Here is a 144,179-nt window from a genome sequence, read left to right as displayed (position 1 = left end):
ACTTTCTGTTGGTGTTTAGCGCCTCAAAGTAATCGATACCAAAAACTAAACCATGTTTTAACTTCTGCAGACTGTTATAGTTGATATGTTCCATTCTTCTGTGCCACAATTCTTTTCTCGTTTTCGATCTGCATAACATAGCGTTTGAATTTGGCAAGAGGTTCAACTTGAACATACCATTTTTCCTAGTTATAAATAAAATAACGATACCTTCACATTTTTTTAGATTTTTCCAGGAGATTTGCAGATTTCATGAAATGGTTTGATGCTCCTGCATCAAAGTATCAATCATCATTGTTTACTTTGATTGCCGACATTACAGTACACCAACCATTTTGCGTGTCGTTCATTTTACATTCTCTAGGAATGTGCCCAAACTTCTTGCAACGTCTACATTTCGGACCCTTTGGTAAAGAACGATTTGATCCCACCGCACCGCTATGCTTAGCAAATTTATGATTCCTTCTATTCCTTACGAAAGCAGCCCCGGGCGATGGTGTTCTACTAGTAGTCTGACTTTAGTAGTCTGGGGTATCGTGCAATGTTCAACCGGCAATGTTTAAAGAACCGTTTTCAACTGCTCAAATGATTTTGGCATTGATTGTACTAAAAAGAATATTACTACTGGTTTATCTAATACCACATCGGCCGACTCCAATTCACGAATCCCAAAATGTGCTGGTCTCTGGTATCTTTTCCGATGTACTTGAGTGTTACAAGCTGTTTTAAGAAATAGAATACTCCAGAAACACATCTTTTTTCAAAAGTTAGCTTCAACGTATTCTATATGGCTCTTGGAGACGTTTTGCCACGTACATACTCCAACTGCGAATCCGCTACCTTCTGAATCAGTATCGACTTACATTTTGCATCTTCCTGCTTGCGCTTTCCCTGTTTCTCTTCTTTTTGGCGTTTTGTAGCTGCAGTATCTCCATCCTAAATAAGATAAAAATCTTCCTCTTCAAACGCTTTTTAAATGCAGTGCAGTATCCCCAACTCTTTAAGGTAAGTAAGTAACTAGTAACTAGTAAGCTTCCATGCAAAAACTCCAGTTCAAAAAGTTTGTTCCATCGAACAGGTATACGGGCAGAGTTTGATCATTTTCCACGACGACAGCTTCAAATTTTACTCCAAATCCACTCAAGCAAATACCGGAACAATTTCTAATTCAATTCAATCTTCACATTTAATCGTTCTGGGCCAATAACCTTTTGTGCAGTGTTAGAACTCTTCTATCTTTTATTACTATCCAGCTACAAGCTTTACTTCTGACTACTTCTCCAGCTTCTAACGCAGACAATTTATATCCATCAGTTGTGTGTCGAAGCTTGCTCTGTTCTATCGAGTCGCTGCTCTTTAACAAAATCAACCAGGAGGTGGTTGAAACTGCTCGACGATAACGACGCGCATCATTTCGTATCCGCGCATCGTCTCGACACGTAGGTGACGGCCAGCCATTTTTTCGCTTTTTTCAAAGTGTTGTTTACCTTTGCGTAAACAAACAAAGTGTATGGGACAGCTGACAGTTTCTGTCGTTTCCGCCCTCCCAATTAAAATGCCCTCAATAGTTATGAGGGCCAATAACTTCGTCAGCAGCTGGATCGTATTCTAATAGTTTTTCTGCTTTCATCTCATCAAAACATAAGACACACACACAATCCCGATTAGAGAATGTTTTAGCAATATTGCCAATAAAAATCAGAACATCCTCCAGAATGCCATGTTTTAGGTCTATCTTCCGTGCATAGTTTTGTAACGTGGAAATGGAGGGTACTGGGTAATTCATATCCTTGGCCATGTAGTGATATCTCCTTTTTCCAAAATAACGAAGTGTTTGCTTTTCTGTAATTATTAGGTCAACTTGGTTTGACGTAAGTGTATCTTTAAGAAGGTGGAAGTTGTTGATTTACAAATGGGGCACTTTGTTTCGCGTGTATCTTTTATCCCATTTTTACAATTGAAAAACTTTGTTTCGGTCGGTTTTGGTTTAATGTATTTAAAAAAATTGTAAAAAGACGCTCTGGTTTAACGAAGAAATTCTCGAACTTTTTTGTAGATACCGTCCATCAACCAGCGCACAGCAGCTTCAGTCAATGTTCTGGCTAGTAAATTAAAAAAAATCTTCATTTGTATTATGTCCTTAGTTACTGCTCTCTTCTTCTTTAATTATCGTTTAATTATTGCCCAACATCGCTTTATTGGGCAGATCTGGGGGGGATTCGGTGGATTCATTGTTTTTACATGAATTTCACACCAGTATCGTTGTGCCATTGTAACTGTTACAGTATGCTATGATGTGGTAGCAGGCTAGGATACAGGAAAGCATACTATATAAGAACGGACTGAGGCTCAGATACAGCAATTCGCACTTGTCCTTTTTACTATACGTAAAAAGCTTGTACTTTTTTACTATACTTGTATTTTTTACTATACAGTCTTGTGACCAGTTAGAGTCGTGTACGTGTGTAAAGAAAACAAGCAAAAGAAGAAAATTCGGTCGCGCTTCCGAATAAAGACAAAGCAGTTACGCCTTGGTGAACAAATATCAAAATGGTGGACAATAAGATCTCTTTCCAGAAACTCAATGGGACAAACTGGAGCACTTTAAAAGTGCGGATTGAAAATCTTTTGCTGCGTGAAGACCTTTGGGAGGTTGTGGAAAAGGAACCGACAGCTGCGGATGAAAAGAATGGTGCTTGGAAGTCCAACAACAGACAAGCTAAGGCGAATATTATCCTATCCCTGGAAGACAGCCAGCTCCCCTTAGTAAGAAACCAAGTAACAGCTCATGACATGTTCAATGCTCTCAAGAGACATCATGAGAAGAACACGCGATCGGTAAAAGTTTCATTGCTAAAGAAACTTTGCGCATTGAACCTAGAAGAGCATGAAAACGTTGAACAGCATTTGTTCAAAATTGACGAATTGTTCGATCGTTTGAGCGCAGCCGGAATGACTCTTGACGCAGACATACAAATATGAATGATTCTTAGAAGTCTTCCCGCGTCATACGATACTCTCGTGACAGCACTCGATTGTCTATCGGACGAGGCCATTTCTGCGGAATTGGTGCGGTCGAAAATAGCGGATGAAAGCCAGCACCGGATTGAACGACAATGTGTTTCCAACCATCGGGGTGAAAAGGCACATGTTTCAGCGGAAAATAACCTACACCGTTCTCCTCGTCTCTGTTATTTTTGCAAGAAGCCAGATCACCTTATGGCAAATTGCAAAACGAAACAAAGACAAAATAAAAGCAATGGCAAGGCAAAGACTGTACTGAGCGATATTCCTTCTTCTTGGCGTAACGACCTCTTGGTCATGCCTGCCCGTTAAGGGCTTACGAGACTTGTTTCCCTGTTGTAGTACGTGGATAGTCAGTCCTCTCGTACAGGGGAGGGTCCGGTCTCGATTGGGATTCGAACCCACGCCGTCGAGATGGTGAGCCCCGGCGCTCATGGGCCGGTTTTCTAACCGGCGCTACCGCTCGGCTGTCGCGGACCCCCGCGATAGCGATATTCCTGGAACAGCGTTTGTTGTCAACGGTGGGTACAGCAACGTTTGGATCATCGACAGTGGGGCCAGCAGTCACATATGCAATGACAAAGAGCTGGTCACAGAATTAAATGAATTTGATGGTGGCTTTATAACACTCGCAAATGGAGAAAAGACAAGAGTTCTAGGTGAAGGAAAGGCTTTTATTACCGTAATTGATGGTAACAAAAAAGACCGGCACATTACTTTCACTGACTTAAAATATGTGCCCGGCTTAGAAGTCAACCTAATCTCAGTGGACCGTTTGGCGAAGAAAAATATGAGTGTCTTTTTCGATCACGAAGGGTGCAAGATTACCGATGCGAATGGAACCATCGTGCAATTGGTTTACGAGTCAACGGTCAGTATTATCTACGATTGGCTGAGGCATCAGTTAGAACATCCAGTGATCAACATCACACCAATTGTCAGCATCTGTGGCATCGACGATTGGGACACCGCGATTGGGCAGCAATTGAAAGGATCAACAAAGAACAGCTAAGCACTGGGATAAAGATCGCCGATTGTGGCATGAAACTAGTGTGTGAGTGCTGACTTCTGGGGAAATCTACCCGTACAAGTTGTGTAGAGTTTCTGTGAACGATGCCCCCAACCGTATATTAACAACGCTGCTTTGTGTTGCAAGCGTTTTAAAAAACGCGGTGTTTATTCGGGCTATCTTCACAGTCGATTCAAGAAAGAGAACCGCTTCCCTTCGTATCTTATATTTATACTCTCCGTATCGCAATGGCCGTTTCGCGATGGCCGGTTCATTTTCAAAATGCCTATCGGGGCCATCATGCGCGCATCTTGATCGGGCGAAATTTCGCCCAACCAAGGTAAGCAGTTAAGGAGTGTTCCTTTGGCCTCTCTTACTCTCTAAACCCTGCCTGTTACTGCCTGTCACTATTGTTTACTTCTCGATTCCACTACCGCGTGGATACCAATCTAGTTTAAAAGTCGTCGGCCAGTGTTACTTTGTAACAGGTCAAATTGACTGCAGAATTTCGAAAAAAGCCAAACGTTGGTAATAAGGAAAACGAAGAGGCATCACAGGAGAAGGAAATTCTGGACTCTGAAACGAGAATAATGGAAGAAAACCCACGTCCAGAAAGAAAAAGAGAAATAAGATCGCCTTCGAACTTAGAAGACTTTGTTCTCGGGTATGCAGCAGGTGTAGCGTCGTGCGCACGCGAGGAGCCACCTGTAGTGTTGTGTAGTGAGCAGATGAGCTACCTGAGCCGCTCTGCTCACCTCACTGAGCAGAGAGCTACCTCTCTGAAACAAAAACTGAGGTGGCTCACCTACTGAGGTGGCTCACCTACTGAGGTGGCTCACCTGCTGAGGTGGCTCACCTACTGGTGGCTCATAAAACTCAGTTATGCGGTGGCTCAGTAAACTCAGTTGTGCTGGTGGCTCAGCAAACTCAATTGTGCGGTGGCTTATCAAACTCAATTGTACTTTTGGCTCTTCAAACTCATTTGTACCGGTAGCTTAGTAAACACAGTATGTTTTATGTCCATGAACCGACAGTTGAGTAACATTGTAAAACTGATAAGTTAGATGGTCAAATATGTTCGTTTAATGCGGTTGGTAACACGTTAACCGCCATGTCAGTCCCTGGGGACTGACCGTTTCCGTTGGGTGAAGTTTTCGTTCACGTCACGTCGGTCCCTTGGGACTGACAAATCTATGAGTCGTGTCGGTCCGCCAGTGTCGGTCCACCGGTGTCGGTCCGCCAGTGTCGGTCCGCCGGTGTCAGTCCGTAAAACTTATCAGTTTTACAATGTTACTCAACTGTCGGTTCATGGACATAAAACATACTGTGTTTACTAAGCCACCGGTACAAATGAGTTTGAAGAGCCACCAGTACAATTGAGTTTACTGAGCCACCGCACAACTGAGTTTGAAGAGCCACCAGTAGGTGAGCCACCTCAGTAGGTGAGCCACCTCAGTAGGTGACCCACCTCAGTAGGTGACCCACCTCAGTAGGTGAGCCACCTCAGTTGGTGAGCCACCTCAGTTGGTGAGCCACCTCAGTAACAACAGCTCAGCTCAGTAGCAAGCTGAGCAGCTGAGCTAGGTGGCTCGCTCTGCTCATCTAATTGAGCGAGCAGGCACTGCTCTGCTCAATGAAAAGAGCTACTTGACACAACACTAGCCACCTGATATTGGAAAGGCTATGGAAAAGGAAGAATGGCGTGAAGCCATGACTTCCGAAATGCAATCGCATGATAAGATTGGGACATGGGAACTGGGGCCACTTCCTAAGAGACCTTTCCGTTGGATCCGGATGGGTGTTCGGAATGAAAAGAAACGAACAAGATGAAATCGTAAAAGGCAAGGCCCGTGTAGTGGCACAAGGGCATACACAACGTTTCGGGATTGACTATAGTAATGTGTATGCTCCAGTAACCAATCACTCAACACCCAGAACATTCCTCACTGTTGCTGGTAGACATAAAATTGACGGTTCGCCTTCTGGATGTGAAAACGGCGTACTTAAATGGAACACTGCAAGAAGAAATGTAAATGCGTCAACCACCTGGTTTTACAGTAAAAGGACAGGAGGAGCTAGTTTTGTCGGCTTAAACGGAGCGAGATCACCCTGGAGTATTGTTCCACGAAAATAATGATAGCGAACATCATGAAGAAACCATTGGGACCGCAAAATCACGATGTATTTTGCAAGTTGCTCAATCTTGAGTAGTTGAAGGATGTAGTCGTCGATGAGGAGGAGTGTTGGATTTTGCATCGACGCCCAAGGGTGTTCGACAATCAATGTGTATATAAACTGTTTTTGACTACTTCGATTGACAGCATGATCATTTGAATAAAACGAACTTTAGTTGAGCTTTGACCGTCAGGTAGAACGGAACCCTCGTGTGTAGTACACTCATTTATTCAAGCTCAGCCAATAGAAAAAACGTGTGAACCTTTCGGGGACGTTGCCACGAGCATAAGCCTCATGAAATTTAATGCTCGGCATTTGTTTAAAATCGGCTTTAATGTAGGTTCCATGGTCCATCAAAATGCAACCATGCGCATTGACAACTGTCAATCGTACTACATGGGCTTACGAACTGTCATTGAATAAACTCTCTGCTGCGTTGGCTATCGGCGAGTGAAGACTTGCCATGCTGATCTTCTGTTAATCTTCTGTCTGCCTATTACAATTGTCGGCCTCACTATTGTGTCGTGCTTATAAGCTTCGTACGTGAAGCCGTTCCGTTATTAACCTTTTGTTTCTGTAAGCTTCGTACGTGAACCCCTTCCGTGGACATTACTATTCCGTTCTTAGAAGCTTCGTGCGTGAAGCCCGTTAGTGACCGTTACAATTTCGGTTGCTACAAAGGGTTTTTAGTTTTGATCCTTATTCACTTGGTTGAATTATAGATAGCTTAATTTTCTAAAATTATTTTGACAAAATAATAATTTGTTTTATAATGCATACATTTTTCAGACAATGATTTTGCCAGTGATAAATTATGCAATGTACGAAATGGAACACTTATTAGTGATTTAAAATAAAACAATAATAACATAAAAGATGTGTTAAATAAGCGGTTCCCTTTCAGTGTCAACTCTTCAATCTGAGGTATAAACGAAATGGCAGAGGAAATCCGCAATACGTGAAAATTCGATATACGCTATTGCGTTCGGTCCCAAACATTCGCGTACTGCGGGGACCAACTGTAGTTGGTTAGCTTTACGCAAAGATTCTACTTCTTCCCAGGTTTCTTTCATTTATAACTCTAATCTATTAAGTTAATAGTATTAACATATTCTTTATCAACACAATGTGCGATATCTTTCGAATTAGATGCGATTACGATGCAATTCGTTTTAGAAAAAGGGTAAGTTTTGGTCGCTTGTGGATGCGCCACAAATTTAGTATCTTTATTCACCGATTTACAACTTGATACAAGGGGCTGCCTTTACAATTGTCTCGCTTTTATACGCCTACCTTGGGTAGGCGTAATCCTTAATCGGCGCAATCGACGTAACTACACCGTAGTTGGCGCCGGCTTGTTGATAAATGTCAGCGGTGTCAACCCTACCTTTTTGCCATTCGTGACAGTGATATTTGAATAAGGTTCAGAAATGGCATCCTGGTTCACAATTATTGGAGAAGATGAACTATCATTATTATTATTATCTACATTACCCACTTCTATTAATAAGTCTAAGATTAGATGTTTTGGCCGATCTTTGTCAAATTGTTGTTGAATTGTTGATGGATCCTCCGGCTTGTCATGAATTGTTGGAATAGCTGTAATAACATATCTACAGTAACATATCTGTTGGAAACTGTTCCAACGTTGTGCAAGCAAAGAAAGAAACAAGAAATTTCTTAGGGACCGCTGTGGTGCGGAACCAAAAACTTATTCTTTATTCTACTGGTAATGTTTGCACAAATCGCCCATCGCGCCCAAACGTGCCCTATTTATAGCCTCCTGCCGGCGAAGCCGACGCCAAGGGTCATCGCTCCTCTCGATCAGCCGATTCGTCAGCTCCCCACGTCAGCTATCTAGTCACATGTGGTAGATATCCATCTACCGCGGCGAATAATTCTCTAGGTACAGCCTTTGGTAATAAAAAATAAGGAAAAGTAAGGTTTAACTGACACTCGCATGTGACAAAAAAACTTCTTTAGTTCTCCGATAAAGTTCCCTTTTGGCTTATCACTATCATCAGGCTGTCTGTTCTTAGCCGAATTGACAGCTGGCGTTAGAGTGTGTTTCTAAAGTGTTTCTAACAATATCCATGTACTTTCCTGATAGGCGTAATCTCTTCAATCCTTTAGGAAATTTAAACAAAGGAGATTTGTCCATTTGATAGTCAGCCGCATTGAAATGTGCCGAACAGATCAGATCTTTCGTCGAAGGCACCCATTCTCAATCCAAGAACTTTATCCAAGTATTCCGTAACTCGGTATTCCCATATGAGAACACATGAAATGAAAAATAGGTCGACTGTTTTTTCCACTATATCGATTATTTTCTAATGACTAAACTGAACAAGCGTAAGCCATTTTCACAAACTTGACGAATCGGTTTGTTTGGTTTTCGAGCGTTGTGGTTTGCTCATTTTCTGAGGACGATTCCTGAAATATGAGTTTCTGCTAAATATTGAAAAATAGACTGTCTAGATGTCAAAATGCTCTACATTCCCACTAGTCAATTTAACCGTTACCATATAAGTTTTTCCACCCCCGAACCCCCTTGGCCCATACTTCGGTCTTTGCATACAAGATTTCGAGTATGCCATCTCTTTTTAGCGTGTAGCTCTATCCCGCTCTTCTGTATAAATCAACGATCTGCCGGAACTGTAGTTGCGCAGGGCACAAGTATAAAGGGGTGAACAAAATTCCTCTCCGGAAATACACTAATTTGATTTCCCTTCTGCAAAACTCAAGTGGGTTGATTGAAACGGAAGTTGAAAATTTTATTAAATATAACCCAAGGAGAACCATGCTGCACTTTCCTACCAACAGTGCAAATAACTACCAAAAAGCACCTTGCCAAGTGTATTTTTGGTAGGCATGTACTACTCATAACCTACCAAAGATGTTTTTTTGTTAGGCACCGCAGTGTTTCGAGAGGAACTGGCTGTCAAACCTTTGTTTGTTTACTGTTTACTGTGCAAGTCTGGCCAACTAGCAGGCATTCGACTGTGTTTTTACCATCGTATTCGTTGTTTGATTTTTGTTATAGCCGTATTATAGTGTGTGAAATGGACCGTCTTTAGTACACAGTATTCGTAGAGCATGGAAAGTAGAGTGCCCTAACGAAGGTGGGTTAGTTGTGAATTTGTAATCAACACAACAACAGCTACTCCCGACAGCTGCAGCAGGTCATTGTGCGCCATGCAGTCGGCAAGACAGGAAGTGCCGGAAGTGATGCGGGACGGCGCGTATGTAGACGGTGAGGAAGGGTGCGGGCACCAACTTAGCGAAGGACAGTTGAAATCGCCGAACAGCAAGAGCAAATCGCGATCTCCCATCAGAGATTGAATCTCCTGTAGACCACCCCAACATAAAGTGATGGCCCGCCAAGCTATATGCGCACCCATAGAAGCTCAAGCGAGGTATACGCATGCTGCACCAACGACGACACGAAGCCGGACGAACAGGCGACCAGAACACCACTACCACGGGACCGATGGCTATTGCTGGAGTTACGGTCAACGCGATAAACTACGTAGGCATCGTCAAACAAAAGCGACGAAGGAACAGTGTCGTCGAGCCAGGACTCGGTTATCACGCAAACGTCGAATGTAGGTGTCGTGGAGCAGAGGGAGAAGTCATTCACCTTAGTTTTCAGACCTCGGACATTTTGGTAAGTGAAGTGCAGCGTTAGTAGTCGGGACATCGATTACAAGATCAGTTTGTGGTGGCGGTGAGTAACGAGCTAAGGTGGCTTGGCGTGGTGCAAGGTGGTGATGGTGAGGGCCGTGAATCATGGCTGCTGTTAGCCACGGAAATGCGTTGCGTCGCGAAATCCCTCCCGCGGAGCATGGTGGAACACAAATTCCCTGAACCCCATGCCAAGAGGCCACGTATTTGGATCCAAAGCCTGGTCACGAAGAGGGAGCGGCACGCCGACCTTGAAGGAATTAAAGGTCGCGGTGCCCGGTTCGCGATCTTTCGGCAGCTGTCTAGTTGTCACGATGTCATTAGTGCCCATCCGTTGTGTGACCATGGAATCCACCTCAGCGTCGGAAACCGATGGGGCGATCCTGGTGATAAAAAGCCAAAACCGCGGAGGTCTTTGAGGCACCGTTTTGAAGAGGGAAGGCAATGTACCGTGGAGGAGCCTCGGGGCAGGCTGGGCAGACGGTAACGCATTCTCCGTGTGGCTAGTTACGGGAGTAACGCTCAGGATGGTGTTATGATTAGTCATCGTAGTGTTGTTATCGGCGATGGTGAGTACGGGATGCAGGGATTGCGTAGTAGTGATGCCGGCTGGGATGAGCGAAGGGCTGATCATGTCGTCAACGAGCGTGTGCGTGAAATCGGGTCCGTTAGGCATAGGAGCAGAATTAGTGCCAGCGATGGTAGGCATGGTGTGAGTGATATCCGACGCATGACTGGGTCCAGTGGTACTGATCGTTTGCATGGAGGCCAATGGCGTAGGTGTGTCAATCGGCGATGCCTCGGTGTTGGTGCCAGAAGCCAGTAAAGTAAGGCGCCGTTCAAGCGCCATGATGTCGTTCCGGACATCGGCAATCGATGAGGCCAATAAGCCCCGGAGGTCCGCCAACTCGCCGCGAGGACAGACGAGGCAATCCGGACGAGGACAAACCGGAAGCGGGCCGCTTAAGCTCCTTCAGCACCGATGCAGGAACACCCAGACATCCCGCCTTGCAGTGATAAACGGCATTGCAGGAGCCAGCACAAATGTATGTATTGGTGCCTGAGGCAGGCAAGGAGCAGACGCGACACACTTCAACCATAGCGAGCACCAAATAGACAAAAGCTCGAAAATATAAACAAACGCGGGCAAATCACTCCCAAACAAACTATTCTGGGCCAAACACGGGGTACAGAGGCAACTTAGAGCCAAAAACTGCAAGTAGCCGGAGTGTTTGCACTAAATATCTAACGATAAACGCGCAGTGTGCAAATGGTACGTGCGGTGCGAGCGGTAGTTCAGGTTTTTTTTTGTTGCATGGATCGACCGACTCGGAGTGGTTAACCGGGGCCGTGTTAACTCGCATCAGACAGTAAGTACATGTGTAAGAACCCACAGCAGAGAGTTCTTACTGATAATGATTTGTCCGTGCTTTCACACATTTCAGTGTCTCGACAAGGAGGAAGAAGCGGCTTAAAATAAAAATTAACGCGTTCTACGTGTTTTCACTTGCCATGACGGAGTTGCGCTGCACATCGTACATCGAAGCCAGCACGAACCAGAGGAGGGGTCAGACGATTTGTGGATGTTTCGCCTGATCGCTTTCCGAACCGGATGATATATACAGTCGACTCTCGATAATTCAAACGTTCTATAATTCGAAACTCTCGATAATTCGAAGTATATCAGTAGTCCCTTGGAAAAAGCGAAGTAAAAATCAAAGCTACGTTGCTCTCTTCACGCGATAATTTGAAGCTGTATCCACTCAACTCGCAACAATTCGAAGTTCTGAGCAAGTTGAAAGGTAATAGAACGCGTCTCATTGCGGGTGTCCTGTAACACTCTGTTGAACGGGGACGAAGATTATTTGGGGCACAACTGCTTTGTAGGAAGGTGCACAAAGAAAACCCCGGCGGCGTAAAATCGTTAAAAGTGCACCGCTTAGAACAATTGCAAGGTGTACTGTTAGGGCTTCTGTTGAGATGACCTATACAAAGGATTCGCGAGGAGTTCTACAAAAGGCCTTTCCCTTTTATTTATTTTATTTTCAAGGTTTATACAACTCATAAAGATAAATACAGGAGTTTATTTTTACCACGATGATTTTATTACAAGTTTTTGCCTGTACATACTGTTAGTGTTTTCGGGTCCCATTTTTTATGTGCAACCATATCAAGATGCTTCCAAGAGTTTAACTTCGTACGGGATCAGTCTTCGGGTATGCGCTGGGAGGAAATATCTCACCAATCCAGCTCTTCCTGCTTAGATCCGGGGCTGGTCCGTTTGTAGTTATTTCTAGTAAGCACTGCGGAAAAGAATGAATAAACAGTTAGATACATGATTTGAAGAAGGTTAGGTTAACAAACAAATCGTTTTAAATGTTTAATACATACTTATAGTTTCCATAAGCGGAAGATGATATTTTGTACAGAGACGATGAAACTTCTTCGTCGATGCTGCACTGGACGTATTCCGTTCCAATTGTACACTTCCCAATAAACCTAAACTTTCCTTAACACGCACCGTACATGCTGGACTGTATTAAAATAATAAAACAAAAAAAAAAAATTTCTTGCATGGAAATAATTAATATGGAAAAGAAAAGATATCCTGAACCCAGGTCATGTAATCTACTACGAATGGGTATACGTTTTTGTCACGTAGAGTCAGAAATAGGTGTTATAAATGCACAGTCACGTGTCCAAAGCGTTCTCTTTTGAGGCGTACCGCAAGTGTAAACAGAATTGTTTTACACTTCTTTTCAGAAGTCGGTTTACGCCTAGATTGCATAGAAAAACTGCTGCAAAAGAAGGGGTAAAAGAATTCTGAAAAGAAGAGCGAGCAGTTGTGAAGAGAATTCTTTTACACCAAAATAACGCCAAAATTTCTCGTTGGGAAGTTAATGAATTCGACAAAGGCTGCACATTATCGTGGAATCTATAGAAGTGTTTGGCATAATAGGAATCGGCAAGAATAATCGAGTTTTCATTACACATAAATGTAATTGAGTGTATATTAGTCAAGTGTCTTACCAAATGAATTATGTAATATAGACCGTATTAAGTATATGCACGTTACGACAGGAAACCAGCCGACGCATCATATTCCACCCTCGCGAGAGGATGTCACCGCATTCTATGGGAACCCTCGCTACGGGATGTAACCACTCAACGCAGACACTAGCGCGAACCCTCGCGACAGGACATAACCACTCGACGCAGAAACCTGACGACGATCGTGAACGAGTTGAGACATGAATTGTGCAGAACGACAACAGTAGGAAAGACTTCTTCACCAACCGCAGAGCGAGACGTCGAAACCGAAGATCACCCGAAGCAGCAACGGCAGCGCTATAAAAGGGCTTCGTAACAAATTAGACCTCAGTCTCGAGCTAGGAACAGACAGAACAGGTTCAATCCCAAATAAAAATTGTTATAGTCGTGAATCAGTAATTATACTTAGAAAGATCGGCCCATGAGCGCAGGGGCTCACCACCTCGACGGCGTGGGTTCGAATCCCAACCAAGACCGGACCCTCCCCTGTACGAGAGGACTGACTATCCACGTACAACAGGGAAACAAGTCTCGTAAGCCTTTGATGGGCAGGCATGACCAAGAGGTCGTTACGCCAAGAAGAAGAAGAAGAAGCCCTTAACGGGCAGGCATGACCAAGAGGTCGTTACGCAAAGAAGACGAAGAAGAAGAAGATGTTTGAATGAAACGATGGCGAGGTTTTTGGACCAATTGTTGTTCTGTGAGCCTGCCAGCTACCTGTTGAATTTTTTTTGTGTCTGACCTTACGCATGGCTTGATTTCGAAAGCATAGCTGTGCTACATAGGCGGAAAATTCATCAAGTACTCCCAATTATTCAACTTCTCCTGCCACGTGCTGGAGATTGTAAACGTTACTTGTTAAATGCGTGACTCCATAAAGTTCGCCAAATTGAGAAACAAAAAGATCTGGCATTTGTTTAGCTATAGACCAATATAGCTGGTGAGCCCGTGTCGACAGAATGGTCACACCACAAAAATATAGTAAGAAGTGATTGTAAGCTTGAAACAGCATGAAAACCTTGAACACTATAGCGCTAATACAATTAAGGAAAGTCCGAAACTCAGTGGCTTTCCACAGGCAGATTTCATTAAGGTTTCCCATGTGGCGATGCACCTCAAAAGGAATCTCGTCTTCCTTAACGTGAGTTTCAAGAAAAGCAGATACAGCTTTCCTCTGCAAAGGTAACCAATGTATGAACTGTTGTTTATTGAATGAGTTGTCTATCATTCCATTCAAATTTTTTTTCGGCTATAAGATGGAGACGGTTTCCTACGGGAATGCCTTCGATCATGTCGAAATTATTTATCTCCTCCAGTGGTGTGCATTGAGGCATTGAGAACTGTGATGGCTCGAAAGTTGGCACAGTCCATTCTGTCACCCTTCTTGTACACTGGGTGGATGACACCCATCTTGAATAGTTCTGCCACCAGCCCATCGCTGCCAGCTGCTTTGTTCTGTTTCAGCTGCTTGATGGCACTAGTGACTTCGTCCAAGGATGGTGGGAGCACATCGTCATCTACCTCCTGGCTAATGTGCTGCTCAATTCTGCCTGCGCCGCTGCTGGACTCCCCTAATTCCGCTCCATTCAGGTGTCCGTTGAAGTAGCACTTCCACCTGTCGATCACCTCTCGCTCGTCCGCAAGAATGTTGCCCTCCTCGTCACGACACATTGCGTCGTTAGGCGTGAAGCCGCCTTGCGTCTTCTTCAACATCCTGTAGAACTGGCGGGTTTCCCCCGACTGAGTCAACTGCTGCATCAGTTGTTCATCTGACTCCTCGAAGCGGCGCTTCTTGCTCTCGAAGAGCCGGGTTTGTTGTGTCATCAGTCGTTTGTAGTGTTCCACATTTTGACGGGTTTCGCGCTGCAGCATTCGGGCGCGCGCTGCGTTCTTCTCGGATAGTGGTACTTATCGCGAAAGGCTTGACATACCGATCGGTATCTCTTACCGATTGATATGTGTTCATTTGGTTCACTAACCTACCGCGAACGGCTAAACAACCGATCGATATATAGCCGGTATGGGCATCTGCCAAATGCATATAAACTATGGGCAGTTTTTCGAGCAGTTGCGATACCGATCGGTATATCTACCGCGAACGAAAAATGTTGAGCTATATCGATCGGTATGCTAACGACTGCCATGGACCAGACCAATAATTTTCAATGTGAAGTACAAAAAAACGATACAGTTCTGTAAATTTACCCAAGTTAAAGTTCAATAATAAGAAATATTCTAAACGAAGTTATAACGAAGTTTTAAATAATTTTAGCAATGTGAACAGGTTATTTTAAACTGTAATTTCAGATTTTGTTTTTTCACATATTTTTAATAATATGTATTGTCCAAAATAGTATGCTCCCACCATTCTTTTCGTTTTCGGAAAGCAAAAACCCATTGGAACTTGTATAGGAAAAATAAAATAAATTATAAATAATAAATAAATTAATACAGATATATATCTATTTATTTACCTATTTATTGATTTTTAAATATTATTATTTACCTATTTATTGATTTTTAAATATTAGATATTTTAAAGTTTCCGCCAGTTTGTCTTGCGAAGATAATCCACGCATATGTTTCGGAGCAAGACATGATGCAATTTTACTGTGTATTGCAGTGAACAATGCCTTCGACACACGAAAATTGGACACAATCCTTTAGAAGAATATCAACAAGTAGGTTTAGTGAATGCATTTCCTCAAAGATTACAGCTTACTCACGCTTCATCGGAGATCTCAAACAAGTCCAGATTACTCCTAAATGTCCTTCGATGCACCGCAAGATTCACTGCATTAACCTCTTCCTCACTATCATCACTCGACAAGAAGAGTAATGCATACGAGCTGAATATCACTTTTTATTAATTTTCACACAAAACTTGTTGGAACGAAACGAAAAAATGCTCATAAAACATAAACATACTGTTTGGATGACAATTGTCATCCAGATTAATGTTTTAGCCATATGTAAACAAATGGCTGTTTGACAGCCTGAGAACTGCTTGCCACATCGATTGATTATGTTTTATCTGGATCTGGGTTTTATTGGACGAGGCCATGGAGCACCGACGTGCGCAACTTTTAAGAGAATGTACGTGGAAGAACGGTTGAGACCTCAAGATATGCCAAATTTCGAATCGAATAGACAATGTGAAGTGGAGAACTGTCGATTGAGTGAAACACCATCCTCCAAAATCACCGGGTGCCAGTACATCAGGATATTGTGCATCCCACCAGAAAGGCGGCATGTCAAGTGGTGCGCAGTTCCGTGTGATACCTGTGATGTTGCAAAATGGTGAGCGCAAAGTGAGTGTATATGCGCTAGTCGACGAGGTATCTGAACTGACCCTATTGGATCAAGAAGTTGCAGTTCAGTTAAACGTACACGGGGTGAGTGAGGAGTTGAGAAGAAGACTGACAAGCTAAAAATCAGTGGCATGAGTAGCACCAACACACATCAACTAATCAACAAGCTACGGGAAGGAGCGTGAGGGCAGCCAGTTGTAATGAAATGCCGGCTAGGATGGGGTATAACGGGAAGATACCAACCCGCATCAGGAAGCCAGTACGTCGGATGCCATCAACGTGGTACAAAGTGTGCAAACGAAGAACTAACTAACCTGTATCGCGAGTTCGGAAGGTTCTAGAGGACACTAAAAGACTTGGCAGCGGAATCGAGACGAGATTGCACCAGAAAGAGGCTAGGCGGGAGTTGCCTCCAAGTGTTGTGCAAAAGTCGAAGAAGCCACAAAAGATCCGCCTCATCTGGGACGCTGCTGCTACAACTGAAGGAGTATCAATAAATACGATGAACAGAGAGAAAAAGAAGAAAGAGATGTTCCACCGCTTACTTCAGAACTACCGTTCAGAAGACACACAATATCATTTTTACAAAATTAGTTTGTTAACCAACCACCCTTACTACAATTACTAATTATACAAACTATAACTAACTATACAAACTATACTAGGAAGCTAAACAAATCATAAGACAAATTAACAGAATTAGTTTTTTTAATAACTACCCTTACTGTACTAGCTAATCCTACAAACTATGACATACACTAACTCTAGTCAATAATTTCTTCGCCATCTCTACATTTCCTGATTTTTTTTTTGCCTTGTTATTAAATCTGCTCCGATTTTGATGGCGGCCATGAGTTCCGTCTCATTGTTAGGTCGTGCGCGTCCTACTATTTCCTTCTACTTCGAAAACATATTTTCAATAGGGTTTAAAAATGGGGAATACGGTGGTAAATATTCTACCCGAATGTTATTATCCCTTGCGAAATTTTTCATTGTCTCAGTTTTATGGAATGCAACATTGTCCATTATGATCAAGGGTTGCGTGATGTTATGGAAATCCTGCTTTTAGCTTTTCTAGAAATTCTAAGAAGATTGATTCATTGAATGCACCATTAGTAGCTCCAAATGCAACGATGCCATTCCTCGTCATCCCTCAACATACAGATATGTTTCGCGTTCTTAATGTTGCAATTACATGAGTAGCCGGTTTTCCGGCTACGGCCGTTAGATTCGTTGTAGGAACATTTCGTCGCGCTGGTATGAGGTGAACACTTTTCAGCTTATAACTAAAATCCGTTAAATAGATCCGGATGGTTGTTTCAGATATTTTAACACCTAGCTCCCGCTCACCACACTCTCCGCGATTTTTTTTAAGCTAATAGAGCAGTCTTCGTCGACCCACTGCCGGACCGTTACGCGCTGCTCTGCATTCCGTTTCTTTGGGAGGTCACCTCCTCGTTTTGCTGTGTTTGGTTGTGCATTCAGAGCCATGATGTCAACTATTTGTTTGTTTTCCTCCAATGAAATTACTCTCCGTCCGGGCATGTTTATGTTATGTTAAGAGACACCCGCATACTGCTGTTGTTTTGAAGGTATTTGTGAAAGTTTCTTACACTTCGAAAATAATCCTCTGATCCACTGCTGTTGCTGGCTTCTGGTCCACTGGTACTGCCGACTCCAAATTGTTTTAAAATGCGAAACGGTCAACGGAACAGTAGGCAATGTGGACGACGAAAAGCTATCTTGCTTTTTGATCAAGCTAGTGAAGCAGGTGAATGAAACCACCTGCAGGCGCAGGCCTATCTGAAGCAGGCTTGTGCTATCTGGTTGCCGCCGAAAAGTGCAGAAAGTTGCTGCCGATACGCAGTTGTCCCAGATAGGCGTGCTCATCAAGGTATCCGATGAGTAAGGATGGGTCCTCCAGAAAAGGGAAAATTGTCGTCAGTGCTCGTCGTTTTCCCTTTGTTTATCTACTACATATTTTAGTTTTTTTTTTATGTATGGAGTTCTGTGTACACTAAAAACTCGACCAATACAGAACCGTCGCTTCTGAAACTTTTCACACATATAGTTTAAGCACTGCAGATGTTGTTGAAGGTTTGTTTGATCACTATTTTTTGATAAAATCATCTAAATTTTACAATTGAAGCTCAGTTTTACTAACACAAACAAAACAAGCATGTAAACAAATGTCAAGGTGTATCTACCATAGCTACAACAAGGTTTATACATCACGGGGAACAACACGGAAAACATTTTAAATATGACGTTATTGTAACTACTAAATTAAATCGAACTTTTAAATAAAGAGGAGACCCATAGCTCTTTTCTTAACCTCTTCGTCACCGAGCAACGCCGGGGCATCAAGCTAGTAAACAATATTTGACACTTGAGTTTAATCGATATGGTGGACATGAAATCCCCAATTTCATAACCGTAGTCATTAACCGTGATTCTAACCATCGCTCCAGAAAGTTCGAGTAAACAAAATAGATTGTCATTTGACAGCCTCGTTTTGGCACGGTTGCCAGACGTCAACTAATTTGCGTGCCATTGACGGTTGACACAGAGCGCTCGCGCGATTCCCCTCAGCTACCGCGGTTTGCAATTATATGCCCGCGGATATCCCTCTACCGGTTCAGGCAATCGCCCTAGCACGTTCATGAATCCCTGTACCGGTTAGGGCCTGCCATTGTATGGCTGTATTCCGTACGCGAGCGTTTCGAAGCGTTATGCGCGATGCGTTACTATGGGAATTGGCGTTATTTTTAATATTTGAGGCCGCTTTATGGAGTCCTTTGTAATGGCAAAAATATGATTTTATTTTTGAAATGTTGTTCGACATACTAACTTTCTAGCGCACACTTTTTTACTAGATTTACATTTAAGATTTTGAATGAATAAAATCTGCAAAAAACGCAATTGCGACCGTTTTTGTTATACACCGAGCTAGCGGAATGATGACGAATTGCATAAAAAAACCAAAAACGTCATAAGATAGTCAACAAATATACAAAAAAGTAATAGTTTACGGATTTGAAAATTTTTCAAAAATAGTGAAGTTATAGCGTTTTGCAAGTAGTGGTCAAAATGACCCCTAAAAAATATTCTAGGTATAGTCAAGTTGGTTCTCGGAACTGGTCTAACAGAAAAATCTAAAATTTTTGTCTTAGATATAGCTTTAGATTTTAAGAAAAGCCTTAATTTTGTTTGTAAAAATATTCAGCCGTTTTCGAGATATTAAAATCGAAAACTGCGTTGGAGTCAAAATGACCCCAATTTGGATTCTAGTGTTAACGGAATGTTCGGAATTAAAATCAATCAAGTTTTAAATCAACACAACAAATGGTTAATTTAAGGTTTTTGCTTTGAACACAAATATATTTCATGATAACTTAGTTAACTAGCTTAGTCCAGCTTCGCCATATCTATTTCAATTGGGCGCATGTCTCTTGCTTTTGCTCGAATGATCGGCTGTCGTAGCCCTTGGAGGTTCAATCGCCGTTTGGCAAATCGAAGTTTCCTCATGAAAAACTGCTCCATTAAACGGTCGGTTAAAAAGTCGCTGTTATCAGAGCCCCACTCATAGAACAGGTTTCATTGAGGCTTTGCTTCAATGGTATGTTTGAAAACCTACACCCGTTCAACTACATTCTGCAAACAAATGCTTCGAAAATACTATGTCGATTCCGTCATGCATTACCATGTTTCCATGCACTGCACCGGAACAAACACGCCGATTCCTTTGAAAGGCACTTTCACACCTCTTGAGGGCTCAACACCAAGTACTTCTCAAAAGATGTACGCAAGCGCTTTTGTTTCGCCCGAACAGCGTCAAGCTTCTTTTCAAGCGCTTGCGTGTTACACGATGTCGAATGCAATCTTGGTGGAGATGCCACGCGATCTGTAGTTCCTACAGATGCTGAATCGTGTTGTATAGGAAAAGTGGATAGCTGGTATACTGGATGTGTGTGAGGATAGTGTCGTGATCTCTGCGAAACATTTATATAATTTTATTTGAAATACTAAATTTGACAATCTTTTTCTCTCATCTATTATTTTTTTAATCTCTACCGCTCAAGTTAACCTCTATCACAAGACTCCTCTTCGTTTGTTCTCGTTACACAGTGCATATGCTCTTTCTTCCTTTGTTCCAAACGCAGATCCATCTCCGTTCTAGTAGGTTATAGTTCATCCAAATTTTCATTGCCATCTAGCTTGTGAATAATTTCACTCATTCATCCGTTCGTTTCGTTCAATTATTTCATTTCTATCTTATCTCGGCTCAAACCCTACAGATAGCTGGTGTACTTTCTTCTTCTGTGGGAAGTTCAAGATGGGTATCTATTTGTACCGGTGAGATGGAAAATGTGGGTGCTACTAAAGCTGGTGTACTATTATCGGCAGAAGCAAGCTCGTAGTGTATATCGGTATCGGTAGTATATGCTGAAGGTGGTATGTTATTGGTATTGACCAGCCGTAGTGTTGTGCTCACTGCGTTAAATTTTGAATTTTTATATAGATCACGCACGATTGGGGCTGGTGTTTGAGAGTTATTTGTTCTCATTGCCTCGATTCAGCATTTGTTCTTGAAGAGACTGAAACTGAAAAAGTAGTATGTTATAAATGTGTTATAAACATTCTTTTCTAGAGCTTTACCGTATCCTTTTTTTGCTAAAAATAGTCAAGGTGCAATAAGTATGTCCAATAGTTATCGGTCGCAATTAGTGTTGTGTCAAGTAACTCTTTTCATTGAGCAGCGCAGAGCGAGCCACCTAGCTCAGCTACTCAGTTTGCTACTAAGCTGAGCTGTTGATACTGAGCTTGCCCAACTAACAATTGACAAGCATCTTTAGAACGTTCCGTAAGATCTTTAGAATGTTTTTCCACCTTCTAATAAACCACGACATTAGGAACTGTAACCCAGCTGTTTGAGTTTTGACAACTCATGGAGGCGGCTATTTTTCCCGACGATCGAACCCGGTAAAAGGAAATAAAAAGACGGTAATTTTTAAAACTGTATATATTTTCTCTGGACGGACCAGAAAAACCTGCTGCAGGATCATTAGGTTCAAGCCATAGTTTTTTATTAGTAGTTTTGATAGTTATTTGATCTCCATTTTGTTTTAAGAATTTCCTGTGAATCAATGTGAACTTTTTGTGATTTATTTTGCATGTATATAAGATGTTTCTTTTATAATAATAACTATTTTAGTGGCAAATTCGAATTAAAACAAATTTTCATTAAGAAAGCGAAAAACAGTATTTTGTTTTTATTATGTATGTTGGAATACCTTACATGTACCACATTTATATTATTCTTTTGGTAGTTTGATGTTTTCCTGAACTTTGTGTTTGAACTTTAAACTTATTCCACCAACGTATGAGGTAAAGGACCAAATAGATGTTGACCCTCTTCATTTACTTGGTGGCCGCAAGCTTGCATTTAATGTCTCTGGCATCTACTTGTATATTGGTTCCCCGCAGTGAGGTCACCAATCCGAGGCAAATATTTAGGCCAGTAGATTCACAGGGATCATCAAATGCATCGGTAGGATCCATTACCCGTTTGCCTTCAATTAAAATCGTTGATGATCTCTGTGTTGCCGTACAATATTGAACAACTTCATTGTTTTTAGTTAGAAAGCATGCATCTCGTTTTGTTTGTTTAGTTTTTAAACCTAAAATAAACTGTAGCTATCCGCTACAATTACATCTTCAGTAATATTCAAATACTTTAGGTCTAATAACGGAGAGTCTTCTTTGTGGTGTTGGCCGTATGCTCTCTGCCGGAAGCAAACATCGAATTGGCTTATCAACTCCAACAAAAATTACCGTGCGTGAATTTGGATTATATTCGCCTTCGAGTATTACAACCATGTTTTCCATTGAAGTTCGTCACACCTGAGAACGGACGTAAGAAAGATAAGTAAAGTAACAATTCGAGAGATAGAGGGTCTCTACAAGTAATAGAGGGTCTCATAAGTAAAGTAACAATTCGAGAGATAGAGATCATTAGATATTTTAAAGTTTCCGCCAGTTTGTCTTGCGAAGATAATCCACGCATATGTTTCGGAGCAAGACATGATGCAATTTTACTGTGTATTGCAGTGAACAATGCCTTCGACACACGAAAATTGGACACAATCCTTTAGAAGAATATCAACAAGTAGGTTTAGTGAATGCATTTCCTCAAAGATTACAGCTTACTCACGCTTCATCGGAGATCTCAAACAAGTCCAGATTACTCCTAAATGTCCTTCGATGCACCGCAAGATTCACTGCATTAACCTCTTCCTCACTATCATCACTCGACAAGAAGAGTAATGCATACGAGCTGAATATCACTTTTTATTAATTTTCACACAAAACTTGTTGGAACGAAACGAAAAAATGCTCATAAAACATAAACATACTGTTTGGATGACAATTGTCATCCAGATTAATGTTTTAGCCATATGTAAACAAATGGCTGTTTGACAGCCTGAGAACTGCTTGCCACATCGATTGATTATGTTTTATCTGGATCTGGGTTTTATTGGACGAGGCCATGGAGCACCGACGTGCGCAACTTTTAAGAGAATGTACGTGGAAGAACGGTTGAGACCTCAAGATATGCCAAATTTCGAATCGAATAGACAATGTGAAGTGGAGAACTGTCGATTGAGTGAAACACCATCCTCCAAAATCACCGGGTGCCAGTACATCAGAATATTGTGCATCCCACCAGAAAGGCGGCATGTCAAGTGGTGCGCAGTTCCGTGTGATACCTGTGATGTTGCAAAATGGTGAGCGCAAAGTGAGTGTATATGCGCTAGTCGACGAGGTATCTGAACTGACCCTATTGGATCAAGAAGTTGCAGTTCAGTTAAACGTACACGGGGTGAGTGAGGAGTTGAGAAGAAGACTGACAAGCTAAAAATCAGTGGCATGAGTAGCACCAACACACATCAACTAATCAACAAGCTACGGGAAGGAGCGTGAGGGCAGCCAGTTGTAATGAAATGCCGGCTAGGATGGGGTATAACGGGAAGATACCAACCCGCATCAGGAAGCCAGTACGTCGGATGCCATCAACGTGGTACAAAGTGTGCAAACGAAGAACTAACTAACCTGTATCGCGAGTTCGGAAGGTTCTAGAGGACACTAAAAGACTTGGCAGCGGAATCGAGACGAGATTGCACCAGAAAGAGGCTAGGCGGGAGTTGCCTCCAAGTGTTGTGCAAAAGTCGAAGAAGCCACAAAAGATCCGCCTCATCTGGGACGCTGCTGCTACAACTGAAGGAGTATCAATAAATACGATGAACAGAGAGAAAAAGAAGAAAGAGATGTTCCACCGCTTACTTCAGAACTACCGTTCAGAAGACACACAATATCATTTTTACAAAATTAGTTTGTTAACCAACCACCCTTACTACAATTACTAATTATACAAACTATAACTAACTATACAAACTATACTAGGAAGCTAAACAAATCATAAGACAAATTAACAGAATTAGTTTTTTTAATAACTACCCTTACTGTACTAGCTAATCCTACAAACTATGACATACACTAACTCTAGTCAATAATTTCTTCGCCATCTCTACATTTCCTGATTTTTTTTTTGCCTTGTTATTAAATCTGCTCCGATTTTGATGGCGGCCATGAGTTCCGTCTCATTGTTAGGTCGTGCGCGTCCTACTATTTCCTTCTACTTCGAAAACATATTTTCAATAGGGTTTAAAAATGGGGAATACGGTGGTAAATATTCTACCCGAATGTTATTATCCCTTGCGAAATTTTTCATTGTCTCAGTTTTATGGAATGCAACATTGTCCATTATGATCAAGGGTTGCGTGATGTTATGGAAATCCTGCTTTTAGCTTTTCTAGAAATTCTAAGAAGATTGATTCATTGAATGCACCATTAGTAGCTCCAAATGCAACGATGCCATTCCTCGTCATCCCTCAACATACAGATATGTTTCGCGTTCTTAATGTTGCAATTACATGAGTAGCCGGTTTTCCGGCTACGGCCGTTAGATTCGTTGTAGGAACATTTCGTCGCGCTGGTATGAGGTGAACACTTTTCAGCTTATAACTAAAATCCGTTAAATAGATCCGGATGGTTGTTTCAGATATTTTAACACCTAGCTCCCGCTCACCACACTCTCCGCGATTTTTTTTAAGCTAATAGAGCAGTCTTCGTCGACCCACTGCCGGACCGTTACGCGCTGCTCTGCATTCCGTTTCTTTGGGAGGTCACCTCCTCGTTTTGCTGTGTTTGGTTGTGCATTCAGAGCCATGATGTCAACTATTTGTTTGTTTTCCTCCAATGAAATTACTCTCCGTCCGGGCATGTTTATGTTATGTTAAGAGACACCCGCATACTGCTGTTGTTTTGAAGGTATTTGTGAAAGTTTCTTACACTTCGAAAATAATCCTCTGATCCACTGCTGTTGCTGGCTTCTGGTCCACTGGTACTGCCGACTCCAAATTGTTTTAAAATGCGAAACGGTCAACGGAACAGTAGGCAATGTGGACGACGAAAAGCTATCTTGCTTTTTGATCAAGCTAGTGAAGCAGGTGAATGAAACCACCTGCAGGCGCAGGCCTATCTGAAGCAGGCTTGTGCTATCTGGTTGCCGCCGAAAAGTGCAGAAAGTTGCTGCCGATACGCAGTTGTCCCAGATAGGCGTGCTCATCAAGGTATCCGATGAGTAAGGATGGGTCCTCCAGAAAAGGGAAAATTGTCGTCAGTGCTCGTCGTTTTCCCTTTGTTTATCTACTACATATTTTAGTTTTTTTTTTATGTATGGAGTTCTGTGTACACTAAAAACTCGACCAATACAGAACCGTCGCTTCTGAAACTTTTCACACATATAGTTTAAGCACTGCAGATGTTGTTGAAGGTTTGTTTGATCACTATTTTTTGATAAAATCATCTAAATTTTACAATTGAAGCTCAGTTTTACTAACACAAACAAAACAAGCATGTAAACAAATGTCAAGGTGTATCTACCATAGCTACAACAAGGTTTATACATCACGGGGAACAACACGGAAAACATTTTAAATATGACGTTATTGTAACTACTAAATTAAATCGAACTTTTAAATAAAGAGGAGACCCATAGCTCTTTTCTTAACCTCTTCGTCACCGAGCAACGCCGGGGCATCAAGCTAGTAAACAATATTTGACACTTGAGTTTAATCGATATGGTGGACATGAAATCCCCAATTTCATAACCGTAGTCATTAACCGTGATTCTAACCATCGCTCCAGAAAGTTCGAGTAAACAAAATAGATTGTCATTTGACAGCCTCGTTTTGGCACGGTTGCCAGACGTCAACTAATTTGCGTGCCATTGACGGTTGACACAGAGCGCTCGCGCGATTCCCCTCAGCTACCGCGGTTTGCAATTATATGCCCGCGGATATCCCTCTACCGGTTCAGGCAATCGCCCTAGCACGTTCATGAATCCCTGTACCGGTTGGGGCCTGCCATTGTATGGCTGTATTCCGTACGCGAGCGTTTCGAAGCGTTATGCGCGATGCGTTACTATGGGAATTGGCGTTATTTTTAATATTTGAGGCCGCTTTATGGAGTCCTTTGTAATGGCAAAAATATGATTTTATTTTTGAAATGTTGTTCGACATACTAACTTTCTAGCGCACACTTTTTTACTAGATTTACATTTAAGATTTTGAATGAATAAAATCTGCAAAAAACGCAATTGCGACCGTTTTTGTTATACACCGAGCTAGCGGAATGATGACGAATTGCATAAAAAAACCAAAAACGTCATAAGATAGTCAACAAATATACAAAAAAGTAATAGTTTACGGATTTGAAAATTTTTCAAAAATAGTGAAGTTATAGCGTTTTGCAAGTAGTGGTCAAAATGACCCCTAAAAAATATTCTAGGTATAGTCAAGTTGGTTCTCGGAACTGGTCTAACAGAAAAATCTAAAATTTTTGTCTTAGATATAGCTTTAGATTTTAAGAAAAGCCTTAATTTTGTTTGTAAAAATATTCAGCCGTTTTCGAGATATTAAAATCGAAAACTGCGTTGGAGTCAAAATGACCCCAATTTGGATTCTAGTGTTAACGGAATGTTCGGAATTAAAATCAATCAAGTTTTAAATCAACACAACAAATGGTTAATTTAAGGTTTTTGCTTTGAACACAAATATATTTCATGATAACTTAGTTAACTAGCTTAGTCCAGCTTCGCCATATCTATTTCAATTGGGCGCATGTCTCTTGCTTTTGCTCGAATGATCGGCTGTCGTAGCCCTTGGAGGTTCAATCGCCGTTTGGCAAATCGAAGTTTCCTCATGAAAAACTGCTCCATTAAACGGTCGGTTAAAAAGTCGCTGTTATCAGAGCCCCACTCATAGAACAGGTTTCATTGAGGCTTTGCTTCAATGGTATGTTTGAAAACCTACACCCGTTCAACTACATTCTGCAAACAAATGCTTCGAAAATACTATGTCGATTCCGTCATGCATTACCATGTTTCCATGCACTGCACCGGAACAAACACGCCGATTCCTTTGAAAGGCACTTTCACACCTCTTGAGGGCTCAACACCAAGTACTTCTCAAAAGATGTACGCAAGCGCTTTTGTTTCGCCCGAACAGCGTCAAGCTTCTTTTCAAGCGCTTGCGTGTTACACGATGTCGAATGCAATCTTGGTGGAGATGCCACGCGATCTGTAGTTCCTACAGATGCTGAATCGTGTTGTATAGGAAAAGTGGATAGCTGGTATACTGGATGTGTGTGAGGATAGTGTCGTGATCTCTGCGAAACATTTATATAATTTTATTTGAAATACTAAATTTGACAATCTTTTTCTCTCATCTATTATTTTTTTAATCTCTACCGCTCAAGTTAACCTCTATCACAAGACTCCTCTTCGTTTGTTCTCGTTACACAGTGCATATGCTCTTTCTTCCTTTGTTCCAAACGCAGATCCATCTCCGTTCTAGTAGGTTATAGTTCATCCAAATTTTCATTGCCATCTAGCTTGTGAATAATTTCACTCATTCATCCGTTCGTTTCGTTCAATTATTTCATTTCTATCTTATCTCGGCTCAAACCCTACAGATAGCTGGTGTACTTTCTTCTTCTGTGGGAAGTTCAAGATGGGTATCTATTTGTACCGGTGAGATGGAAAATGTGGGTGCTACTAAAGCTGGTGTACTATTATCGGCAGAAGCAAGCTCGTAGTGTATATCGGTATCGGTAGTATATGCTGAAGGTGGTATGTTATTGGTATTGACCAGCCGTAGTGTTGTGCTCACTGCGTTAAATTTTGAATTTTTATATAGATCACGCACGATTGGGGCTGGTGTTTGAGAGTTATTTGTTCTCATTGCCTCGATTCAGCATTTGTTCTTGAAGAGACTGAAACTGAAAAAGTAGTATGTTATAAATGTGTTATAAACATTCTTTTCTAGAGCTTTACCGTATCCTTTTTTTGCTAAAAATAGTCAAGGTGCAATAAGTATGTCCAATAGTTATCGGTCGCAATTAGTGTTGTGTCAAGTAACTCTTTTCATTGAGCAGCGCAGAGCGAGCCACCTAGCTCAGCTACTCAGTTTGCTACTAAGCTGAGCTGTTGATACTGAGCTTGCCCAACTAACAATTGACAAGCATCTTTAGAACGTTCCGTAAGATCTTTAGAATGTTTTTCCACCTTCTAATAAACCACGACATTAGGAACTGTAACCCAGCTGTTTGAGTTTTGACAACTCATGGAGGCGGCTATTTTTCCCGACGATCGAACCCGGTAAAAGGAAATAAAAAGACGGTAATTTTTAAAACTGTATATATTTTCTCTGGACGGACCAGAAAAACCTGCTGCAGGATCATTAGGTTCAAGCCATAGTTTTTTATTAGTAGTTTTGATAGTTATTTGATCTCCATTTTGTTTTAAGAATTTCCTGTGAATCAATGTGAACTTTTTGTGATTTATTTTGCATGTATATAAGATGTTTCTTTTATAATAATAACTATTTTAGTGGCAAATTCGAATTAAAACAAATTTTCATTAAGAAAGCGAAAAACAGTATTTTGTTTTTATTATGTATGTTGGAATACCTTACATGTACCACATTTATATTATTCTTTTGGTAGTTTGATGTTTTCCTGAACTTTGTGTTTGAACTTTAAACTTATTCCACCAACGTATGAGGTAAAGGACCAAATAGATGTTGACCCTCTTCATTTACTTGGTGGCCGCAAGCTTGCATTTAATGTCTCTGGCATCTACTTGTATATTGGTTCCCCGCAGTGAGGTCACCAATCCGAGGCAAATATTTAGGCCAGTAGATTCACAGGGATCATCAAATGCATCGGTAGGATCCATTACCCGTTTGCCTTCAATTAAAATCGTTGATGATCTCTGTGTTGCCGTACAATATTGAACAACTTCATTGTTTTTAGTTAGAAAGCATGCATCTCGTTTTGTTTGTTTAGTTTTTAAACCTAAAATAAACTGTAGCTATCCGCTACAATTACATCTTCAGTAATATTCAAATACTTTAGGTCTAATAACGGAGAGTCTTCTTTGTGGTGTTGGCCGTATGCTCTCTGCCGGAAGCAAACATCGAATTGGCTTATCAACTCCAACAAAAATTACCGTGCGTGAATTTGGATTATATTCGCCTTCGAGTATTACAACCATGTTTTCCATTGAAGTTCGTCACACCTGAGAACGGACGTAAGAAAGATAAGTAAAGTAACAATTCGAGAGATAGAGGGTCTCTACAAGTAATAGAGGGTCTCATAAGTAAAGTAACAATTCGAGAGATAGAGATCATTAGATATTTTAAAGTTTCCGCCAGTTTGTCTTGCGAAGATAATCCACGCATATGTTTCGGAGCAAGACATGATGCAATTTTACTGTGTATTGCAGTGAACAATGCCTTCGACACACGAAAATTGGACACAATCCTTTAGAAGAATATCAACAAGTAGGTTTAGTGAATGCATTTCCTCAAAGATTACAGCTTACTCACGCTTCATCGGAGATCTCAAACAAGTCCAGATTACTCCTAAATGTCCTTCGATGCACCGCAAGATTCACTGCATTAACCTCTTCCTCACTATCATCACTCGACAAGAAGAGTAATGCATACGAGCTGAATATCACTTTTTATTAATTTTCACACAAAACTTGTTGGAACGAAACGAAAAAATGCTCATAAAACATAAACATACTGTTTGGATGACAATTGTCATCCAGATTAATGTTTTAGCCATATGTAAACAAATGGCTGTTTGACAGCCTGAGAACTGCTTGCCACATCGATTGATTATGTTTTATCTGGATCTGGGTTTTATTGGACGAGGCCATGGAGCACCGACGTGCGCAACTTTTAAGAGAATGTACGTGGAAGAACGGTTGAGACCTCAAGATATGCCAAATTTCGAATCGAATAGACAATGTGAAGTGGAGAACTGTCGATTGAGTGAAACACCATCCTCCAAAATCACCGGGTGCCAGTACATCAGGATATTGTGCATCCCACCAGAAAGGCGGCATGTCAAGTGGTGCGCAGTTCCGTGTGATACCTGTGATGTTGCAAAATGGTGAGCGCAAAGTGAGTGTATATGCGCTAGTCGACGAGGTATCTGAACTGACCCTATTGGATCAAGAAGTTGCAGTTCAGTTAAACGTACACGGGGTGAGTGAGGAGTTGAGAAGAAGACTGACAAGCTAAAAATCAGTGGCATGAGTAGCACCAACACACATCAACTAATCAACAAGCTACGGGAAGGAGCGTGAGGGCAGCCAGTTGTAATGAAATGCCGGCTAGGATGGGGTATAACGGGAAGATACCAACCCGCATCAGGAAGCCAGTACGTCGGATGCCATCAACGTGGTACAAAGTGTGCAAACGAAGAACTAACTAACCTGTATCGCGAGTTCGGAAGGTTCTAGAGGACACTAAAAGACTTGGCAGCGGAATCGAGACGAGATTGCACCAGAAAGAGGCTAGGCGGGAGTTGCCTCCAAGTGTTGTGCAAAAGTCGAAGAAGCCACAAAAGATCCGCCTCATCTGGGACGCTGCTGCTACAACTGAAGGAGTATCAATAAATACGATGAACAGAGAGAAAAAGAAGAAAGAGATGTTCCACCGCTTACTTCAGAACTACCGTTCAGAAGACACACAATATCATTTTTACAAAATTAGTTTGTTAACCAACCACCCTTACTACAATTACTAATTATACAAACTATAACTAACTATACAAACTATACTAGGAAGCTAAACAAATCATAAGACAAATTAACAGAATTAGTTTTTTTAATAACTACCCTTACTGTACTAGCTAATCCTACAAACTATGACATACACTAACTCTAGTCAATAATTTCTTCGCCATCTCTACATTTCCTGATTTTTTTTTTGCCTTGTTATTAAATCTGCTCCGATTTTGATGGCGGCCATGAGTTCCGTCTCATTGTTAGGTCGTGCGCGTCCTACTATTTCCTTCTACTTCGAAAACATATTTTCAATAGGGTTTAAAAATGGGGAATACGGTGGTAAATATTCTACCCGAATGTTATTATCCCTTGCGAAATTTTTCATTGTCTCAGTTTTATGGAATGCAACATTGTCCATTATGATCAAGGGTTGCGTGATGTTATGGAAATCCTGCTTTTAGCTTTTCTAGAAATTCTAAGAAGATTGATTCATTGAATGCACCATTAGTAGCTCCAAATGCAACGATGCCATTCCTCGTCATCCCTCAACATACAGATATGTTTCGCGTTCTTAATGTTGCAATTACATGAGTAGCCGGTTTTCCGGCTACGGCCGTTAGATTCGTTGTAGGAACATTTCGTCGCGCTGGTATGAGGTGAACACTTTTCAGCTTATAACTAAAATCCGTTAAATAGATCCGGATGGTTGTTTCAGATATTTTAACACCTAGCTCCCGCTCACCACACTCTCCGCGATTTTTTTTAAGCTAATAGAGCAGTCTTCGTCGACCCACTGCCGGACCGTTACGCGCTGCTCTGCATTCCGTTTCTTTGGGAGGTCACCTCCTCGTTTTGCTGTGTTTGGTTGTGCATTCAGAGCCATGATGTCAACTATTTGTTTGTTTTCCTCCAATGAAATTACTCTCCGTCCGGGCATGTTTATTTTATGTTAAGAGACACCCGCATACTGCTGTTGTTTTGAAGGTATTTGTGAAAGTTTCTTACACTTCGAAAATAATCCTCTGATCCACTGCTGTTGCTGGCTTCTGGTCCACTGGTACTGCCGACTCCAAATTGTTTTAAAATGCGAAACGGTCAACGGAACAGTAGGCAATGTGGACGACGAAAAGCTATCTTGCTTTTTGATCAAGCTAGTGAAGCAGGTGAATGAAACCACCTGCAGGCGCAGGCCTATCTGAAGCAGGCTTGTGCTATCTGGTTGCCGCCGAAAAGTGCAGAAAGTTGCTGCCGATACGCAGTTGTCCCAGATAGGCGTGCTCATCAAGGTATCCGATGAGTAAGGATGGGTCCTCCAGAAAAGGGAAAATTGTCGTCAGTGCTCGTCGTTTTCCCTTTGTTTATCTACTACATATTTTAGTTTTTTTTTTATGTATGGAGTTCTGTGTACACTAAAAACTCGACCAATACAGAACCGTCGCTTCTGAAACTTTTCACACATATAGTTTAAGCACTGCAGATGTTGTTGAAGGTTTGTTTGATCACTATTTTTTGATAAAATCATCTAAATTTTACAATTGAAGCTCAGTTTTACTAACACAAACAAAACAAGCATGTAAACAAATGTCAAGGTGTATCTACCATAGCTACAAGAAGGTTTATACATCACGGGGAACAACACGGAAAACATTTTAAATATGACGTTATTGTAACTACTAAATTAAATCGAACTTTTAAATAAAGAGGAGACCCATAGCTCTTTTCTTAACCTCTTCGTCACCGAGCAACGCCGGGGCATCAAGCTAGTAAACAATATTTGACACTTGAGTTTAATCGATATGGTGGACATGAAATCCCCAATTTCATAACCGTAGTCATTAACCGTGATTCTAACCATCGCTCCAGAAAGTTCGAGTAAACAAAATAGATTGTCATTTGACAGCCTCGTTTTGGCACGGTTGCCAGACGTCAACTAATTTGCGTGCCATTGACGGTTGACACAGAGCGCTCGCGCGATTCCCCTCAGCTACCGCGGTTTGCAATTATATGCCCGCGGATATCCCTCTACCGGTTCAGGCAATCGCCCTAGCACGTTCATGAATCCCTGTACCGGTTGGGGCCTGCCATTGTATGGCTGTATTCCGTACGCGAGCGTTTCGAAGCGTTATGCGCGATGCGTTACTATGGGAATTGGCGTTATTTTTAATATTTGAGGCCGCTTTATGGAGTCCTTTGTAATGGCAAAAATATGATTTTATTTTTGAAATGTTGTTCGACATACTAACTTTCTAGCGCACACTTTTTTACTAGATTTACATTTAAGATTTTGAATGAATAAAATCTGCAAAAAACGCAATTGCGACCGTTTTTGTTATACACCGAGCTAGCGGAATGATGACGAATTGCATAAAAAAACCAAAAACGTCATAAGATAGTCAACAAATATACAAAAAAGTAATAGTTTACGGATTTGAAAATTTTTCAAAAATAGTGAAGTTATAGCGTTTTGCAAGTAGTGGTCAAAATGACCCCTAAAAAATATTCTAGGTATAGTCAAGTTGGTTCTCGGAACTGGTCTAACAGAAAAATCTAAAATTTTTGTCTTAGATATAGCTTTAGATTTTAAGAAAAGCCTTAATTTTGTTTGTAAAAATATTCAGCCGTTTTCGAGATATTAAAATCGAAAACTGCGTTGGAGTCAAAATGACCCCAATTTGGATTCTAGTGTTAACGGAATGTTCGGAATTAAAATCAATCAAGTTTTAAATCAACACAACAAATGGTTAATTTAAGGTTTTTGCTTTGAACACAAATATATTTCATGATAACTTAGTTAACTAGCTTAGTCCAGCTTCGCCATATCTATTTCAATTGGGCGCATGTCTCTTGCTTTTGCTCGAATGATCGGCTGTCGTAGCCCTTGGAGGTTCAATCGCCGTTTGGCAAATCGAAGTTTCCTCATGAAAAACTGCTCCATTAAACGGTCGGTTAAAAAGTCGCTGTTATCAGAGCCCCACTCATAGAACAGGTTTCATTGAGGCTTTGCTTCAATGGTATGTTTGAAAACCTACACCCGTTCAACTACATTCTGCAAACAAATGCTTCGAAAATACTATGTCGATTCCGTCATGCATTACCATGTTTCCATGCACTGCACCGGAACAAACACGCCGATTCCTTTGAAAGGCACTTTCACACCTCTTGAGGGCTCAACACCAAGTACTTCTCAAAAGATGTACGCAAGCGCTTTTGTTTCGCCCGAACAGCGTCAAGCTTCTTTTCAAGCGCTTGCGTGTTACACGATGTCGAATGCAATCTTGGTGGAGATGCCACGCGATCTGTAGTTCCTACAGATGCTGAATCGTGTTGTATAGGAAAAGTGGATAGCTGGTATACTGGATGTGTGTGAGGATAGTGTCGTGATCTCTGCGAAACATTTATATAATTTTATTTGAAATACTAAATTTGACAATCTTTTTCTCTCATCTATTATTTTTTTAATCTCTACCGCTCAAGTTAACCTCTATCACAAGACTCCTCTTCGTTTGTTCTCGTTACACAGTGCATATGCTCTTTCTTCCTTTGTTCCAAACGCAGATCCATCTCCGTTCTAGTAGGTTATAGTTCATCCAAATTTTCATTGCCATCTAGCTTGTGAATAATTTCACTCATTCATCCGTTCGTTTCGTTCAATTATTTCATTTCTATCTTATCTCGGCTCAAACCCTACAGATAGCTTGTGTACTTTCTTCTTCTGTGGGAAGTTCAAGATGGGTATCTATTTGTACCGGTGAGATGGAAAATGTGGGTGCTACTAAAGCTGGTGTACTATTATCGGCAGAAGCAAGCTCGTAGTGTATATCGGTATCGGTAGTATATGCTGAAGGTGGTATGTTATTGGTATTGACCAGCCGTAGTGTTGTGCTCACTGCGTTAAATTTTGAATTTTTATATAGATCACGCACGATTGGGGCTGGTGTTTGAGAGTTATTTGTTCTCATTGCCTCGATTCAGCATTTGTTCTTGAAGAGACTGAAACTGAAAAAGTAGTATGTTATAAATGTGTTATAAACATTCTTTTCTAGAGCTTTACCGTATCCTTTTTTTGCTAAAAATAGTCAAGGTGCAATAAGTATGTCCAATAGTTATCGGTCGCAATTAGTGTTGTGTCAAGTAACTCTTTTCATTGAGCAGCGCAGAGCGAGCCACCTAGCTCAGCTACTCAGTTTGCTACTAAGCTGAGCTGTTGATACTGAGCTTGCCCAACTAACAATTGACAAGCATCTTTAGAACGTTCCGTAAGATCTTTAGAATGTTTTTCCACCTTCTAATAAACCACGACATTAGGAACTGTAACCCAGCTGTTTGAGTTTTGACAACTCATGGAGGCGGCTATTTTTCCCGACGATCGAACCCGGTAAAAGGAAATAAAAAGACGGTAATTTTTAAAACTGTATATATTTTCTCTGGACGGACCAGAAAAACCTGCTGCAGGATCATTAGGTTCAAGCCATAGTTTTTTATTAGTAGTTTTGATAGTTATTTGATCTCCATTTTGTTTTAAGAATTTCCTGTGAATCAATGTGAACTTTTTGTGATTTATTTTGCATGTATATAAGATGTTTCTTTTATAATAATAACTATTTTAGTGGCAAATTCGAATTAAAACAAATTTTCATTAAGAAAGCGAAAAACAGTATTTTGTTTTTATTATGTATGTTGGAATACCTTACATGTACCACATTTATATTATTCTTTTGGTAGTTTGATGTTTTCCTGAACTTTGTGTTTGAACTTTAAACTTATTCCACCAACGTATGAGGTAAAGGACCAAATAGATGTTGACCCTCTTCATTTACTTGGTGGCCGCAAGCTTGCATTTAATGTCTCTGGCATCTACTTGTATATTGGTTCCCCGCAGTGAGGTCACCAATCCGAGGCAAATATTTAGGCCAGTAGATTCACAGGGATCATCAAATGCATCGGTAGGATCCATTACCCGTTTGCCTTCAATTAAAATCGTTGATGATCTCTGTGTTGCCGTACAATATTGAACAACTTCATTGTTTTTAGTTAGAAAGCATGCATCTCGTTTTGTTTGTTTAGTTTTTAAACCTAAAATAAACTGTAGCTATCCGCTACAATTACATCTTCAGTAATATTCAAATACTTTAGGTCTAATAACGGAGAGTCTTCTTTGTGGTGTTGGCCGTATGCTCTCTGCCGGAAGCAAACATCGAATTGGCTTATCAACTCCAACAAAAATTACCGTGCGTGAATTTGGATTATATTCGCCTTCGAGTATTACAACCATGTTTTCCATTGAAGTTCGTCACACCTGAGAACGGACGTAAGAAAGATAAGTAAAGTAACAATTCGAGAGATAGAGGGTCTCATCTTTAATACATGCTTGTGCCGGTGCATCACCTATAATTGCACGAACTTTTATATCATGCTGCACTTCGTTGATGATGGCTCCATCATCCAAAAGGTCGTTAAGCTCCTGCACTAACGGTCGGAGAAACTCTTCGACCCTTGGAGGCCGGCCGGCCCGCTTTTATGTAGTGGCAACCCATCGATAGATATGTTTAAAGATATTTTGGTAGGTAAAGTCACATTGCGTGAAATAAATAATAATTCAACATCACGATGCGTGCATGAGCATTCGGCTAGTATTTCAATCTTGTTACCTGAATTGGTTGGACAAACAATATATGACGCCTTTGTACCAATATCGACCACCGTCCACTACAACAATGTTCCCGACGGTCCTATTAGTTTTCAAAAGAGTACGAGCATCCTTCGGCAGCGGAGTCTTCTCTCGTAAAATATCAAATATCATGTTCACAATCGAATGTGAACTCAATCTCCACTGCTCACGTTATCAGGTACATCATCGATACTTGAGACTTCGCCTTGGCCCTGATCGTCTCCGGAACACGTTTCTTCTTCTGAATCAACCGGGTCGAAGACGATCAAAGAATTGTCATCAATCTCTAGCTGACCCAGACTGGTACTAGGAGCTTCTACAACAAATAGTCGTACATTTAAATTTGCCATTCACATTTGGAGCAGCACAAGCAAAAACACTAACGGTCCGTTCCACAAGAATGTTGGCTCACCTGAGCAAATTTTTTGGCATTCGCTTTGTACAAATTACCAGAACGCGTTAGCTGTGCTAGAAAGTTGTTATTGTCGGCCATTTTCACTAGCTATGGACACCACTTTTAAGAAAATCAAAATTTCCGAAGTGGTGGACGCTTGCAACTTGCTTCTGATTTTGTTTACGAATTTGTGTGATGCGAGGAAAGGAGAGGCACTATGTAATTGCTTCCATGAGTTGTGTGTACTCGCTCTCGCACATGGTATAAACATTGAATGTTCCAAAGATGACAGCTCGCGGTTACCTGGGTGATGCATGACCGTACCGAGCTAGAGGTGTTAGTGGCAGCAACCCGTCCGCGGGAGGGTATCGTGCCAGCCAACTTTAACAAGTTAGAATTAAGATAGGGTAATGATTTAGAATTTAAGGATAGTTTAGTTTAACACTGAAGTATTCAAATAAGTAAGGTAGGAGTAAATAGTCATAGTAAAGATTGTTTGTAAATATTAATTGGCTAGGTAGGAATAGTAAGATAGGTTTAAGTAAATAAAGTAATATTTTTGATTCATTATGTAGGATAGGTGGTGATAAGCATGTGAGGGTTCAAGTAAGTTATTTAAAATATTTTCTTAGAAATAGGTTTAGGCATGCTAAGGAAAGTAGTCACATACTCGAAGGAACTACAACTTACGGTGTGTAATAAAGGCAAAAATAAATTACCTTCGCCCTCCATATTTATGCTAACAAACTTATGTTGAGCTACTAACTGTGTTGCAGTAACCTTTATAGATATAAATATTTCTCGAATCAAAAGGTACTATAAAGAACTCTTCTGTTCGTGTTGGCCGTGTTTTGAAAGGAACCAGCAAGTCTTTGGTTTTGAAGAATGACCCAAACCTGGCCGTACGCAGGCTGTAACCCGGCGACCATTTATCTTTATTGTTTACTGTAATGAAAAACTCAACGGACCGAACAGTGTCCCAATGAGTATGTAAAACTGAAACTAGAACTAGTGTAGACGCATGTGAATAAGCTTATAAAAAATTCGGGTCCATTGTTAGGCGTAACTTAAAGGTATTAGCGTTATCACAGAAATTGAAGGCATAGTAAGCTCTATTAAAAGTATTGCTCATAGCGGTCATTGGAGCGAACTGGCTATAACGCGTACTATTAGAGGATAAACTTAGAAAGTCAAAATTCCGTAGCTGTCTACAAGGTGCGTTAAAGTTAACTAATTCTAGTTGGTTTGGGGCATCAGTCTCACCCTGAATCAGCTTACCCACAAACACTGCCTGTGCTATTATTCGTCATTTTTTAAGAGTTTGTAGTCCTAAGAGAAGGCAACGAGAGTGGTAAGAAGGGAATGGATCCGAGTTACGCCAGGGGAGCGATCGTATCGCCAATCTCGTAAACCTTTTTTGGATGTTTTCAATCCTATCGTGCCAGTAGTTGAAAGGTGGAAACCATATTACAATATTAAATTCCAGAAAAGGGCGCACTAAACTGACATACAACGTTTTAAGACACATTGGGTCTGTAAATTCTTTCGTGTTTCTAAGGACGAATCCTAGACGAAAAAAATAAAGTCAGAAGCAACGCCCAATCGTTCAAGCTTCGCTAACAGTAGATCGTGATTCAAACAGTCGAAAGCCGCTTTGAAGTCCGTATAAACAGCGTCTACTTGGTGTCTAGACTCCATCGATCGCAGAGCATTTGTCACAAAGTCAGCAAGATTAGTGGTAACGGAGCGCTTAGGCATGAAGCCTTGTTGAGAAGTTGACAAATACTGGTAGCAGCTACGAAACAGGGCATTACGAACTAGGACCTCAAAAGCCTTTGCTGGTGCACACAAGGATGTGATTAACCCGATAGTTCTCCACGCGGTGTTTATCTCCTTTGTTGTGAATCGGTTTCATCCAGGACGATTTCCACGGAGTGGGAAATTTTCGTTGCTGTGCCGATATTTTAAAGATGGTACTCATAGGCTCGCATAAGGCATCGACACACTTCATGACCACCACTGGTGGGATACCATCCGGACCAGGTGTGAAAGATGACTTCAAAGCCAACACAGAGGCTCGAACCGTCTCAGCTGATATATCGATGTTGGCTAACGAGAAGTCGACTACGTCTGAAGGTACATTGGATACAGTTTCCTGAAGATGCAGAGTACCAACATTAGCCGCCGCAAAAGATTGACTGAATTTCTTAGCGAAGAGACTGCAAACACTAGCGGTATTAGAAGCATAAGTATCTCCGAAACATAATACGTTAGGTAACGAGTTGTTTTTCCGCTTATTGTTGACGTAGTTCCAGAATTGTTTCGGGTTCTTGGATAGATTGGATTGCAGTCTGTTTACATACTGTCTATGCAGAATCGAGTTCAATTGACGGTAACTGTTAACCGATAGCGTGAAGCCTGCTTTGTCAGCCAAAGAACGACTCCGTTTATAACGACGTAAGGATCTGATTTTGGTCGTTTTGAGTGAGTTTAGTTCACGAACTGCCTCTGGAAACTATCGTTTCTAGTTTCTTTAAATTCCTACGTTGTGTTTATTATTCAAATCTTAAAAATGGAAAAACGCGTGTTTCTTGTACCACAATCCAAACGCAAGAGAGCTACCACGATGCAGAAAAAACTTAACCCAGCTTCAGCGGCTTCCTGATCTGCTCTTACACCTTTTACCACTGTTTAGCGCGATGGCCAAGGCGTTTAGTGACACCGTCCAAAACATTAATACGATCGCCGGAGCTATTAAGACAGCGCGAGCTCCGTTTAGCAACTCCATCCAAAGCATTAAGAAGAGGGCAGACCCTTCTAAGATAATGGGAGCACCCTTTGCGCGTTGACCGCACCTATTAGACCGTTCGCCGCACCTTTTAGCGGCAGTCATTTTTCCGAGCCTTTTGTGAGCGCTTTTGTTCAAAGAGTCGATTGTAGAGGTGGACGCTTCATTTTGTGGTTTGAATTTTCCGTTACGTATCAATATTTTCGAATATTTTTTGTTTAGCTGGAAAGTTCTTTAAAATGTCTCGGGAAATTTTTTCTATAAATTGTAAATGAAAATATTAATTTCCATAAAGAGCTTTTATATTTATTGTCATAAAGGGCGCCTTTTCAAAAACATTCTTACACCTTTTACCACTGTTTAGCGCGATGGCCAAGGCGCTTAGTGACACCGTCCAAAACATTAATACGATCGCCGGAGCTATTAAGACAGGGCGAGCGCCGTTTAGCAACTCCATCCAAAGCATTAAGAAGATGGCAGACCCTTTTAAGATAATGGGAGCACCCTTTGCGCGTTGACCGCACCTATTAGACCGTTCGCCGCACCTTTTAGCGGCAGTCATTTTTCCGAGCCTTTTGTGAGCGCTTTTGTTCAAAGAGTCGATTGTAGATGTGGATGCTTCATTTCGTGGTTTGAATTTTCCGTTACGTATCAATATTTTCGAATATTTTTTGTTTTGCTGGTAAGTTCTTTAAAATGTCTCGGTAAATTCTTTCTGAAAATTGTAAATGAAAATATTAATTTCCATAAAGAACTTTAATATTTATTTTCATAGAGGTCGCCTTTTCAAAAACATTCTTATTTACATTTGTACATTGTGTTTGGTGCATGTTTACTCCATAATTGCTTAGTTTCTGAGGCATTTTGTGATATATGACCACATATTGCACATATAGCCTGCACAATCAGATGGAGTAATTAACGAAGCTGCTTCTGCGATGGCGTTCATCAACTCCGCTTCGTTCTGTGGATTGGACCGTCGAGTAATTTGCTTCCACTGACTGAACAAATTCTCAATCGGGTTGAGGAGAAGCGAGTACGGAGGAAGGAATAACAGCTCATGTCCTCCTTGCTCTACGGCATTCTGCACGGCTTCACCCTTGTGGAATCTTACGTTGTCCATAATGCTCACACTGTGGTTCACGTTGTGGCTGCTCAGCTTTTCGTTCAGTTCTTCGATGAATTCGAGAAACAATTCTCGATTGAAGGCTCTTGTTTTCATCGAGTAATGAATGATACTATTACGGTTCATAGCGCAGGCTATCGAGATGTTTCTTGATCTCAAGTGAGGCACTACTTTCCTTTAGGAAAAAGTGTCATTCAAGTGAGCATTCGATTGATGTTGAAGCAAATTACTCGACGGTCGTCGGTGTTTCACTTGCTATAATTGGTTCACTAGCGATCTTCCCTTTAACGGCCAAAACTCGCTTCTCATGCTACCAAGTGTTGCAGTTGGTCCACTGTGCAATGTCATTTCGTGATAAGCTTCCGCTACCAACCTAGTAAAATGGCATATTCCAGGCAACACCAAAGGATGCTTCGTCGAATACTCCAATTTCACTTGCCGTAATCTCCCACCAACACGCAAAAATCCTTCAGGAACGAGAAACGCTTGCAACTTTCGTAGCTTCGACCCTTTCGGTAGTTCCTTTTGACGAGAGAGCTCTTTCATTTCCGCAGGAAAATACGCATGTTGCACTGCCTGCACCATCGCTATTCGAGATTCTTTCAAATCTGCTGCCGTTAAGAAATTGTATTTTTTAGTACTAGTCACTCCTCGGCATTTTCGCACAAACCGCAAACATAATGCTGCTACCCGCAGTGTCTTCCAATAGTACGAGTAACGCTCCAACAGCACAAATTTCTCCTCTACCGTCGCTATAAGAACCACCTTTTTACGCTCAAGTTCCTCTGGATCCACATCATCCAAATCCTCTTCGTCACAACACAGTTGCGTATCGCTTTTCAACCACGATGGTTCATTTAGCCAAGAATCAGCTCTCATCAACTCCTCAGGAAGCGCGCCACGTGAAAGAATGTGTGCCGGATTTGCCACACCTTTTACATGCCGCCAAGCTCTGTCTTGACTCAAGAACTATCGAGGAATCTCCCTCCTATCTTCCGTCTCCAAAGTCCTCGAGTCTGTTGTTCATTCCTTCCTGCTCCCTTGCATCCATTCCTTTTTATCCTCTCACCAGCATGGTTTTATGCCCCGCCGTTCTACCACCGCAAATCTTATGTCGCTCATGGTTCGGTTGTTCCCGGCCATCACCTCTGGACGGCAGGTAGATGTGGTCTATACAGATTTCAAGTCTGCATTTGACTGCCTACCGCATAACCTTCTGTTGGCAAAATTCGAGCGACACGGAGTTGGCGATCCATTGATTTCGTGGCTCAAATCCTTCCTCACATGTCGCTCCTATAGGGTTAGAGTGGCGAATCACCTCTCTCTTCCCTTTGCGGGTCCTTCTGGGGTCCCTCAGGGGAGCGTCCTAAGTCCTCTCCTGTTTTCCATCTTCATCAATGACTGCGTGGGTGTCCTTCCTGGTGAGGGGCACTTACTATATGCCGATGATGTTAAGATTTTCCTCCCGATTTCCTCCCTCCTGGATTGCCATTCCCTCCAAAGATCCCTTGACGATTTCTCAGCTTGGTGCCTCGTGAACGGCCTGGTGCTCTGCCCGTCCAAGTGTAACGTTGTGTCGTTTGGCCGCATCCGGGATCCGATCTGCTTTGATTACGCTCTTTGTGGCACTCCACTTCCAAGGGTATCTGTGGTGAAGGATCTCGGGGTGTGGCTGGATGACCGACTCACTTTCTCTGACCACATTAACTCCGTTGTGAACAGAGCGAGCAGGGCACTTGGCCTAATAACGCGCATGTCGGTAGAAATACGGGACCCCTCTTGTCTGAGGGCGCTGTAATGCTGCTAGGTCCGCCCAATATTGGAATACTCCTGTGTTGTGTGGACCCCTGCGGGAGTTACAGCAATGAACATGCTGGAAGGTGTGCAGCGTAAGTTTACGCGCCTTGCTGTGCGACGTTTCTTAAACGACCCCACAGCTCCTATTCCCCCCTACCCTTCGCGCTGTCATTTGCTTGGGCTCCAAACCATTCAGCAACGACACGCGACCTCCCAATCCTTGTTTATAGCAAACCTTCTTCTCCATAACATTGATGCCCCTCTCCTCCTATCGTCCTTACCCTTCTACATCCCTTCGCGTCACCTTCGCGATAGACCTCCTTTCCTACTTCCCACTCGTCGGACTACGTATGGCCAGAACGATCCATTGCTTCGCTCGTTGTCGGCCTTCAATGCAGTGAGTGGCTTGTTTGATTTTAACATCTCCATCTCCCAATTCCGTTCCCGTATCCTGTCCCATGTCCCTCAATCCTCCTAAGCTAGTGTTAAGCCATGTTTTGTAAAGCCCAAGCGGCAAACAATTGTCTAAATAAAAATGTAAATGTAAATGTAAATGTGATTTAAATTGGTTTGCATATCTTTTAGTTTCAATGTGGCCAATGTGCTTTTTCTGAAGTATTTTACTATTTCTTTTACTTTGTTAACTGTATCCAAAATCGATGTAGCTATTGCACTTTGCACTACTAAATTCAAGGTATGGGCAAAACAAGGCATATGATCTTTTTTTAATATGTGCACTGCTTTCTTCATGTTCGCTGCATTATCAGTGACAATGCAGCTTACTTTGTCCGAAATATTAAATCTTTCCATTAAATTTTCTAGCCATGCTGCTATATTTTCCGACGTGTGTCTATCTATGAATTCTTCGCATTCTAGTAAAACTGATTGCAAAACACAATCATCGATAAAATGTGCTGTCACCGCAAAATAACTTTCATTTTTAAAATTTGTCCAACCATCAGTGGTTAAGCAAATATGTTCGCTAACGTTTACCTTAGACTTCAATGTTTCTAATAACTGCTCGTAACTTATGTCTAAAAGTGTGTTGCTTAGTGTTTTAAGGGTGGGAAGACTATAGCTAGGGCATAACGAATGAAACAAATCCTTAATATCATCTGCATCAACTAAATGAAAGGGTAATGCATGGTTACAAAATACTCTCAATAATTTACTGTCTAAATTTTTCTTGTAATTAGCACTTAAGGGTTTAGAAATTTTTACATACTGTTCCAGTGATTTTTGAACAGTTTTACTTTGAGATGTACCTGAGCTTGTACCCGCAGATGTCGAAGGGGTTACATCGTGCTCAATATCGGAATCTACATGGTATTTAGGACGAGCTACTGAAACTGTTGGGTGCCTGGCTGCGAAATGTCGCTTCATGTTGTATGTTGACTTCGACTTTAAATGCAAAATTTGCTTGCATATTTTACATTTGAACTTATTCTCCTCTGCACACTGGTCAAAATAGCTCCAAATTTCACTATATTTTTTATCGTCTGACATTTTTGAATTCTGTGGTTTGGAACCCTTTAAAGAAATTCTTATCCTATTACCCTAATCTTATTTATGTACACGTAAATTTCACTGACACATATGTATCTAGAAATATGTATCTAAAAAAAATTGTATAAGTTCTTGATATAACTGAGCAAGTTATACACAATTTTCCGAATATTGTACTCACAGTGTTCTCAATAAATGTAGATTCATCGAGAATTTCCAAAGTTGTTGTCTGCAGTCGATGCGTTTTCCGAATACGCTAGCGGAATACCACTTTTTGAACTAGCATGCAAATAGCACTGAAAAGAAAACCCGAATATGGACACGATAAGCAAACACTCTCATTGGCAAATGCACTTTTCTTTACTTACAGTGTACACAGTGTTCCTATTCGATCAACTTCCAAAGTCGAAATGAGCTCTTATCGTCTTGTCTCCCGTATATATAACCTTGTACCCCAAAAGAACGCTGCCCATCCGCCCACCACAGACCCCTCGGTCAGAAAATTGGGACCCCAGCACAACCAGCAAGTACTTTTATTTCGATCTTTACCGGAAGTAAATTTTTTCCTAGTAACATCCAATTTCGCACGAAAATTTTACTGATGCCATAGAAGGTAAGAAAAGATAGGGGAAGGAAGGTAGGAATGAAAGGAAGTAAGGCTGTAGCTAGAGATAGTGATGCGTAATCCCTTTTTCCGGAAAATTCATGGGGTCAATGTTTTTTTAACATTGGTGTAAAACTATTGCTAAAGGGCAGACTAGGCTACCAGCAGTGATCATTTGAGACGGAGGAAGGAAGTAAGGTTGGTCATTGACCCAAATTTCCCGGTAAATCGCAAGGAGGAGTTCAGGTCCTTTCAATGCATCCTTCTACTTGATCACGCTGGAGACGACACGAGCGGATGGAGGCCGGAAGTAAAGTTGAGCGTTGCAGCAAATTTCCCGATAACTCGTAAGAGGAGTTCAGCCCATAGCATTGCATCTTTCTACCTCATCATACTGGGATCGGTGTATCGAACATTCGTCTGGAACCTTTGTCTAAGAGAAAAATGTGTTGGCTGAAATGGCTAGCCGCGTCGTTTCGTTTCCGCGCATCGTCTCGACGCGTAAGTGGCGTCGTCTTGGATCGTCGAGAAGGTATCCCCACGGCCGGCCATTTTTTCGCTTTTTTCCAAAGTATTGTTTACCTTTTGTATGGGACAGCGTCGAGAAAACTGACAATACTTTGGAAAAAAAACGCTTCGCTCAAAATAGCGAAGGAGCCATCGTTGCTCAGTATTATAGGAAAGGAGGGCAAACCACGGACACCCACCAACAGGATAGTTTGAGAAAAGCAAGACTAAAAGAAATTAGAATTACAATACCGCGATAAATCGCGAAGGGCCAAATACATTGTAAGAAGAAACCGACAAAATGCAGATTTGTCATTTTAATATTAATATGGTACCTTAGAATTAAGGCAGCGTAAGGTGATCTCCCGCAGTCATCTAAGGGCAGGACTTCCCCGAAAGCCCCAACATGCAACATCCATGCGCAACCACGTAGATTATTAGGAGACCAAAGGGCAGGACTTCCCCGAAAGCCCCAACACGCAGCGATTACTTAGACTACTAGGACATCAAAGGGCAGGACTTCCCCGAAAGCCCAAACGTATGACGACTCATCATGCGCAACCACTAAACGCGCAATCCGACTCTCGACAATCCGGACAGGTATACAACCGGATATGTGGAAGATGGGCTACACGAGATTCCTTGAAGGACGCTTGAAGGAAGATCACGACGCATCGCGACGAGCAGTGCATCGGTAGCTGAAGGCCAACGAAAGACGACTTGGACCATCCCTGTAGAGCAGCTCTAGAACTTTCTCTCCTAGACCGTTCTCGAGCTCGAATAAGTGTGGGGGGATGCAGCGACTAGTGTTGTGTAGTGAGCAGATGAGCTATCTGAGCCGCTCTGCTCACCTCACTGAGCAGAGAGCTACCTCTCTGAAACAAAAACTGAGGTGGCTCACCAACTGAGCTTGCTCACCTACTGAGGTGGCTCACCTACTGAGGTGGCTCACCTACTGAGGTGGCTCACCTACTGAGGTGGCTCACCTACTGAGGTGGCTCACCTACTGAGGTGGCTCACCTACTGAGGTGGCTCACCTTCTGGTGGCTCATCAAACTCAGTTGTGCGGTGGCTCAGTAAACTCAGTTGTGCTGGTGGCTCAGCAAACTCAATTGTGCGGTGGCTCATCAAACTCAATTGTACTGGTGGCTCTTCAAACTCATTTGTACCGGTGGCTCAGTAAACACAGTATGTTTTATGCCCATGAACCGACAGTTGAGTAACATTGTAAAACTGATAAGTTAGATGGTCAAACATGTTCGTTTAATGCGGTTGGTAACACGTTAACCGCCATGTCAGTCCCTGGGGACTGACCGTTTCCGTTGGGTGAAGTTTTCGTTCACGTCACGTCGGTCCCTTGGGACTGACAAATCTATGAGTCGTGTCGGTCCGCCAGTGTCGGTCCACCGGTGTCGGTCCGCCAGTGTCGGTCCACCGGTGTCGGTCCGCCAGTGTCAGTCCGCCGGTGTCGGTCCCCCGGTGTCGGTCCGCCAGTGTCGGTCCGCCAGTGTCGGTCCGCCGGTGTCTGTCCGCCGGTGTCGGTCCACCGGTGTCGGTCCGCCAGTGAAAGAGATAGCGACATACGGTCTTAGACAAAGTGGAAGGGTACGATTTTCCCCTTCGTGCCCTACTTCTTGTCTCATCCTTCGTTTTTGCAGGCTGTTTGCTCTGAGCGAGGCGCGGATATCGCGGCGCGTTTGGGTTATGTTCTTTCTTTTGCTTTTATTCTCTTTGTCGCACTTGCACGGATTGCATGCGCGTATGTGTGATTGTGCACCCGTTAGTTTTTGCGGGCCGTTTGCGCTATGCGCGATATCGCGGCGGTTTGAGGTTGTTTTTTTTGTTTCTTTTTCTCTTCGTCGTATTCGTACGCATTGCGTGCGCGGATGTGTGATTGTGTACGGGTTTATTGGAACGTTTGTACCAGCTTTGTTTCTACAAACGGTGCGGTTACTTTTTCGTCTCGTTTGCGTTTGAACCTTCTCCGTGTTATTGCTACTTTTTAATGATGCGATGCATATTAAAACCATACGATCGTGGAACTCTTGCTTCAGCTATGTAGAGTGGGTGACATTTGCCAACAAAAAAAATCTGTGTAGCATATTTGTGCAGCAGAAGCATGTAGCGCGTCTACCCGGATTTTTACGAAAAATAATCAATAAAAAAAATTCTCCATATGTGTTACTACTCAACTTCAGCATCATATATTTTCTTTCATCGGCATGTTGGTTAAGTTTTCTTTCGTTTTGTTTTCTTTCTTCTTTAACTAAAATGCTTTTTTGAAAAATAACGCATCAAAATATGGAACGTACAAAATCTTTCGAATTTTATTCATGTTGATAATGAAAATAAAATAAATAGATGAATCTAGTCGCAATCCAGTTCTTCTCTTCCGATATTGCTTTCTCTTCCGCCTTCTCTTTTCACCCTGTAAATATATGGGCGCAGTTGTCTTCCACGTGTCTGTCAGCGTATCTTGGCAAGATAAAAGTTTCGCTGGGAAAAAAAAAACAAACCAAGAAAAAGCAAATAAAGAATTTTGAAATCATTGAAAAAATAAAATGGCCCTACATCACGGGACAGCATGTTACCTTGGCCATAGCTCATGGTATCACGTTGATTAGCACATCACATCTGCATCACATTGATACACTGATTTAGATGTTGAAACTGCACTGTCTTGTGCGTGTGCATGGTCGCTGTAGTAGTTAATTTGCTGATCAATCCAGTTGTTCTCTTTCGTAAATACATATATGGGCGCAGTTATGAATGTTGCTAGGGAAAAAAACAAAACAAAAATTTCAACGAAGGATTTTAAAATCAATGAAAAACTAAAACGACCTCTATAGTAGGGAGTATGTTACCTTTGCAGTAGCTCATGGTACCAGGATGATTAGCGTGCCGCCCACGATCTTGCCTTTGTCGCGCCGAGTCTATGATCATTGCTTCGGTGGCTGATAAGCTGTCTGGTGCGTGTAGAAGATCGCCTTTGTAGTTCATACGTAGAACAATAAATTGTATCGATTTTTTTCTCATTGTACCCTATCTCTCCATTGTTTGGTTATATTATCATTTTGTTTAATAAATAAAATCTTCCTGAATTTTTTTGACAGTAACCTATTTCTCTTACTAGTTTCAATATCACCTGCTTTCGAAAAAACGCGCTCGCAAGGCACCGATGACGCCGGAATGCACATCCTTTGAATCGTTAATTTATAAAGCACTGGATACTTATATTGCTTAAGTTTCCACCATTCAAGGGGATCATCTGCTCTATGAGCTATGGGCTCGGCATTATAGTTATCTAATTCAATTTGGTGGGATGTGCGCGTATGGAGCATCGTGTGGGGTTGATTTGGCCCTGAATCATATTCATCCCATATGCTCTCGGGCTGGTTATCTAACGGTATTATAGGTATTGATTCAATATCAGACTCAACATTATCAGAAATATTTTTACTAATTAGATCCATTTCTTTTAGAACCGTTTTAGAGAACTCTTCCATGTCTTCTTTGTCGTCAACGCTTTTCTGTTTGAATCTTGGATCAACTAGCGTGGCTTGTTTAACAATATCGGACTCTATATACTTAAACTTGTCTAAAAGCCCAAGTTGTAGCTTTTGTACTAGTTCAATCACCTTTTTATGCTGTGTTTTGTCACTAGCATAGCTATTAACTGTTTTTTTTATCAATAGATGGATTACGCGAATTTTTGAAAGTGTCACGCCTTTTTCAGCACTAATTTCTTTAGTTACTAAATCAAAAAAATTTAATATGGATGATGCTTCTTGAATTATTTTCCAATCGGCATCATCGAGGCTAATATTATAATTTAAGAGTGCTAATGAAGATATAATTGGTGCCTTATTTGCACTAAATCGGTCTATCATGTAGTATGTTGAGTTCGGGTTGGAACTAGTGTTGGGAAAAGCACCAAAATTTAGTGTGCTGTGCGCACAGTGCGAACTTTTCGCACAGTGCGCACTTCTCGCACAGTGCGCACTTCTCGCACAGTGCGCACTTCTCGCACAGTGCGCACTTCTCGCACAGTGCGCACTTCTCGCACAGTGCGCACTTCTCGCACAGTGCGCACTTCTTGCACAGTGCGCACTTCTCGCACAGTGCGCACTTCTCGCACAGTGCGCACTTCTTGCACAGTGCGCACTTCTCGCACAGTGCGCACTTCTCGCACAGTGCGCACTTCGCGAATAGTACGTACTTCAAGCAGAGTGCGCACGGTGCGCACTTTAGGCGCACTTTAAGCACTGAGCTATAACAGTTTTTTTTGAATAAGTAAAACAGTAGAGATGGATGACATGATGTTGTGCAGGGTTGTTGTGAGTAAAGTTCTGCAGTGGCGAGGCTGGTGACGCAGAGAGTGATAGCGAGCAAGAGAGAGAAAGAGAAATATAGCCAGTAAAATAATTACGCAGTATTTCATACATAACACTATGCAGCGAACAACCCTGCACAACATCATGTTGGTCCATCTCCTCTACTGTTTTACTTCTTATTTTATAAAACTGTAATAGCTCAGAGCTTAAAGTGCGCCTGAAGTGCGAGAAGTGCGCACTGTGCGAAAAGTGCGCACTGTGCGAGAAGTGCGCACTGTGCGAGAAGTGCGCACTGTGCGAAAAGTGCGCACTGTGCGAAAAGTGCGCACTGTGCGAGAAGTGCGCACTGTGCGAAAAGTGCGCACTGTGCGAGAAGTGCGCGCACTTCAAGCACTGTGCTGTGCGGTGCGCACAGTAAGGTGTGCGGTGCGCACTGTGCGCACAATCGCACTTTACCCAACACTAGTTGGAACGTCTAAGATTAACTTTTGCTGTATGTGTAAACCGTTATCGTCCGTTCTAACGTCCAAAAAAACCGTTATCGTCCGTTCTAACCGCACGCACCAGTTATACGCTCCGCGTTCAGTCTAGAATTATTAGTGAAAATCACTCCGTTCACTTGCTGCTTGTCGGCTCAAAGTTGCCTTGGTACTCTGTGCTTACCCTAGCAAACCCGTTTGGTGCTGATTTACCCTTGGTGTTGACATTTTTGGCCTTTTGTTCGTTTGGCATCGTTATGGCCGAGTTGTGTCGTGCTTGCTCCTTGCCTGCTTCAGGCACTAACACATACAGATGTGCCGGCTCCTGCAAAGATGTTTACCATCACAAGGCGGGTTGCCTGGGTGTGCCAGCACCGGTGATTAAGGAGCTCAAGCGGCCTGCTACGGGCTTGTCCTGGAGATGCCCGGATTGCCTCGTTTGTCCTCACAGCGAGTTGGCGGATCTCCGGGACCTATTCGCCTCGTCAATTGTTGCTGTCCGGAACGACATCATGGCGCTCGAACGGCGTCTTGCCTCCCTGGCCGCCAGCACCAACACTGCCTCATCATCGGTCGTCACACCTACGCTACTGAGCGACACCCATCTGACCGCTATCAGCGCCCCCATTCGTACGTCCGTCGATACACACACCTTTCGCGTCACCGACGATCTCCCTGATCACATCACCAACCGGCCCGACGACACGCACACGAATGATGTTATCTTGGACCGCCCCGCTGTCCATGAGGAACGCGTTGTTCGAACTAATTCCACGAACACGTCAGCTTCACTTCCCACGCACACCGTCAACGAAAACAACACTAAGGACCCCAATTATGACACCACGCCGAATGTAACCCCAGCAATCGGGCACACGGATCTTTCGTCACCACCTGCCCAGCCTGCCCCGTGGCTCCTTCATGGTACGATGCCCAGCTTATTTCAAACCGTGCGAAAAAACCCCCTGCGGTTTTGACTATTCATAACCAGGATCGCCCCGTCGGTTCCCGACGCCGAGGTTGATCACATGGTCAAGCAACGTATTGGCACCGAAGACATCGTGACTATTAAACAATTGCCGAGGGATCGCGATCCGTGCACTACGTCCTTTAATTCCTTCAAGGTCGGCGTGCCGCTCTCTTATCGCTCGAAGGCTCTGGCTCCGTCCACGTGGCCCCTTGGCTTGGGATTTAGGGAATTTGTGTTCCACCGTGCTCCGCGTGAGAGATTTCGAGTCGCTGTGAACCTGCATGACTCAGCACAGTCCTGACTCACGGGCCCTTCCGTCACCGCCACACTCCCCGTCAAGCCATTTAATCCCCGCACCGTCAGCTGGGTATGTTGGGACTCCTCAGCCCGCTGCTTCGACCGTCGTTACTCACTTGATCGATCGCCACACGGTTGTTCGCGACTCACCGCAACCACACACTGATCCTGCCGTCACCTGCCCGTTCAGCACAGATGCCCTGCACTTGACGTACCAAAACGTCCGAGGCTTAAAAACAAAGGTCCATGACTTTTACCTCATCTCCACTTCTCCTGCATTCGACGTCTGCGTACTAACCGAGACCTGGCTCGATGATTCGGTCCCATCATCGCTTTTGTTCGATGACGCTTTTGTGGTCTACCGTGTGGACCGCAACTAAAGTAACAGCCTTCGATCTCGTGGTGGTGGTGTCCTCATCGCCTGTTCGTCAAATTACGTATCCTCATTGGTGCTGCACTCATTCAACTCACTCGAACTCCTGTGGGTGCGTTTAAAGCTTGGGCGATCCTCGCTTTACGTTGGGGTTGTTTATATCCCCCCCACCATCAGTTCCTCAGAAGCCGTCTGGGATGATCTGAATAGCTGCATCGAGGATATCCAAGCAACGATGGTAGATCGCGATATGCTGCTGCTGTTCGGCGATTTCAACTGCCCATCACTAGGCTGGCGAATTGCCCCATCCTCACCGACCTCCTACGCACCGCACCGCATCACTTCCGGCAACTTCCGGCTTGCCGACGATATGGCTCACAACGATCTGCTGCAGTTATCGGGCGTCCCAAACCTGCAAGGCCGGCAGTTGGACCTGATCTTTGCTAACGCGAACGCAGCCGCTGTCTGCTCACCCGTTACCACCGCACCACTCCCGCTTGTCCCTGAGGACCGCTACCACCCGGCCCTCGATGTTACATTGCTGATTCCGCCCGCTACCATAGCGAGGCGTGTGCACACCCGCCGTCGTGAACCTCGATCGCTTTGCTTCCAAAAGCTCGACAAAGCGAAGCTTAACCGTTTACTCCTCAACACCGACTGGTCTTTCCTGGATGATGCTGCAACGTTTGATGATGCTGTCTCTGTTTAACTCTGTATTAACATCGCTGTTTCCTCTATGTTGCCCGCCTCTGAAATCCCCTCCTAGTCCTTTGTGGTCAGATAGACATCTGCGTGTGTTGAAGGCCGACATGAAGCGTGCTCAACGCGTTTATCACGCTTATCATACCCCGTTCCGTCGTGAAGTGTTTAAGTACGCCGCCTCTGCTTACCGGTCATACAACCGCATTCGTTACGGGTTGCACCTTTGTCGGTTGCAGGCTCGCTTCACGTCTAACCCCCGGTCGTTCTGGTGCCACGTAAATTCCCGTCGAGGTAACTCCCAAATCCCCCCTTCCTTATCATCTGGCTCATCTACTGCCTCCACCCCTTCCAGCATTTGTGAGCTGTTCGCAACACACTTCTCGCAGGTGTTTGTCGATCCCGCTTGCTCTACGGCGTCCCTCTCATAGGGGATTTGCTCGGATACCTTACTCCGACATGTCCCTAAATCACATTACAATTTCTGAGGAGTCCGTGCTGACTGCCCTAACTAAGTTGAAGACATCTTTTGCTCCTGGTCCTGATGGCATCCCTTCGTATGTGTTAAAGAGCTGCAAGACTGCTTTCGCCCCGATTTTGGTTCGCCTTTTCTCGCGATATTTGCGAGAGGGGGTGTTTCCGGTGATGTGTAAGGCAGCTTGGTTAGTTCCGACCCATAAGAAAGGATGTCGATCAACTCCTTCCAACTATCGAGGAATCTCCCTCCTATCTTCCGTCTCCAAAGTCCTCGAGTCTGTTGTTCATTCCTTCCTGCTCCCTTGCATCCATTCCTTTTTATCCTCTCACCAGCATGGTTTTATGCCCCGCCGTTCTACCACCGCAAATCTTATGTCGCTCATGGTTCGGTTGTTCCCGGCCATCACCTCTGGACGGCAGGTAGATGTGGTCTATACAGATTTCAAGTCTGCATTTGACTGCCTACCGCATAACCTTCTGTTGGCAAAATTCGAGCGACACGGAGTTGGCGATCCATTGATTTCGTGGCTCAAATCCTTCCTCACATGTCGCTCCTATAGGGTTAGAGTGGCGAATCACCTCTCTCTTCCCTTTGCGGGTCCTTCTGGGGTCCCTCAGGGGAGCGTCCTAAGTCCTCTCCTGTTTTCCATCTTCATCAATGACTGCGTGGGTGTCCTTCCTGGTGAGGGGCACTTACTATATGCCGATGATGTTAAGATTTTCCTCCCGATTTCCTCCCTCCTGGATTGCCATTCCCTCCAAAGATCCCTTGACGATTTCTCAGCTTGGTGCCTCGTGAACGGCCTGGTGCTCTGCCCGTCCAAGTGTAACGTTGTGTCGTTTGGCCGCATCCGGGATCCGATCTGCTTTGATTACGCTCTTTGTGGCACTCCACTTCCAAGGGTATCTGTGGTGAAGGATCTCGGGGTGTGGCTGGATGACCGACTCACTTTCTCTGACCACATTAACTCCGTTGTGAACAGAGCGAGCAGGGCACTTGGCCTAATAACGCGCAAGTCGGTAGAAATACGGGACCCCTCTTGTCTGAGGGCGCTGTAATGCTGCTAGGTCCGCCCAATATTGGAATACTCCTGTGTTGTGTGGACCCCTGCGGGAGTTACAGCAATGAACATGCTGGAAGGTGTGCAGCGTAAGTTTACGCGCCTTGCTGTGCGACGTTTCTTAAACGACCCCACAGCTCCTATTCCCCCCTACCCTTCGCGCTGTCATTTGCTTGGGCTCCAAACCATTCAGCAACGACACGCGACCTCCCAATCCTTGTTTATAGCAAACCTTCTTCTCCATAACATTGATGCCCCTCTCCTCCTATCGTCCTTACCCTTCTACATCCCTTCGCGTCACCTTCGCGATAGACCTCCTTTCCTACTTCCCACTCGTCGGACTACGTATGGCCAGAACGATCCATTGCTTCGCTCGTTGTCGGCCTTCAATGCAGTGAGTGGCTTGTTTGATTTTAACATCTCCATCTCCCAATTCCGTTCCCGTATCCTGTCCCATGTCCCTCAATCCTCCTAAGCTAGTGTTAAGCCATGTTTTGTAAAGCCCAAGCGGCAAACAATTGTCTAAATAAAAATGTAAATGTAAATGTAAATGTGATTTAAATTGGTTTGCATATCTTTTAGTTTCAATGTGGCCAATGTGCTTTTTCTGAAGTATTTTACTATTTCTTTTACTTTGTTAACTGTATCCAAAATCGATGTAGCTATTGCACTTTGCACTACTAAATTCAAGGTATGGGCAAAACAAGGCATATGATCTTTTTTTAATATGTGCACTGCTTTCTTCATGTTCGCTGCATTATCAGTGACAATGCAGCTTACTTTGTCCGAAATATTAAATCTTTCCATTAAATTTTCTAGCCATGCTGCTATATTTTCCGACGTGTGTCTATCTATGAATTCTTCGCATTCTAGTAAAACTGATTGCAAAACACAATCATCGATAAAATGTGCTGTCACCGCAAAATAACTTTCATTTTTAAAATTTGTCCAACCATCAGTGGTTAAGCAAATATGTTCGCTAACGTTTACCTTAGACTTCAATGTTTCTAATAACTGCTCGTAACTTATGTCTAAAAGTGTGTTGCTTAGTGTTTTAAGGGTGGGAAGACTATAGCTAGGGCATAACGAATGAAACAAATCCTTAATATCATCTGCATCAACTAAATGAAAGGGTAATGCATGGTTACAAAATACTCTCAATAATTTACTGTCTAAATTTTTCTTGTAATTAGCACTTAAGGGTTTAGAAATTTTTACATACTGTTCCAGTGATTTTTGAACAGTTTTACTTTGAGATGTACCTGAGCTTGTACCCGCAGATGTCGAAGGGGTTACATCGTGCTCAATATCGGAATCTACATGGTATTTAGGACGAGCTACTGAAACTGTTGGGTGCCTGGCTGCGATATGTCGCTTCATGTTGTATGTTGACTTCGACTTTAAATGCAAAATTTGCTTGCATATTTTACATTTGAACTTATTCTCCTCTGCACACTGGTCAAAATAGCTCCAAATTTCACTATATTTTTTATCGTCTGACATTTTTGAATTCTGTGGTTTGGAACCCTTTAAAGAAATTCTTATCCTATTACCCTAATCTTATTTATGTACACGTAAATTTCACTGACACATATGTATCTAGAAATATGTATCTAAAAAAAATTGTATAAGTTCTTGATATAACTGAGCAAGTTATACACAATTTTCCGAATATTGTACTCACAGTGTTCTCAATAAATGTAGATTCATCGAGAATTTCCAAAGTTGTTGTCTGCAGTCGATGCGTTTTCCGAATACGCTAGCGGAATACCACTTTTTGAACTAGCATGCAAATAGCACTGAAAAGAAAACCCGAATATGGACACGATAAGCAAACACTCTCATTGGCAAATGCACTTTTCTTTACTCACAGTGTACACAGTGTTCCTATTCGATCAACTTCCAAAGTCGAAATGAGCTCTTATCGTCTTGTCTCCCGTATATATAACCTTGTACCCCAAAAGAACGCTGCCCATCCGCCCACCACAGACCCCTCGGTCAGAAAATTGGGACCCCAGCACAACCAGCAAGTACTTTTATTTCGATCTTTACCGGAAGTAAATTTTTTCCTAGTAACATCCAATTTCGCACGAAAATTTTACTGATGCCATAGAAGGTAAGAAAAGATAGGGGAAGGAAGGTAGGAATGAAAGGAAGTAAGGCTGTAGCTAGAGATAGTGATGCGTAATCCCTTTTTCCGGAAAATTCATGGGGTCAATGTTTTTTTAACATTGGTGTAAAACTATTGCTAAAGGGCAGACTAGGCTACCAGCAGTGATCATTTGAGACGGAGGAAGGAAGTAAGGTTGGTCATTGACCCAAATTTCCCGGTAAATCGCAAGGAGGAGTTCAGGTCCTTTCAATGCATCCTTCTACTTGATCACGCTGGAGACGACACGAGCGGATGGAGGCCGGAAGTAAAGTTGAGCGTTGCAGCAAATTTCCCGATAACTCGTAAGAGGAGTTCAGCCCATAGCATTGCATCTTTCTACCTCATCATACTGGGATCGGTGTATCGAACATTCGTCTGGAACCTTTGTCTAAGAGAAAAATGTGTTGGCTGAAATGGCTAGCCGCGTCGTTTCGTTTCCGCGCATCGTCTCGACGCGTAAGTGGCGTCGTCTTGGATCGTCGAGAAGGTATCCACACGGCCGGCCATTTTTTCGCTTTTTTCCAAAGTATTGTTTACCTTTTGTATGGGACAGCGTCGAGAAAACTGACAATACTTTGGAAAAAAAACGCTTCGCTCAAAATAGCGAAGGAGCCATCGTTGCTCAGTATTATAGGAAAGGAGGGCAAACCACGGACACCCACCAACAGGATAGTTTGAGAAAAGCAAGACTAAAAGAAATTAGAATTACAATACCGCGATAAATCGCGAAGGGCCAAATACATTGTAAGAAGAAACCGACAAAATGCAGATTTGTCATTTTAATATTAATATGGTACCTTAGAATTAAGGCAGCGTAAGGTGATCTCCCGCAGTCATCTAAGGGCAGGACTTCCCCGAAAGCCCCAACATGCAACATCCATGCGCAACCACGTAGATTATTAGGAGACCAAAGGGCAGGACTTCCCCGAAAGCCCCAACACGCAGCGATTACTTAGACTACTAGGACATCAAAGGGCAGGACTTCCCCGAAAGCCCAAACGTATGACGACTCATCATGCGCAACCACTAAACGCGCAATCCGACTCTCGACAATCCGGACAGGTATACAACCGGATATGTGGAAGATGGGCTACACGAGATTCCTTGAAGGACGCTTGAAGGAAGATCACGACGCATCGCGACGAGCAGTGCATCGGTAGCTGAAGGCCAACGAAAGACGACTTGGACCATCCCTGTAGAGCAGCTCTAGAACTTTCTCTCCTAGACCGTTCTCGAGCTCGAATAAGTGTGGGGGGATGCAGCGACCCACAGGACCGGACTACCGTTAGAACCAGCTGTGTCGCTAGGCACCACCGTGCCTCTAGCTCAGATCTCCCTCTTCTAGATAGATCTTTGAGCTCGAATAAGTGTGGGGGGATGGGGGTCTGGCACGTCACACGATCTTCCGGGTCATGGAGGGGATTTGCATATTGATGTTCGCACGGAGGACATCATCGGTATGCGCTTATCGCATGATCGCGCGGATGACATAATTGATATGCGCTCATCGCATGATCGCGCGAAGGACATAATTGTTTTAATTATTGTCACGCAATTATTTCCCACAACCAAGGTCTGTATCGTTGATTTCCTCCAGTAGGAACCACCCCCTAGCGTCCGAGTACGTGTTGCTCCACGCCATGTGGTAGGCATTGAAATCCCCCGTTAAAAATTATGTCTTGTGCCTTATCGTTTCGATGCTGGCTACTATTTTGCGTATTAAATATTGCTATCTAGGTTTTTGGACTCACTTAAAGGAACAAAACCATCTTGTCTAATTCCCTTACATAAACTGTTGTTATTTGTACTTGATTGTTGGAGCTTGCTCCTCCTGCACGTCTTTCCAGTTTGTTCCATTTTTTTATCGCTATGGCAGTGCCCCCATGGGGGTGCCCATGGCGCAGCGGTAGCGCGAGGAAACACCACACCACAGGTGTGGGATCGAATCTTGAGTCTGGCACCCTCCGGTATTATGAACGGCTGACCACCGATCTATAATATACCGTCTTTCGGTCACACAAACTCTTTTCGGAGAGAGGCCTTGTCCCACTAGGGGATGTCGTGCCACATAGAAAAAAAAATGGCAGTGCCCCCATACCCATCATCCCGGTTGTCCGTGATTAGATAGTATCCCGGCATTGACCTCTTGTCGTTTCGTTTAAGCCATGTTTCTTGTAGGCATATTATGTCGGCCTGCTCTTGGACCGCTAGTCTACGGACTTCCTCCTTATTCTGCCTCCATCCTTGTATGTTTGCTTGTAATATAAACAACATCTTAGTTCTTCCCTCAGTTCCTCATCCGCGATTTAGATATTCATATCCACCACATCCGTCATCGGCGTCTCTTTAATTATGCTCCCTTCGGGAGAGGGACGTACTGTTCTCTCTGTTGTGTTGTGTTGTTTTCTTCGAGTTTTCTGACTTTTTGTTTTTATTTTCTATTGTCTTTTTTTAGCTCTTTCGCTAAGCTATTGACTCTTGTGTAGGTCCTAGGGACCATGGGGCACCTTTCTCTTCAGATTTTTTTTGCTTCTGCTTAGGATACTTTTATTTTCGTTTTGATTTTTTGAATTTCGCATTCATCCTCAATGGTTTCGTGTGGTGATCGCCACCACAGGTCACACACTTTAGGACCGTGTATTCTTCTGTGTGCGCTGTTAGGCTACATTTGGCACAGGTTCTTTCGCCTCTGCCCCATTTCTTTGTGTGTCCTAATTTCATACAGTTGGTGCATCTCATGGGTCTTGGGATGTATAGTTCCACCTTGACGGGATACAGCCCAAAGTCCCCCTTTCTCGGTATTTGTGCTAGTTTGAATGTTAGTTATGCCGTCTTAGTGTTCACCACTTCCCCTTCTCGGTTATGGAGACCATTATGGAGACCTCCGTTACATTCTGGTTAGCTAATCCCTCTACCACCTCCCTTATCGCTTAGGAAGACAATGTCATCACACCTGATAAGCCCTTTGACCACGTTTAGCGTAGGGTGTTCCCTTACGCTCACCGTGTTGCTTCCGTTGCCGTACGGGATCGAGCTAATCTTCATCAGATTCAGAGCCTGCCTTTTTTCACTCTAACCAACATTTTGCCATTTCTCAGCCGTCTCCAGAACTTTATCGTAATTTTTTGCCAAGATAAAGGGGTTTGCGTTTGATAGGTCCTTGCCGGGTGTCGTCAACTCCATTAGTCCCAAGCACTTGGTGAGACGCTTATCCGACTCGAGCAATTCTTCTCACTATAGAGAATTTGAAGGTGGTCGACATTCAACCGCGGTTGCCTACCCGCGCATCGTGGATACCCATGGGTATCCATGGTAACGTTGCAACGTTGAGAAATGGTCACTTGCGTTTTGTTTATCTAGCTCAACCATATTCGTTAACCGCCAGTCTGATTCGCTTACTGTTATTAATTGTGCCGAACAATTTTGCTTCGTAACATAGTTCTTTTCAGAACTTACATTTACTCAGAACCGTATTATTGTGATCGTTTAATTTGTGAAAACCAAAAATGTACAAAATCTCTGAACTGAAGCTTCGGAAGAGAAGTGGGGCATTGTATCGCCAATCTAACAACCGGGAAAAAAGAATGGCGTTTGCACAAACTGAAGATTCTGTTGTGCCGGGGCCGAGTAATATGCCAAGTGTTATTGCTGAGGTTACAGAGACAGCCAGCACAACCAATGTTGTTGAAGAGTCCAATGAAAGTTCGTCCGATGATAGCGACGATGAAGAAGAATCGCTTCGATGCATCGATAATATGCCACTCTTGGAAGGCATCCGATATTGGGCTCTTTCAACCAATGCATCAATTCCTTCGATAAACAAAGTGCTCAGGCTGTTCCAAAAAACTAACGCGAAAGTGCCTAAAACAGCAGAAACATTGTTTAAAACCAATCGCGTGCCTGCTGTGATAAAGGAATCTGGTGGTGGACAATTTTGGTACAACGGAATTAGAAAAAGTTTGTTAACATGTGTACGGTAAGTGTTTTCAAAATATATGATATTATTATTTCAGTTGTACAGCGAACGATTTGTATTTATTTTGATCCCTTCTTTTATCAGAAATAAAAAGCTCTGTGTGGATCAGATATTTATCAACGTTTCGATCGATGGACTCCCATTGCACAAGTGTGGAAGCACACAGTTTTGGCCTATTTTATTTAATATTCATGATATGCCACAAGTCCCGGTGATGACGGCTGCTATCTTTTGTGGAGTACAGAAACCCACCAGTGTTGAGGAATATCTTCGTCCGATGGTGCAAGAAATAAACTGGCTCAACGAACATGGATTAGAAATCAACGGGAAACATATTGGAATTAAGCTTCGGGCCGTCATTGCAGATACACCAGCGAGAGCATTCATTAAAGGTAAAACATATCTTTGATTTAGTTTTGCGACGTTATCTTATTACGGTGTATTTATACAGATAATGATACTATATAATGCTTCTATCATTCTTATTTGCAGGAGTAATAGGCCATACGGGGTACAGCAGTTGCCTTAAATGCACCGTGGAAGGCAGTTACCACCGCGCGGGCCGAACTGTTGTGTTCCCAGGGATAAATGCAGAGAGAAGAACAGACAAATCTTTCAGGGATGGCGAATACCCAGAACATACAAGGATGATGACGCCACTTTTGGATCTTCGCAGCTTTGATATCATCGAAGATGTTGTTGTGGGGGATCGATTACATCTCATCGATCTTGGCGTGATGAAGCGAATGCTTGTAGGATGGTTGGAAGGATCACTGGGCAACAAAAAATTGTCGGCTGTTCAGATTTCTGACATGATGAATGCAATGGGTAGGATTAAACTACCATTTGAGATTCATCGTAAACATAGTTCCCTTAAATATGTTAATTCCTGGAAAGGTTCCGAATATGCCACTTTTTTGCACTACACAAGCGTTGTTATATTGAAAGATTGCCTCGACAAAACAACTTATAATCATTTCATGAAATTTTTTGGTGCAGTCACATTGCTCTCTTCAACTGTCCACAAGAAATATTGGACAATTGCCGGGGACCTTTTGGAAACATTTGTCAAAGATTATGGCACTGTTTACGGGGAACGCTATGTTAGCAGTAATGTGCATAACCTTCAGCATATTTTTGAAGAAGTGAAACGATTTGGCCCTCTTCCAACATTCTCAACATACCCATTTGAGAACAAATTACAGCATTTAAAGCGTTTGATTAGGAATGGTTGGAAATGTTTAGAGCAGGCCATTAACAGGCTTTCTGAATTGGAAGAATTTCCCTTGCCTGAAGATAACGCCAACCAACTCAAATATCCCGTTTTGAAAAGAAATGGCAGAGTTGTAACTGTTCATGTCCGTCCAAACATGTTATTGAGGAACAATCCAGGGAATTGTTGGTGTATCTCAAAAAAAAATGAAATAGTTCTCTTTGAATCAGCCAAAATAGTAGAACAAAAAATTTGCATTCAAGGGCGTAAACTAACTGTTAACGAACTTCTTTTTGACGACCCTTTTGATTCAAGCTATTTATATATTTTCAAAGGGCAAAAAGCTAATCTATCCGACGACAGTATGCACATTTCGCTCGATCAAATACGATCTAAATTAGTTGCAATACCTTTAGTTAAGGAAGGAGAGATGGCTTATTTCCCTCTGCTTCACACGCTTATAGAATAATATAAAACAATGTAACCAAATGAAATAAAATGTCTCAAAACAATTAAAACCGAATATGGTTCAATTCTAAAACTATATTGTTTAACTCATACTGGAACTAAATTTACATCGAATAACATAGCATGAAAAATATGAAAAGTACTTAAACTAAATGAAATATGTCAACTAACGCTATAACTACACTACAAGATAAAAATAAACATAACTATTTACATAAAATTTACAAAGTATTGCTTCTACTCCTATGACACGAAGTCTTTCTCAAATTTTCTAAATTGATTCTTTCATGCGCGTGACGTAACTTATTCATCATAAAAGTTGTTAAAAATTCTGGAGTTACCGAAACGGCTTCGTTGGACCCAACTTGTTCGAATAAGCTCAGAATATTTTTATACTTTTTAAAAGCTATTTTAGGGCAATCTGGATTTCTGGATTTGCCCGTCCAGCTACATTGTGGCAAAAACTGCCTATCAAAAACTAAGTCTAATAAAACATGTAAACATGTAAACGATTTTGTACAGTTGAGCTAGTAATCCTATTTTTTAAATAATCTGCTAATTTTACACCAAACGTTCTATCATCCTGGAGCCGTGTTTCTAAGCTATCTAATTCTTCTTTGCTTGTGATGATTTGAAACTGGAAATCAGTCTTAGAGACGGATCCTTCCGTAGGACGGATTGCTACAATTAAGGTTTCCAGTTCTGAGCGAGCGTGTTTTACATCACGATTGGTTTTATTCGACGTCAGTTCAATGTTTTCTACTCGGAGCGTAAGTTTATCTATTTTGTCACTGATGTCGTGAAGAAGCTTCATGATTTCATCATTTTGACGCGTGGTGGTAACTACAAAAATAAATTCATTTAAGAAAAAGTGGAAGGTTGATTTAAAACTTGTGTATACTTACCCGAAGGAATTGATTCTTGACGCAATTGAATATTTGTGGTTGGCGGAGGATTTTCTTGGTTAGCTGTAGCTGGAATCTGTTGCTGTTTTGTGGCCGGGAAAGAAGGATTAACGCCAATTGCAATCCAACGTTTTGTACATGGTTCCGTAATATTGGATTTTCTTTTTAAAGTGGTCGCAACGGGTATTTCAGCTAAAACTAGTTATCGTTAAAAACCCATTTCAATCACAAAAAGCAGGGTGGCCACTCAACCGGGAAAACCGGGAAAACCGGGAATCAGCCTTGAATTTGATTTTACCGGGAAAAAACCGGGAAAACCGGGAATTTCGCCGAAAAAACCGGGATTTTTTTCATATAACTAGTTTTTGAGATTTACATATTTTATTATCGTAGCGTACTTATATTTTCATATAAAACTGTCACTACATTTCAATTGTTAAGGGCCACATTTTCTGTCCACTGTTTGAAGGTTCAATGTATTCGTATTCCGTTCTCGTTTCTTCCAGTAGTGCCGGCGTAGAGGCAAAGCGAGAAAGCATGATGATTTTGTCGCCAGGGAAGCAATTTGCCATACTCTTCTTCGGACGAGAGAGAACGCCTCATGCGAATGACAAACGCAAGGGTTTAACTTTGGTAACATGGTGACAGGGTTTTCCAGTTGAAATTGCAAAAGCATTGATCATCTGTTTAAACCAGGGGTCGGCAAAGTCCGGCCCGCGGGCCAAATCCGGCCCGCCAGCTGATTTCATCCGGCCCGCGTGAAAATTTTGGTAACAATCAAAACCAACATCAATTGTGTTGTTTCTGTTTTTTGAACGAATGAACCAAATATTTTGATAACTTTACCGTTAGCCAAACGATTACCGATGCGCGGTGCTCGAACTTGGTAGAAGGTGACCAAAAGAATTCGCAAAAGACAGGCTACTCAACAAGAATCATTCAATACATGTTGAGCGAGAAACAAATATAAAAAGTGGGGCACAGCACTGGCGGGTTATTTCGGTTGGTAGAGTGAAATGGGATATGCTGTTCGCAAGTGGCGATCGGCGAAGTTGCTCAAAGCAAACTTCGACTCGTCCCCACATTCTCCATTTCTAGTGTTTAAGCATCACGCTGTCTCTACATATCTCTCGCGTTCTACCAAGCTTTCGCTTTCTTCATTGCTTTTCACATTGTTTCGTGCATTTCGTGCTCGTTTTCGATAGCGATATCAGTCTGCGGTAGGTGCACTAACCGTGAAGGACATACCGTTTTACTCGCTGACTAGTTTGCTTGTACATTCCCGTTGTCGTGATCAAGTTGATAATTGACATACTATTCAAATTCACCAGCCTAACCATGTCCACGACACAGAAGAGAAGAAAAATTGATTTAGAAAATCGCGTTTTTAATCCAACATGGAATGTGCAGTATTTCGTGTCAGAATTCAACGGTAAAATAACGTGTTTGCTTTGCAACGACGTAATTGCAATATGCAAGGAATACAATATTCGACGCCATTACCAGACTAAACACGAATCAAAATATTCAAATCTCTCCGAAACTGAACGGGTGCAAAAATTTGAAGCTATGAATCGGGGTGTATCTGCACAACGTAATTTATTCGTTAATATCAAAAGTGAAAACGTATCAATAACTAAAACCAGCCTTAGAATAGCTCATTTAATAGCAAAACATGGCAAGCCCTTCACGGATAGCGAATTGATCAAATCATGTTTGGTAATGGCAGCAGAGGAATTATGCCCAGAGAAGAAAAAATTGTTTGAAACTATTCCACTTTCTGCTCGAACAACCGTCAGAAGAATAGAAGAAATAAGTAAAGATATCGGGGTACAATTAAAAGAAAAAGTGTCGAAATTTCATTGGTTTTCGTTGACTATCGACGAATCCACAGACGTTACTGATACTGCACAACTACTCATTTTTATTAGAGGAGTTGATAGTGAGTTTGAAATTACTGAAGAATTACTGTCTATGCAAAGTATCCATGATAGGACTACTGGTGAAAACATATTCAAGGAGGTTGAAATTTCTTTGAAAAATTTTAATTTGCAATGGGATAAGCTGAAGGCGGTAACAACGGACGGTGCTAAAAACATGTGTGGAACAGGGAAAGGATTAATGGGACATATTTTTAACGCTTGTAAAGAGCTAAATTGTCCAAATCCTATAGCAATACACTGCATTATCCACCAGCAAGTTCTTTGTTCCAAAATTGCAAATGTCGTAAGTGTAGTTGAAGTAGTGTCTCCTATGGTGAACTTTATCCGTTCTCGGGGATTAAACCATCGCCAGTTTCGAGAATTCTTACGAGAAATTCAATCCGACTATACGGATATCCCATACCACACTGCTGTACGATGGCTTAGTAACGGAGAAGTTCTGCTTAGGTTTTTCAAATTAAGACAAGAAATAGCAGCTTTTTTAAAAGAAAAAAACTATCCACAACAAGCAGTACTATCAAATGAGGAATGGCTTTGGAAATTAGCGTTTGTCACCGATATCGTAGGTTATCTTAATAAGTTTAATTTGAAATTGCAAGGTGAAACAAAATTAATTTGTGAAATGTATTCGTTGGTAAAATCTTATAGGCAAAAATTTGAATTGTTCAAAATCCAAGTCGCATCAAATAATTTTGACCATTTCACCTGTTGCAAAACACTACAGGCTTCGTTAACTGCGCCTTTCCCTAATAATTTTGCCTCTGAAATTTTGATAGATCTTAGGGAACAATTACAACAGCGCTTTGCAGACGTGGATTCTAATTCAAAAAATCTTTTATGTTTTCAAAACCCCTTTAATTGTGTAGTGAACGAGGTTCCATCCGAATTACAATTAGAAATAATAGAATTACAAAACGATGAAACGCTCAAAAATAAGTTCAATAATATGGATCTTGTCAGTTTTTATAAAATGCTTCCGGAAGCGGAATATAGTAACCTCAAATCATTTGGAAGATCTTTCATATCTATTTTTGGTAGTACATATTTATGTGAAAAAACTTTTTCAAAAATGAACTATGTAAAATCACAGTACAGATCATCACTAACCGACGATCATTTACAATCCGTTTTAATTGCAGGATGTACGCAATTAGACCCTCGTTTTGATAGAATAATTTCAGGTCAGAAATAAAAACCTATGAACTTCTGAAATATCTTCATTGTTTATTGTTTTATTTTAAGAATCGCTTGCAAAAATGTATAAGTATGACTTTATTCGCTACATCACCTTATTTAAGATATTTGTTTGGTGAATATGGCCCGCAGAGTCAGGCTTATTTTTCTTGTCTGGCCCTTTTAGTTAAAACTGTGCCGACCCCTGGTTTAAACACTTGATATGAAATGGCAAAGCAACCAACAGTATTTGTATATGCTTCAGATAGTAGCCAAAACAATTACTTTAAATCTAGTAAATCTACTAGATAAAAAGCTAATCGCCTCCTATGATATTCTACGAAAATATTCACAGCGCTCAAATCCGTGGTTTGCAATTTCAATTGAAAACCTCTGTCCCTCTACCAATATTTCCTGTCAATCATTCTTAATTCTCAAAGTGATTACTATCTAGTTGGGTTCATCCCGAAAAAATCGCCTTGATTTTTTTAGAAATTTTTTTGACAATTGTTCCTTGCTTTGTGTATGGATTCAATTCATCAGTTATTATTATTTTCAAAAGTTATTGTTATTTTTAATAGTGCGGAACATGCTGTTATATATCGTGTTTAGCTATTTTTTGTATAAATAGTGCGTAGAATGTGAAAAAACGCGTGGTAAATGTTATTTTACATCAATTTTCAGAAGATCAATTGAGGCCGTTGCGAGGCACACGACTGCCTCGCGATGGCCATGAGATTATCGTAGGCGATTCTGCGACCTTAAAATCATTATCAAACTTAACACGTTCCGTACCGCGTCACCCAAATATGGGTGACAGCAGTTCTAGCTCTAAAAAGTTTTTGACCCATAAATAAATGAAAATGCAACATAATAATTATTGTAATATTTTATATAATATTTTGGGAAGCTAAGTTTTTGCTTGGCCTTCGAAAACAATCGGTTTAACAAATATTATAAACAAATTGTAATTTGAAAAATTGTACTAAAAATTGGGTAAAATCCCAAATGAAGCACCCCCGGCGCCGCATCGTCTTCATTTTTTCCACGTTTGCGCCTGAAAGTTATGCAATAGGTGGCACATCAATTCAGTTTGAATATTTGAACCGTTGATTTTCCGTTAGAAGCTGTAATGATTTGAACTAATCGGTTAAACTGAGCAAGATGGACATCATAAACCAATGAGTCGGACTGAAGAAATGAGTTTGAAACGGCGGCGCGCCCGCAGCGAGCGCAGCGAGCGGACTGCGCTAGGTCTACCGAAAAAGGGAGTTTGTTATAAACTCGTGAAATAAGGGGGGCCCGTGGGCCCCCCTCATACCACACCCCTAGTTTCATTGCGTAGCCGAATTTTCATAACCTCATGCAAGTAATGCATGAGGGAGTTCATGTTGTACATCATTTTCAGTATAACCATAATCTTTAATTTAACGAGACATTCAATTCAAACGGTTCACACAACGGCATTTGTTTCACCCATTGCATACCTTTTAGGTACATTCGCTCACAAATGGTGTAGCCACGACAGCGATTTCGGCAGGGGGGGGCTTCATTTGGGATTTTACCAAAAATTGTGCTAAAACGCTTGGTACGCAACAGCAAAGCAAAACGAGTTGCGCCAGATCCTGCAGTAGCAGGCAGTGGATTCCCAACTGACTGCGACATGCAACATTGCCCCGTTTCCACAGATTCCTACCCCCGCGAGTCCAGAACTGTCAGCTTTCTCTTGCACTCCTTGTCTTCCTACTCGTTCTAATGATGAACCGGCGTGCTAGGGGAGAAGTCACATCTGCCCTTTCACATCTTCCCTTTCAGGCTGACACATTACAATAGCGGAACCGATCGTGTAGCATTCCCACACTGCACAGCGACACGCAAATGTGTTCGTGCACTTTATGTCGGTCAATAATGTACAGAATAAAAAGTACGTTTGTATGAATGCCATCACGCACCAACTGCCAATAGCGACGCGGTGAAGTTTTCAGTCTTCGAAACATCCAGCGCCAGAACAGTCGTGTTGAAAAGTGTAAAGTGTTTTTCCAAAGTTCATGGTGCCCAATTGGAATCTTATAGAAGAAAAAGTGCATCCATCAACAAGTCCGCGACGGCGTCAGCTCATGAACGATCTGGTCCGTAAAACGGATGAGAAGTTTGATCATTTAGAAACATCGTGGAATCGGTAAGTAAACAGTGTGATATAGCAACATCATGACCGTTTATAACAGCGATTCTTTAATTCATTTCCTTTGTTTGTTTCGTTCAACAGAAATAACACCGGAGGAAGAAGCCGCCCTTAGTGTTCCGGGAGAGCAGAGTGTAGAAGTAGAGTCCAAATTTAATGAAGAATATAAATTTCCGCGTCGACGGATTGCGCAGAACACAACACTGTTTTCTCATTTGATATCCGAAACGCATTATATAAATGTGTGCATGCCAATCTGGTGAAATAACACGCACACCATCATAACCCCCTGTTTGGCACTAACACCACCACAAAATAACCGGTTTAATGTTGCTCCCCCACCCCTTTTTTGGTGCAACACTTTGTCTTGTTATCCGCCCCGAAAATTAACTAACAACATGGTAACAATATGATAACAAGACAAAATCTGCCAGTTGGGTTTCTACTCCTTCCTTAACACTTTGTTGACGGGCGTTTTTTCCCCAAAACTAGCTGCTGTCACCGGGGCCAGCCGCTCCGGTAACGAACGACCGATCGAAACGGATACGGCGAAACGAACCAAAAACCCGTATGCTCGACTATGCAATGGTATGCGTGCAACGTACATGTCCGTCTTACCGTCCTCAACGTTGATTCAAAAACAGACGAAGATTTTCGTCTCCCGTCAACAAGGTGTTAACAGGATCGCGATGTCCGAGTACCAATTATCAAGGAGTAAGAGTAGGACTGCATTCTGTTTTTACGTTTGCTATGAGCACTGAAGAAGTGCTCTCGTTCTACAGCACTGCTGCGAGAGAGCACAACATGCGATCTCTCAACGTCACATAGCGCTCTCCTGGGAGAGCTGCTGAAGGAGACCAGCACGTTCAAGTCCACCATCTGTTCAAGTGTGCCAGAACGGGATCGCCAACGCCCAGTCATAATCTGGGAGAAATATGCGGGTGTTGTTAGCACACTCTTTCATTACTGATCCTATCGTTTATCTCTGTCCGATTCATATTTTGCGACATCCGGGAAGGTGAATGCAAGAAAACTGTTTAATAAAAATTGTTCCAAACGTTCAAACGTTCTACATCATCCTTTCGTTTCCATTACTTGTTATTGTGTTTATTGAAGTGTTTTTTTTATTCTTGTGTTTGCTATCAGGTAAGCTTTCTGCCGTACGGTTTGATGTAAATTATTAACTACTATTAACAATATTCTCCATAGATCGCTAGCCATGCCAACCACATATTGTCCCAGCTACGAAAATTCGTTTCCGTGGTGCTCCTCCGATCCGAAGGACATTTATGCAGCGATTTGCAAATGGTGCAGTAAAAAAAAAAAATCAACTCTATGGGCAGAGTGGCTTTGATTAGTCATGAGAAAAGCAAAGGACATCAACAACGTGCGTTGGTTCAAAAAACTAACCTTCCAATCAACCATTTTTTAGCAAGTAAGGAAATTAAATTGTTTTTGACACGCTGAGCAAAGCGGTGATTTTGCACTCGGCCGAACGGAATGTTAAGTGTTGGACTCTGGAGCCCGGCGTTTTCAATTTCTTTATCCTGCATAATAATTTAATTTTATTTGTATTTTTTTTAGATCAAAACCGTGTTCATCCATCTTCATCTTCATCACTACCTTCAACTTCCACTGAAGTGGCTGCCCAAAGCACATCTTCAGCTTCTTCCACCGTCACCAAAAATCAAGACCTCACGACTCCCTTGAACAAATACATGTTGAACGATCAAGTTACAAAAGCCGAAATTATGTGGGCGCTGGAAACTGTTGTCACTCACAACTCCTATCGCAGTGCTGCAGCTAACTCGAATCTTTTTAGGAAGATGTTTCCCGATAGCCAAATCGCTGCCAAGCTTGATATGGGACGCACAAAACTTTCCTATCTCATAGCGTACGGTTTGGCACCTTATTTTAAAAATGAAATATTCAAGCAACTCGATACATGTTCGGAGCTTGTGATTGGTTTCGATGAAACACTAAACAAAGTGTCGCAGCGCCAACAGATGGATGTCAGTATAAGATTTTGGAACTACAACGTCGACCGGGTAGAAAGTCGATACCTCGGATCGGCGTTTTTGGATTCCTCGCGCGCGTGTGATCTACTAAACGGATTGAAGCAATGTACGAAAGGAAGACCCTCTCTTCTTAATAATGTGTGTCAACTCAGCATGGACGGACCAAACGTCAATTGGCGTTTAATGAAGGACCTGAATGAGGAAATACGGAATCTACGTGGTGTGCCATCCTTTGATCTACTAAACATCGGTAGCTGTGGGTTGCATGCTGTGCACAATGCTTTCAAAGATGGTATGAAGCACACTGAGTGGAGCATTGACGAATTTTTGGCATCGCTTTATCACATGTTGAAAGATTTTCCTTTGCGTCGTGCGGACTACAAAGAAACCACTGGATCTGATATATTCCCGCTGAAGTTTTGTCCTGTTCGATGGATTGAGAATTTGATTGTTGCTGAGCGTGCTACAAAAATGGTTCCTCATTTGAAGGTGTATGTGGATGCAGTTAAAAACCAGCGTGACAAAAAGCTCAAAGAAGGCCATCATTTGTTTAAAAGGAGTTTTGCAGCAGTAGCTCAATCAAAGCCCTTCGCTGTAGTAGAAAAGGCCGTTTCTGATCCAATGTTGAGCCCAAAACTTGCGTTTTTCGTTTCATCTGCTGCATTGGTGGAACCTTTTTTGCGAGAGTTCCAGAGTGATGCTCCCATGGCACCATTCTTGTTCGAGGAATTAACTTCGCTAATTCGTTCAATTATGGGAAAAGTTCTAAAACCTGAATTCATGAATATAAAAGCAAAAGAGATTACCGATATAGAGTTAACAGACAACACCACTCTATTGGCATCGCAAGTAGACATCGGTTTTGGAGCCAAAGCGGCAATTAAAGCAACCATGGCGTGCGATAAAATTTCGGAAAAGCTGATCTTGCAATTCAAGAGCGATTGCAAAGCGTACTATATTGCATTTTTAAAGAAAATTTGTGACCGGTCTCCACTAGTACACAGGTTTACTCGATTTATTTCGTGTATAAATCCTGAGACCATAACACATTCGCGTGATGTCGCACTGAAACGATTGGAGTTCTGCCTGGATGACATGGTTCAAAAAGAGCAAATACCGGGTTCTGTCGCTGACAAAGTTCGTGAGGAATTCTCAAAGGCATTGCAAATTTCTGGCCTACAATCATCGTTAGCAGGCTATAAACGACATGATTGTAGGTTAGACACATTTTGGATGAGTGCTCTTAAGGAATCAGGGAAAGATTTCTCAAACTTCAGAATTTTTTTGAAAAAAATCCTGATTCTTTCACATGGCAATGCAACATTGGAGCGAGGATTTTCTGTAAATAAAGCGTGCCTGGATGTCAACTTAATCGAAGAAAGTTTAGTAGCACAGCGAATGGTGTACGACGCCGTTTTGAACGCTGGTGGTGTTCTTGCTGTCGACATCAATAAATCTATCATCCAGTACGCTCGAAACGCCCACGGACGCTACCTCGAGAGCTTGCAGCAGAAAAAAAATGAAAAGGATCAAAAAGACAAAGAAGGTGCTATGAAAAGGGCAAAGAACCAAGCAAAGAAGGAACTGGAATCGAAAAAAGCGAAAATACTCGCAACCTGTCAAAAAGAAGTGGCATTAATAGACGAGGCAATGGAAAATTTGGATAAATAAGTTATTTTAGTAGCGCTTCTTTGTTACCTGACTTTGTTAATCGTATTGCTAAAAATGAAATGGTTTTTGTTATTTTTTTTCTCCCTTGATTAAAATACTGAATTAGAATTTATCAGTGATCTCAATCTTTGTCGATAATAAAAGACATACAAAAAACCTGTTATCCTGTTGAGTTTATAAGGTTGCTTACAGTAAATTTACGATAAACAAGAACTTACGGTTCTTGTCCCGCGTAAATGTGTTGCTTGTTCCGGGACGATCGCGCGCGGTGCAATCTCTTGCTGCACTTGCTATGAATGTGTCACTATGGATGTAACTTTCGGATGTGATCTGATCGATTTCTATGCTTGCAACAAATTTGTCGCTTTGCATGGAATTTCAGTCGCGGTGTGATCATTACTATTCTCACGTAAATAATTACGTATGTTTCATTCTATTTGTCAGCAATGGTTTGATATGGATAAAGTTATTTGTTTTACGTTTAACGTTTTGGTATGGGATCTTATTGCATGGCGGCATTCGCTAGACGAGTGTGCTGGTCAGTTTTAAATCTTGGTGAAATGTAGGTCATTTAAGTTGTTGGTGTGTTTGCTTGAAATTTTGATAACGTGAATCATTTGTATCGACGTGTTTATTAAAGTATATTTTGATAGAAATATTAGAAGATGTACAAAAGATATGCTACATCTACCTTCTTTTGTTGAACAATGTTATGATTGAGCAAATTCTATGAGCGAAAGAAAAACATTACACTGTTTTCAGGGCCAATTCGTCGGCATCAAGCTGCTCTTTGTTGGTAGTAGGCAGTGAATTGCACGCGCAAGGTTTTTGTTTGGCATCGTTTGGAACCAGTTTGGGCTTATTAAGTTTAACTTTGCCATTATCGGTAGCAACATTGGCGCGACGAGAAAATGTCGCGTTGTTGTCGCGCCAATGTTGTTACCGATAATGGCAAAGTTAAACTTAACAAACCCAAAGTGCTTTCTAACGAAATCAAACAAAAACCGTGTGCGTGCAATTGACTGCCTACTACCAACAAAGAGCAGCTTGATGCCGACGAATTGGCCCTGAAAACAGTGTATTCATTTCTAATTTTGAGCCGTATTAAAAAATTTGTTTTGAAAATTTTGAAGTTATTTCCTTAAAGCATTCTTCAGTACATAACTTACATGCAGTTTTGAACTACCTTAGAAATCATAGAGACATATAACAGATAAGTTTATCTACTATGAGCAATCGAAATGTAGTGATCCTGCATAAACTAGAAAAAAACCGGGAAAAGCTGGGAAAAAACCGGGAAAAACCGGAAAAAAACCGTGAATTTGAAATCATAATCTGAGTGGACACCCTGAAAAAGGCATGAAGTAAGTAATGTTATTGATTTCAATAACTATTTTATCTTACCGGTTTTCAATATCGCTGGCTTTTCGGCAATGGGTGACTTTACGCTCATTGTATCTGTATGACATTGAGCCGATGGAGCTTAAGGATCCGGAGAGTAAAAAATAAGTTTTACGCATATAAATTTAAAAAAATCTTTTCTTAGCATATTACGTTTTTTAAACTTTTACGCATATAAACATTAAATAATTCCACTTGCTACTTACATGTTATATTTTCTCTTTCACCTTCACTCAATTTCTTCATCGCGATATTCCAAGTCGTTCTCTCGTTGCTATTCATATTGCTAAAACAATCAACTCTGTCAATACACCTGCCGCGGATCAACTGGTTTGAACGTTGACTTCACCTCTACGTAAGTATTACAATATTGATGGTTCAATTACTGCATATAACTCTTAACGTAAAAAATTACCTCTTCCACAGCACCACAGAAATCAAAAATTCGCGCACCACCACAAGCGTAGCGTCGTAGCAACAATAGCAGCAGAGATGGGCCACCAAAATACATGGGTGCGAATTCATATGCAAAAGAACGAAGTAACGTTGCAGCCAAAATGAACCCACATGACAGTGGCAAAAAGCCGCTTGGTCTGGGTTCAGATCCGTACTGATGCGAGTCCGAACCTAGGTGCGCGTATGTGCCCACCTCCATACGTTTTGACAGCTTGGACGGCCATTTTTTTTCAACCGGTATATCGACTTTAGTCGGCAGACGGTTAGTTGCTGCTTTCCGTCAAACCAACAGACTCACCGCCATAGTGAGAATCTTTCTATCCGACTCCGGCTGTGTCTGTTAGCAAGACGGACAGCTTGACGGACAGCGAAAAAACAGGTGTTTGGGGTATGAACTGCTCATTCTCGTATATTGTGTCCTCATCGCTGAAATTCATCGTATGTTTCCTTTTTTTTTTTACTTTTGTTGGCTCTACTACTAAGGTAAAACCATTTTTTTGGATGGTTCCCCCTTCGGGATCTTCCACCCCCATCTCGCTCACCAGTCACCCACTACTATCGGTTTTTCTACCACTTGTTCCTCGCTATTCTCTTATCGTACTCGCGTCCACATGTCCTTTTTTCTTTTTTAAACGACCAGAAACCTTTGTTCACTATCCGATCACTCTCATTACTCGTATCGGACATCTACTCGACTCGCTCAGCCTCACTGGATTGCATCAGGTCAATAGTAACCACAACACACACGGCTCCATCCTTGATTTGGTTCTGGAGGACTCTCCTATCATAGCGAATGGCTTTGATATCACTGCTTCTATTGACTGTTTAGTTGAACAAGATTGTTATTATGATTATTTTATTACACATTGTTTGCCGCAAGGACTTTACAATAGTTTGATTACACGAAAAATATAGTTTTTTTTATATAGAGGAAACCTATCACAGGCATCAGGTCCCCTTCTGTCATGGGTCCCTGATAGTTCCGGATTCTTACCGGTTAAAACCTCGCCCTACTCAAAAGACTCCTGGATCCCCCTCCGCAGTCTTGGTGTGAACCATTGCCTACGGACGGGGCACGTACACCAGGGTCCGTTAATTTGCAATAATGCACTTCTGGTAGACTGAAGGCCCTGCCCTGCATGTTTAACGACAGAATATTAGGTACAAGGTGATGTGCCAAGCCCTGCTATGTACGCTCTTTGCGACTTTGATGCAGGATACTCCGGAGGTGCCAATTACCGCTCGCTTCATGCGCCTACTAGTAGCACCACGCAGGCCGCTCGGTTGGAGGTAGCGGTCAAGCGAAGGGGTGTGCTTTCGGCGATCTCGTTCCTGGTGCAAGTCCGTTCTCAGTTGCTGTTCTTCTTCTTCTTCTTGGCGTAACGACCTCTTGGTCATGCCTGCCCCGTTAAGGGCTTACAAGACTTGTTTCCCTGTTGTACGTGGATAGTCAGTCCTCTCGTACAGGGGAGGGTCCGGTCTCGGTTGGGATTCGAACCCACGCCGTCGAGGTGGTGAGCCCCGGCGCTCATGGGCCGATTTTTCTAACCGGCGCTACCGCTCGGCTGTCGCGGACCCCCCTCGGTTGCTGTTGTAATTGGTAAAAACGATGAATACCAACTCTGTTGGAATGAATACCAAAACCGGTGCTACGATGATTGCAATTCGGGGGACGAAATGGGTTCGGAGTCCAACTTAGCAAGGAGTAATGAAACATGACGGTTGCGGTGACGTTTCTCGGACTGGTGTACTGGGATTGAACTGCTTTCGTTCAGCCTCCTCTTTATTTTATAGTCAAACTTTCTTTGTCACAACTGTGCTTAGTTTTAACCTGCATCTGTTTAATGTTATCCTTTCCTGAGTTTTCCTGGTTTGCCTGGAGAAAGACTCTTTTCCTGGTCCGCTTTGAGTCACTTCGTCATGCGCTTGGTTCGACGCGCGGTTCTCACGCTTTCCCTAGGTGTCGTATGACACATGCCTATGCTCCGTTAGCGCCTCGAGGGTCTGCGTTGTGGTCTTTCTAATTTATGACTCATTAGCTTAAGAGTGGGTTGACATTGACTTTCGTTGCATGTTATGCAACATTGTAACCTAAGTCAAGGTTCTTCCTTCTATGGGTTACAAGTGGTTGGTGACTGCAACATTGTAACAGTTACATGGTTTGTGTTTTGGGTTCTGGGTTCTGATTTACGTCATAACTTTCCTGACTGTACATTGTGTTACACAGTGTGGATTAAGAACGTTGTGTGGTTCTAGCGTGTTGTGTTGTTACAAAGTTTGATAAGTGTGATGAGCTATGGGTTTGAAATATAGTGTGTGATATAATAAGGATACGTGGGAATTGTGTGTTGTGCGTAGCGTATGCTACACTGTTATGTCAATCTCTCGATTAGTGGTTCTGAGACCATCTCCCTGGTGTTGCAGCGCGCCGAGTTAACGCCCAGAGGTGATCTCCATTGAGACTGCCACTTTCTCGTCGGGTGACATGGCTGATCTTCGAGACCCGTCGTTTCCACCTTTCGCACTGTCGTTGGTGTGCTGGGGTGCCGCCCGAAAGACCCGGCGCTGTGTCTCCCGACACCATGGTGGGCATCAGTCCAGGGGAGCCCTCCACCGCTGATCGCTTCCAGCCGCCCTCGCGCAGCATCACGTCGCTGTGTAGCAGCCTTATCACCCTCGTGGCGGCCTCGACTATCCTGCTCCACTCCTCCTGGCCGCGTAGAGGATGCGACATGAGGTTGTCCGGAGCTACCGCGTCACTCTCGCCTTCCCCAAGCAGCCGACGACGGATTTCCGAAAACCTGGGGCACCTGAATATAGTATGCTCCTCCGTTTCCGGAACTTCGGGGCACCGCGAGCAGTGCGGGGACGACGTGAACCCCTTGCGACACAGGTAGTCTCTGAAGAAACCGTGACTGGATAGTATCTGCGCCAGATGGAAATTCACGTTCCATGTTTACGCGACTGCCATGCCGCAATGTCCGCAAAATCGTTATACAAATGAAAAAGCTTTCAAACATATTTAGTCAAACGTGCTTACTCTTCAAAGTCAAATTAGCTGTAGCTGCGAAACTATTCCTGCTTCATATAATAATTGACATTAATCGGTGAACATTCGCTGAACGATATTATTATCCAATACCAAATGCGCTTATAAAATGTAAACATCAAAAATGTGTTTATGGCAAATAAATGGCAGTTTTACTGACTGCTGGCTGATGATGATGATGGTTGAAACAGAGTTTCACATTCACATATTGTGATTGTTAAAAATATATAAGTAAAATATATAGGACAAATGCATTCAACATACAGTACTTAATATCAAGCAATCGTTGAATTTTCATAAGAAAAAAGTAGGATTTATCGGTCTCACTTAACATACTGCACATCAATAATCACAAAATCCCAAACAATTTTGTTATCACTCTAAGGATTTCTGATTGATACACGCGCAAGAAATTTAAACTTAATTTAGTTTATGCGTTATTGAGCGTTTTTGACGCGTTTTTTTGGTCATAGCGTTTTTCTCGACTGCCCTGACAGCCCTCGAAACCAACACGCATACACATACGCATACGCACTGCAAACGCTCTTTTACCGAAACTTCCACTGCGCAAGTTTCTGATCGAAAGCACTACACACACGAAAGTACCGTGAATAATCTCTTTCAAATTCATTTTTAACATTGATTTCAACAAAAACTGAAACAAACAAATCTTTCAAACGCACGGAAGAACAAGTTGGAACTGCAGGTGAAGTTGACAGCTTACTTTGTTTACTGTTGTGAAGGTCTAGGATAAGTGTTGCCAGTTTCATCGAGTTCATTTTTTTTTCATTAACTGGCATGACCAAGGTAGCTGGGTGTATGACCAAGATATGTAAGATGTTGGAAGGTAACTTAATTTCAAACATTTTTTTTGTTTTTAAAAAAGAAAGGATTGCTTTTTAGTACCTTTAGTGCTGAAAAAACATTTTATGTAAACTACAAACTGAAGAAGTATGTTTGCTCTATTTTTATCCAACGAACTTGTTGTCATCTTTTTATAAGGTTTATACAGAGGTAGAGAAAGACAGTTGCACAGAGCAGGGGAAAGAAAAAAGGGGGAAGAGAGATATACAAATAAACAAATCAGAATGAGGCAGTAACGTAAGAGAGAGTGAGTGAAAAAGAGGGGAGGAGATGCTTAGCATGTCCGACCCAACTCTAGGTTCATGAGAGGGGGAGTGGGAATCTACGTGTGCATTAGGAATTGCAAAGCACTGTAGCAAAGCGTTCAGTATATTGCAATGAGCATCTCAATGTAAGCGAGAATCTTCCACTACAACAAATAAAAAGAAGAATGCCAAGGATAGCAAACACTACCTTTCGCAGAGTATACGGGTGACCGATCAGTTACTGCAGTTATGCGGGCAGGTATGTTTACTTTCCGCAAATCGAACAACGCAAGAGATGGGAAATTAATTTTAATATTAATTAAACGTAATTAGTTAGTTACAGTTAGTTGTAGGTAATATAAACGTTTAATATAATATAAAGGTAATATAAACGTTTTAAATAACTAATTACGTAAGTAACTAACTAACTAACAATCTAATAAATTCTAAACTTAGATTTAGCTGGTTGGTTTTTGTTGCGGCTAGAACGGGACCACCAGTGTTGCGTCGCGAATTCGGTGTTATTCGTACGGTGTTATAAACCCAAAGGGTCTACATCGCGAGTCGCCGGTCCAATGGAGAACACTCAAGATACACATAGTGACGCGGGTTCAGATGGAAGCGCGAGCGCAGCGTCGCCATCGCGCGCGAAACCTTCGATCGTTGATCGCGAATTGGAGCTGGCGCGGAAACGCTTCGCGCTGGAGCGACGGGCGTTCGAGATCGATATCTCGAAACGGGAGCTGGAGCTGGAGGAGCTCGCCATCGCGATCGAACGAGGTTCGATCCAAGGCGTGCCGGCCAAATTTACTGCTCCGAGTGATCAGCAGCCCGAATACACGATGGCGCCAGGCCACTCGTCGAGCCTGTACACTGCTCCGAGTGCGCGACCTGCCGGAACCGCGATACCACAGGATCACTCGTTGAGCCACCTTGCTACCACAAGTGCGCCATCGGTCGAATCCGCGATGCCGCTGCGCCACCCGTCGAGCTCGTACACTGCTCCGGGTGCGCGACCAGCCGAAGCCGCGATGGCGCCGAGCCGCCCGTCGAGCATTCACCCCGCTCCGGGTGAACGACCTATCGTAGGTCATGGTATGGCGGGTGTCATGACGTAGCCCCGCGGTACAAAATGAGTGCTTGCACACAATTTCCACCCGTTTCACTGACTGTTTTACCCACCCTACCCTAAAAACTGCTGCTTGCACACAACCGCTAGCCACTCTTCACCCACCGCCTTCCTGCTTCACCCCCTATAGGGTCCATGGTTCAAATATCTCTCAGAGCCCCGCTACACGACCCGAAAACTCAAAAACTTCTCGGCGAGAAGAGGGGAACAACCGAGAAGTTTACGTCAAAAACTTTTCAGCTCCGTGAGCTGAAAACTGCACCCGAGAAGTTTTTGGCAGCTAACCGAAAACTCAAATGCGTCAGAAGAAGAAGACGAAAAAGAAATAAATGTAAACATAACAAATCTCAAAAACAAAATAAACGAACATATGGTGATAAATTTACGTGTTTCTTTTGTAGTTACGGTTAGTTAATATTTTGTTATTTTATAGCTAGAATATCAATTATAAATTCACTATAGATCAGGGGTTCGCAAAGTCCGGCCCACCAACTGATTCCAAAATCTAAAAGTTTCAAAAAGTTTAATGATAAAGATTAAAATATTTTATTCTACCACTTTTTATGTAACTTGAGAACATCAAAATCTTCCTTCTTCATGCGAAGAAAGTTAATTATAGTTTCATTTGCTTGCTCTGCTACAGTATTGTCCAGCAAACGGTTGCCATCTTCTTGCCTCCGCACAATACGCCTGTTGCGTTGTTGCAAGTTTTGGGTACTCAACTCGATGACCCGCGATAGGGTAGTTAGCCACACTTCAGATTATCCATCTTTTACTTTTTGTGTGAATTGAAATAAGATCTTGTTTGCTTTGAAGGAAGATTTTTGAGTTAACTGAAAAATCAAAAACAAAAACCTCGTTGCGCCGCAAAGTTTTGAGTTTGCGGCTCGTGTAGCGTGGCTCACAGAATTGGTACCACAAAACGCGGCTACACGAACCGAGAAGATTTTGACGTAAACTTATACGGTTTTTGAGTTCTCGGTTGGAGTTTTCGGTTCGTGTAGCGGCCCGGTCACTCTCCTCGAAACCTAACTACATTTGCCACAGTAGGAAGGTTTGATTTACATCTGGTCAAAGTTTTATTCCGGATATTTTTCTACAATGTTACTGCCGATTTTTAGTGCGATTGATTAATATATACAACCGGACGCACTTACAAATAAATAGTATCCAATCAAACATATTTTTTGTATGGTTTATTTCTTCGCAAACACGTTTTTTGCTCACCAATTAGATTTATTTTTGACCATCGTATTTTTCCATAGTAGCCGTCAGCATTCCTGCTGTCTAAAGACAAATCAGTGTAGTGATGGGATAGCTCCAGAAAAGAACGACATCTTCGCATCCGATCCAGCAAAGGAGCGAGTCCTTTCGTAGATAAAAAAATATGGTATTATAACACCATAATCTTTATTCATTTATTCATTATTTTATGCTACTGATTAAGTCACGGACAAAACGAATATTAGAATTATATTCGCTGCTCGATCAAATACTGCTTTTTATAGTTGACTCGTGCGTCGAAAAGATAACTTGATTGCTCAGGCAAGTACCCCACCAACATTTCGCTATGGAAAATGACCGCTGCTTTTCTGTGAAGTGTTCGGCTACTTTTCCTATTAAAGCAGCTCCGTTCATTTCTGATGCAGCACCGGAGTTCATGAAATAATTGAAGCGTATGAAATAATTAATGAAATAATTCAACAAATTTAAGCTTTGTTTTGAACCTTTGCAAAAAAATGTGAAAAAATTCAAAAAAACATTTCACAACTCTTGTTCCGTTTGTTTCTCTTTCTTCTGTTCTGTTCTGCCTTTCTCGTTCTGCTGCCTCGCTCCCCTCTGCGGTCCTCTTGTAACCTCCTGATGTGTTCTGCTCGCCTGGTAGCAGGTGTTCCGCCGTTCCTTCGGCTTTGGGAGTTGATATGTTGCCTGAGGGTGAAAGATGTATATATTTGTCTTTGTTATTAAAGTTTTTACTTACCATTTGATTCTGCCAGTCCGAAGCGTGTGGGGTGTTAATCTCGAATTGTTCCAGTAGTCCACCGAGAATCTTGAACACCCTCGGGTTTATCTAGGGTTTTCTTTGACCGCTTTGGTGTTTGCGTGACAGTACACGGACGCGTCGCTTGATACACACATGTGCATAACGCACGCGCGTTGACCTTGTAAAAAGAACCGCTAACAAGAACCAGCTGATCCTTGTTTTGCCACACTCGTGTGGCGACAACCGATCGCACCGTATGATTATTTTTGTTATATTTTCGCGCAGCATTAAATATACATATGCGCATGGAATTTCTTTGTGTTATTATTACAGTTGTTCGTCACATTTTTAACATGTAATAAAAGGTACTAAAATATGACCGCAAAATGTTTGATTTAAATTTCAATACAAACTGGCGCTAGGCCCAGTGTACTGCCGGCGTCATTAACAGTGACCAAGCGCTTAAGTTGCATGTTTTTTATGTAACATGTGCTTTATACGTTAAGAACATGCAAACCAAAAGTGGATGCGGAGCCAGAACAGTACGAATGATGAAAGATGTACTTTTTCCTCTACGAGGAACTTTGCTTCATGCTTGATCGCAAAATACGAGGAACTTTTTCCTCTACGAGGAACTTTGCTTCATACCTAGCTTGAAATATATTACAGATAAGAAATTACTTTTACAAAGATAGGCCATGCCAAAATCTGGTTAAAAACTAACTGCACAGCTTACCCACATCCACTACATCCAACTGCAAGTTGCAATGATTTTTTTTTCAGATTTCGATGTCGCCTCGCATTTTTCATTGCTTAGCATTTGATTGTTTCATGAGATTACGTCTTTTGGAAACTAGTAAAGATCTACACATAAATCTATAAACCAATTGGAGACAGCATTCGGAAGTAACGGATAAAAATCTAGCTCTTATCAAAAGCTACTTTTGTGTGCAAAATGCGCTACAACATCTTCTTCTGCCGGAGACATAATCGTTTCCCAGCATAAGGTGAAATCATGTATTGACAGTTTACAAGAGAGCAGGTTGATGGCACTCCTTAGTCAAAATGTATTCGTTTTTTTAATGCTGGTAACCCTAATATAAATACATAAACTCGTGTAGCAACTGCTCAGGTGGATAGAAAATTAACCACTGCCGGACAAAGTTACTCCGTTACTTTGTAATTAACCTTTGATCTGAGAAACACGGCCTTAACGTTTGCATTAAAAAATAGACAAATTTTCGTCGACGATCAGAAAAAAATCAAACACGTGTATTGAATAAAGTAAATTTTATTGTAAGATTAAGATTTTAGTACTTTCAAAATAACTTCCGACGGCCAGTTGGCCTTGGCCGAAACTTTGGCATAGCCAACCAAACCAACCATGTAGGAATGTTTTCAGTTGTTGTAAATGTTTTTTTTCGATTGGTTGTAGTTGATAGGCTTGAGGAAGGTTAGCAGTGTGTGATATTTCAATCATATTTAACCCGTTCAACTCCTCCGATCCTCTTTACATATGATTTACTGTGGCTAGGTATGTCCAAACCATTGAATCGTGCTCTTTATCGTGTTTTCTGATAAAGTTGATTTATTCCGGAAGACACTGCACACTATACTCTTCTCCATACGCCGGAAGTCTAAACAGGAAGAACAGCGACTTTGGGCAAATCCTTCTCGCTGATTTTCAGCCACGATATGCCGTTCTATGGGAGTTTAGGGACCACAAAACACTTTAAAAATACTGTAACAAGCTTCAAAAGTAATATAAAGTACTAGGTTTTTTTACCACTTGTCTTCTTCTGGTTTTAAATAATCGTTGGTCACGAGGTCCGCTATTAAGCTGGATGTTAAACACAAAATCAATCGTAGATGGTTGATGTCAAACTTGTTCTAAATTTAAACGAAAAGCTACTTTTTAATTTGCTTTTAACAGAAAGTTGCTAACGTGTTCCGTTTTTTCAGGAAAAGTCGTTAAAATTTGTCTCATTTTTTAAATGCAAACGTTATTGTAATATTCCCGAAATGCAAACGTTTGTCACTAATCAAGATTTGATCGGTATAAGGACAGTCTATGTCGATTATTTAAAAAATTAAATGCCCCACTTTTGGACCTCTTTCACGCCCGAAGATAAAACTCGAAAAAGAATTCTATATTTCAAATATCAAATGGCGAACATGAATCCATAGCGTCGAACACCTCGCAATAATTGGCGTTCGAGATCATTGATTCAAATGATCAATGTATCGCTGGGATATATTTTTTATGTTTTGAATATAATGGACACACTTTGTGAATAGCCGAACATTTGTTAGTTTGATATGCATTCGTTTATTCACAGGTGTAAAACGTAAAGCGGTAGCAATGGTAGCAACTGCGGGAGAAGAGTAAAAATTGAATGCGGGAGGAAAACAATCTCATCCGCCCTTCTTAGAACACAGCTTGAACCGGCAACTAGAAAACTTGTGATTTGTTTTTCTAGCGCTGGAATTGCTGATATGCATGTGCATGTGCATGCGCTAACAGATCGTTCGAATTGAATAATATTTGTCTATTTTCTCGTTGTCATTATAAGAATGTAACACACACACACGATTTTGTAATAACGTATATGACAACATTTCCACATATAGAAATTCTGTCGAAGGATTCTTTATTCTATCGAGTGTTGCTTTGAAGAGACCGCACGAGAATGCTTCGAATGCTTTTGAAATCATACATCTTTGATAATATAAAACACAATCATTTCTGAGGCGATTGAGATGATATAAATATTATTGCATACCCAACGAGAAATTTTGGCGTCATTTTGATGTAAAAGAATTCTCTTGAGACCTGATCGCTCTTCTTTTCAGAAGTGTTTTACACCTTCTTTTGCAGCAGATTTCCTATGCAATTTTGGATGTAAAACACTTCTGAAAAGAAGGGTAAAACAATTCTCCTGATACTTGCGGGACACCGCAAAAGAGAACTGTTTTGACAACGTGACTGTGCAACGTGTTTATAACACCTATTTCTGGCTATACGCGTAAAAAACGTATACCCATTCGTAGTAGATTATATGAGCTGGGTTCAGGATATCTTTTCTTTCCCATAATAATTATTTTCATACAGGAAAATATTTTTGATTGTTTTATTATTTTGATACATCTATAATATTATATATATATCGTCCGGTTCGGTAGGCAATCAGGGGAAATGTTCAGAAATCGTCCGACGCCTCCTCTGGTTCGTACTGGCAAACAGCGACCACGGATCGTAGCAGGCTCCTTCGATGTACGATGTGCAGCAGCACTCCGTCATGGCCAGTGAAAACACGTAGAACGTATTGATGATTATTTCAAGCCGCTTCTTCCTCCTTGTCGAGACCCTGAAATGTGTGAAAAGCACGGACAAATCATCATCAGTAAGAACTCTCTGCTGTGGGTTCTTACACACGTACTTACTGTCTGATGCGAGTTAACACGGCCCCGGTTGACCACCCCGAGTCGGTCAATCCAAGCGCTGCTATCGAACACTGGCCACCGATACTATGTTACAACCGGTAACAACCGATGATCGCCGCGAAGTCCGTTGGCCACCGACCAACTATTTACACTGCGTTGCAGTTTCTATACCTGTCGATGAGGGTCATCGTCCCTTCCTGTTTTCGAATGCTTGCTAGTTGGCCAGACTTGCACAGTAAACAGTAAACAGTAAACAAACAAAGGTTTGACAGCCAGTACCTCTTTCCACTGCGGTGCCTCCCAAAACAAATTATTGGTAGGTTATGAGGTGTCCATGCCTACCAAAAATACACTCGGCAAGGTTCTTTTAGGTAGGCATGGATACCTTTGGTAGGCAAGTGCAGCAGGGTTCTCCTTGGGTAGGTATTTAGTGGGACTATCTTTTGTCTGTATGATGCACTTGGCTAGGAATAACCATTGAGGAGCTATGTTTGTTTTATTTCTTCTCTTTATTGTGCATCGATAATAGATTTGAAAGCGTCAATATTGTTTACAATGGAAAATGTTCTACCGTTGGTGGCAGCACCGGTGCCATCCAAAGTTCAAAAATAAACTTTCCGTTCAAACTGTAACGGTTTATGCTTTCCATCCGTCGCTTTATTTCATTTTTCATGCAAAGTTTCACTCAAGAGCGGGTTGAAAAATTTCGGCGCTGCAGCGCGAATGCGACGGAGCATAAGTCAGTCGCTGCGTCTCGCTCCGATCCACGGGGATAGGCCTGAGTTCATTCAAAATTGGTAGTAGGGTACGCAGTAAAGCCTGAAATTGGCAAGTGGTTAATGCTAGTCTACCTGTCCCGTGTGAGCAAGGAGCTGGTATTCAGGTGGCTATATGATTTCACAGCTTATGTAATTACAAGCTTTCAAACAATTTGTTACCGGTAAATGATTGCTCCGGAGCGAACAGCTTTCGTCAAATTGTCTGCATGCCAGTCATTTGCCACTTACCAACGAGTGGGTCAATCTTTAAGCACAATGAATCTTCATAATGCAATATGAGGAGCCAATAAAACTTAATTTACGGATGGAATGAAAAATTTCTTATATGGAGCAAATGAATACATACGATCCAGCTCCAACGTTCCAACTCTAGTTCAGTGTTGATAGCTGCCAGCAGCACTTGGAGTGCGTCGTGTGCAGTAAAAATATAAGTGTGAAAAATAGTTGTGTTTTCAATCTAACCAAGCTCGTTAATAGATAAGATTGGTTAATAAAGTGTTTGCTTTCATTTTAACATGTAAAGCAGATGAAAATCGATCGTGCTTCAGTATTGTCAACGCTCTTCCACTTGATGCTGGCAATGGAAAGAAGATAAGTATTCCATCTTTATATTGTGCATAATTGTACATAATAAGTGATATAGTCTTTCTTCTTTTGCAGGTTTTGCCAGAAGTAGACCTAGGAGTAGTGCCAGTGAAGTGTAAAAAGAGAAATTAAATTAATAAAACGGTAACATAACCTAAAGGTAAATTCCAAAATAGTTGTTGTTTACATTTTCGGATGACATTTCCCTCGTGGGCATTGGTAGACCCGGAGGGTATGGGGAAAAATGTGGGAAGGAAGAAACGAGGAGGGGTAACCCATAAAAGAAGGAGAGTGAGTTCTTTCCTCTCATTTTTCGAATTACTGAACGCCATATATCAAAAAGACTCCTATTGCTTGGCGTTCAGTAATTCAAGCATATGGCGTTCAGTAATTCTAATGTATGGCGTTCAGTGATTGCATACAAGTTTTTGTACACCGGGGAGGTCATGGTATGGCGGGTGTCACAAGTTGGCGTCACTCGGTGGCACCAGTACCAAATCAGCTGGATTACCAGGAACGTCAGTCCCAAGAATATGCGAGATGGCGGCAATACTTGGATGACTTCCACCATTCCCGTGCCGGTCGAAGCCATCCTGCCACCAGCGAGCGGCACGACGCGATGGCGGCTCCGGCTGCGGGAAATGGTGGGCCGTCGAGCACCGTGAGAGAACCGTCACACTGCACACGTGAGCTGAACGCGACACAGAAGGCGGCCAGGCGGATCACGGATGATCTCCCAACGTCTTCGGGGGACATCACGCAATGGCCGATGTTTATTTCGAAAATATTTTCCGGCTTCAAAAGGACCAAAAGGGATCAACTACCACACCGCGGAAACCCGGAAGGATGACCCCTGCATAGTGTGCAGTGGAGAGTGCCAGTAGTTGGTGCTTTGCAGCGGTTTTCTTGCGCTCACCCCACGGCAGCGTACGTTGCTGGTGAAGGACTGTGCCAAAGGTGCCTACGCAGGCAAAAGAAAACATGCCGCGTGCGGGACACTTGTGGCGAGAACAGGTGTCGCGGAATACATCACCGGCTGCTGCATTACGGCGGCAGCGGCAGCAACACGCACCCTTCGGAGCCGAGGAAAAACGTTAACAAGAACCCAGCTGTTTACGATCAGGCGAGCATCACGACGGCACAAACAGGGACAAACACTACCGGATTCGCGCACACCACTACCATCATAAACGAGCCGGGACGCGCACTCGAACACTGCAACGCGCACATTAACGGCACTAACACCTTGTTTCGGTATGCACCCGTTGTAGTATATGGTGCTGGTGGAAAGAAGGTAAACACGCTCGCCTTCTTCGATGATGGAGCATCATCGACATTTGTCGATCGTTCGTTGATCGATGAGTTGGGGTTGGTTGGGGTGCCGCATCCGTTATGTTTGAAGATGACAGGAGACAGTGTGAGGCAGGAGGATGAATCGGTGGAGGTGAAGATGACCATTTCGGGAGTCGATCCTTCGGCAAAGATTTTTGAGCTCGCAAAGGTCCACACGGTGCGAAGCCTGTCCCTCTCCGAGCAGTCGGCGTGCATGGAAGAGCTGGCGAAGCGATTCGAGCATCTGAAAGGCCTCCCCATAGCATCCTACGACAAGGCGGTTCCTAGGATCCTAATTGGTATCGACAACGGTCATTTAGGAATTTCCCTCAAGAGCAAGGAGGGACGGGTGGGTGAGCCGATGGCAGAGAAGACACGGTTAGGCTGGACCGTGTTTGGACCCGCTTTGCCAAGTACAACCCCGCCAAGGCATAGCTTGTTCCATATATGCTCCTGCGAGGTCGCTGATACGACGTTTGCTCAATTCACGCTCAAGGCGGCTTTGAGATTCGCTACTGGGTTTCGAACTCACGACGGGTGGCGGATGAGTTACGGTTGGGAGCAGATTCCGTCGGGATTGTAAACTTGTGCTGCCAATCTGCGGTTGAGAAAGTGCTCGGCCTCTGGTGGGACACCTCTTCGGACACCTTTACCTTCCAACTTAACCCACGGCATGACGATGAGCTGCTGTCCGGGCTGAGATCACCGACTAAGCACGAGGTGCGCGAGGACAATTAGGAAATTCTGATTTGGCGGACGAAGCCAAGACACCTTTCCCAAATTGTCCCCGCACGTAGATCACCTTATCCTTCACTGCTGGTTTGAGGTATTGCAGGGGACCTTTGGGAGCGACTGACCCGGAGTCTTGTCTCTCCTTGACCTCATTGGGGAAGCACGTAACTTCCATCACACGTATTATTAGTTGGAGTCCGTACCCCAATTCGTCTAGCTGAAGGGGCCCTGATTTTTCCACGGAGGATACGGGTGCGCGTAGAGTCACAGCGTTTTACATCTCACTTAGCAACGGCGGCAGTGCATGCAGAACATCAAGAATGATAGCCTACTGTAGAGTTTTTGATGTTGAATCGCAAAACCCATAAGTGGCAACAGAAACGGGTTAGTAGAAAAATCATCACTTTCTAGGATCTACCAGAATGAAAGTTGTCTCACGGATGTTTGACGAGCGCGAATCACAACAATCCTCGCAAAAGTATGTTTGCGATCGGAAAGCGATTTTCCCCTACTTTTACCTGCACCCCTTGACTGGTCGTGCCTACTTCGAACATCCACGCGACAACTTTCATTCTGGTAGATCCTAGAAAGTGATGGTTTTTCTACTTACCCGTTTGTGTTGCCATTTGTGGGTTTTGCGATTCAACATCAAATACTCTGCAGTAGGCTATCATTTTTGATGTTCTACATACACTGCTGCGGTTGCTAGGTGAGATATAAAACGCTGTATGGTGCTTGTATTGGGATAACAAGTCATCAGAATCGTTCCTCATCATGCCTGTCAGCAATAGAGGAGCACCGACAGCCTCTCCAACGCAGTCACGTAGTTGAGTTGAGGCATGATTGGCCTTTCGTCGGTAATTATAAAACTCGGTCCGTTGCGCCAAGAGTTCGCCGTCTCGCTGTTTATTAGCTTGTTGGCAGGTAGACTTCTGGACACGATGTCGGCTGGGTTGAGTTTCGTCGGCACGTAGCTCCAATCCAGTCAATTCGTGGCAGCGTGAATTTTGCCACCCGGTTCTTAACGTACATTTCCTACTTAGTGTTGTCGGAACGTATCCAACCCAACACCACCTGAGAGTCAGTCCACCAACGGGTTTGGCTTATCCGGGTGCCAGAGGCGTCCTTTATTTTGGCATAGAGTCGAGCAAGAAGCATTGCTCCTTGCAATTCGAGTCGCGGCAAGGTCACCTCTTCGCTGGGTGCCAATCGTGACCTGGAGCACATTAACCGGGATTGCGGGTTTCCTTGGTCGTCCAGAAAGCGAAGGTAAATGGCGCATCCATAAGCTTTCGTAGATGCGTCGCTGAAGCCAGACATGGTCATGCCCTCCTCGGGATTGGGGATGTCTGAAAAGCGGCAGGTAGCTGGCGAATCCGTTCCAGTTTTCGATCATATGAGATGATGCGACTTCGTCTTATCCGAAACCATCTCACCAGAGATCTTGTAGCTGAATCTTTCCGGTGACTATCTAACTGGACTATCTGGTAAGTTAGATGCCCACTTTTGTAGTGGCATCCCTGCTGAAAAGAACTCCTGTAACAAGCCCCTATCGTGCCTGTAACATGACTATTCTTGTTACAGGATTTTGTATGATTGTGAGCGATGTTGAGTGACTTTTGAGTGGGTTTTCCCCTATTTCAAGCTTCCGCACTCCCCTTCCATACCCTCCTAACCATACTCCCTTACCCGGGCCCCCCCGAATGCCCGGAGTCGAAATGTCATCGAACAAAAAACCACGACACAATGTATTTTTTAGTTTTCACACAATTTCATTTAGATTTTTATTCATCTCACTTTATTTATTCATTGTTGCACTGGACCCTGAAAGAAAAGAAAAGATAAGCAATCACATTTGATTAATACCTTTGACCGGGCAATTACAATTGAACAAGAATACCGCAAGGTGTTGCTGGAGGTATTTCGTTGCTGTACTGACAAATTATGAACAACACTTACCTGTATAAGGAATCTTACTTCCCAATGTTGGTTCCATGGTAGATTTCTTACGATACATCACCAATAAACACACTTTTTTGCCCATTTTTTGGCACACGATTCTACATCACAGAATCATCAACACAACTGAGCAATGGCGTTTCGATAGCTAACACCAAGGCTGTTGAACTCAAGGTTATGTGGTAAATGATAAAGCAAATAGAAATGTCAAAACCATTGGTGCATTGCAGTTTCTTTGATATTATTATCGTTGCAATAAAATCTGGGATGTATTTTTATTCATTTTGAATCAACATTATTCAATCTTTTCTGAAGAAAACCCGACTCGACAAAATACTTTCTTGGTTAAACTACGTGGACAAGGATACAAATGACAAAAGTTTGACTTTCGATATACCTAAAGTTTCAACTACTTTGTTTGAAGCAGGAGGTAGAATACGGAATGGAGGAGAAGATCCTGAGCGTAGCTGCTCACTGCGTTGAACCATGGACGGGAAAGGCGAAGCAAAGGGGAGTGCATGAAGTATGGGGATGGTTGGTATAGGAGTTTGTGGATCAAGGGGTTAAAATAATGGTGGAAGTAGTGTGAAACGGGTGGAAATTAAAGAGAGGTGAGCGCTTTTTTCCGCGGGGATCCCGCGTATGTTGAGTGCTCATTCGACGCCTGTCATTAGCTCACGTAGCTGCTCAGGAGTCGACCCGCCCAACGAAAGGTTGTCCATGTAGAACGATGATTGGATGGCGTCAGCTACCCTTGCATCAGAAGTGCGCACTTCTTTCCCGGCTTATTTGGGCTACAAGGCGCTGTTCAGACGAAGCAGCCTCGCCGCACGTAACGGTTAGGAGTCAGATAAGTTGCACCGTATCATTTGGCTTGACGCGCTATGGGATGCGCAGCATCCAAGTGTCGGGCTCGGAAACCCTCACTTGCCGGTAAATCTATACGATGCCAGGGGTCGCCACCACGGTTTGAGTGCGAAATTCTATCCAGATTCGAAATAAGTCCAGGTGGGTGACGGGTCCAACGGCTTGGAGCTCGTTCAAAAAGAATCTCGTCTTGATTTCGCTCAAGCGTCCAACACCAACGTAGTTTCGCGGTGGTTGGGTCCCCCTTTTCCACACAGGAATAAGGGATCACGTAGCATCTTCAACGTAGGTGGGTTCGTCGCTAGAAATATGACTTTATAGCACGAAGAAGCGGCGTCTCGCTTGCTCCATTGAATTATCCAGTTGATTCAGCTCCCCCCGTGGGGGATTTGCATAATGTACCAACCATCGTCCTCGATGGAGGTATGGTCCTCAAAGTGCGATTCGTGTTCGTGTTGTTTCCAGGCTGTGTAGTCGGAAGCGTCATTTGGGAGTTCTTCGATTGTCCAGAATCGTTCCAGACAACTCCTTAAGTTTGCTGAGGTCATGTCACGTAGTATTCCTCCAATAAGCCAGCCGATTTTGGAATTTTGGCGAGTCAGCTCTTTGGTAGGCAAGGAAGCCTTGCCCCAAAGCATTGAAGCATATTTTGGCACCCAGGATGGTCGGTTGTTCCAGAATGATGGAACTTCGCATCTGTGACTTACCACGTTTGGTAAGTCCAACTCGGCTGGTCCAATGATGCGGGCAGGTTGGTCAGTGAGACCGGGTATCACGAAGACACTGATGTCCTGGGTGCAGCTTCCGTCGGTGAGCATGATGTTTGTTCACACTGCTTGTTCACCGGGATCTTGATACCTGCGTCGTTCAGCGTCAACTGCGCAGATAGCAGATCTAAACCGAAGAGGCACGGACCCGGCACGTAGTGGCACGGAGTAAGAACGACTCTGCGCGGATATCAGGCGGCAAGCAACATGCTCTGAAGGCACGGCAGCACGAGGAGGCTCATTGCGGTGCGACACGAGGAGGTACGCAGCACAAGGAGCCACGAGGAGGCACGCAGCACAAGGATCTGGACGTAGCAGGAACGCCTCGGTGCGGCGCGGACATCGGGCAGCAAGCAGCAGACCGTGAAGGTGCGGCAGCGCGAGAAGCCACGGAGCAGGAACGAGAATATGCGGCGCGAGCACCAGGTAACAAGAGGCAGGCGTGGCAGTACGAAGAGACTCGGCGAGACGCGAGCACCAGACGGCATGAAGCAGGATCTGGGCGGCGCGGCAGCACGAAGAGACTCGGCGCGGCGCGAGCACCTGACTGCATGAAGTAGGATCTGGGCGGCGCGGCAACACGAAGAGGTACGGAGGACGAGAAGGCACGCAGCGCAAGGATCTGCACGCAACAGGAACGACTTGGTGCGGCACGGACATCGGGCAGTAAACAGCATACCGTGAAGGCCCGGCAGCACGAGAAGGCACGGAGCTTACCCGGGTTTTCACGCCGAATGCGACCCGTGCACGGCCGTGTGGTCGCAGTGTCCACCGACGGGACATGACGGAAAAACGAGCCATCGATCCGCATATCGATGGCTTTATTGCACGAACCGGATAACTTCCGTGCTTATCCGGTTTCTGCGTGAAAGGCTCTTCTCCTTTCGGTTTGACGCCGCGTGGATCAAACCCGACCTTTCACGCTAACCCGGTTTCGACGTGAAACCCAAGGCTTCATGCTAAATCGTCAGTCATGTTTAATAGTGTTCTTAAGTGCTAGAAACAAATACCGTTATAGAAAGAATAAAAAGTTATCGTTTTTAACCTAGTGAATTCCAACGTGTGAATTTCTTTGCGAAATCCGAAGCCCGCAGCTTCGTGCGAAAACAGATAGAACGTTTGCCTCCGCTCATCCAATGCGCCGTGATCGCCGCCCCAGCAGCCGCAGCAGAAAAAGTAAGTGTCGCCGACGCAGTAATGGACTCCTATGCATTACACCATCGCACGGGCCCCTACCAAAGCATCGTGGAAGTTACATCGAGCGCAGTCGAACTCTTTTCGCGACAGGTAGCCGAGCTTTCCAAACGCCTGGATGGAATGGCAGTCCAACAACGTCGTGCAGAACCTCAACACCGGCAGTGCTCCCTCTCGCGGTCCTCAAACCGATCGAAAATCGGCGAGTTCTGTTACTCCCACCAGCGTTTCGGACACGCCATGAAAAAGTGCCAGGACCTGTGCACGTTCGAGCCACAACAGCAGCAGGGGCGCAATAACATGTTTGGTTTCGTCGGTGGAAGTGCCACCAGTCGAAAGAAAGCGTTAACCGCAATAACGCGAGTACCTCTTTATGTGAAAATACCGGAGAAGACTGCAAGCAAGTTCAAACAATAACACCAGCAAGCCATTGCCTTATTGTCGTGGACCGAAAAACACAACAAAAGATTTATAGACACCGGCGCCGACGTCTCCGTCATCCACAAATCCAGGAACACAAAACATACTTAGCCATCACCATGCACCTGTTTGCCGCCAACCGAACGCCCATTAAAGTATACGGCGAATCGCTGTACACCCTAGACCTCGGTCTACGACGCGCGTATCTGAAGAACTTCATAATCGCAGAGGTTGGGATAGCGATTATAGGTGCCGATTTCCTCCAACATTTCCATCTGTTAGTCGACCTGCGCCGGAGGTGCTTGGTGGACGCGACAACAAACCTTAGCGCACCTGGAATTCCCGACCAAGATCAACGGGAACCAACGCTTAAGGTCTACGACGCAACATCGCCAATAACCCGGCTGCTCAACGAGTTTCCACAACTAACAACGCTCAGCGGCCCCGGAACATCTCTCCCGTCTGAAGTGACGCACCGGACAGAGACGAGTGGTCAATCAAACTTCACTCAAACGCGGATATTGACACCAGAGAAATACGCAGCAGCCCGGGCCGAATTCCAATTCCTGCTACAGCTAGGAGTGTGTCGACCGTCCATCAGCAGCTAGTCCAGTTCACTTCACATGAAGGGGAAAGCGGACGGCACTTGGCGCCCTTGTGGAGACTACAGGGCACTGAACGCGAAAACCGTCCCAGACCGATATCCGCTGCCATAGCGGACAGGCTTCACAATACAGCTACGTGGAAAAAACATCTTCTCAAAGGTCGACCTCCACAAGGCGTACCATCAGATACCAATCCATCCGGATGCCATTGCCAAAACGGCCATTACCACCCCAACGGCTGATCCACGACGCGCTACGGGGACTGGACTTCGTGTTCCCGTACATAGATCACATCATCGTCTTCTCTACGTCCCCTCTACGACACCTTCTCCAATTATTTAGCCGTCTCACGGAGCACATATTGACCATCAACGTGGCCAAGTGTGATTTCTCCAAACCGGAAATTTCCTTCCTGGGTCACCACGTCACAACCGACGGGATCCAGCCACTCCCGAAAAAAGGCGAGCCCATCCAAACGTTCCCGAGACCAAACACCGCCATGAACCTCAAGAAATTCCTGGCGATGATCAACTTCTTTCTTACTTCTTTCCGGGAAACAAAAGGCGAGACACAAACTACAACTGGCAGGCGCCACTTTGTTGGCACACCCGGAGAGCGACGCCGAACTCTCCCTATGGTGTGACGCGTCCGATTTCGCCGCAGCAGTATCGATGGACAGCTGCAGCCTCTCGGTTTTTTTTCCAAAAAATCGATACGACCGCGAACTGGCCGCTGTATACCTAGCCGTGCGACACTTTCGACACCATCTGGAAGGGCGAAACTTCCACCATCACAAGCCGCTAGTCGCGCTTGCCGTGGCGATGCTTTTTCCAGCGACTGATGAAAAGCGTACATCTCGACTACATCGTCCAGTTCACCACCGACGTCCTACACGTAGAAGGCGAAAAAAATATAACGGCCGACCTAGTCTCCCGCATCGAGTCCATCCGGTCTGTCTCCACCATCGACTACGACAAACTGGCAGAAGATCAGTCCCGCAATCCTGAACTCGCCGATATCATCAACGGTAAAATCAAGACGGACCTGACTCTCCAAAAAGTAGTAATCCCTGGTAGTACCGAAGCACTCTACTGTGATTGCCCAACCGGTGTAATCCGACCGTACGCGACAACGCCTTTCCAACAACAACTTCTGCATGCTGTCCACGACATGTGCCATCCCGGCATAAGGATCACTGTCAAGCTAATGACAGAACACTTCGTCTGGCTGAACATCCGCCGAGACACCAGGGACTTCGTACAAAGCTGCTTGCCCTGTCAAAAAGTACATCGGCATACATACAGCCCGCTCGTACGCTACTCGTCCCCGGAAACCAGGTTCGCGCACATTAACGTTGACATCGTTGGCCCACTCCCACCCAAGCACCTGGTTTTTCGCTGTCCGTCAAGCTATTCGTTTTGCTAACAGACACAGCCGGAGTCGGATAGACAGATTCTCACTATGGCGGTTTGACGGAAAGCAGCAACTAACCGTCTGCCGACTAAAGCAGCCCGTAGACGTCACATATTAATCTGTGCAGATCTTTGACGTCTACAGATTTCCTTTGTTCTCTCGTACCCATCGTCTGTCAAACATCCCTGCAGATATCCCGATATCTCGAGGGATGTTGGAAAGAGCTAAGGATACGCGCATCTAGGTTCGGACTCACATCTGTACGGATCTGAACCCAGATTTGACGGGGTTTTGCCACTATCATGTGGGTTCATTTTGGCTGATATGTTACTTCGTTCTTTTGCATATGAATTCGCACCCATGTGTTTTGGTGGCCCAACTCTGCTGCTATTGTTGCTACGCTACGCTTGTGGTGGTGCGCGAATTTTTTATTTCTTACGATAGCTTGAACTAACTGCTGTGGAAGAGAAAACTTTTCACGGTAAGAGATATACAGTCTGACAAGAAAGTATCCGTACAGTCATCAATTTCAACTTCAAGCCTAGTTATCTCAGCGACTACGTGACCTAGGACAATCATTTAAACGACATATCGTAGATAAACTTCTATTCTATCCAATGAGGTCTTAACATTTCGAAAAAGTTACTTGTAGGTCACTTTGTTCTATAGAAACCCTAAAAAAGGCTCAAAATCGATGACAAAAAAGTATCCGTACATGATGAGTATTGATGATGTGCCATCGGTACCTGATGTGCCAATATGTTACAATCAATGCCACTTGCCTCAATAATGGCCAGCAAGTGCCAAGGCATCATTTCTACAAGTTTTTTTTTTCGAAAGATGCTGGAAATTTGACCCGATTTCTATAATGTTTCTAAAGGGGTCTACTAAGATCAAGATAATGTCCCGTTCATGGTAAATCTAGGCGTCTTTCGACAAATGTTGTACAGAGATCGATTCCGGAGACTTTAGGAGTATCGTCAACACTTGTACGGTCTCATAAAGTGGTAATTCTTGGACAATACATGGTCTATTCTTGGGATCGTTATTTGACTCAGAGAGCATATTATTGAACATTTAAAGTTTAACCTAGCCATGGCTTGTTCAAGTGACAAAATGGGCGAAGTAGACTATGTCCCACAGATGATTCATATTTAATTCAATATTTCCAGTTCGATTAATGGTCTTAATGGAACACCATAACACAAACTCTCAACTACTGTGTTTTATAGTTGGAATAACGTTGCTCGTAATGATGGTTGAGTTCGACGTCTGGTGTCTATTGTTACTCGTTTTTTGGCCAAAATTGCTTAATTTTGTCTGTATATAGTGTATAAAACACTGAGCCTACACGCCAATGGCATCAAAATACAGCGATTTGCAAATCCCCAGTCTTTCTTATTCTTTCCTAGGAAATGAAAAGTTTGCAACTTACATTAATGCAATGTAATTGTTATTTACAAAAAACCTTCTTAAGAGTTGAAATCCAAATCATATGATTGATGCACTAGACACTTCGTTCGTCATGTTTGAGGACTCGAAGTATGAAGAACTTAATAGCTTTTCGAGCAATCACCCTCCCATAGCGATTGAGTAACCACGAAAGGTGTCTGTTTGCGGGGTTTAGTCTAGTTGCATCCTGGTTAATTCGACGAATTATAAGTTCCTGAGACTTAGCATGAGATTTTTCACAGGGTTCATAAACTTGCCAAGTTAGGTTCCCTTTACATCACAAGAAAAAGATAGTTCTCTATCGGTTGCAGCTGTTTGCCTAGTTTCACCGGCCATTTCACGTTAAAATATAAAAATAATAGATATAAAATTGTTGCCGCCATACTTTTAGACACTTGATAACTCTAAATAATGACTAGGCTGATATTTTGACTACCGGTGTTTTTGGTCAAGAAAGTCGGGTGTACGAATACTTTTTTGTCATCGATTTTGAGCCTTTTTTTGGGTTTCTATAGAACAAAGTGACCTACAAGTAACTTTTTCGAAATGTTAAGACCTCATTGGATAGAATAGAAGTTTATCTACGAGATGTCGTTTAAATGATTGTCCTAGGTCACGTAGTCGCTGAGATAACTAGGCTTGAAGTTGAAATTGGTGACTGTACGGATACTTTCTTGTCAGACTGTATGCAGTAATTGAACCATCAATATTGTAATACTTACGAGGAGGTGAAGTCAACCTGCAAACCAGTTGATCCGTGGCAGGTGTATTGACAGAGTTGGTTGTTTTAGCAATATGAATAGCAACGAGAGAACGACTTGGTATATTTTCCCTTTCACCTTCACTCAATTTCTTCATCGCGATATTCCATGTAAGTAGCAAGTGGAATTATCTAATATTTTTATGCGTAAAAGTTTTTAAAATGTAAAATGCGTAAAAGTTTTTTTTTAATTTATATGCGTTAAACTTATTTTTACTCTCCGGGTCCTTAAGCTCCATCGGTTCAATGTCATACAGATACAATGACCGTAAGGCCACCCATTGCCGAAAAGCCAGCGATATTTAAAACCGGTAAGATAAAACAGTTATTGAAATCAATAACATTACTTACTTCATGGCTTTTTGTGATTGAAATGGGTTTTTAACGATAACTAGTTTTAGCTGAAATACCCGTTGCGACCACTTTAAAAAGAAAGTCCAATGTTACGGAACTATGTACAAAACGTTGGATTGCAATTGGCGTTAACCTTCAGATCTACAACCGCCTACCTGGGTAAGTTTTGCCCTTTTATTTTGCAATTACTTCGAATTGAACAGTTATATCGACTTAAAATTCCTGGAATGCCTCAAGCAACATGTTCCCTATCATTCTGCCGAAAATCGACTTTTTATTTTTATTCGAAGTATTTTTTTACACCATTTTTCTATTTATACCCCTTAAATCTACAACCGCCTACCCGGGTAAGTCATACGTTTTGTACGAGAGTTTATATTTTTCTGTACCAAGACAAACCACCAGTAGGTGAAAGGAGGTGCCCCTCGGGATTTTCTTTTTATTTTTATATTGAAAACAATCCAAATTTATCTAAGACACACTATGAAAGACTGTTTTACTCCTCGAACTCCTCGAACAATTAGTAATGAAATAAACTCGAAGACGATGTACAAATATGCAAATTATGCTACATTTTGGACCACACAGCGGCAACGAAAGCATTCTAGGTGAACTTTCATAATTTGCTACACAAAATAATAATTTATTAATTGCAATAAAATCATGGTGCAACGGGTTGAATTAAATACAAAAGAAACTGTTATCGTTTGAAACAAAACGATCGAATTTATGTATATGAGCTAAGTTTTAAAATGTTGAGGCTTAAATATCAGTTGTAACAATGCATAATGAAGAATTTCCTCCAGATATGCCACTGAATTTACTGAGGAACATGAACATTTCCGAAACGTAAAATTTAATAGAAAAATATTTCTACATCTTTGAAATTTCAATTTATAAGCAAAAATGTTGAAGGCACCAAGAAGTTACTTCACCAGAAACTTAAGAAGTATAAACAAACACAATAACTTATTGAAAATGTATGGTTTACAGAGTTGGCGATTGTAGATCTATGGGATAAAATATATTTGAATGAAAAAATTACTTACTTATCGAATTTTTAATATTACTATTTGAATGGGATGTGTTAGAAAACATTCTTAAGTATCATTACTGAAAATTTCAACTCACTACGGCATTTAGAACAAAAGATATTAGCTTTGAAGCACAGCAGAATGCAAACCCCCATACAAAACGTATGGCCTACCCGGGTAGGCGGTCGTATGTTAACGTAGGTATTTTTGGTCGTAGACCTGAAGGTTAATCCTTCTTTCCCGGCCACAAAACAGCAACAGATTCCAGCTACAACTATCCAGAAAATCCTCCGCCAACCACAAATATTCAATTACGTCAAGAATCAATTCCTTCGGGTAAGTACACACAAGTTTTAAATCAACCTTCCACTTTTTCTTAAATGAATTTATTTTTGTAGTTACCTCCACGCGTCTAAATGATGAAATAATGCAGCTTCTTCACGACATCATTGACAAAATAGATAAACATACGCTCCGAGTGGAAAACATTGAACTGACGTCGAATAAAACCAATCGTGATGTAAAACACGCTTGCCCAGAACTGGAAACCTCAATTGTAGCAATCCGTCCTACGGAAGTATCCGACTCTAGGACTGATTTCCAATTTCAGACCATCACAATTAAAGAAGAATTAGATAGCTTAGAAACACGGCTCCAGGATGATAGAACGTTTGGTGTAAAATTAGCAGATTATTTTTAAAATAGGATTACTAGCTCAACTGTACAAAATCGTTTACATGTTTCATTAGACTTAATTTTTGATAGGCAGTTTGCCACAATGTAGCTGGACTGGCAAATCCAGAAATCCAGATTGTCCCAAAATAGATTAGGAATTATATAAAAATATTCTGAGCTTATTCGAACAAGTTGGGTCCAACGAAACCGTTTTGGTTACTCCAGAGTTTTTAACAACTTTTATGATGAATAAGTTACGTCCCGCGCATGAAAGAGTCAATTTAGAAAATCTGAGAAAGACTTCGTGTCATAGGAGTAGAAGCAATAATTTGTAAATTTTATGTAAATAGTTATGTTTATTTTTATCTTACAGTGTAGTTATAGCGTTAGTTGACACATTTCATTTAGTTTAAGTACTTTTCATATTTTTCATGCTATGTTATTCGATGTAAATTTTGGTTCTGGTATGAGTTAAACAATATAGTTTTAGATTTTGAATCAATATGATGCAAATATTAACCTTATAAACAACTATGCCTGTGTACATAATCTATTTGATCATAAACAATCATTGCAATAGTTTAGTTAATATAGGACTTTGTAGAAATTGAAGTATTCTGCCCAAAATTGAACCATATTCGGTTTTAATTGTTTTGAGACATTTTATTTTATTTGGTTATATTGTTTTATCTTACTCTACAAGCGTGTGAAGAAGAGGGAAATAAGCCATCTCTCAGGGGTCCGCGACAGCCGAGCGGTAGCGCCGGTTAGAAAATCGGCCCATGAGCGCCGGGGCTCACCACCTCGACGGCGTGGGTTCGAATCCCTACCGAGACCGGACGCTCCCCTGTACGAGAGGACTGACTATCCACGTACAACAGGGAAACAAGTCTCGTAAGCCCTTAACGGGTAGGCATGACAAAGAGGTCATTACGCCAAGAAGAAGAAGAAGAAGAAGCCATCTCTCCTTCCTTAACTAAAGGTATTGCGACTAACTTAGATCGTATTTGATCGAGCGAAATGTGCATACTGTCGTCGGATAGATTAGCTTTTTGTCTTTTGAAAATATATAGTAATAGGATAACTTCCCTTTCGGATTTTTTAAAAAATGAACTATTTATTTTCCGATGTTGGTCCGAGCTTGGACGACTTAAGACTGAAGACTACTTTATTGGAAATAGTACGGCTACGTTAGCCGCGCCGATTGCGCTGACGAAGCGTCTGGCTGCTGGTGTCCGGAAGCGTCCGTTCCCACGATTCCATGCTGGTGTCCGGTTGCTCGCGCGTGGCGTTGTGGCCGCTGGCTCGCGCGTGGCGTTGTGGCCGCTAGTTCGCGCGTGGCGCATTGCCTTCTTGTGTTTCACATAACTATATAAATAGCTGAAATCAAAAGGGTCGTCAAATAAAAGTTCGTTAACAGTTAGTTTACGTCCTTGAATGCAGATTTGTTGCTCTACTATGTTGGCTGATTCAAAGAGAACCCCAGCGAAAAATGTATGATAAATAATTCAAGTAGAACCATTTTCTAGACCGACTAAGAAATCATCCAATGCATTCGGTGCCAGGTGAAGGGACCAGGATTGGTAAGCTGCCAGACCTGCGTGCGCAAGTACCACGAGCAAAGTGCGGGTCCGACCCATCCAAACAAGCCCCCTTGGAAATGCCTGGAGTGCCGGAAGCCATCGATGCTTTATAATGTAAGTGTCGTCTGTTGGCACGATTGTTGACACGAAATAAACATTTGCTCCAATTCGTCGTCCTCTGGTTGCACGCGCCCGATTTCTCTGCCGATACGAAACCGGACTCTGGAAGGTGAATCGCGAACTTGCAGCACGTGTTGTCGCAGCTACCACAAAACTTGCTTCAGGATGGGAACCACCGGCAATTCCTTATCCTGTCAGCTGTGCCTGCCAAGCCAACCGTTGGCCGAACTGGAGCGAGGTAAATGGCGCTCGTACACCCCAAAGATCGTGAAGTTCCATAAATGCTTGGCGTACGCCGTTGACGCGGTGTTCTTTTCTTTGGAAGAGGTAAGAGGTTTGCCTTCTTGGCAACATCGAATCAACCGGCATCTGAAACGTACGTTCGATTTCTCTTTCCACTCGCCGCAGGCCCATCTGTTCTTTCCCTTCAGACAGGAGTTGTTCGGTGATCCCTTGGATGGAAAGATACAGTACATGGATATAGAGGGGATTTGGAGCAAGGTCCAGCTAATACAGTACATCTCGGTAGATGCGTTCTACGCCGATTGGGAGATGATTGCGGAGTACATTCGTATCCTACCGGGTGAGTATCCCAAGCAACATTTCCAATGCTTGATAGACTTCAGCATGTTTTATTATTATTTCAACATGGTGAAATTGATTCCTTTCACAATGCAAAAGTCTAAAATCTTTGCTAGCTCAAAGAAGCTATGAATACGCTGATAAGTCCGTCTCAAAATCTTCCTTCAAAACCAGTCAATGGCACTGCGTTTTGAAAATCAATCGTTTCTTTTATACAACGTTGAATCTTTAAAGGTCCTTTAACAAAGATTTAATAGTTGTCGGAAATTAAAGTTCAGTATGTTGCCTACATTCTGGCGAATATCATTAGAATAGATAATAGAATTAATGAAAAGGATTAACGATAAGGAAATTAGGAACTAAGTCAAATGAATTAGGCAAATGAACTATATTTGACAGAATAATAAACAGTAGCAAACTGGAACTCAAGGTGTAAGGTTACCTTACTTCACGAAGACCATCCGAAAATTCTTACATTTGAGTGAAAGTTGTACTCAAAAATTGTTTTACGAACAATTATATCGGTCTACGTTTACGACGTACGCAAGGACAATTGGTGTTCTTGACGTCGTGAACGTCGAAGAAACAAGCCAGCCGGTAGAGCATTCGACGATTACGTCGCCGAGTGTGATTAGTTGCAAGGACTTCGACGTGTGTGAAATCGACAGTGCAAAGAAGAGAGAAGTTTTCACAAGACTCCGAACAAATCTAGTGAACGCACTACAGCGTAACACCGCATCGCTCGATAGTGCTGTGTCATCCAACCGCCATCACGTTTTGCGCGCCATCACAGTTTGAACGAGTTCGCGCGCATTTGCTTCAAGCGAGCATGAAGAAACAGCAATAAATAAGGGAGCCAAATTTTTTAGTGAAATGGACAAAAAGCTCAAAGCGATCCAGCATAAAAAGAAGATTGCGTTGGAAAATATTAAGGCACTCGAAAAACGTATGAAAACGTTCTCCCAGCATGAAGTGGGTCAAGTGCCAGATATATTGGAAGGGCTTCAGAAGCATAAGGAGGATTTCTTCGCGGCGATGGCGAAGCTAGAAGAGCTTGACGATAGCAATGAAGCGTTAGAAGCGTGCATCAGTGAAAGGATCGATATGGAGAAGCGATGCAGACGGCAGAAATCAGTCTTCCGGGCGAATCTTCCCAAGGACACGCTAATGATTCATCAATGCTGGCAAGTTCGACAATGGCATTTGGTCGGCCAAATGCGACCAATCTTCGGCTTCCGAAAATTGAGCTGCCTACTTTCGACGGTGATTCTACAAAATGGTTTTCGTTCCGCGACCGTTTTGAATCGATGATCGATGATTCAGCAGAGCTGTCAGCGATCGCTAAACTGCAGTACCTGCTATCATCATTAAATGGCGACGCTGCGTTACCCTTCGAGCACACACCGTTTACAAACGATAACTACGCGGTCACTTGGAAGATGCTGTTGAAACGGTACGATAATATACGCAGTCTCATTCGAGAGTATTGGCGGAGGCACCATTTCCTTCCAACAGTCATATCAGAGAGCTTCGAAGCTCTGACGAATTTGGTAGACGAGTTCACACGTCATGTGAATGGGGTGGTGAAGCTGAAGGTGGAGCGGTGGAGACTTGGGATACTCCTTTGTCAAACATGCTGTTGATGAAGTTCGACCGCGAGACCATCCTTGAAATGAAATGATGAAATATGTCGAAGAACGGATCCAGATCCTGAAAACAACTAAAAAACTCACCTTTGTAGAGGATTCGTCGATCAAGGTGGCCGGCAACTCTCGACAGAATGTGTCACCGAAGGCCATTCACAAATCTTCGGGGCAACCACGGTGTTTGTTGCAAAGCGAGTGATTTTCACCGCACTCCATGTGTCCAGTATTCAACGGCAAGGATGTGCAGCAGCGACGCGACATCGTGGCAAAGAAGCATTGTTGTTGGAATTGCCTTAGCATTATCGACATTGCATCTCGTAGAAGATCGTTGTTCCTCGGGCTCTCGCTTGGTCTCGTGTTTTCGTTGTGTTTCGTTGCTGCCTACTGTGTTTATTCCAGCGCAACGTCTTTCGGATACTCTACAGTTGACGACCCGCTTATTGACGGTTTATATGGGTGGCTCCAGTCCAGCTTACAGCTGATTTTTTTGGCGATTAATTCCCCATACCGGCATTTGATTCTGTTCTGAATCGCGTGTGTGTGTGTGCCAGATTCGCCTTTAGTGCTGCGCTGCCTAGCCTTAATATGGCCACCTGTAAATCCTGCGCTCTCCCGGTGGCTAGCGATAGCCTATACATCTGCAGTGGGCTGTGCAAGTGTGAGTTTCACTTCGCCTGCCTAGGACTCTCCAGAGCGGTGACACAGGAGCTTAAACGCCCGGAGTCTCCTCTCCTGTGGATGTGCCAGGATTGTAGGAGCGGCTCAAATGGAGGCTGGGCTAGTACTCGTGATTCAAGTAAACTTTCAAGTGAGGCGCTCCTTGGGATAGGCAACCCAAGGAGATTTTTGAAATATTTCCGGCGCCTGCCCAAGGAGAGAAAAAATGGCGTTTCGACCCAAACCCATGAAAGTTCCATACAAAAAAACCCCTCTACAACGGGAGAGTTACCCCGCAACCACTCTTCCACCGTTTGTCATACCCCTTACTACCTGATGATAATCCAAATGCTGTCTGCCCTATCGTTCCGTCCTTTTCTCTCGCGTTATTTTCCCAACAGCATAGACTTGTGCGTGTGAGCAACAGCCCGTTGAGGAATTGTTTACATTTTGAAACAAACGGTCTTGCAGTGTGTTGTAAAAGCTTGGTGTCTATTTTGTACAAGAAATCTCTTGAAAATGTTTGCGAAAGAGTGGCGAATCGAATTTCGATAACAACGAAACGCTCTGGATCATGGATATGATCTTGGATCTTATGAAAAAAGCTAAGGCAGTAAACTTACCTAAAAGTGCAAGAACATTATTAGGAACCAACCGTAAGCCATCGATCAATATAATAGAAATAAGCGGCGGCCAGTATTGGTATCATATCGGGTGCATTTTTGAAGCAATATAATTGTGGGTGTAAATAACTAATTTTTATTGTTTTGTTTTTTAGTAATGCAACACTTATTCATGGCAACATATATCAATGGATGGATTACCATTGCATAAAAGTGGCATCATGGAGTTTTGCCTAATATTTTGTAATATCCATGAGATGCCGAAAGTACTAGTGATGACGAGAACTATTTTCTGTAGTAGGAGGAAGCCGACGAACGTTGAGGAATCTTTACGTCTCATGGTCACGGAGATGAACAACCTCGTGGAATATGGAGTAAACATCAACGGGAAACATGTGTCGATACATCTAAAGGCCATTATTGCAGACACTTCAGCAAGAGCATTCATAACAGGTTGACTACAAAACTTATCTGCAGACAATTTCACATGTATTTAATTTTTCTTTCATTTAATTTTCACAGGTGTAGTAGGACATGCTCGTTATAACAGTTGCCAGAAATGTACCGTCGTAGGTCAATACGGCAGCGTTGCTCGTATCATTGTATTTTCTGGGATACAAGCAACACAACGAACTGATGGAGGATTCAGGCAAGGCGCCTATCCAGAACACCAAAGAACGATGACACCTCTTTAAGATTTAATTTTTTTTTATATAGTCCAGGATGTCGTGGTAGCGGATCGTTTGCATCTTATCGATCTTAGCATCATGAGGCGACTGCTGGCTGGTGAAACGAAACACTGGGAAAGATAAAATGGGACTCAAACTCAATGTAAAGCAAGCCTTGCAAACGACAAAACTCATGCAACAAATGAAAGAAGATTTGTTCTTTGATTCACTTGCCAGAAATCGATGGCTTAGATGCTGGTATGATATTAATGGTTGTGAAGGTTGCGTTTGAAAGCTCCTGATAAAAATAAATGATACACAGTAGTTGTCTTATAAATGGCACAAATAAAAAGTTATATCTTTGAAACGTGATTTCAATAATTACCGTTATTTGTCGATGCTGGTGGAATTTGAAAAGGTACACAGTGACGATGGAATGTCTAGAGCCGGTTTACAGTTGTTTCGGTGGGTTTCTCATTGATTGTCCCGGTGGATGTCATAGCATGAATACTTCCACACTTAACACTTTATTGGCGGGTGCTTTCTGATCAAAACATGCTGCAGTCACCGTCAATTAACTGTTAAAATCTAAAAACAGCACAATGGAAAAATCAAACTCATTATTAAACTGCTCAAACTTCGTCAAATTTTTCAACTCCAACCTCTAGTTTCATGATTTTATACTACCCACCTTATTTCGCGCGAGTGCAATTTTGAGAAAATGTATCCATCGTTACGTAAAATAAAACAGACAATCAACAAGACACTTTCCAACATTGCCGATAGATCAACCGGTCTGCGCATCGTATGGTATGTATAACGATAAGTGTTCAATCCTCACTAACCAAACAATCAAAATTTCTCTTCAACAGCTATCACCAATGTAATCACTACCACTGTTAACCACGACCGTGACAATAAAAAAAAGAAAGAATATCGAATCAAGTGTGCATTTCAGGTAGAGGCTAAGAGAAAAAAGAGGAAAGATAGCGGAATGAGGAGGGAAACCAGACCTAGAGAGGATATTATTTTTGAACCTAGATGGATAATTTTTTTCGAACCCACTATTTTGAATTTGAACCCACCATCAAATTTGAATCTGACAGCCCGTCATCGCTGTCAAATCGGGTCGAAATTTACTGCGCATCGTGCCCGCGCAGTTCGACGCGAAAACGGGTCGGACCAGGCGCCGGAAATATTTCAAAAATCCCCCTTGCGTGGTCCGACCCGTTTTCGCGTCGCAAACGATCCGCTAGACTATGTAAAAATAATAAATGTTTCTCGCAGAGATGCCCTCTGCCGAATACGTGGCTTCGTTGGGAAGGGTTTCGCTTTCCCGGAATCGATTCAGGATCGCTTCCAGTGGGGTGTCCTGCTTCCAGTGGGGTGTATTACCCGCAACGACCCAACCGAAGGGAGTCTCTACCAGCCACGGACGTCTCTTGCCAAGCGACGGTTTCTTTCCGGAATGAATTTCCCAGAACGCATCTCCCCCGATGACGATGCCAATTCTGCCTGAGATGTAGAACGATGGATCCGCCAAAACTGCATCGACCGGCATCCTCCAGGAATACACGTCAGTGGGAGTCGTTGGGATGTCCGCCGATGGGTTTAGGATTTAGGATCAGGAATTCCATTTGAGTCGCGAACGGTTGTATCTTCCACTGGGCGGTTGCCACAATCGACCCGTGCACCAACTGCGACGCCATACGATCGATATCGTCAAAGCAATGTTTAGCAGATGACGCTCCCCACACGTGCGACAGGACCCATCCGACTTGCAGTCCTTCGCTAGATGCGAATTTTTTTTTATTTTATTATGCTCTTACTGTTATTCGCCTCGAGGCCTTTATAACGTCTTGAAATGTTCTTCCAAATCTTTCCAAACTAAACTTTAGTTCGAACGTTACGATACGAAGACGTCAGAAAACTAAGAAAAATCAAGTTTAGTACCTTTAGTTTAAGAAGTTTATTTATTAGTAACCTCTTTGATCTTTCGTAACGCGCGTTTTGCTTTAGTTTCGGTTGACGGCCCGGTTTTAGTTTTGCTTGACTCGCGAATGATCCTTTGTCCCTGTTTGCCCTGCCCTCTCTAATTATAATTCCTATAACTATAAATTCCTATCACTAACACTAGTATCTCACTATAATTCCTATAACTTTAATTCCTATAACTATAAACTATACATTTGCTTAGTGCCTACATAAAGGCGCTACAGTCTAAACTTAAAATTAATTACAACAAATTAGCAAAGGGTAGAGGACGCAGGGTCACCGAACGGAAGGACTAAGCTGGAGAAGAGAGGAGACGAGAATGGAATTGGGAAATAGAGAAGTTGAAGTCAAACAGACTGTAAACGTCATTGAAGGCAGACAGTGCGCGGAGGAACGGGTCGTTTTGGCCGTAACGGGTGAGGCGACGGGGGATAGCCAACGAGGGTCTATCACGTAGCGGGCGAGATGAGGCATAGAAATGGATTGTGGACAGGAGGGAAGGGGCATCCAAGTGATTGAGGAGAACACCCGCGACAAAGAGTGCCTGAGCGTTCTTGTGCCGCACGCAAATCTCCTCCGATTGTTGTTGAAGAGAAACCAAAATGCGAGTAGTCTTCTACGCAAAATTTTGGAGGAGGAACTCAACATCACCATTCATAATCTTTATATTTGACTAGCTGACCCGTTTGATGTTGTTAAAAATTGGTTTAACGGTCACATTATATTTCTTAAGTACATTAATTTCATTGTATTTACACTTTTTACGTCGTAAAAAGCTTATAGTGAGGCTGCTAATGATTATCATCCTTATTTTGTTAATAATCAAGCAGACCAATTGAATGAACGATGTTTTATGTACGCCTGGTAAGCCATGTATGACGTACATATTAGTTTTCTAAATTGGGTTTCTATTAGAGCTTTTTAAGAATCTGCTAAGGTGTATTGCCGATGTCTAATAACTGTTTGGAGAAAGTAAAAGCTGATGGATCCTGTAGCATTTGGACGTGCCTGTTTATGCTTAGTTAAAGTTTTTCAATATTGCTCCACAACACCGATGAGTAAGGCAAGTTCAGGTGATCTTATCAGCATAGGTGGATCGTGGCACTACGGGAAGAGTTTGCCTGAAATCACCTGAGAGGAGAAACACAGTACAGTTGGTCCCCGCAGTACGCGAATGTTTGGGACCGAACGCAATAGCGTATATCGATTCGCGTATTGGGGATTTCCTCTGCCATATAGTTTATACTTCATATTGAAGAGTTGACACTGAGAGGAAACCGCTTATTTAACATATCTTTTATCCAAATAACTAATAAGTGTTCCATTTTTTCCATTGTTTCATTATATCTCTGTTAAAAAGTGCATATTAAAAACTTCATTCTACCAAAACAAAGTAAAACTGACTAATAGAAGTCGAGCAACCCTATGGGCTGTCAGTTGTAAAAAATTGCGTATTGCGAATTCGCGTATATCGAGAATAGCGTACTGCAGGGATCTACTGTATTACTGGAACAATCTTTATTACACTTCACGCCTTTGAGTGTTCTGTACAGCGCCTCAAGAGAATGCTTCTTTGCCATGGTGCATTCTTCCCAGATAATTATTTTTCACTGTTGCATGACCTAGGCCATGAGTGATTGATTTTTGTTGTTTCATACGGCTTTTGTGTTCCTATTGATGTTTCGAAGTAGCCTAAATGATGAATGCGTCGTTCTACCTCCATTTCCAGCTACAATTCCAGATGAAGCAACTGGTATTGCAATGTCATTGTTTGCTCGTATTTTGGAAAGCAAGAGCGATATGAGAAATGTTTTGCCAGTTCGGACTGGGGCATCCAAAAAAAGATACCACTTTGTCCCGTTGATACTGCCATGATAATGCGTTCGTAAACATATGCTTGTTCATCAGTCAACATTGATACGTTGTGAGAAACGATATCCATTTTTAATTACCATGCAACGATCCTCGATACTAATCATAGCTTGTCGGACTAAATTCAGCGACATTAATGTTTGAACACACGTTTTGTTCTATCATGACTATGCGCCGCATTTTGTCCTGGTAACAGTAAAACTTACGCCACATTGGATTGCATGTAAACGTGACGAATAAGCATGCTCGTCCCTACTCGCGAGTTCATAGCCTCGCTGTAGTAACTATACTGAAATTCGTTTTCACAACACTGGTAAATGAGAAGGTTTTCTCACTGCTCTAAGCAACAATAATTTGAACACATATTCTACTACCACCAATTAACAACATTAGTTATTATTACCAAAAATTAACAAAGATTTTACTATCGTCACTTATATGAAACGACTTGTTTGAATTAAATTCACCACTTTTGTATTAAACTCACCACCACAGTATGTCAAAAGGCATGTTGCTGTGTCCGTTTATACTTGTTGTAGTTCACTTTATGTGTCATTGCTGAATGTAAACAAAACAAACAAACCAATGTATGACGATAGAAAATTGTAATTAATTAAAAAAGTATAAAATTTACAGATATGAGACATAGTTAAAAACCTATTCTCATACCTAAGGAACGTGTGTGCAAAGTTTGAGTTTAAATGGTTCAGTCGTTTAGGAGGAGTTTGAACACTAACACCGTGACACAAGAATTTTATAGATATAGATAATGATTCACAATTCCTCTTTTACCTGCCGCCAATTTGAATCACGTAAACAAACTAAAACGTAAACAAAGCTTCACTTCGACAGATCGGACGAATAAGCTCGTTCTCGCTGGATATTTTGTCGAAACTGGGCTACTTTTTCCCGTTCCCGCCACCAGGAATTCCTGCCATGTTTAAACAGTGGTTAAGAACGCAAGAAGGGATACCGTCGGGACTAGGGGAGGAAGAGGGCTTTAGAGAGTGCAGACAGAACAGTATCATTGCCAACTGGCACAGAGTGGAGCAATGTCGAGAGAGCCGGGACCCCAGAGATCGCCCTAGCAATCGACACATAAGACCGCGCTGGGTCAACGAAATTTCCCACAAAATGTACGGTAAAGAGCCCACTCATCTCAGCGTGGGTCGACGCAGTCGTATTACCGTCGGACAGGGAGGAGGGGAGTTGGGAGGAAGAGCCCCGCCTGGAGTTGACGTGACGCCAAAAAGGAGCGGGGATGGGATGAGAAGCGGGCTTGCAGGCGCCGAAGGTACACTCCATAGCGACCCCGATTGAGACCGCGGTAAGCAGCCGAAGCATACTTATATGCCCTCTTATGGAGCTCGCTGTTTACACGGTTGGAAATACGGAGCGTACGCTTTACATCCGCCTTCAACGCGCGAAGTTGCCTGTTGGACCAGGGAGGATCAGGGGGAGGGCGTAGAGGAGGACAGCAATCGGAAAGGAACGACGAAATTACAATATCAAAACTAGACACGGCGATCTCAATTGAGGGACAAGAATCGATAAAAGACCAATCGTGCGGTGTGCGTGGAGGAGGCCGGCACGTAGGAGCTTGATGCAACCGCTGGCTGCCAGTCGATGTGGGGGATGTTTAGATCCCCTAACAGGAGGAGGTCCCGCTAGGCAATTTCGAGTACTTTCCTCCATCCGCAACCACCCCTGACCTATACTTTCCACCTTGTACACAAGACACTGAACATGCCATCCCTGTTACTCATACAGACTATTTTTTTCTGTCTTGCTCTTCTGTGTAATGAACGTTCTGCTTCGATCCAATATGGTGTGCGAAAAATAGTGACCCGTGTATTTACACTGGTGCATTGTCCTTGTGTTGGTGCAAGAATTGCTCGACGCTTCGGCCAGCAATTTGACAAGTTCAGTGACGCGGTGAGAAGCAACCAAGCAAGCAGAGCAGCACAAACTAATTTTTCTTTTTAATTGTAGAACGATCAACTGTAGAACGAACAACTTAAAATGGCATCAAGATCATCGAAATACAGGAAGGCACTTCGATACATCGCGGAGCTTGATGAGGAAGTAGAAGCGGAGATGGAGATTATATCTCCGACAACGGGTAGCCTGGGTGGTAAGTTCAACAATGGCCGACATCGCAAAGCAAATGTGATGAAAACTTCTCTAGTATTATTTATACAATATTATATATTTATAAAGTGAACGAAATTTGTGAAGCCTGTGATATATGTGGAACTGTGAACTACCGGTTTCGGTTCTTATATGATTAAAAAGTGCATAAAGGAATAATGTTTATACGTGCATTAGATACAACCCGGCCCGAGGAAAGATGTTTAGTGTATTAAAATAACTTTGAGACATGGGTACGATATAAATCATACGTAAAGTGAACTGTGGTACCGTAATCGAATTTACAATGTGTTAAAATATACCGCTATTAAAATATGTTCGTCATATATTAGCAGAGCAAAAAAGTCTTTTCTAATTCTTATTTTTTTGTCTTTCTTTTCTTTTTAGATGTTCGTGTTATTAACACTTCGGATAGCGTTGGTGAGAGTAGCGGTAGTGGAAACGTAACTACTAACAATAATATAGAAAATGTTGATTCTGAAGTTGTTGAGGAACTTCCAGACATTCCGACCACAAGTAGTACAAGTGAAGAGTTTTGGGACGAAGGCTATCGTTTTTTGGATGAATTTGAAACCCTGATGGAGGCATTGCGTTATTTAGCAATAGAAGGACAACTCTCTCGAAATTTTGTAAATTTGCTACTGGCAATCTTAAGGAAGTTCGGTCATCCTGATCTTCCAAAAGATGCCCGAACCCTTGTGAGAACTCCTAAAGTTGCACATGAAATACAAAAAGTAACCGGTGGAAAATTTTGGTACCAGGGAATTGAAGTCGCCCTTAAAAACTATTTCAACGGTAGCATTCCTGAAGCAATGAATTTTAAGCTTCAAATTTTTATTGACGGGCTACCTCTTTTCAAAAGTTCGTCAACTCAATTTTGGCCAATACTTGTGAAAGTTGAAGAATTGAAGGATTGTCCCATTTTTGTTGCCGGTATATTTAGTGGTCAAAAAAAACCCGACAACTTAGAGAGTTTTTTGCGGCCACTTGTTCGTGAGTTGAATGAATTGCAACTAACAGGCCTAAATTTTTTTGGCAAAATAGTGTCAGTATGCGTTAGCGCATTTATAGCCGATTCGCCAGCGCGATCTTTTATTAAATCGGTGATGTCGTTTTCGGCTAAACATGGGTGCACTAAATGCTCTACTCTTGGCATCCACGTTCAGCCGGAAAATAAAGTAATTTTTGAAGGTGTAGGTGCAGCACCTCGCACGGATGTTGGATTTCGTGCTAGAGAAGACAGAGCACATCATAAAGTAATCCGCACGCCTCTAGAGGATGTTGCAAATTTGGATATGATAAAAAATGTTCCAGTTGCTGATCGACTACATTTGATTGACTTAGGTGCTAGTCGAAAGTTGCTCCAGAGATTTTTAACCCATAAAATGATGAGTTTTAATCAGTGGTCTAGTGACCAGAAGGTGCACATTTCAAAATTTTTAAATCAATCAAAATTGCCGTGTGAAATTAATAGACCGTTTCGGGCTCTAGATTCCCTTCACTTTTGGAAAGGCACTGAATTTAGATCTTTTTTGCACTATATCAGTCCTGTTATATACAAAGATTTTATGCACAATGAAGGATATAACCATTACCTTCACTATTTTTGTGGCGTTACTATTTTTCTTCTTCTGCCTACAAACATTTATGGCCCGTTGCTGGAAGATTAATAGCCAAATTTGTGAAAGATTTTCCCACCTATTACGGTCGTACACATATGACTAGTAACGTCCATAATTTACTTCACATGTATGAAGACGTGCAAGTACATGGACAACTTGAAAACTTCTCTGCGTAGGACTTTGAAAACCATTTGCAGTTTCTTAAAAGGTGTGTAAGAAAAGGCTCTAAATGCTTGGAGCAAGTAGCAGCCAGGTCTAAGGAATTTGCATCAATAAATGTAGCTCCTAAACAGGGTCAAAAGAATTATCCTCGTTTGACGGTTCATGGAGTGAAAGTAACGTGTAGTTTTGATTTGGCACCAAATTTCAAGGATCAAGGAGAAATGTCTTCGACTAATTCTCTCACTCTTATTGGTATCTTGTACGTGATCGGACGGTTTGACACGTTCGCGAACTAGCCCGATATTGTCGTGGAGCTCATCAATGACGGAAGGCGAGCAGCGGTCAGGCGGGATGTTAACAGCGCCCACGAAGAGCGACGCTTGGTCCAGCTGGATACGCACCCAGGTTAGCTCCAGTGCGCCAGCAGGGAGATTCACGGGAGACGATGGGAGCCGCTGGGAAAATGCAATGAGGACTCCTCCGCCACGAGAGTGCCTGCTGTTCGATTGATTTCGGTCGCAACGGAATACACAGAATGATGCATCAAACAGCATCGCAGACGGAATGTCGTTATCCAGCCACGTTTCGCTTAAAATAATAACATCCGCGACGGATTCGGAAAGGGCCAGCCGGATTTCATTCGTCTTCGTCCGCAGGCCCCTTACGTTTTGGTAAAAACAATGAATCGGCGTTGCTGCAGGAAAGGTGACTGCGGGGGCCGGTGAGTGTACGAAGTTCCGTGCCACCGGAGCTGATGATGATGATGTTGAAAGAGTTTGATGAAGTGAGAGCTGCCTGAGCTCAGTTACGCGTCGGTCGCTAGTGAAGGCTGCATGTGAAGCTCCAGCACGGTCGGAGACCGGGAAAGTTCCGGGTCCAGTGGTGCATCCAAAGTGGTGGTTGGTGAAGTGACGGCAGGTTGTTTAGTGGCAGAGATCGGCGGTGGGGAGGACGCGCCACGTGGCCGGCGAGAGAGCCTTGTCGCGAAGGTGGGGCGTCAGACCGACCTTGAATGAAATAAAGGTGGCAGTGCTCAGGTCTCTGTCCTTGCTAAGAAGCCTCCTTATGATGACGTCATCGGTGCCCAGTTGTCGCTAGACCAATCGATCAACCACATCATCGGATACCGATGGGGCGATTCTGGTGAGGTAAAGCCAATACTTAGGAGGTACCGTTATCAGCACCGATTAATCGTCAATCAATGCCGTGCCCTGGACGATGCGGGATGTGGGGTCGGATTCCGGCGGGGGGAAGGGGGGGGGGGGGAGCGGGCAACCAGACGGCGCTTGGCGGTGTTGGTGGCAACCAAATCTCCCGCATTAGCCCTGACAGGCTGCGAGAGACTCCCCGCACCCGTTGGAGTATGGGTGCCGACGGTGGTGACAGGTGCAGTGGAGGCAGGCAAGTAAGTATGATGCTGGCGGCGCGTAGATGATGTCGTTAGCGGTGGCAGGGGCAGACGGGCGCGATGGCGCTCGAGAGACTCTCAAGCGCGTGACTTTCAAGTAAAGAGTAAAACCATAATTCTTTTCTCAATCCCTCAATCCTCAAAAACCGAGCAACGCCGGGGCGTCAAGCTAGTATCAAATAAAACCACGAGGCGGATTCTCTTCTGCAACCGACTTCCGACTAGAACGGTCGTCAAACTTACGCTTCAGCTCCCACTAGTCAATGTAGCCGTTACCATACAAGTTTTCCTACCCCCGATCCCTCTTGGCCCATACTTCGGTCTTTGCACACAAGATGTCGAGTATGCCATCTCTTTTTAGCGTGTAGCTTGTCATCGTCTGGCCCGCTCATCTGTATAAATCAACGTTCTATTGGATCCAACCCGGGTGGTATACACGTAACTTCCCGTGTTTGGACACAGCGATTCAAACATTGTCTGTGTTAGTGGAACCGTGCGTGGAAAGAAAGTCAGTGAGCAAATGACAAGTTCGAGAAGCCGGATCAGTATCACAACAAGAAGTGAGTTGAACACACGCGAAAGCAAAGCTAATCGTGGTAATTGTTTTAGTTTCTGCGGATCTGTAATTTCTTTCAGTGATTTCAGAACATTATTATCTTCAGTTCGATGGAGACACTCAACTGAAAAAAGTAAGGATAGCAGCATCTCAGGAAGCCGACAAAACGAGCGGGGAAACTACATCCGAGGAGGCAAAGTCGGAGTCGGAAGTTCCGACGCAATCGTTGTCGCCAATCCTGGCTTTGTTAAAAAGGGTAAGCACAAGCATGCCTATGTTCATTTCGTACCAGCTGCAGCGTAATGAAATCTCACTCCCGTTTTAGACGATTACAACCAAATCGAACCGCAGGATAGACGAGTGCTTATTCGCGATGGCTTATTGTGTGCGGAAGTTTTAAACACTCGAAGCGATAAGCAGTTCCCGTGAATTCATTTACTTCCTAGAGTATTATACGTGAGTATTTGTAAAAATGTTCCAACATGTTTTGAGTGTTAAATAAATGATTCATAATTTTAACTATTTGTGTCTGACATTTTTTTTTGCGGCATCAACAAAAGAAATCATTTATTACTACTACATACACAAATTCCATGGTTCGCACCAACACATGCATAGATCTGGGATGTACGTTCTCACTCACACACGCTCATAAGCCTGTGGCTCAAACTCCTGACTTTTCCTAACTTCTTCTAAATTTTGTATGGCCGAAATCGAGGTGACACCAAATTAGGAGTTTTTGCATGCAAGTTTTTGCCTAGTGGGAATCCGTGTTCCTTTTGTGTAACTGAGACTCTTTGTCATAACTTTCATTTATTTAAAATCGTTATAAATTTGTCTCGGTCTACAGAATACAGGTTAAACATTTTTTTATAATGCTTTTGTTTGATTAAATCCAACTATTTTAATCATTTCTAGCAATCCCGGAATGCAGATTTTTGTCCACGAATAATTGAATATTTTTGTTCAAAATGGTTTAAGCCCATGCACCTTGCTAATTATTGTTCGATTTGCTGTTTGTTTGCTAGTTTTTGAGAATCTAATATGATGATACACAGTTGGCATTTTACTTCCGCTCACGCCTTCGCGCCTCTTCTCTTTCATTTTCGGATAGGAAATAGTGTGGGCTACAATATTATTCAATGTATTGGAAGCACATACGAGTATAACTCGTATTACTGGCAATTGATCTTAAGTTGGGGTTTTCAAAGAGCATTCATAAATCTTCTTCTCGAAATAACGTAGAATCACGCTCGAACAAGAAGTTCAATGCATCGGGAGATAGTTCTTCAGAAGGGCCACAAATGCGGATAGTGTTCAACCTGCTCGACGATTGTATCCGCGTCGTTTCGTATCCGCGCGTCGTCTCGACACGTAGGTGGCGTCGTTTTGGATCGTCGAGACGGCCTGCCATTTTTTAGATTTTTTGAAAGTGTTGTTTACATTTTGTTTGGGACATCGTCGAGAAGTCTGGCAGTTTGTGTCGTTTCCGTCCTCCCAATTGTAATACTCATCTCAATAGTCAATAGTTCATCTCAATGTGCCTAGCGCAGCTGTCACTCGACAGCCCCACCTTTGGTACCATAAAAAAAAACACATGGGAAGTGTGATAGAATCACCTCGACTATGCATATTATTGCATAAACAACAGGCGCTGGTTGGCGCAAACCAATTGGTTAGCATACGAAGGGTTTACCAACAAGCTAGCTGGTAAACAAGAGGTAAACGCACTCAAAGTGCAGCGTAGGCTATGTACTAGCTCGCACTGAAAAGCCACCCTTTACCACTTTGACCAATTATAACACAAGTTGACATCATCTAGCCGAGTCAACTATTTCGGCAATCGTCACAAACACTTTCCTAAAAACCGTGTAAAATCGTTCAAAAAGTTGGTATAAATAAAGAACCGATAGTTGGACAAATGAGCCAGTTCATCGGAGATAATGATAAATTAAACCTCGTGTCTATTTATTGATTTCTCCCGGAACGTCGAAGTCCCCCTACCCGAGGTAAGGCCCGACGCTTCCCAACGTTCCGTACCGTGTATTTGGGAAAACACCTTAAGTGTTTCCATGCTGTCCGGTCAGCAGAGTCCGCCCGTGACTCATGTGCGCGATAAAGTTCTAAACGTTTGAAGTCCGCGACGCAGCAAGTCCACCACCTCCACCATCTACCACAGAAGTGGAGTGCGTGTAGTGAAGTGAAATTATTAATTCTAACTGGGTTTTTGAGGCCAGGCCCGTCGGCTCCCCAACCACCCCATAGTAGGCTTCATTATGGCCAGGTTACACTTTCTAGGTCTTTCTGTAGAAGGTCAATTGTGCCCGCAATTGTCGAACGACGGTAAGCGGGATCAGAAATAAGATACGAAACAATCTGGCCCTGTTACTGTTAAATCTGTGCTTCATCATGGCGCACAGGATAACTCCTTTTACTGAAGCCACTAGAATTTTGATTGTATTTTCAATGTTCTATTGTGTTGTGTAATTTTGGCCGGTTTTGCTTGACAGGTCCATTTTATGATTTTGGCAAAGTAGCGACATCGAATCAACCTACGAGTTTCTTGTTCGTGCGCGTGTTTATTGGGCCGTGGTCGACCCTCGGAAAGAAATTTATTATAAGAGATAAAAATAGAATTTTGATTGTATTTTCAATGTTCTATTGTGTTAAGGTATGTTAATCAACTGTTTCTTTTCTTCCAGCTCGCACAACACTTCACATACAATGTATCAAAACCACAATTACTTTGGTTTTTCCTTATTTTTCAGCTTGACCCAGACGCGCTAGAAACATAGTCGGATGAGTTAGAGACAAAATGAGATGCGTTAGAGGCAACTGTCAATGAGCTATTTCAATACCAGTTGCTTTACAGACAACAGTTGATGAGCTATTTCAAAATAACGTGCGTTAGAGGCAAAATCACCCGCTTTCGAGACAAACCCAGTCCGCAAGAATCAATCGGGAGCTTTAAGATTTGTATGTATTGTCCTATCTGCACACGGGCGAGCAGCTCACTCTGCTTCCATTTCGTTCCTCTCCAACACCCCTCTCCCACGAAGTTGATGAGGCGAGAGAGATAGTTAAGATTTTGTAGACAGCTTTCCATAATATTTTCATTCTCATTTTTAAGTGAAAAATGTCGTTTCGATCGGATTACTTTACAAACATCCGCCGGACTGGCAGCTTTTATAAAAATACAAGCCAGCGTCCAAGAAGCTTTGCGCTAACTGCAGCTGGGACTGAACAAGAAAGTAGCAGCAGCCGACAAAAACCAAGAGGTAATTCTTTTATGGTACTAAATCATGGTTTGAAATTCAAGGTGGTTTGTCTTCACAGGTCGTTGACCTTGTCGGAAACTGTAGAATAGAGAAGTGAACTCGTTTTATTTATAATGTTTATCGTGCCGTTTTATTTCGTTAACGTATTTTAAATTTGTCATTGTGAGAAATAAACCCGCAACATTGTTTATGTTTATGTTTATGTTTTTTTTATTTATTGGGTCCATCGGGCATTATTAGTCTACATGAACACTTATGAACTATATAACAAAACTAGGCAAAACGCGCACGCAGAGAGTCACGGAAAATTACTTGGGACATTTCAAAGCTAAAGAGGTCTGAGTTCTCATTAAAAACTGCGGTCATGGCATTAATTGGTTCTTATTGTCCGAAATTTGTGCGAAAATGCCTTTCCCTTAGAAAATGTCGAGGCCGAAGCATTCTTGATGGCGCTGAAAAATGGATCTCACTCAGTAAGTTAGGCGCATCGATGTGATTATTGACTAATCCTGCAATGAAAAGGCATTGGGCCGACTTAGGGCGTGAAGACAACTGCTGTATGCCGAGCAACAGACACCTGGCATCGTACGAGGGGAGTGTGTCCCCTGCCCTCCAAGGATTTAGTCTACCCAACCAAACATTTTCGGCGATACTGAACCAAAAATATAGCCTTTCGCTCTTACAAATGTTGTGTTCTCGCTTCCACGCGTAAGATGTCGTGACCTTATAAATAGAACCTTGTGAGCTTATTTCTCTCTGTGGAGGTCTAGTACCCTCTCCCCATGTATCGGAGCGAGAAGCAGCAACTCATATGCCCTCTGTCGCATTCGCGCTACAGGCCCGGTGCCGCGATTGAGCCTTCTCCACATTAAAACCGCAAGCACAACATACGAGAGCGTACCCGCCCAGCCGGCAAGGGTCACTCAAAAATTGAGTTTCTCGGCTACGTTTCACCCGTTTCCTTCCGTTTCACCCCCCCTTTGGCCCACACTTTTGAATCGTTTTGCAACATCGTCGATACATTGAGCAGGCCGTCCTACTTTCTCCTTCGATCAATTTTTTTACCCGTCTCGCTCTATGCTACTTCGAATATTTTTCAATCACCCGCGTCGTGTATACACATCGTGTTTGAATGTATGTGTTTGTGTAAAAGATTTAACAGGCTTGCTAGGTGAGTAGGCGTTTAGTTTTCATAAAAGTTTTGGAGTTACAAATGTTTGAAGATTAAAAATTTCAGATCTTTTTTTCTAGGTTTTTTCACATAAAAAATGAATAGAATTCGCCGTGAAAGTTATAACCGTGTCCGTCAGTTCACGAGGGAAGGGGAGCAGGCAGCGCAAGCAGAATGGGGAGCTGGGAATTTTGGAGAACAGATGAACTTGCCTCGTGGTGTTTCTACATTTAGATGGCCGCTTGGTAAGTATAAAGAATGATTATTGTTCAATCATTATGTTGTGAAGTGCAAATAATTTGGTGGATGAAACAAATGCTGGTTTTACCGTGACTTCTATAAGTATAGATGCAAATTTATTTTTTAAAATCCGATTATAGAGCGCATAAGGTTCAAAGAACGGTAACGAATCGGTCGAATATTCAAAACAAATCAGAAAAACCAAATAATGATAGTAGAAATAGTCATCTATTACTACTCAAGAAGTTTGGTTTGGCGTATTGTTTACCACTGTTGTGTAGTGAAAAGGTAAATAGTACCAATCCGTGGCTCTTTATAAGAATTAAACCATGTTAAATCTCCCACGGATGCACTGCTGGGTCCATATATAGCATTTGTATGAATAAAGTTCAATTATTCAATTCAAAAGAGATTCTTCCATATTACAAGATGAGCCCTTATGACTACCAGCAAAAGCATTAACGTAAGCCAATATAATATAATAATATAATTAGTCAAAAGATAAATACTTTTTCCACTTACTCGAAAATGAAAGGTTTGTTTTTTCCCTTTGTTACTATCTTTTGTATTAATCAATTTGGATCTATATTACAACGACCATTTCGTTTTTTTTGTTTTGAGCCTATCACGCTCTATAATTGAATTTTTAAAAAAATCGCATAAAACCAATACTTTTTAACTATTAGAGTTAGACATTATTATTAGGAAATAATATCATGTAAGAGATGGTTAAAATAGAAGATAAAATAAGTAATTTAAGTAACATAAATGTTGATGATAATTTTTATTTTGATGTTCATGAGTTTATAGATGATAATGTTAGCTTACAAAAAACGGAAGTGAATAGCCCAGGACATCGCGCACGATATAGTGGTTTAAGAAATAAATTGCTAAAACACTCTCGTTGGAACGGGAATGTGGAAGGGCATCATCAACATTTATAATTAAACTTAATTTTATTATCATCACAAATTTCGGTTATTGGCGTGCACTGATATCAAATGCTCTCATCATGCTTTCAAATGTCCCAAAACATTTTAGGTCCCTACTTCTCATTTTGCCGAGTAATTGTTTTAAAACTTTCGATAATAATAATTTTTCAAATTCGCAAAAGGCGATCTTCCTCCCTTTTATTCTTTTTGCCGTGTACCCAAATGCCGATCCAAAATATGGATCGAGCAAGGCATAGAAAGCTTCATGCATTCGTTGTTCCGAACGCTTATTTGCTCAAAGTAATCTTGTTCGACGACTTTCTTGTTGAACGTTTTTAACTTGTCTTTGATCGAAATACGTTCGTAAACAAAGATTGATCTATTGAAGGCCGAATGTTCCGGTGGGGGCATAGGGCCTTAGTTGCCGATCCTTAATCCACAGAGGTCTACATCACCAGCTTAGCTGGCGAAGGTCCAGGAAGCTGGATTCAACAGCCGTACTGGTGCAAATCCTCGCAGACGAAGAAAAGAAGAAGAAGAAGAAGAAGAAGAAGAGGAAGAAGAAGAAGAAGAAGAAGAAGAAGAATGTTCCGGTGCAGTTTGAACAAACCGGCTATCCACCAAAAGATCAACCTTGGCGTGAATGCACTGCACAGACCTTAGTAGAAAAAATGAACTGCTTGCGCCTTGCTGAACCATATTTAGCAACGCAGAGCAATGGTTGGTACACGGCATCACCATACTAAAAGTAAAACAAGTAAATAAATAACGAGTCTGTATAACATTTGCATTAAAAAAATTAGACAAATTTTCATCGGTAATAAGAAGAAAGTTAACCAAGCTAATTGAATGATATGAATTTTATTGTAAAATTTAACCTTTTAAGTACTTTTAAAAAATATTCCGACGGCCAGTAAGCCGACCATACGGTCCTTGGCCGAAACTTTAGCCATAGCCGACAAAACCAATCTTGTGAGGATGCTTTACAGTTGTTTTAATGCAATCATGCCCAAATACTACACCATTTGGATTTTAAAATGTTGGAATAGGTCCTACTTTTATTTGAAGTAAATGTTTTTCGATTGGTTGTACTTGAGAGGCATAAGAAGGGATAGTAGTGTGGGGTATTTCGATTACATTTGACCCGTTCAACTCCTCCGATGCTCTTTGCACATGATTTACTGTGCCCAGGTATGTCTAAACCACTGAATCGTACTGTTTATGATGTTTTCTCATTAAGATGCTTAATTCCGCATAACACTACAAACTATACACTTCTCCATACGCCGGAAGTATTAACAGAAAGAACAGCGACTTTATGCATAGCCTTCTCGCTGGTTTTCAGCCACGATATGGTGTTCTACAGCCACGCTATGAGAGTTAAGGGACCTCAAAATATTTTAAATGTACTGTAACAAGCTTCAAAAGCAACATAGAGTACCAAGGTTTTTTACCACTTGTTGCCGTCTGGCTTTAAATAATCTTTGGTCACGTGGTCCGCGATAAAGCTCGATGTTTTAACACACAATCAAACGTAGATGGGTTAATGTTTAGGCTAAGGCGGGTTCAATTTAAAAGATACAGTTATAAAACTTGTTCTAAAAATAGAAATGCTACTCTTTATTTTGCTTCCAACAGAAAATCGCTAGCGTTTTCCGGTTTTGCATGAAAAGTCGTTAAAATTTGTCTATTTTTGTTTAATGCAAACGTACACTTCCGTAAACATCCTTTATAACACCACGCTTCCAACATTCCGGGCTCTGTTTGGACTCCAACACTCTGGTGCGAAAGCTCCATCGCGTTATTACATTTATCGCAGTTCATTGTTAATGGTAGTTGCAGCAAAAGAGAAGTAAAAATTAACATAAGTGTTATTTTTCATGAGTTCGAAGCTTACCTTACGATTCCGTTCAAATTTTCATCGGCAAATGCCGATCTAAATATTACATAATAAGAGGGGCGTCATGCTCAGCGGACATAATTTAATCTGTCTTGATAAATATCAATTTTTTTATACATTCACGGCTTAATTCCTGTGCGAATATTGTAAAATGAATTTTGACAACGAGTACACATTATGAATTATTTTTAAAATGATGGTTTAGGTTTTCATCATGCTTTACCCGCTTTTTCCGACCAACATATTTTGGCCGAAATAAAATTTCACTTTGATCTAGTATTCCTAGACAGTTCGCAGTATTCAACCAAAACCCAAACAAAGCAGTGGTGTGTGCTGTGCGTGGAGCAAAAACTAAGTAAAACTAGTTTGTTTTAAACTGTTAATGAAGTATTTAGTGTTATTTGCTTTCTTTTAGCAAAAAGTGTTAGTTCCTGCCGCTTTATACACGGTTGCTGCAGATTGGACGAATCCGGATGAAGTCGGATGAAGCCGGATGGAGTCGGAAAAAGCTGCTGGATTGATCAATGGAAAAGGATGGAGGAAATTGTTTGCACGACAGAAAAAGATAAGTATTTTCATAATCTATAGTACAGTTTACTATCATTTTAAGCATACATCGTATAAAAGATCATTTTTTAATTGTTTTTCAGACCACCTTGACGGAGCTGAAGCAGGTCGTCAACCCCAGTTAGCAGCCAGCAGCTGCTGCTGCTGAACACCGCTGTAATGCTGCCAATCATTACTGTGCACGGTAAGTTATAGTTTAGTCCGTGAAAGTGATCTTAAAATCATAAAATTAACTCCGTAATTTGTGTTTTGTTTTTCAGACCATCGGCTGACGGAAAAAGTGAAAAGTGCGTTGACAGTACGATGGCCGGACGCTGTACTGCTGCCGTCTATCGCTGTGCTGCTGGCCTTAGGTGCGTGAAATAGTTCGTGTGAAATGCGTGAAAAAGTGCGTGAAATAAGTCATGTGTGTAGTGCGTGAAATTATAGTTATAGTTATAGTGAAATTATAATTATAGGTATAGCGGGCGCTCGGCAAAAATGTCACGTCGCAGCAAAAATGTGTTGCACACCCCGCTTAGAAACCATCAAAACCCGCTTAGAACCCCATATTGACCCGCTTAGAATGCCCAGATTCTAAGCGACTCTGAGTTACTTTTTTGAGAGTGTGTGCGTGAGATGAGCTCGTTTTGAGCATGTGTGCGTGCCGTACCGCAGTATCCCTTGCGTAGTGGTATTAGTGTCATCAAAATGCAAACGTGTGTGTGAACACACGAAATGAGAAAAATTATTACAATAATTACATCACAATTTATTCACTTAAAAACTATAATTTCACGCACTACACACATGACTTATTTCACGCACTTTTTCACGCATTTCACACGAACTATTTCACGCACCTAAGGCCAGCAGCACAGCGATAGACGGCAGCAGTACAGCGTCCGGCCATCGTACTGTCAACGCACTTTTCACTTTTTCCGTCAGCCGATGGTCTGAAAAACAAAACACAAATTACGGAGTTAATTTTATGATTTTAAGATCACTTTCACGGACTAAACTATAACTTACCGTGCACAGTAATGATTGGCAGCATTACAGCGGTGTTCAGCAGCAGCAGCTGCTGGCTGCTAACTGGGGTTGACGACCTGCTTCAGCTCCGTCAAGGTGGTCTGAAAAACAATTAAAAAATGATCTTTTATACGATGTATGCTTAAAATGATAGTAAACTGTACTATAGATTATGAAAATACTTATCTTTTTCTGTCGTGCAAACAATTTCCTCCATCCTTTTCCATTGATCAATCCAGCAGCTTTTTCCGACTCCATCCGGCTTCATCCGACTTCATCCGGATTCGTCCAATCTGCAGCAACCGTGTATAAAGCGGCAGGAACTAACACTTTTTGCTAAAAGAAAGCAAATAACACTAAATACTTCATTAACAGTTTAAAACAAACTAGTTTTACTTAGTTTTTGCTCCACGCACAGCACACACCACTGCTTTGTTTGGGTTTTGGTTGAATACTGCGAACTGTCTAGGAATACTAGATCAAAGTGAAATTTTATTTCGGCCAAAATATGTTGGTCGGAAAAAGCGGGTAAAGCATGATGAAAACCTAAACCATCATTTTAAAAATAATTCATAATGTGTACTCGTTGTCAAAATTCATTTTACAATATTCGCACAGGAATTAAGCCGTGAATGTATAAAAAAATTGATATTTATCAAGACAGATTAAATTATGTCCGCTGAGCATGACGCCCCTCTTATTATGTAATATTTAGATCGGCATTTGCCGATGAAAATTTGAACGGAATCGTAAGGTAAGCTTCGAACTCATGAAAAATAACACTTATGTTAATTTTTACTTCTCTTTTGCTGCAACTACCATTAACAATGAACTGCGATAAATGTAATAACGCGATGGAGCTTTCGCACCAGAGTGTTGGAGTCCAAACAGAGCCCGGAATGTTGGAAGCGTGGTGTTATAAAGGATGTTTACGGAAGTGTACGTTTGCATTAAACAAAAATAGACAAATTTTAACGACTTTTCATGCAAAACCGGAAAACGCTAGCGATTTTCTGTTGGAAGCAAAATAAAGAGTAGCATTTCTATTTTTAGAACAAGTTTTATAACTGTATCTTTTAAATTGAACCCGCCTTAGCCTAAACATTAACCCATCTACGTTTGATTGTGTGTTAAAACATCGAGCTTTATCGCGGACCACGTGACCAAAGATTATTTAAAGCCAGACGGCAACAAGTGGTAAAAAACCTTGGTACTCTATGTTGCTTTTGAAGCTTGTTACAGTACATTTAAAATATTTTGAGGTCCCTTAACTCTCATAGCGTGGCTGTAGAACACCATATCGTGGCTGAAAACCAGCGAGAAGGCTATGCATAAAGTCGCTGTTCTTTCTGTTAATACTTCCGGCGTATGGAGAAGTGTATAGTTTGTAGTGTTATGCGGAATTAAGCATCTTAATGAGAAAACATCATAAACAGTACGATTCAGTGGTTTAGACATACCTGGGCACAGTAAATCATGTGCAAAGAGCATCGGAGGAGTTGAACGGGTCAAATGTAATCGAAATACCCCACACTACTATCCCTTCTTATGCCTCTCAAGTACAACCAATCGAAAAACATTTACTTCAAATAAAAGTAGGACCTATTCCAACATTTTAAAATCCAAATGGTGTAGTATTTGGGCATGATTGCATTAAAACAACTGTAAAGCATCCTCACAAGATTGGTTTTGTCGGCTATGGCTAAAGTTTCGGCCAAGGACCGTATGGTCGGCTTACTGGCCGTCGGAATATTTTTTAAAAGTACTTAAAAGGTTAAATTTTACAATAAAATTCATATCATTCAATTAGCTTGGTTAACTTTCTTCTTATTACCGATGAAAATTTGTCTAATTTTTTTAATGCAAATGTTATACAGACTCGTTATTTATTTACTTGTTTTACTTTTAGTATGGTGATGCCGTGTACCAACCATTGCTCTGCGTTGCTAAATATGGTTCAGCAAGGCGCAAGCAGTTCATTTTTTCTACTAAGGTCTGTGCAGTGCATTCACGCCAAGGTTGATCTTTTGGTGGATAGCCGGTTTGTTCAAACTGCACCGGAACATTCTTCTTCTTCTTCTTCTTCTTCTTCTTCCTCTTCTTCTTCTTCTTCTTCTTCTTCTTCTTTTCTTCGTCTGCGAGGATTTGCACCAGTACGGCTGTTGAATCCAGCTTCCTGGACCTTCGCCAGCTAAGCTGGTGATGTAGACCTCTGTGGATTAAGGATCGGCAACTAAGGCCCTATGCCCCCACCGGAACATTCGGCCTTCAATAGATCAATCTTTGTTTACGAACGTATTTCGATCAAAGACAAGTTAAAAACGTTCAACAAGAAAGTCGTCGAACAAGATTACTTTGAGCAAATAAGCGTTCGGAACAACGAATGCATGAAGCTTTCTATGCCTTGCTCGATCCATATTTTGGATCGGCATTTGGGTACACGGCAAAAAGAATAAAAGGGAGGAAGATCGCCTTTTGCGAATTTGAAAAATTATTATTATCGAAAGTTTTAAAACAATTACTCGGCAAAATGAGAAGTAGGGACCTAAAATGTTTTGGGACATTTGAAAGCATGATGAGAGCATTTGATATCAGTGCACGCCAATAACCGAAATTTGTGATGATAATAAAATTAAGTTTAATTATAAATGTTGATGATGCCCTTCCACATTCCCGTTCCAACGAGAGTGTTTTAGCAATTTATTTCTTAAACCACTATATCGTGCGCGATGTCCTGGGCTATTCACTTCCGTTTTTTGTAAGCTAACATTATCATCTATAAACTCATGAACATCAAAATAAAAATTATCATCAACATTTATGTTACTTAAATTACTTATTTTATCTTCTATTTTAACCATCTCTTACATGATATTATTTCCTAATAATAATGTCTAACTCTAATAGTTAAAAAGTATTGGTTTTATGCGATTTTTTTAAAAATTCAATTATAGAGCGTGATAGGCTCAAAACAAAAAAAACGAAATGGTCGTTGTAATATAGATCCAAATTGATTAATACAAAAGATAGTAACAAAGGGAAAAAACAAACCTTTCATTTTCGAGTAAGTGGAAAAAGTATTTATCTTTTGACTAATTATATTATTATATTATATTGGCTTACGTTAATGCTTTTGCTGGTAGTCATAAGGGCTCATCTTGTAATATGGAAGAATCTCTTTTGAATTGAATAATTGAACTTTATTCATACAAATGCTATATATGGACCCAGCAGTGCATCCGTGGGAGATTTAACATGGTTTAATTCTTATAAAGAGCCACGGATTGGTACTATTTACCTTTTCACTACACAACAGTGGTAAACAATACGCCAAACCAAACTTCTTGAGTAGTAATAGATGACTATTTCTACTATCATTATTTGGTTTTTCTGATTTGTTTTGAATATTCGACCGATTCGTTACCGTTCTTTGAACCTTATGCGCTCTATAATCGGATTTTAAAAAATAAATTTGCATCTATACTTATAGAAGTCACGGTAAAACCAGCATTTGTTTCATCCACCAAATTATTTGCACTTCACAACATAATGATTGAACAATAATCATTCTTTATACTTACCAAGCGGCCATCTAAATGTAGAAACACCACGAGGCAAGTTCATCTGTTCTCCAAAATTCCCAGCTCCCCATTCTGCTTGCGCTGCCTGCTCCCCTTCCCTCGTGAACTGACGGACACGGTTATAACTTTCACGGCGAATTCTATTCATTTTTTATGTGAAAAAACCTAGAAAAAAAGATCTGAAATTTTTAATCTTCAAACATTTGTAACTCCAAAACTTTTATGAAAACTAAACGCCTACTCACCTAGCAAGCCTGTTAAATCTTTTACACAAACACATACATTCAAACACGATGTGTATACACGACGCGGGTGATTGAAAAATATTCGAAGTAGCATAGAGCGAGACGGGTAAAAAAATTGATCGAAGGAGAAAGTAGGACGGCCTGCTCAATGTATCGACGATGTTGCAAAACGATTCAAAAGTGTGGGCCAAAGGGGGGGTGAAACGGAAGGAAACGGGTGAAACGTAGCCGAGAAACTCAATTTTTGAGTGACCCTTGCCGGCTGGGTAGTATGGAAAGGTCCCCGCGATACAAAGTCACTCACAATGAGTGAAATCACTCATCTTCTCCACATTCCTCACGTTGTCTCGCCCTGCGGGCCCTAGGTTGGGTACTTAGTCATTTGCAGTCAACGCCGAAATATTTCTTCGCGCTGTTTTCTTCCATCGCTGTTGGTAACTTGATGTTCTTCTATATTCGAAACGAAACGAAAGAGTTCTTACTATGATGACATTTGATGGTTTGTCGCCTAAAGTGATTGTCGTGAATCTCATCTCAGCTAATATTGCAAATATTTTGTCATAAAATGGAGAAACGTAATATAAATGATGCCTCATTTTATCGAAAACGCACTCGTGTCATGGAAGAGTTAGAGGAAAATTGTTTAAGTGACCTACGTGAATTTTACGATGGAGCATCGTCAACGACTTTTCCTTGGCCGGATCTGGGTGTTGGTATGTATGAAAATTTGGTTGTATGTGATTTATTGTTTTTATAAATCATCGATTATAAAAGTAAGATAACTGATTAGACAGATGCTGCGATCATTAGATTAACAAAGGTTTGTGCAGCTCACCTTCCGGCTGTGCTTTAACTGTGTATTAATTTTGATTCTTCTTCGTATTTTAGATATAACTCCAGAAGAAACTGTTGCTTTCAACCGTTACAATGCTAACGCAGGAAGCAATGTATTAATTACTGGAAGGTTGGATGAACATGAGCACATTGGGAATTTTGAATCTGTCGACGACACAGTGGAACAAGAAGGAGCATACAGTTTTATAAATCATATGTCTCTTCAAGATGCAATTAAGTTCATCACAGTTACTGGTCGCCTTTCACAATTCATTACCGAAACAATCCTAGCGTTATTTAGGAAGCATGGTAACAATGCCCAGGATCTCCCTAAACGCGACGGACCCTTCTTAAACCATCCACTCCGGTTGGAACACAAATAAAGGCGGTTGGAGGTGGACACCTGTGGTATGCTGGAATTGAGAAGGTCATGCAAAATTATTTTGAGTAGGTATTTGGCTAACATAGCTTTGAGGTTTTTATTTACGTATATTCGAGATAATAACTAGTTAACTAATCTTGATCTACTTTTAGAAATTTTACTCTGGATATAGAACAGATGGAGATAGATATTTCTATGGATGGCCTACCACTTTTTCGAAAAAGTCGGAAACAATTAATTCCGATTCAAGTAAGGCTGGTAGGAATGCCCCAACTCCCGGTTCTGGTTGTCGGAACTTTTGCTGGGCCTAACTAGTTAAGTTTTCATCGATGCACCAATGCGAGCATATTTGAAAGGTAAATTAAATTTGACACTTTTTGAATAAAGACAGTTAATACGGTTGTACATTTTCAGCTAAAGTAAATTTCAACGGCAAGCATGGATGCTTAGCATGCACAACTGTCGGCGCATCTGTGCAATCTGGCCGTGGAAAAACTGTTGTTTTCAACGAAGTTGGAGCCCTTCCGCGCACGGACGAGGGATTTAGAAGCAGAATTTATGGAGGGCATCACACAGGAAGGACACTCCTGGAAAACCTATCAAATTTTGATTTGATTCAGGGTGTTCCTGTTGGTGACCGTTTGCATTTGATCGACGCAGGGGTCACAAAAAAAATTATTGAAGGATGAAGGGGTCACAAAAAAAATTATTGAAGGATGAAGGGGTCACAAAAAAAATTATTGAATGCTAGCGAATAAATTTAACGCTAGTCAATTCATACACTGGTCACCCCCTTTGAAGAAGGTTGTTTCCGTTTTTTTGGTTAGGACTCGATTGCCCTCCGAGTTGCGTAATATGCGGGAATAAAACGAAATTGCCCTTTGGAAGGCAAACGAATTCCGCACATTCCTCCACTACATTAGTGTGGTGGTGTTGAAAGATTTTATGTTGCCAGAAGCATACAACCATTTCTTGTTGTATTTTTGTGGCATCACTATTTTAAGTTCCATAGAGCACAAGCCGTTGTGGGCAATTGGAAAACAAATGCTTGATGCGTTTGTTAAAAACTTCGGACGTTATTATGGGACATGTTTTATGACAAGTAACGTTCATAATTTACAGCACGTGGCTGATGAGGTTGCAAGATTAGGACCACTTGATGGATTTTCGACTTACGCATTCGAAAACAATATGCGGTTCATCAAACAGTGCGTAAGATCCGGAACCAAAATTGCAGAACAAGTGGCTGGTCGGCTTACGGAACAGAGCCAGATACAGAAGGCCTACTATCGTGCTAATTCTATATTCCCCCAATTTAAATTAAGAGGATGCTTGATTGTTATGGATGGTTTTTCCCTCGGGTCACGATTTGAAAATAGTTCCGTAAGACCATCAACAGCCATCTGACCGACATCCACACAGTGTGAGCACCACAGAAGAGAAAAAAACCCGAGAATTGGCAAAACGAGAAGACATACGCAGGAGAGCGAAAGAACTTTTTTTTTCTCTTCTGGAATGAGCAAATTTTTTCTCACTTCACCGGCTATCACCGAAAGTGAACTGTATCTCGCTGGTGTTTTCGGTTTGGCTTCGCCAACGAATCACCCCCGAGAACATCAGCGAGAAATAGCGTGGTGTCTCCTTGGGTAATGGCATAGCGTGTTGCTTTTCGTTGGATGCTTTCAATCCTTTGGGACCAAATGGTGGCAGAGGGACACCATACAACACTAGCGTATTCTAGTACAGGACGCACAATTGAGCTATACAAAGCCTTAATAGTAAGCAGGTCTCGAAATTCCTTAGTCAAACGAAAAATTAAACCTAATAGCTGATTGCCCTTACTCAAATCATTCTCCATGTGCGGCCTAAAACTGAGACGCTTGTCAAATAACACGCCAAGATCACAGGTTGTTTCCGAGCGCTCCAAGACGCAATTGTCCACATGATAGTCACACAAGACTTGGACCCTAGATCTAACGAACGACAGAACACGACACTTATCGAGAGACAGGGATAACGCTTTACAATTACACCAGACACTAAAAAGAGGTGAATTTGTTATCAACCATAGTTGTACTGATTAAATCGTTCACATTTCATGTCATAAAACCCCAAACAACTACCAAAAATCCAAGCAAAAGCAAAATACAACACAAAACATGATGAAAAATTGTGCTGTGTACTCACTTTTTTGATGCGTGTTTAGGGTGCTATGGCTCTATTTTGACCACATCTCTGAAACCCAAACTCGTATCGCGGCCAAATTACATCAAAATGGAGAGGATAGTTCCAGAAACAATCCCTCATTTTTACTTTTTTTAAACATTGGTTCCTTACAGAGTAAATGGCCTTTTTTTCTTTTTTAGCCTGCTGTGTACTGACTTTATAGGTACAGTGTACAACTGTTTGGCCTTCGATGAAAATCATTCGCCGACCCATTTGGACATCTTCATATTCGGAGAAGTACTGCTCTGAAAGTGCATTGCTTATAAAAGCATAGAGGTCATAAACTGAACCAGTCAGGTCTGGGGAGTAAGGCGGATGTGATAGAATCTCCAAGTTGAGGTCTTTTATGGTCCACTCTTCGACTTTAGCCTTGTGCGACGGTACATTGTCACTTTACCATGCCTTCGGGCCCATTGCGGTCTTTTTTCCATCAATTCAGATTTCAAATTAATTTTTTGTTGTTGGTAACGAGTAATAATCACCGTTTCACCTGGTTTCAAAAGTTCGTGGAACACCACTGCCTCTTGGACCCACCACACACAGAGCATCGTCACCGGCCGAAACAAACTGGTCTTGTAGCGGATGGGGCGGCTTCACCAAGTGAAAAACAAGATTTTTTACGCTTAGGATCCTCAAAATAAATCCACTTCTCTTCACCAGTGACTATCCGATCAGAAAAATGACTTGCTTTGGTACCGTTGAAGTTGCATTTCACGAAGGACTTTACGATGCTCCATCTGTCTTTCGGTCAACTCATGGTGAACCCATTTTCCACGCTTCTGGATCTTGCCCATAAGTCACATTCAATGTTTCTGCTCAACTTTTGTTGAGTATGGCTAGGGTCTGCATCCAACGGCTCTTGCAATTCTGCGTCATCAAACTTTTTCGTTGGTCCGGGATGGTTCTTGTCGTTGAGGTCAAAAGTACCACTTTTGATTACCGAAAACACCCGTAGAAAACCGGACATTTTCAACTTATACACCTGCTTATCACAGTTTGAGCACACTTTGTCTTTAATCAAAAGGAGATGATGCGGCTGAAGATGCATTTATTAATTCATGATAAATATTATTTCCAGACAATTCAAATGACTGAAGAAGATGCACTCATGCTGATTGAGTGCATACAGAAGCATCCTTCTCTCTGGGATCGCACCGATCCCAACTATAAAAATATTACCCGAAGAAATTATGACTGGGAAAACATTTCAAACGAATTCGGTGTCGAAGTTTATAAGCTGAAAGACAAATGGACGTCTTTGCAATCGACGTACAGAAAAACTCGGTCATCATACAAGCAAAGTTTGGTGACTGGTTCCGGTATGTTTATCTGCATATAAGTGAAAAACAATTAATGTTATCGTACGCAACTACTTTTAGGGTCTGACGAAGTTCACAACCCAACATGGTATGCGTACCATGCCATGGCATTTTTTAAACGCTACCTCGAAATGTGGCAAGACGATTGACACAGTAAGTACATACCTTTTATCAATAGACGATACTAACAAATATGAAAAAAAAACTAATAAGTGGATGTAAGGATTTTCTTCCTTGAGTATCTGAAGTATCTAGACATCCGAAGTGACATCTACATTCAGTAAGTATATTTGTTTTAATTGTTCAACAAATAATTTGCTACATGCATTCTTATTCCTATGGCCTCTTGACTGGCGCGTGCACCGCTTGCCGCAAAATTTGACAAATTTGTATTAGTTTGTGACGAGAGCAAGATGCGGGAATCACTGCTTCTTATACGTTCCTCTCTCCTTATAAAATTGTGCAAATAAATCGTAGCCATGACAATTTTTTTTGCATTATCCTCCTTCACCTCTATCGGTTTTCTAAGTACGCGGAACCTTCCACTAAGTATTCCAAATGCCATTTCTACAGTGCGTCTGGCATTAGAGTGCCGCTGATTAAAATAGCGCTCGATCGATCCTCTTTCAGTAGACCCTCCTAATGGCCTTAGGCAATAGCTGGTTAATGGGAAAGCCTTATCTCCCAAAAACATTGCAGGAACTGACATGTTGGATGATACGTTCGTATTTTCAGTGTTACGAAAAACTCCTCCGTCAGATATTTTTCCTTTACTTCCCACATCGGCATATAAAAAATTACTGAAAATTTTTTTGTAATTAAAATAGTCAGTTCCACTATGATGAGGTGCTTTAATAGCAACATGCTTTCCGTCTATGGCCCCGAGCACATGTGGAAAATTAAACTTCTCTTGAAAGCCTTGAGCCACTTTCAACCATTCATCTGGACAATTGGGGAGCTACAAATAGAAAGAAAAATATTATTATTTAATTTATTTTTTTTGTAAATATAAATATATTAATAATTCTCTGTATCCTATATTTATTCATATCAGATTCAACATCATGAACATGTGGAATGCATCGAAATCGAGGTATTGGAGGAAAGCTCGATGCCACATACGGGGTGTCCAACACCGCCTCCAGGACCATCACGTACGTCGACTCCACCACCTCCAGGACCATCTCGTACGTCGTCTCCACCACCTCCAGGACCATCTCGTACGTCGACTCCACCACTTCCGAGAACTCCACCGAACCAAACCATCGCAAAAAGAAAAAGACGATGGCAAGAGGCTAACATAAGCTATATTGAAGAAGTGATGGACACTTTACGAACAGTAGGATCTGCCCCAATTGAGCTAATCAACCATCTCAAAGCTCCAGATGAGCTCGAACGTGTGCGTAATATTATGCACGACTGGAGCCCAGAGCGGCGTAAGCAAACTCTTAAAATAAGACGTTTAGTAAACGAAGAAGAGGAGTCCCGCTTCGTCCAACAATATGGATATGATCCATAATTTCTAACATTGTTGATTTTCTATGTTTATTTTAAGTAGTTAATTATTAAGTAATGTGATGAATTTCTGAATTATTTAAAATTAGGTTAAGATTTGTTCTATTTAGTAGGTAAACGATATGTGTATTTTTAAAATACATAACAAGAACTGAAAAACTGAACTAAAAAATCGATATGTTTTCTTACCTTTACGAAGTCGCTTTAAACTTCAATAAGGCTGTCGCATACTTCTGGAATGAATATTCCAATTGATTGAGCCGAAATCTGACAATGGAAATAACAAAAACGAAATAAAATCTTAGAAAAATACACAAATAACCATATACTTACCCTGTTGTGTCTTATGTTACATTAAAAAAAGTATTTTATTATCTACAAATTAACGATTAGACAATTACACTTTAAAACGGGTTGCGCGTGAAGGATGGACAAATACGGTACGGACGAGGCAGCTCCCGGGAGACGATATGCGTCCTCTCGCTAGGACGGTCGGGAAGCGAAGCGGCCATCCTGTTGTTCACCTCGTCCGCTATCGGATACCGAAAGCGGCGAGTGGAAGGATGGCCGCGTGCGTTGCAGCTTCCAGTGGATGATGAAGCTGCGTCTCCACAACATACCCGAAACGTATACACCAAGGTTTTGTAATTATCACCTGTTGCCAAATATCTTAAAGTTACTATTAGCTTGTCTTTGGCAGACAAACTCTTACGCATGTTTGTATTTAATTTTGATATTTTTGGGCCGATTTGGGCCAGCAAATAATCAAAGTCAGTTCTTGATAGACACATAAAGTTAATTATGGTCGTATCTAGTTCCTCCTTCAATATAGTCTCGAGCAGCATACTTGCTTGCTCATTCCTCTCCAGCAGCATCGGCTTCATCCATTCCCTGGTCGGGGGTTGTTGGAAAGAAGTCATGTACAATCTGATGAGATTGCTCCATGCACTAGTTAAACGAAGAGCAGCTTCTTTTGCTTCCCGATTTATTTCTTATCTTTTCAAGCACAACTTCAAACACTTTTAATAAAACACAACAAATAACTGGCGACGCGCGTTCAAAATGGCGGGTGGTCACCTAGACGATGCGCGTCCCACGCGGGTAAATGACAATTCGTTAATCGTCAATTAGACCCAATTTTGAGTGATGTTCGATAACATTCGGGACGCGGACGCGTCGGACACGCGCCGTCTATGAGCCCCGCTACACGACCCGCAAACTCAAAAACTTTTCGGCGAGAAGAGGGGAACAACCGAGAAGTTTACGTAAAAAACTTTTCAGCTCCGTGAGCTGAAAACTGCACCCGAGAAGTTTTTGGCAGCTAACCGAAAACTCAAATGCGTCAGAAGAAGAAGACGAAAAAGAAATAAATGTAAACATAACAAATCTCAAAAACAAAATAAACGAACATATGGTGATAAATTTACGTGTTTCTTTTGTAGTTACGGTAATATTTTGTCATTTTATAGCTATAATTTTTAATTTGAGATTTTTTTCCCTGTGATGAAACTTTTTTTTTAATTTCAGAGACTTTGACCTCCTCGGTCATTCGTCTCTGCCTGTGATGAAACTAAATTACATTTCCGTTGGATTTTAAGGTTACTAGGCAGGTTTTTTTTCGGCAATGTGGCACCCGGTGCAAATGCATAAGGGGATTATGTGATGGATGCTGGATAACAACAAAGGGCTCCCGAGATAAAGGGTTTGGCAAACCGGAGAGCGGGAAGTCACTCGAATGATAAGCGGCACCACGTAAGGATCAAGTGGGAAAGAAGCACAACAAATAACCGCGAAATACTAAAAAGTAAAGTGACTTTCGTGCTCAAACTGTGTGTGCGATTGTATTTTTTTTATTGTTAATATATGTGGTTTTGAATTCTCCAGCTAATTTCATCTAAAAATATTCATCCGGAATTCGCTGGTAAACAAGGCAAGATGAGCGGAACCGAATCAAAGAGATAGTACGCGCGTCAGGTGAGAACGGACATTTTTTATGAAAAATATGAACGGTTAGTGTAAGATTACGGTTCTTACATATTCTTCTTCTTCTTCTTGGCGTAACGACCTCTTGGTCATGCCTGCCCGTTAAGGGCTTACGAGACTTGTTTCCCTGTTGTACGTGGATAGTCAGTCCTCTCGTACAGGGGAGGGTCCGGTCTCGGTTGGGATTCGAACCCACGCCGTCGAGGTGGTGAGCCCCGGCGCTCATGGGCCGATTTTCTAACCGGCGCTACCGCTCGGCTGTCGCGGACCCCCGCGACTCTTACTTTATTCTACTTACTAATATTCTTACATATATATTATTTATTTTAGGACGTAGAACAAAGCCGATGACCGTAGAGCTTTAGTAAGGCAGGAGCAAGTTTCCTTGACTATATTGCTTATAGAGGAACGAGACACCTACAATAAAAAAAGAATGTTGACCCCGAACACCCGAAACAAATACTGCAAACTACTGAATGTTTCTCCAGTTGCCAAGTAGCGCAGCGTTATAAGCAACCGTTCTTGGGCTGTTATGGAGTCGCGCATATTTGTGTTCATTCTATTTATTTCTGGGCGTATCATGTCAAGGAGAACATCAAAATCTTCCTTCTTCATGCGAAGAAAGTTAATCATGGTTTCATTTGCTTGCTCTGCTACAATATTGTCAAGCAAACGGTTGCCATCTTCTTGCCGCCGGAAAAAAATTGGACGCATCCACCACCTACGCACAATACGCCTGTTGCGTTGCCTGTTGCGTTGTTGAGAGTTTTGGGTACTTAACTCGATGACCCTGGATAGGGTTGTTGGCCACTCTTCACTCATCAACAGATTATCCATATTTAACTTTTTGTGTTAACTGAAGATGATATCTTGTTTGCTTCGAAGGCAGCTTTTTGAGCTAACTGATAACAAAAACAAAAACAGCAGAGACTGACACATGCATAGACTGTCAGAAACTTTTCGCTTGCATTGACTGGCGACAGCATTGGTACCACAAAACGCGGCTACACGAACCGAAAAGATTTTGACGTAACCTTATACGGTTTTTGAGTTCTCGGTTGGAGTTTGCGGTTCGTGTAGCGGCCCGGTATGAGCGGCCTAAAGGGCCGTTTCCACACAGCGAGTATGGGCCGGATTTCTAGTAGTGAGTTTTTGACGGATGTCAAAAACGCGCACCGTATATGGGTGAGTATGCTTCTGTGTGGACGAAGCCAGGTGAGTATGGTATGGTATACACTGAGCCCAAAGTTAATCCGGACGCTCAAAAAATGAGCATGCGTCCGACTTTGTTATCAATTCTAAGTACTCTAAAATCGACCACAATGATTTTTGTTCATTGCATCTTCTTGGTGCACCTTCCTACGAAGTACGTGCAAAAAGAACGGTGAAAAAAATCGTACCCAAGCGGCGCAATAAACAATAGAGTGGAAAAAGTCAGAATTTTGACGGCCAATCGCAAAGTTGGACAGTTACATTTCATCGTATTTTTGTTAGCTAAAGTGGTGTGTAAGTTAGTTTCGACACAAAGCACTCGGATGATTCGGTTTATTATATTATTGAAGTTTTTATTGAAATATGCGTCACACCACTTTGTTGGAGCGAAACGTCATAATTTATCCATCATAACGATGGAAAAAGATTTCAAAACATATGAAATTAGACTTACATTAGCAAACTAACAGATTCAGACATCATTAAAAAGTATAACACTTCAAAAAGTATCGCAAAATCATCAAAGAACTGTCCTTTCAGCACACAATCGAGTTCGACCGACTACGTGCAATTACTTTCGAGCTGCAACGCCTCGAGAGGGAAAGGGCGTCCACCGTGTCGGGAGCGGGGTGTCACCCAGAAAACCTCGAAATGCAAGCGAGATTTTGCCCACCGGCATCATCAGCACAGGCGCCCCGCGCTACGGGTAGCGTGGCCAACGTCGTCCCGGCCGCACCCGCGTTCACTTCTAGTGCACCGTACGCGTTAAGTGCATCGCACACACAGCTGATGCCGAGGGCAATGGCCGAACAGCTGACGCCGGGAGCATCGTACGCGCACATGATGGCCGGCACACCAGCAGCCGAAAGCACGATGGCGTCTGCACAGTGTGGGTGCGACCGATAGATGCAGCTACAAGGATGACCGGGCGCTCGACGACCTATGGTGGCCAGGGAGCTGCGGCACCTTTCCCGGCGGCTGGGCCTTGGGCGAGCCGTATGATGACCGGTCTTTCGTTGGACCCGGATTTGCGTACGATAGGACAGGGCCGTCAGCGACGCAAATGATGGCTGGCCTATCGTTAAATCCAGCAATGGCGAACCCGACGATGGCGGATGCGGCGACCCCACAAGCGCTAGCCCAACCTTTCACTGCACATCCCGGGACCAACGGAACACCGAATTTCCACACTTCACCGCAGCAGGCACACACGATGCACGACACATGGGCACAGCAAACGACCTTGGCAAGTCGGCTGACGGCTTGTCAAGGTTTAACTCGCGAGCTCCCGACCTTTTCCGGCGACCCGGAAGAGTGGCCGGTTTTCATCTCAAGCTACACGAGGCCAACGGCATTGTGCGGATACACTCCGGTACCTAACGGCTTCCAGTGCTCCCTTCAACGCCTTTTGAAGCCGCAGGAGGTTCTCTTCCGCTTGCTGCTGCCCTCGTGCCTTGACGGGGCGATTAACATGCTCCGGACGCTGTTTGGACGACCGGAGGTCATAGCGAACTCCCTCGTCCAAAAACTACGAAGGATGCCATCACCGGACGCAACCCGAACCGAGACGCTGGTGGATTTCGGGGAAGCAGTCTTAAATATGTGTGCTACCGTGAAGGCGTGCGGCTTGTGGGAGTACCAATGCAACCCGACACTGCTCCACGAGATCGTTGAAAAGCTCCCACCGACGGAACGACTGCGCTGGAACGATCACCGCCTTGACCTACCACAAGCCACGCTCACGGACCTCGAGCACTGGCTGGAACGACTCGTCTCGACTCGAGATTGTCGGTGGTTTTTCACGACGACAAGGTATCACAACACAACCGTCGCAACCAGGTGAGCCGCATTAACACGCACACTATTACAGGAACACCAGAACCGACACTTCATGACGCGCAGAAGAAAGGCAAAGCACTATGCGCTGCGTGCAACCAGCCGAACCATAAGCTCGCTGATTGCAGCACATTTGGGCAGCTGGACGTTGAAGGACGCTGGTTGATTGTGAAGAACCGGAAGCTCTGTAGACGGGACAGTGCCGGTCTCGAAAGCTATGCGAGAAGGACGGTTGCAACTCCACACACCACGACTTACTACATGTTAGCTGCAATGCCCACGTGGTGGACTGCGGAAACGTTATCTTCCGCTACATCCCGGTAACGGTACATGGCCCTGGAGGAACGGTAGACACGTACGCCTTTTTCGACGACGGATCATCATCGACGTTCGTGGAACGAGAGCTGGTGGATGATCTCGGTCTTGTCGGGACACCCAATCCGTTGTGTATACAAATGACCGGGGAGACCACACGTGACGAGAAGGATTCGGTTCAGCTTTCGTTGAGGTTGTCGGGACTGGGAGAGCGCCAATCTTACCTGCTCTCGAAGGTACACGCCCTGCGCAGTCTGGCGTTGCCCGAACAGAGTGTCCTGGTGCCAGAACTTTCGATGCGATTCCAGCATCTCAAGGGACTGCCTTTGGCGTTCTATGAGAAAGTGAGGCCCAGGATACTGATCGGCATCGACAACTGTCACCTAGGGCAACCACTTCGCAGCGCCGAAGGCTACGAGAACGAACCAGTGCACGATGGAGCGAAGCCGGGATAAAAATCAAAAATTCATTTTTGGATTTCAGAAAAATGAAATATGTTTTCTTAAACAACAAGATGAAACTAAGAAATGACGCAAAAACTAGAGCCCCTGTTCTTCCAGATTCTGAGAAACAGCCCGTCAAAGTCAAGATTTGTGAAAATATTGCGTGAAAAATTGAAAAAAATCCATCAACTTTCAAGGTCTGTAACTCCTATAAAAATGGCCGGAATCAAATTTCATGCATTGTTTTGGAAAGGTATATTATCCTGCTTTGAAATTGATGACAGTTTAAGTAAATTGGAATTGAATGTCACAAAATATTAAGAATTGTTTCGTTAAACTCCTAGAAATTTTTTCAATTTTCTGTTTTTAACCTTACGCCATCGCTAAGGATCGTAAAAGATTGTAATATGTTGCATACCCACTTATAGTCTAGAATGTTTTGTAACAATAAATGATGGTTTTTTTTGCATATACGCGCGAACTTTACCTGTTTTTTTGAATTTCGTATGTGAGGCTTATAGTTTATCACCTACTGGGCGTCTCCATCATGCCATATGCAACATCATGTGTGGTAAGAAATATTTGAATTTCTCATTCAATGAAAAATGTGAAGCAGGGTAGTGGTTGAACATCACGTAAAAGGGGAAAGACAAGCCAATTCACTGGCAAAGAATGAAATTTGGTTTGGTTTGCTTTGAATGTATCATGTCGCTTTTACTTGTTCTACAGCTCACAAACCCATCTTTTTATACCCAAAATTCCTCGGAATAATGTACCCTACACTAACTCTTCATTCTGTTTGTACTCTTACACATCATATACGTTTTGATATCATAAACATTTTGAAAAACAGTGTTTCTTGCAAGGAAAACATTTGGTATGCGTTAGAGTTCATTGAAAGTAAAGTAAGCATCAATCACACTGCGTGTAAAATAATTGAAATACAAAAAGCAGAAATCTTGCGGCACCTTTCATCTTCTTTGTGTAATTCACTAAGCGTCGTATTATTGTGCTCGTGGGGCATTGACGGATCTAGTGGACACAGCATTTACAATCAACCGTTTCATGGTTCCGGAGAAAATACCGCATCAGACAGTGATTTACTAGTATCGGCGTTAACGCCTATCCGTCTCTCGTTCATTAGTGACGATTCAGGTATCATCTGGATTAACTTGATGCCACAAAGTGTAAGGTTTGCAAGCCAATTGTTATCGAGATTGCGAAAGAGTCAAAACAGAATACAGAATTGGATTTAAAAAATGGAAGGTTACTAAAAAATATAAAAGCAAGTATAATGATCGAAAAAAAAATGTATTGGAGAAAAAAATTTAAAGTAGATGAACCAAGGCAAATGGATGGAAATAGTACGACGGGGGTCCGCGACAGCCGAGCGGTAGCGCCGGTTAGAAAATCGGCTCATGAGCGCCGGGGCTCACCACCTCGACGGCGTGGGTTCGAATCTCAACCGAGGACCGTCCCCTGTACGAGAGGACTGACTATCCACGTACTACAACAGGGAAACAAGTCTCGTAAGCCCTTAACGGGCAGGCATGACCAAGAGGTCGTTACGCCAAGAAGAAGAAGTACGACGGGAAATGTTTGTCGTCGGGATTTTTCAAACATAGAAAAATTGAGCGATATTTTGCAAATAGAAACTGAACTTATAGAAAGCTTTCGAAATATGTTAATAGCCATCAACTGTTCACAGCCTTTAAATTCAAAAACTATTCGTCTATATTGTAAAGACACATAACTGTTTTACATACATTATTACAATTGATAAAAAATGCCTTCTACTGTCCATAAAGTTCTTGCGCATGTAGGTGAAATCATTGTAAATCTTAGGAGAGGAAGCAGCAGAAGATAGAAATAAAATATACAGACAGGATAGAAGAGAACACGCCCGTAAAATGTCACGAGAATTCAATATTAAAGACATTTTTATGAGAGCATTATAATCATCCGATCCATACATTTCAACAATATCTCTGGCTAAATGGTTGAAAAATAAAAAAACAAATCTCTTACCCAGACGCAGTAAACACATTTTTCGTAGATTACAGTTCCTCAAATAGTAACAGACCCTTGCCAATTCAAAACCAAGAAGATGATGATACAAATTAAGAATATTCAGATAGTATCTCTTCGTTAGGAGACGTTATGTCCGCGTTAGATGCTTTAAATATCAATTATTTTCCAGTTAACAATATTTTGAATGAAAGTTTGTTGTAAATTTAGTTTGTTTTCCATCAAACTAAAAAAAATCTTAAGTTAATATTAAAAAAAATGTTGAAAAAATAATGCACCCATAGAAAAGTCCAAAAATATGTGGTTTTTGCAGCGCCACCTGGCGGGATTGTCCAGAAACATCATAATTTCGTGTAATATAATAGTATTACACGATATTACAATAAAAAAATTGCAAAACATTTGGTTCCGAATTTTATCCCGGCAATTTGCTCTTTTCGCTCCATAGTGCACTGACAGTGCGTCTCCATTCCTGTTTCATTGCCTCTTGTTACTAGTGATGTTTTTCGGATCCCCGATCCAATCAAATCGATACCGCCTTATGATGGAAATCGAAAACAGTTACAGTCTTGGTTAACAGTAGTAGAAAACACTCTGAAAATGTTCAAAGATTTAGTAAGCTCCCAGGTGTACGCTATTTACGTACAATCTATTTTAAATAAAATTTGTGGAAATGCTAAGGACGTGCTGTGTTTAGCTGGTAACCCGATAAATTTTGAAGAAGTAAAAATAGTACTAATAGAAGCTTTTGGTGATCGTCAAGAGCTGGCCACATATAAAGCCCAGCTTTGGTCGAATAAACAAAGTGATCATGCATATTATAAGAAAACAAAAGAATTGATGCTTAACATTAAAACAATTGCTAAGCAGAACAGCGTGTACAGTGAAAGATGGACAGCCATCTGCAAGTTTATAGAAGACGATGTACTTGCCGCATTCATTGCCGGGCTAAAGCACCCTTATTTCGGTTATGTACAAGCATCTAAGCCTGATAGTATTGAAACTGCTTATGCATTTCTTTGCAAATTCACTGCAAATGAAAAAATATCCTCTCAATTGACACAAACAAAATATCAAAAATCCGGTGCAGTTAACAAGACATTTGCAACTAATACAAATGCAAAAACATCTTTTGTGCATACCCAAGGGCCAAGTCAAACATATTCACAGGTCAACCCAGTTCAACAAAACCATTTTAAAACTCATACAGAAAAAATAGAAGTAGATTCCTCCACGAATAGTCGGTTTACAGCCAATAGAAACATTATTAACAATAATGAAATTCCTTCACATAATACTGAAAATTTCGGCGGTGAAGAAGGTGAAATTTTGACAAATTTTTGGCAGGTCAAAGAGAAAATAAATTCAAAAATACTTAACTGGCGATTAGAGTTAGAAGATTACGATTACGAAGTGAAGTATAAGCAAGGAAAGGTAAACATAGTCGCTGACGCTCTTAGTCGAATACCACAAGAAATTCATGCAAATGAAACATTAACAAAAAACTCTTCGAGTCCTAAGAAACACCTCTTAGATACTACGAACTCCGAAGCCTCAAGTTTAGAAACCATTCATTCTGCCGAAAGATCTGGCGATTATTACGGAAAACAAACTGCTATATTAGCAGAAGAAACTGTAATGCAAACCCAACAAGAAACACTTTGTAATAACAATTTCACAAAAGAGCGTTATGTTAGTACACTACCAGAAACACATAGCAATAACAATTTCACAAAAGAACGTTATGTTAGTACAACGACAATAGGAGATGATGTGAAACAACCAAACGAACACAACAACCTTATAATAACAGAACAGACTAGTTGTATCCATAGCTGTGCGTACATTTTATTCTGAATCAAATGAACAGATTAGAAACACACGCTGTGCAATAACGGATATTCTGAATACGAACATGCACAAATACGAACGATCGGATAATAGATTATTACAAAAACAAGCAGTCACGCAATATAACAATACAAATCATCCAACTACAGAATTATTAAGCAACATCGACTATAGAACACCAGAGATTTAGTTCTTTAAGGCAAAAAATAACATGCCAAAGGCAATTAAATCAAATAGACCGATGGCAGAAAATATTGTAAAGCGGGCTTCACCAATATTTAGCGAGTGCCAGAAACTTTTTGGATTACCTAAAATAAGAACAAAATTGCAACCAATCGGCTAGTGTCTCTACCTGACTCATCCCTTTGCTTCCTCGTTGGAGTTGCGACTACGGGCTTGGAGAAAACCGTGCAGGTTTATTGTCTGACGTTTTCATTGGCTTCAGAGAGAAACTTGGGAAGGACACCGGTTCGAAAGTAGTTAGCGGCCGGAAGGCACTTTAGTGCCAGGAGGCCCTGCACCGGCCAGCCGTTCGACGGGCAGTCGCCAAGAGGTACTCGTCCCGGCCACGAGGCCCTGCATCGGACAGGAGGCCCTGCACCGGCCAAGCCGACAGGAGGCGCTCGTCTCGACCAAGAGGCCTCGCCGTCGGGCAGCAAAGTGTGTGTGTGTGTGTGTGAACCAGTGAAGCGCAAAGGTGAAAGTGGTGGACAGAAGCCGGAAGGAGCAGGACAATCGCAGGAGCAGCCCACCATAACCAATGGGCAGCCAGAATAAGGAGAGAGTGCGTGAAATTCGATCAGGAAGTGATTCGAACAGTGAGTGAAAAATTGTCGACAGAATCGGAAGTGAAAGTTGTGAAGTCAAAAAGAGAAGGAAGTTGGGACAACAGCCACCAGCACAAGCAGCTCATCGAACACCACC

At 42.3% G+C, this 144,179-nt stretch overlaps 1 protein-coding gene and 1 pseudogene across 1 annotated transcript; one reads left to right on the top strand and one right to left on the bottom strand.

Annotated features, from left to right (window-relative positions):
- The first annotated feature begins 100,609 nt into the window (after positions 1-100,609).
- LOC131293726 (uncharacterized) lies at positions 100,610-112,718 on the top strand (annotated as a pseudogene).
- A 767-nt stretch (positions 112,719-113,485) lies between these two features.
- LOC131293725 (putative nuclease HARBI1) lies at positions 113,486-136,407 on the bottom strand. Its single transcript, XM_058321794.1, has 5 exons — positions 136,021-136,407; positions 135,923-135,987; positions 133,777-133,789; positions 132,874-133,030; positions 113,486-113,562 (listed from the first exon to the last, which is right to left on the bottom strand). Exons 1-5 carry the CDS (start codon positions 136,405-136,407, stop codon positions 113,486-113,488), a joined length of 699 nt encoding a protein of 232 aa, XP_058177777.1.
- Between the last annotated feature and the right edge of the window lie 7,772 nt (positions 136,408-144,179).

The sequence above is a fragment of the Anopheles ziemanni genome, chromosome 2 (genome assembly GCF_943734765.1).
Source record: "Anopheles ziemanni chromosome 2, idAnoZiCoDA_A2_x.2, whole genome shotgun sequence".
Lineage (NCBI taxonomy): Eukaryota > Metazoa > Arthropoda > Insecta > Diptera > Culicidae > Anopheles > Anopheles ziemanni.
This window is presented reverse-complemented; position numbering and strand designations above follow the sequence as displayed.

Bases quoted from the DNA above. Each gene is read 5' to 3' on its own strand.
- LOC131293725 (XM_058321794.1), bottom strand. From the start codon at position 136,407: ATGGATAATCTGTTGATGAGTGAAGAGTGGCCAACAACCCTATCCAGG. The intron at 135,988-136,020 runs GTGTTCGGGGTC...TTTTTATTGTAG, and splicing joins GTTTGCAGTATTTGTTTCGG to GTGTCTCGTTCCTCTATAAG. The intron at 113,563-132,873 runs GTAATTTTTTAT...TTACCTCACCAG, and splicing joins TAATTACAAAAAAATTTTCA to AATCGCCCCATCGGTATCCG.